General features: G+C 38.1%; 6 protein-coding genes across 9 annotated transcripts; 2 read left to right on the forward strand and 4 right to left on the reverse strand.

Annotated features, from left to right (window-relative positions):
• Window positions 1-17825: 17825 nt before the first annotated feature.
• On the reverse strand, window positions 17826-70194 carry vwa5b1 (von Willebrand factor A domain containing 5B1). Of its 2 annotated transcripts, XM_079588060.1 has the most exons (23): window positions 70085-70194; window positions 67994-68817; window positions 63971-64167; window positions 62308-62466; window positions 61904-62123; window positions 60597-60745; window positions 58651-58782; window positions 56786-56910; window positions 51289-51465; window positions 45930-46040; window positions 45164-45366; window positions 40168-40282; window positions 37738-37923; window positions 36416-36617; window positions 36039-36238; window positions 27829-28021; window positions 26464-26754; window positions 26206-26343; window positions 25888-26019; window positions 24071-24145; window positions 23220-23289; window positions 21673-21799; window positions 17826-21140 (listed from the first exon to the last, which is right to left on the reverse strand). In XM_079588060.1, exons 3-23 carry the CDS (start codon window positions 64107-64109, stop codon window positions 20457-20459), a joined length of 3828 nt encoding a protein of 1275 aa, XP_079444186.1. In that variant the 5' UTR covers window positions 64110-64167; window positions 67994-68817; window positions 70085-70194; the 3' UTR covers window positions 17826-20456. The 2 variants fall into 2 exon arrangements, with proteins under 2 accessions (XP_079444186.1, XP_079444185.1); XM_079588059.1 differs by lacking the exons at window positions 67994-68817; window positions 70085-70194 and having other exon boundaries at window positions 63971-64252.
• Window positions 70195-70228: 34 nt separating this feature from the next.
• Window positions 70229-80639, forward strand: ddx19a (DEAD-box helicase 19a). The gene is made up of 12 exons (XM_079588061.1): window positions 70229-70328; window positions 70845-70899; window positions 71625-71657; window positions 71882-72017; window positions 72579-72671; window positions 72929-73031; window positions 76295-76409; window positions 76498-76675; window positions 77615-77852; window positions 77936-78098; window positions 78764-78955; window positions 79576-80639. The coding sequence occupies exons 1-12, from the start codon at window positions 70272-70274 to the stop codon at window positions 79635-79637; spliced, it is 1425 nt and encodes a 474-aa protein (XP_079444187.1). The 5' UTR covers window positions 70229-70271; the 3' UTR covers window positions 79638-80639.
• A 506-nt stretch (window positions 80640-81145) lies between these two features.
• On the reverse strand, window positions 81146-82895 carry ubxn10 (UBX domain protein 10). Its single transcript, XM_079588500.1, has 2 exons — window positions 82789-82895; window positions 81146-81936 (listed from the first exon to the last, which is right to left on the reverse strand). The coding sequence occupies exon 2, from the start codon at window positions 81929-81931 to the stop codon at window positions 81281-81283; it is 651 nt and encodes a 216-aa protein (XP_079444626.1). The 5' UTR covers window positions 81932-81936; window positions 82789-82895; the 3' UTR covers window positions 81146-81280.
• Window positions 82896-83673: 778 nt separating this feature from the next.
• cptp (ceramide-1-phosphate transfer protein) lies at window positions 83674-85459 on the reverse strand. The gene is made up of 2 exons (XM_079588640.1): window positions 85131-85459; window positions 83674-84802 (listed from the first exon to the last, which is right to left on the reverse strand). Exons 1-2 carry the CDS (start codon window positions 85241-85243, stop codon window positions 84280-84282), a joined length of 636 nt encoding a protein of 211 aa, XP_079444766.1. The 5' UTR covers window positions 85244-85459; the 3' UTR covers window positions 83674-84279.
• A 597-nt stretch (window positions 85460-86056) lies between these two features.
• On the forward strand, window positions 86057-99941 carry ints11 (integrator complex subunit 11). The gene is made up of 17 exons (XM_079587684.1): window positions 86057-86354; window positions 87291-87388; window positions 87473-87546; window positions 87642-87870; window positions 89198-89296; window positions 89389-89423; window positions 90189-90327; window positions 90440-90504; window positions 90629-90818; window positions 91777-91860; window positions 91982-92071; window positions 93325-93487; window positions 94961-95071; window positions 95233-95294; window positions 95401-95543; window positions 98316-98445; window positions 99801-99941. Exons 1-17 carry the CDS (start codon window positions 86327-86329, stop codon window positions 99855-99857), a joined length of 1797 nt encoding a protein of 598 aa, XP_079443810.1. The 5' UTR covers window positions 86057-86326; the 3' UTR covers window positions 99858-99941.
• Window positions 99942-100234: 293 nt separating this feature from the next.
• Window positions 100235-103912, reverse strand: LOC306985438 (uracil nucleotide/cysteinyl leukotriene receptor). 3 transcript variants are annotated; one of them, XM_079587687.1, is made up of 2 exons: window positions 103668-103912; window positions 100235-101458 (listed from the first exon to the last, which is right to left on the reverse strand). In XM_079587687.1, the coding sequence occupies exon 2, from the start codon at window positions 101285-101287 to the stop codon at window positions 100361-100363; it is 927 nt and encodes a 308-aa protein (XP_079443813.1). In that variant the 5' UTR covers window positions 101288-101458; window positions 103668-103912; the 3' UTR covers window positions 100235-100360. The 3 variants fall into 3 exon arrangements, with proteins under 3 accessions (XP_079443813.1, XP_079443812.1, XP_079443811.1); XM_079587686.1 differs by lacking the exon at window positions 103668-103912 and adding an exon at window positions 101969-102107; XM_079587685.1 differs by lacking the exon at window positions 103668-103912 and adding an exon at window positions 101951-102078.
• Between the last annotated feature and the right edge of the window lie 40267 nt (window positions 103913-144179).

Genomic DNA, 144179 nt, shown 5'->3' on the forward strand with positions numbered 1-144179 from the left:
AATATAGCATTACAAATTATTACAAATATTTTACTAATATTAATTTACTATATAAATTGTTCCAATATACAGTAGAATATGATCATACAGAAAAAGGCATGTACTTTATAAGTACTAATAAACAGACAATATGCATGCTAATAAGCAACTAGTGAGAATTGGACCCTAAACTAAAGTGTTACCAATATTTTAAATGAATGTTTTTTTTGTTTTTTTTAGATTTAAGGATTTTTTGTCTTGTGTTTTTTTTTCATGCAACCCCATTTCCAGAATTTTTTTTTGTAAAATGCAATAAAATCTGTGATTTGTTAATTCACTCAAACCTTTATTTAACTGTTAAAAGTATAAAGAAAATATTTCCAATGTTTTCACTGACCAATTTAATTGTGTTTTTGATGGGTGCAACACACTCCAAAAAAGTTGGAACTCAGTCGAAAAAGTTTGTGTTGTAAAATACTAGTGAGAAATTACAATTGTAGTGATTAAATATGCACTTGGTTATCAATATACTCTCTCTATACTGCTGTAGACACAGTTACACTGCCTCAGAAGTCAGTTTCGTGAGGTATACCTTCGTGCGCAGGCAACAAATCAGCTGCATACGTTCTCAGACACAGTCCCTGACTTGATCTGAAAGGGAAGCTTGACACAGGTTCTCCTAATGATTGGTAATTGAGTTGTAAAACAGATGTAATTATGTCACAACATGTGCTGAAGGGGGTGACTCACCTCTTCACTGCCTTTAAAAAATACCTCTTGAATTGAATCAGGGATCCATAAAGCCACTGGACATAATGAATTAAATTCCACCTTCATTCTCTGCCTGCACTGTTGCTAAAACACATGTCTCCCAGAGCCAATTACAGTCACATTCAGTGCTCCCTTCAACCCTAAAGCCTGTTTTCATCCTAATGAAGACGAGCAGAGGGTCGTACAGGTAGACTTTTGACATGTTATCTCTAATTCTTAGATTCTCAGTGTCTCAGAAAATACTATTTTTATGTTTAATTATTTCTGCTATAAAATGTTCTATTAAATAAAATATCACTGTGCAAAACAACTCAATTATATACAGTAAGTTAAAAACTTAAGATTAATAAACTAAACAATTAATATATAATTTAAGAATTAATATACACTCTAAAAATGCTGGGTTGTTTCAACCCATGTTTGAGTCAAATATGGACAAACCCAACCGTTGGTTTAAATTTTTTAATTACATTTTCAAACCAACGGTTGGGTTTGTCCATATTTGACCCAAACATGGGTTGAAACAACCCAGCGTTGTCTACATTTATTCTTATATTATACTGTACATGCCTTAATCTAAACATAACTACTACCTTACTATTAATAAGCAGTAGTTAGGAGTTTATTGGGACAAAAGACATAGTTAATAGTGAGAATTGGACCCTTTTCTAAAGTGTGACCAAAATATTAATATAGTATAATAGTATAACAAGCTTGAAAACTTCTAAACAAGGTGATGCAAGGCTCAAAAATGTATTCACTGGTTGAGAGAAACAAACAAACTGATGACCAGCTATGGGTGATTTTTATTAATTATAAAAAAATAACCATTTTTATTAAATAGTTATTAATTTAAACTAAATATGAACTAGTTTAGCTAGCTATGTCACTAAAGTCCCACCAGCACGGCTCTCCTGTCTTAAGCGTGGTTAGCTAACCCTCCTGATATTGAAAATGAGCACAAAAATTATACGTGGGAGTACCTACAGTTTTTCCAAATATTTAAAATTACTACATAACATCGGTTCATTCCACCATAAAAGACTCATCATCCAAGCTCACCTTTGCTTGATGATCCCTCATGTGCACTTTCTACAGAATCTGTGTTTGTGACTCTGTCCCTTAGGAAGCTCTGATAACACATGGTGACATACTCTTGGCATGATAGCTGTAAAACAGGGTAACAAAACATGGATTGCCAGCACTGTTGCCATAGTAACCCCACAGCCGCTCACGCTTCAGCAACAGCCTGTGCCGGGAAGATGAGGCCGTGTTTATTTTTTTATTGTGGCTCAGTGAGTCTCCCACACAAAGCATGAAGCATGTGTCTCGCAGACATGTATTCTGTGATTTTTTTTCACCCCCCCTTGTCTTTATTTTGACTTACCGTGACAGATAGTGTAATGTAGTCATGCAAGAGCCAGATTAGACTCGGTTTCCGTTCATGTATTATCTAAAGATCGTTCTGCTGTCTTCTGTTACATAATTTTGCACCAACAATAAAGTTTATAGCTCAGAGTTTGTCTTGAAAAAGGTCATGCAAGTCTTCACTGTGGAGCAGCTAATCCAAATCTGAACACTAACGGTGTATATGGGAGATATAAGCTGTTACGAAACCTAGTGTGCTGCCTACGGAGGCAGTATTTTAAGAAAGCAAAGGTGCACTTGTGACTCGTAGCTTGTTGCAAAAAGTTGGCAACTTAAAGGCAGGGTAGGCGATTTGTTCCAGAAATGTTTTTTTTTTTTTTGTTATGCTGGTTGAAAGTCTCTTCACTTCTTAACAGCAATCACTAAGGTAAATGGTCTAGATGTATTTATATGTATATATATCGTATGTGGAAGGCATATGACCATAAAATGTTCATCCAATCATTGCATTCGAACCGAATGCAAAGATAGGATGCCCTAACTACCTGTCAACACATGTATTTCCATACCTCCACGCACCTGCTCACGCAGACATCACACACGTCATCAGCGCGTTTCAGAGTTAGGGGCCGTTCACACAGAACGTGTTTTTCCATTCCACTGTTTATCAATGTAAACACACGCGGCTATACGGACATGTGATGTTTCGCGCATGACACTGCGTTTTTTAAAAACACGGCGCTAAAGTTAAAAGAAGTCAAAAAAAAATTTACATTGCGTTTTTTCCCCCATTCCACTGCCCGTCCCTTAAGCCCCTGTCACACAGCGCGTTGATCCCGTGAAATTGCCAAAATGCCTTCTGTGTGAACGCAAACACGCCGGCATCAATCCCGGGTTGGGGACCTCGTAACATTGCCGGGATCAGACCCGTAACGCGTGTGTGTGCAAATGCCAGGACCAATGCCGTAAGGGGTGTGTCGTAGTGATGACGCACGTGCCATCGCGTGACTCTAGAAAGTTTGTGTTCGTCATCAACAAAGAAAGAACGAAAAAATGTCTGCAAACTGGAACGAAGCAGAGACCAGGAGCTCCTACTTACTATCCGCGCTGAAGCGGAGATCGTTCGCCAGCTTTGTGGAACGGTACGCGATGCGTTAGTGTACATGTTTTCGACGCGTACGTTACACGTCTCATCCTGACGTCACATGTCTTTACGGGATCTTACCGGCATGTGTGTGAACGCACTCACAGATCCCGGAAAATCACTGGCAGTGTGAATGAACCAAAATCAAACGATCCCGGGACAAATCCCGGGTCACATTATCTGTGTATTTTCCGGAATCTCTGTGTGAAAGGGTCTTTAGACAGACGTTAGTCACCGAGAGAACTAACAGCAGCCTTTTACAGTTCCAGTCGAGCCAGTGGACAGCAATTTTCATACTTTGGATTCATACATTCAGAGCTCTTTCTGTGCTTACTTTTCCCAAGCCATTCTTATATGATTTTGCTTTGTGCTTCAGGTCATTGATCTACTAGAAAGTGGATATTCACCAGTCGACAACTGATACTGGTTCTACTGTTAAGAGTTAGATGCAAACTTCTCAATACCCCTCTTAAAAACGGACCTTTAAAATAATGCTGCCACTGCTTTACTTGGTATTTTGGAGAGTATTACCTAACTGTTGACTACATATGGTACATAACACTTTTCGTTTTCAGGCCAAAGAGCTCAACTTTAGAATTAGCTCACATGGCTTTTTGCAAACTCCAGCCGCCCACCCATAGGTCTTCATGCCGTAACCCTCTTTGCCACTTTGGAGCTGCACCAATTCGCTGAGCTAAGATGAGAATCACATGGAACTGCGGTTTGCCACACTACTTGAGACTCTGACATCTCTAGCTTTTGTTCCTCTCGTTCTAAAACCAATGCAGCTCTCAGCGGGACGCTTTAGCCTTCCTGTCTGAAATATTGCTCCCTTTCTATCTCGTCTTCTGTAGTGTAGAAAGAAAATTGCTGCTCCAAATTGACTTGCAGTTGCTGCTCAGGTCACCGTGCCACCGCTTCAACCTCCGCAAGTTTGGGTTCCACCATCGCACCTTCTGTATTGTTCCTCCCTCCTGTAGACCCATTGGTCCCCACTGCTCGATTCTTATTTCTGTTCCTCCACCTACTGTGAACGCCTGAAGTGATACCAATTCCCTCTTATGTTTTGCCCTCTGTGACCTTGGTTGCCATGGTACTCACCACGTTTCTTTTCCACATACAGTCAGCTATAGATCGACATCAGGTAAGTCCAGTTCTCACTATCCCAGTTACAGCCCACAGTGAGGTATTTACAGCCCACTGTGAAGTTTATCTAGCATAATCCTTTCTAAAACTGTGAATTAAAATGAATAAAAGTCTAATTATCTTTCGTTTTTGTGCATTCATATTTATTTATTGCCACTGAGGTTATAAATGTTAGATTATAATGGTTTTTCATTCGTGAAAACATCTGTATTTTACTGTAATTTGTCACTTGTCAAATATTGACGGTAGCAAAACCAATAGCATTTGAGTGCAGACTGTCAAGGAGACGCATTTCATTGGTTAGGCCCACTAAACGAACACTAGAGGCCACACCACAAGATATCCGGGCCGATTTCTCCCCTTCCGACAATCCTAAGTGAAGTCCCGATTATCTCGATGATACTATTATTTTATCAGATTCTCCTGTGGTGTAAGGTGTGTTAAACTTAAAGGGGTCATGACATGAGTTTTTTTATTTTATTATTATGTTCCCTTAGGTGCAAATATAGTATTACTATAGTTTTTTTTACAAAAAACTTTTAAAATGTAGTGATTTATGACCTTTTCCCACCCTGTTTCTCCTCCTCTGATTCACACAGTTTGTTTTGGGGGTGTTTCCCCTTTAAGAGTTCAGTGTTAACGCCCACTGTTATGATTGGCTAACGTCAGTGCCTATGCATCGATTATTAACGCCCCCAGCCAGAACATTTGCGGATTCAGCGTATTTAAAAAGTAGTTTAAAGTTTTAAACACATTACTTACAGTTTGCGTCGTCGTTGTTGAGCCCGCGGCGCGACAACGATACGAAAGAGCGTAGTTGCCTTGCGCTTAAAGCGTAGTTGCCTTGTGCTGGAGGCGGTCATATGCAAACGCTGGTACGTCACTTCGTACCGTGACGTCACTTCTTACCATGGATCCAGAACGAGCTGTATTTAGAGCTTGATTAAATAAATGATTCGTTTATAATGGGGAGGACGTCTTAAGCTATGAAACTTGCAGGACGTTTTAATGGTACAAAGACCTCTTATATACCAAAAGATCAAGGCAAATTTGGTTTCTCATGTCATGACCCCTTTAAGAGTGACCAAAACTGCTCGGAAGAACGTCGGAGTTGTCCCGATCGCGAATCGTGAATAAAGAACATGTTGAATATTTCCGCTAAATCCTAATGTGTGGGGGGAACCCCGAGGACAAACGCATAACAACATGTAAATTCCATGCTCCCGCAGTCTTCATAACTTCACCCACACTTCTTCACATCGTGGCATACCACACACTATAGGAGCAAAACTGTTAAATCATAGATTTTTTTGTCTTCATGTTTGGGGTCTCTCACATTTTGAAAATCTTATAAGATTTTAAATATCTTTTGGTGTGGCCCCAGCTTTAGAAGAGTTTTCTTCCCGACCCGACCGATTCCGCTAAATCCCACTAAAATCCGGATCGGGTGCAGACCTCTAGAACACGCCCCCTTCACTGAACGAGTCAGAGATTTGAGTCTTCACAAATTCAATGATCTCAGACCTCAGAATGATCGAGACGCTTTGGCTTGGTTGCATAGCACCACATCCAGTGTAGACAGCGTCACTGATTATAATGGGTTCTTTTTCGCTCAAGTCTGGTGTAGACACTGTCACTGCGATTATTAAAAATATACACATTTAAATGTTCTATGCAACATATATTTCATGATTATTTCTGTATCATGTTTCAGCGCACTCGATTTTACATCAAGCGCCATTTACTTCAGACATAAAGTGAACTTCAGTGAACTCTGTTAAATAACTCTGTTTTTATTCAAACAGTAAACAGTATCATCGCACACCTAACAATAAACTATATAACTCATTTAAAGTTGACTGGAAACTTCCCTTTTGTAGGGATCATTTCTTGCATTGACAACAATAATACAACCGGGCTGCTAGATTAACAATAATCTATCAAATAACATGAAGCATTCTTAAAAAGCACCGTCCGGAGTCTTGATCCTCAGCCACTGCAGGAATAAAGCCCAATGTATTCATTCATGAGTCCAACATAATTCATTTAGAGCCTTCCTGTGGCTCATCTAATCAGTCAGACATTCAGTGTTAATGCACTGACACGGCTCTGGCTCATGGGAGACACTTGATAAACATGCCTCACGGATACCAATAAGCTGTTGTTTAAATATGAAGCGAATGGAATAAAGCATTATAATACGTTACCTCAAATCTACTATAGCCTTGAATATGCCGTCATTTTTGTTTCAGTATGGTTCAAGAAATTTAGTTTTACATTTTCTTAGCAGACCTGGAGCCAGTCTCAGCCTCAGGCGGCATGCCCACGTACCGCCCACAAACCATTCCTGAACCATCTGAACATGTTGCACACAAAACACGGAAAGAGCTTTCTCAAAACGTCAAGCTTCAAGCTTCGTCCGTGGAGCACAAACGGAAAATTTTCGTTCGAAATACTTTTCAGTGCAGTTACAATAGGGACTTAGGCCTTCAAACTTCAAAAGTTTTGATCAAAGTTGTCTCGACGTGTGTTATATTCAAGTCTTCTAAAGTATACGATAGCTGAACTGAATTTTTTTTATTTGAGGCATTGTTCATCTTCCAATCCAGTGGGCTGTTAACAATTATGACTTGATCATAAACACAAAACTCATAAACCAAATCAGTCCAAATTATTCAAAACAGTGCAAAGTACCAGTGTTCAAAAGATTCAATCCAACAAAATGGTTCAGACATCGCTGCCCTAGTGAAAAAAACCTACACCATAATGCATTTAAAATGCGTATCACTTACTGATATAAATATTATAATTAAACTTTATTTGGAGTAGCCTCTTTATTCACATTTCTTAATATAAGCCTAAATGTGTTTAATATTATATTATTAATATTAAGGATAATATTATCTCTGTATAATATCAGTCTTTAAATGCAAGATATTTAAAGTGTACATAAAGTATACTTGCACTAGTTCCACTTTAGCACAATCAAACTATAGTTGAACCTCAGCACTGTTTCCTAAACTAAAGTGCATTAAGTTGTTCCAATTTAGCAGACTTTAAGTATAGTAGTACAGTACAGTTTAGTATTTATATTATGCAGGGTATTTATATTAAGTACATGAATGTGGAAATGTATATTTATATATTTATCTTTCACTATGGGTGCTTTTCATCAAGGAGATCTAGGGCAGTTTTCTGTGGTTAACAACTTGAATTTTGTTCAATTCTTCATAGAAAGCTATCGTATTATTATTTCAGAAGACTTGAAGTACTGTAGGCTATAGTGCTTAAACCACTTGAAAATCACATGAAGGTGAATAAATTTGCACTTCGCAGCAAATTAAGTTAATAAAACCTTCACTTTTAGTTATACTTGTAATGGTTTTATTAACCTAAGGGGTTCATTACAAAGTGCAGATTTATTTTCCTTCATGTGGTTTCCATGAAGACGATCTTCTTAATATAATAAAAGTGAATGAGCACTGGAACATAAAGCGCCAGAATGAAGGCTGGCTAGAAAATGGTCCTTCTCAAACATTTTACTGTTAAATCTTTTTTATCCTTGTCAGCCAAATTGCGCTTCATCTGTGGTTCACCACAACTTTCCCCCTGACCTGACATTACATCACTATTAGATGACCGCTTGACCAAAAGTGTCCTTTGGATCAATGGGACAAATCAAATATCTAAGTTTCATTGGTGTCATAACCCATGTGAATGTTTCCTCACAGAGAGGCTATTGAGAGAACTCGCTTAAAAGGAAAGGGCTCTTCAAAGTGTTCTGTCAAAAAAGGCTTTAGCTCTCGCACATAAAATGGTTGCCTAGAAACAAGATAAAAATGTCAGTAGCATATCCATTTACAGATAAAGCTGTTTGCTAGTATATTTGTACTAAACGATACATGGAGCTCAAAAAACTGACATCGGTCAGTGCACTGCGTACAGCACAGCCTCTTAGCTCTCTTATCAGACTGAATAACTCTTCAGTCAAAGTATTAATGGGCTGTTTGGGCAGGTCAGATCTTCCGTACATCCGTGAAGCGTTAAAGTTTTTAGTCACAAACCACTAACAAATTCAGCCATGGCAATCGTTATTAACTGCAAGATCCCAACTGTGAAGTAAAAGGGTTCCTTTAATTATGAATAAAGAACATCACATTGCAATCACCCCTGTGTTCACCAATGTGTTTTTTAGTTTGAAACGCTGTCAGTCATGTATATTTCAATCAAGCAGGTCTATAATATCTGGTGAAAGCATTCCTATTCGTCTACTATTTCCAGCTACCAAGAGCCCTCTAAAAAACTGGTGCTGGTGGAATATACTACAAAATAATATATATATATTTTAGATCTACTGTATATGTTGCTTGCAAACTATTACTTTTGAGTAGTCATCTGTTGACAATTTTGGGAGGGAAATATTTTAAATGGCACTATAACCCACCATTCAGAATGTTTTTGTTAATTTGTTTTTAAACAAAATAAAGCATTTAGAGGGATTTATGGGAAGAAAGAAAAATAATAAAATTGCTAACTAATTTTTGTAATACATTCACAATTGTTTGCAAATAATATTTTATTTTAAAATATCCAACATTCACTCTAACCATATGCCTAATATGAAAAAAAAAATGTCTCGTCACATTCAACTAAGAAATACATGAGCCAAGTAAATTATATATTTTCATATATATATATATATATATATATATAGTTAGTTTTCACCTGTATTTTATATCTTATAAGGTATAAATCGTTTATACATTTATAGGCTATTATATATTTTATTTTTGTTTTATTTCAATGATGAAAATGATTTTATTAGGTTTATTAGTCAATACATCAATTCATCTTCCAAAACTTGTTTTTGTCTTACCCTGATTCACTATGGAAAGCTTATTTTAAGAGTTTAGACCTGTCGGATGGTTTTCGTGGGGAATTGCGTACATATGTCATCGCCTTTCCGTGTTTCGTCATATCCGTAAATATAGTAAAGTTGCTCCGGCTCCTTTGACGTGTGTATGGTGTGTGAGTGACATATGTTAGTTGTTAGAAGAGAAAGGTTGACATGGAGCTGCTAAATCTCAAACCTCGAGAATCACCCGTTTAAAAAACAAAACGCCGAACAGAGAAAAGTCTGCTGGCAAAAAAAGAACGTGACAGAGCTTGTATTAAAACAAGAATCAACATTGGTTTGGCTTTTCTGAGATGGCGAGAACTGAGGGATTTGAAATGTTGTAAAAGCGCTTTTATTACTCAACAGGTGACTAAAGTATTTAATTGAACAGATAAATTGCCATATGTAGCTCTCTAACAGAGTTCATTGTAAAGCATTATCTATTGTGAAGGGTCATATTTATCCACAAGCTCAACTAAAACAATGTTTTTCTGCAAAATACATGCAGTTTTTTTTTTCAAGAGGATCAAAAGTTACGTAGTGTACCTTTAACGATAACAACATATATATAAACGTGTCCAAATTATTTTCCTTGTGAATTGACATTATGCCATAGATTTTAAAACGTAACTTCTATAGAACTTAACTTTTAAGCACTAGCCTACTTAATTCAGCAAATCAGGCAAAGCTTCAGAGGTGGCGTTGGAGGTTATGGCAAAGAAAAGTAAGTGAACTCTACCATTACTGTTATTTACAGGTGCAGGTGGGCTAATTGAGAGTCATTAGGGCAAGCATGTTTTCTCTGTGGCTTTGCTTTCAATCAAACCTCAGTGTTTTAATGAAGCGCTGGTACGCAGCTATTAATCAGCCCTGGACCCCAGTGGAAACAAACTTGTCGGACATCATTAAAGCTCTTTGTATGTCCCTCGGTTGAGGCGTCCGTCTCTCTGCACTAAAAGAACCGCAGCTAATTAAAAGCTAAGCTTCTCTCTGATCCCCCGACGAGGACAAGAGTCCAAAAAGAAAGCTGTTTGAGATTACTCGTATTGTCATGATGAGGAACCCGCAGAGAAAATTTCCCCTAATTGAGCTTCACTTAATGGGACGGATGACATTTTTCAGTGCTTTTCGGAAAAACCGAACATCATGCACGAGCTCATTTACGGCGTTTCAATGACATCAACTGCTGGAAAGCACAAACAGGCTGCTATTACAGGACTCTGTTGACGAGATGCTAATAGTGGTTTAATTAACTCAATTTTGAATGAAATAATGTTCAAAGGCAATGTTTGGCAGATAAGACGACTGTTCTGGGAATCTCTACAGAGACAAGATGCACAGCGACGCAGTGCCAGTGATGTAGGTCAGAACTCGTCGGCCATTGATTTTATCACCAGCCATGACAGCAATGCCCAAAATACTGTGCATAATCAGTTTTGCTTTTTCAAAGTGATCCATCACAGTTCACTGCTGACTGACCACTGAAGGGAACTTAGCTCTGTCAATGAGAACAAAACATAGCAAGCTTAGCCAGATCATGCTGTACTAAAATAAAAAAATAAAAAATGTGTTAACATTTACGCTGACTTTTTGGGACTTTAACTTATTCACCGTATCCCCCTGAGTTAGATAAGTCCATACATACCCTTTTCATCCCTTTTAACTCTGTCTGACGCACCCACCGCTAGCCTAGCTTAGCACAAAGACTGGAGGTAAACTAGCATACTGCTCCCAATAAGTGACAAAATAACGTCAACATTTTCCTATTTACATGTTGTGATTTGTATAGTTACAGCGTGAACAAATAAAAAGGTCACATGAGACACAGCCATCTTCTAACCATATACATACTGGGAACTATATTCTCAGAAGGCGAAGCACTGCTACTTGGGCGGAGTGATTAGCGCAACACTCTGAGCGAACTCTCTGCTCCTCACCACACGGCTTCTCAGGCGCTGCGAGCAAATCACTCCGCAGAAGTATCTGAGAATATAGTTCCCAGTATGTATACGGTTAGAAGATGGCTGTGTCTCCTGTGACCTTGTTATTTGTACATGCTGTGACTATAAAAATCACAACATGTAAATAGGAAAATGTTTGCCACTTATTGGGAGCAGTATGCTAGCTGGAGCCCTTTACCTCCAGTCTTTGTGCTAAGCTAGGCTAGCGGTGGGTGCGTCAGACAGAGATACGGCACGAACAGAGATGAAAAGGGTATGTATGGACTTATCTAGTCTCGCGTAGCCAGACCTTCAGGCTGAAAGTCTAGAGTTCATAGCAGCTTTCTTTGGCCAAGGCCCGCCCATAAGGCAGTTTTACCGACATGTCAAACAACCAATTACAGTTTGTTTCGTTCAGCGTCACGTTTCGGGGCGTGGAAATGTCCCCACAACAACAGACCGGCGTGCAACAAGTCTCCACTAAGTGCCTCAAACTAAACTCCTGGACATCTCTTAAAGAGTCTATGCCGTGAACCTTGCATACTTTTGAGAATCCTACGTTTAGCTGATCTTGATAAATGCTCATTGTCACTCATGTAAACACAACAGTTTTTCTTCCGCAATCACACGTCTGCGCTTTGTTTCCCGGCGGACCGAAAATAAACGCGACACCCGCGCCCCCCCCCGGAAATCCGATAAAATTCAACCAATCAGATGACGACTTCGACATTCCTGAAGTGTTTCCAGTTAGGTGTACCATATGCATCAGACGTTTAGCCAACGTTCCGTGGGCGTGACGTCTGAGGCTGAGACTAGGACTTATCTAACTCTGGGGGATACGGTAAAGAAGCTAAAGTCCCCAAAAGTCGGCGTGTTCCTTTAACTAAATATTGTCATATGAAAAACATTTACAAAATGAAAATTGTCCACCAGGTCTTATAAACAAAAAAAAATATTTATTCTCTGTTACACCAAAGTATGGGCAATAGTTGTGATGCACCACTAATACATTTGAGCATGACTTGATCAAATTACCAAAACTTTAGTTTCTTATGTCAAATTCAAGGCCTGCTTAACAATGCTTACAGTTGCCATAGAAACAAGCTAAGTCTTGTTTTTGTGCAGCATTAAAAGTGCTGTCTCTAATGTCTTATGTGCTAACTACAGAGCAGACCTGTCATCAGGATTCTGCTTCAGTTGTTTCTGCGCGTGCTTTGGCCCTTATGCTCGGCAGTCATTATCAAAACATCCAATAACACCTCGCCGCTGTGTGCAAAAGTGTGAAAGATGTCACGTAAAAGGTGTGCGCCCGTTCCACACAATTAATACTTTCTAAATAAGAGTCTTTACATAAGAGAAGAATAGAAGCAATGAAGCACAAGGGCGAATCCGTTCCTCGTGTGAAAGTGTTGGGTAATACATCAGGGATTATCAGTACAACACATCAAAAGGTCCCGTCGGTGACATCCTCCTACTGATCAGTGGTTTATAGATGATATCTGCACAGCCCATGAATGTTTGATGACTGCGGAGTTCTGAACAGTAAGCCTAACTTCCTGTATGCAAATGAGATAACATGTTACATCGCCAGTTAACCAGTGGTGATATCAGATGGTAATACCATTGGCTAGAAGAAATAAAATGAGACAATTATTGAGCTTTGAATGTATAGCGCAGATCATTTGAGAAATTGGATGGGAAATGTTTCTGACTTTTGATCGGAAATCTGATCAATTTGAATCATTACTGAGATCTTTTCTGAAACTTCTTGGATATGGATTATGATAATTGTCTTCTGTAGAGCTGAATCAACACTGAACTGATTTGAGAGGAATGACACTTATCTTCAGTAGAGAATTGAGTTCACTTCATAACTAAACAAACGTTGCAACATTCACACTGTTATTGAACTAAATTGAGCTGAATGATAACACATTTGTCTTTTAGGGCTGCTACAGACCAAATTGTATTTGCTTTATAATTAAATGCATTGCAACATTTATACTGTTATTTTCTTGTTTATTACTGTGAAGATGCATTGAAACGATCTGTATTGTATAGGGCTATGTAAATAAATGACTTGACTTTGTCAAGTTTTTTTTTCTTTATTTTAATCAAATCTTAATGTTCTATATTTTGTCTCATAACTGAGAATAACTAGGAAAAACAATTGAGATATAATTTTTTGGTAACACTTTACAATGTCTCATTTGTTAACATTAAATGTATTAACTAACATGAACTATATAACAATGAGCTATAAAAATGGATATTTTGAGAACTCTTCATAGATGTAGCAAATTAGCTTTAACTAAATATTAATAATCAATCATAACTTGTTATAATTGATTATGAATATTTGGATCAGTTAATATAATTAACTTAATGTAGTAACATTATTATTACAATCAATCCACCTGTTCATCCCATGAACACTCAGTCTTAATTGTTTATTAATTCTAAGAAATGTTCATTTCCGGGGAGGGAAATGTCTTTCTTACTGTACAGTACTACTAAGAGCCTGTAGTCAAAATCTAAATCATAAAATAAACCTTGTTGCAAGCAGAGAATCAGAACCAAATACGTATTGTGCACACGTTTTATTAACTAAATCACAAACATAACTAAACACACATACATACATACATACATGCATAGGTAAAAGGGTGAGTGACAGAATGAAACTGAAAGCAGGAAATGGAACTATGAAAAAGATCCATTTAACTATGAAAAGAAAAGCTTATCATTTTCAGAGCACCTCATTAAATGTATACTTGCATGGCCTTTGCAGTGAAACATTTCATGTTCCTGAAGAAGGATTCCATGAGTATCAATCGATTTCTTCTGCGTTGACTGAAGAAATGGCGATGAACTTGCGTGATTGTTTTGACTCTGTTCCCATGGCTGGAGTGCAGATTGTGGCCTGCCGGCCCTGGGCCGGAGAAGACACGCAGAGCAAACAGGAGAAGGGAGAAAGTCGGAAGAGTTGATGGTGGGAGTTGCGATGGACGACTTCTGCATTGAATGAAACTCCTGAGGTTGTCCTTGATTCTGATGTGTTTGAGAGAGTCCTCTCTCTCCTGAATGAGCACATGGCTGGTTGTGAGTCAAGGCCTGCTGTCCTGGTGCGGCCCCGCAGGACAGCAACCCGAACGTACAAGAGAAGGCCAAGAGAGGGAAGGGCTTGTGTAGAGACCATTTAAAGCCTGAGAAAGGTCCCACCTTTCAGGGTTGGCTCAACCAATAAGAAAGGGGGAATTTCCAAGCGGGAGATTTATGACTTTGTCTCAAGTGTGGTCAGACATAGGCCTGGCCGTTTGTGTCCATTCATACTCAGATAGATATAACAAACACACTACATTCTAAGAGAAGGTGATGTACACTAAAGTGTAAGTCATTAAATGAGGATTAATTAGACACGATACAGATGGGGTTACATTGACCATTGGTTGTATCATAAAATACATACTGTAGTATCAAAGACATAATGGTACACAAGAGAGTAAATCATTCACACAGTGTCCTGGGGTGCATGTTCATTTATAGATCAGTTCGTCCATAAATTGATGGAGGAAAGTCTCGTTTTAAGGGTTGTGGGTCTTTCCTATGGCCTCTTTTTTCACATGACCACATTTTTAACAGCAATAAAACCAACTTATCTGATCGTAGTCATGGTAACCAAGACCCTTCTTGCCCTTGTTGGGGGGATGGGACCATAGATCCCAGAGTGAGTTTTAAAGATTTTTTGTTAAATATAACAAATGATTGTGTCTGATTTGTCTCAGGCGTTACACAGAATATAGTTCTTCTGTGGCATCAGTGTGAACACCCCATTTTGAAACCTTTATTTTTTTAAGAGTCAAGTACTAAAAGAATGGTTAATGTAATGGTTAAGGAAGCAGAAGTTCCATCCAGTAAGCTCAGGAGTTTCCCTTCAAAATGAGTATATTCCCCTTTTCTCAGTATGTTCTCCCTCTACGGGGTATTTTCGCAGTGTCTCAAACCTGCTGTGTCATGTAATGAGACCTGTAGTTGGTTGTGCGTGAGGACCGAGGAAATTTAATTATGCTAATGTCTGTAGACTATTCTAGAATACACGCTAATGGAAACCCATTATGATTGTGAATGCAAGGCTGAGAGAAAACCATAATCACTGCAAGAAACAAACAGCTTACACTGACCACAAAGAATTGTGCATTGGTATGTCATTTCTCATTTATGAATATATCTCATAAAATTCCTTAAGGTTCCAAAGGTTTTTTTTACACTGATGCCACAGAAGAACCATTTTTGGTTCTCCATCATTTCACTGATCAGTTCTTAGAAGTGTGAAGGACATTTTGTGCAAATTATCCATGGATGTTCTTCATTGAACAATGCCAACAAATAACCTTTATTTTTAATTCATCACATGTTGGTAACATTTTACTTTAAAGATATATCATATTTGATACACGACTTTCTAAATTATTAACATGATCATGATGTCTGAAAAACCTTTTATACGCAATCTACTACATGCTTTCTGAGATTTGATTGACTTTTTAAGCAAGGCTTTTAGTAACTACAAATGTCCACCTTTAGGTCGTGGTACATGTGACAAGTTTTTGCTGTGAAATGTAAACATAAGAAGAACTTTTAAATTATTGGTAATATTTTAAGATAAACATTTACATAGTTTTATAGTTATAGTTTTAAGCAATTAAATATAATCTTACTAAGACATATTATTGGACATAAAACAATTTCTTGTGCTGCGTCACCACAGATTCACTGTACTGCTGACTCCAAGAAACACTGTCAGAGTATTTTAGCACAGTGCAAACATGCAAGAACTCTTAGCGTAATGCCATGAAAACCATTTGGTTCTGGTAATTTTTTGAATAACCCTAATTAGCAGCCATCTCTTTCTTTCTTGTAATTGTGCCTTATAGCATCATCAAAAGCATACTATCATTGTTCTCTTTTTGATGCTGACTGTGTGCCTGAAGCCATTTTTACCCCACTGAGTGGTAAGTGATATAATTAAAATGTGGCGTCTGCTCTAGGACAGACATTAGCATGACTCATAAAAGAGAGAGATTTCATGAGTAACAAAGAGACGCTAGATTTCATTGTTTTGAGTTACACAAATATGATGACAGCTATAGTTGCAGTTTAATTCCCTGATGAATGCCTGACTAATAAGCTTAAACTATACAATGCATTTTTTTTAGAGAGAGAGAGAGAGAGAGAGCGAGAGAGAGAGAGAGAGAGAGAGAGAGAGAGAGAGAGAGAGAGAGAGAGAGAGAGAGAGAGAGAGAGAGAGAGAGAGAGAGAGAGAGAGAGAGAGAGAGAGAGAGCTGTCGTATGGTTTGTAAATGCGGCATTCTGACAAAAACAGCACCCTTTCTTTCTTCATTTTGAAAGTGTGGTGCAACATCTACTGGCTGCAAAATGTATTGCCTTTGGTGAGGTTCGAGGCACAAAAAGCTCTCTGTGATTGGACAATACTATGGAAACTCATTTCTGCCACATAAGAAAAAAATCCTGCTTTGGGAAATTGACATAAGAAGTCATAATTATGACATGCTACGTCATATTCATGACATAAGTCGAAATTATAACATTAAAAAGTAAAATATGTGACCTAAAAAGTCATAATTGTGACATGTCAAAATTATGACATAAGTCAATTATGAGATGAAAAGTTTATATTAAAAAGACAATTATGTAATGTTTTGAAATAAGTTTTATTTTTTAAATTGACAGTCAAAATAATAACATTACAAATTCAAAATTATGACCTAAAAAGTCATAATTGTGACATAAAAGTTGAAATGATGATATACTAACTTAGTCATATAATCCAGATAAAAAGTTGAAATTAAAGTCATAATAATTACATTATTCTGAACTACAAAGTCATAATTGACTAAATTCGAAACTATGACATACTAGGTCATGTTTATGAGATGAAACGTTGAAACTATGACTTAAAAAGTTATAATTATGACCTAACAAGTCATAATTGTGACATAAAAAGTCAAAATTTATTAAGTTACAACAATGACATAAAAATTTAGAATCATGAGAAAGTTTAAATTATGACAATAAGTCATAATACCGGTAATTATGATTTACAAAAGCATGTTTTTTTTCCCCATATGTTGGCGGAAATGGGCCTTCATACTGTCGTGTGAACGCAGACAGAAATCATGCAATGTTTTGTTTTTAATATTTTGCATTTTAGTGGAAATAGTGATGGCAAAATGAGACCCCTTTTTCATCCAATAAACTTTATTGCATGCAGTTACACAGTCCAGATTTGCACTAGAATTTACGCACAACTTGAACAGAATTCCACACTTAAGTACGAAGTACACTTGATTGACGCAATGCACTTTTCACAACGCAGCTGCCACCGTCACAAGCGCATGGGAGAGGTTTAAATCAGTAAAGAACCTTGAGAGGAAAGATCTTTCCACAAACCACTCATGCATCTACATCGACAACAGTACTCAAGAGCAATACCTGAGGAGTAATACATATAATAATAAAATAAACCGCTGCGATAGAACGAGAGAACGTTAGCTTTTGTATTTAGCCTACTTTTTTAACATATATTTACAGCCACTCTATTATACTTATTCTGTACAATTTTTCAACTGACGTCAAAAAATACTATAATAATACATACACAGCCATAAATATAATCAGCAAAGTAAAACAATGGAGAAAAGAATCAATTAGCTTACGCATTGCAGTAACAGTACAACGTGCATGTCAACAGTCCAGAAACAGTCCAGGGTTAGGCACTTAAGACTGGAGAGAAAGTGTCGTTCCAGCCACGATTTGACATCTTTAATGATCGTAAAGGCAAACTAATGTATGTTGTTATACATGTAACTGCATCGTATCAAGTGACTGGATCCTCGGATAGCAAAAACAGCCTGAAATGCCACATGTACAGACTGTAGCAGTCAACCACGTCAACTAATGAACCAAAGTCACTATAAGGCTCTGTACGATTAAATGTTTATGGTACAAAATCTTCCAAAGCAGCAACCAGACAGTTCATTAAACAAAATGCACATTATTATTTCAGACAAGCTTAAAAATACAACCAATCTCTTCATTTTACGGACAAGAAATGCGGAGACATGCAAATATTTTGGGTGGTGACGGCCTGGAATATACTCTACGCAAATATGTGATCGCAAACACTTTTAGCTACAGCATGCAAACTCGAGTTCACAGTTTTGAAATGCGTCAATTCAGAATTCAACAAGAACGGGTTGCGTTGCCAACATTGCCATAACAGCTGTTTACTACTCCTGTTACTTCTTTTCGATAGTACTGTTGAACTACGGATGAACGGATGTTATTGCATGTCGTAGACAAAAAAATCTGTTGCCACTAAAAACTAATATTTGGGAGGGAAAGGACTAAATATTAATGGAAAACATAAAGATGAACGAGAAACAGCAAGTGCTCTGTGCCATTGTAGCTATTTGGAATGTACACAGAGACATATCATAAATTATAGGAATATAAAGTTGCTGACTTCTAAAATGTACTTTTCCATCTTTCCACCGACACTACATGAGGCAACATGATGTGGTGACGGATCACATGCACTAGGGCTGTGCGATTAATTATAATTCGATTAAAGTTTTGGCTTCCAACGTGTATGAAAACAAGATAATCAAGCTAAAACGCACCTTTAGAAAGAAAGCGCATGTGTAACAGTAAATTGGATCCGTGCAGCTCTTAAAGTCACAGGAGCCTAATAAATCTGCTGCAGTGATTAATGTTAATCTAACAAAAGACAAAGATAGAATCACTCACTGCTCTTGAATGAATTTTGTACTTTTAATAAGGATGAGTCTATATTTAATGTACATGGCAGTGTTATTTAGCATTTAATTACTTTATTCAGTTTCTGTTGTAGGCTATTACTTATTTGAATTCCACTGTTAGTACATCTTCCTAAAACACCTAAAGCAAAGTTTATTTAATTTGTATTTTTGTTCTGTTGAATTCATTTGTCAGTTTTTTGGGGGATCAGTTTCTTTGTTTTTATTGTGTTGCTGAATGTTTACTTGTCTTTAACTGTTAAAGGACCTTTTACTTAAATTATAGTTAACCTAGTATTAGTTTTTGCTGAAGTTTCGATAATTGTGAAATTTCACTGATATTTAAAACGACTGTAAGTCATGAAATAAGACTTATCATATCACCCACCAATAATCCTGATTTCAATATTGACCAAACTAATTGTGATTATGATTTTGAGCAGCCCTACTCCACTGACTTCACTCCTATTGGTTGTCGCTCTTGAAAGTCGCTCTTAATAAACCCTTCGCAGGGAGTTTGATTGACAGGTGATCTGACCAATCATACTTCGCCATCCGCCATTTTGTCCGACAAAGCAGTCAGACGAGTTAGTAGATTAACATGGTAGGATTTGAACTTGAAAAACAGAGTGTATTGACGCCTTTCCGCGGTTAAAACAACATTCCTTCATATGTTCATTCATGTTTATTTGATGTTATAAGTAAACTAGAAGGAAGAGATGATCGGTTCACGAGCAGCTTTAACTGATGCTCTACAGCGATCTATCAGACACATTAAAGAGCCACAAAATGGTATTTATTGTTTAAATTTCTTTAAAAAAATGACCAAATTTGAAAGGTGAGACTTTGTTTAATATGTTTAATATCAAAAGTAACCGAAAAGTAAACTGGTCTGTCCGGTCTGTCAGCGCGGTGTCAGTGTCCTCTCTGCTCCGCGATGTATTTTTCACTGCGTGAGAACATGGTGTAGCGTAGCTTGTCGGACATAGCAACAGTAACTAAGGGGGGGCGGGTCTTTGCGAACGGTCAATTGGCATAAAGTTAAACATATCTCAACTATGTCTTGTCGCTGGACACGCATACAATGAATGGGATCATGTTGCTTTATCGCTGTGAACCGGGCTTTTTTTCTTGGGTGGATACAGTCTTTTACAGGTTTGTTGCTGCCACGGTACGTAAGAACGCAAGTTACATTAACTGGCGCCTACATATCTGTGCAAAGTATGTTTCTGGCCTCTGGATGGATGATAATGAAATACAATTTCTATTCATAAAACTAAAACAAAACCCACACGATAAACATTCAAACAAATCAAGGAGAGTAAAGTCCTCGTTTAGCATAGTTTGAAGTTTAGGCCCTACTCCATAAGGACTTACATGCTGTTGGGGTTGTAGCAGAGCATGTTGAGCTGCAGGTTTTCGTCCCAGTGTCTGAGGATGATGAAGAGTTGATTGGCTGCGGCTTTGACCGATGCCAGGTCTCGGCCCTCTGGGATGATCTGTTCATTTAGCCACATGCTTGCTTTGGCCGCGATCAGCTCCCACTCGATGAAATAACTGGCTGAACTGTGTTCCAGCCAGGCCAGAGCTACCGCAGTGGCCCACACCATCCCCTCGGTGTCTTGCACACCCCTTCGTAGGCTCCCGGGCGAGCCAGGCAGGGGCGTCCCTGCAATTTCAGACTCAGACCCTCGCCCGCTGTCGCACAATGAGTTGATGGGCGACGGTGGGGCTTCGGTCGACATAGACGAAAAGCCGGCCAGCAGCGAGGGCTCGCCCTCCATCCTAGGGCTTCGGGCCTGGAAAGAGGACGAGGACGTGCGGGAGGCGAGCTCCTCACATTCAGAGTTTAAGTCCGAGTCTTTTGGAGGAGGCGAGGAGCCGCGGTGGACCTCCAGGCTCTCAGAGCGCCGGGACCCGGAGTAGGACACGTGGGTAAGGCTGATTCTGTGGCTGGTGAAGGGTGACGTCCACTTCAGCTTGTCTATGGGCACGTTGATGGTGTCACACAATGCACTGTCCAACATGAACGCCCCACAGGACAGCTGCAATGACACCTGCAACAGGAAGTAGAAATGCTTTGTCTATTTAATCAGTTTTAATCATATAAACAAGCTCAGAGACTGAACTTCAAGGAGCAGTTTAAGGTCTTTAAGCATTGTCAATTACGCTCTACTGATTTTGTTATGCCTCATCACCATTTACTTCGAGTAATTCCCATGACCCATATATGTTCAACTCAAATAGAACATCTCATTTAACCAGACTTAGCAATCATGAGATATTGATCGGTGTTTGTTAAATGTCAGCAGATCTATTACTCACTATACTTAAAGAATTTGCTCGTAAGGCAAGTATTGACCGGCTATTTATAGAGGCAAGTGGATGCAATGCACTCAATGACGTCAGGCATTTTTTAAAATAAGTTTATGCTGACCTTTCAACATAAATTGTTTGTTATTGTTGAATTGTTATTATAATACCATCCATTAAAAAGGTAAATGGGGGCAATTTCAATTTCATGTTGACTTGACTTAAGTTCTACCACAACCACAGCACATCCTAAAAGCAGAATATGGCGACAGAAACCAGAGGGATGTAGTCCTTGTTGTCATTTTCGCTCTCTCCCACGGAGTTGCTGAATTTGCTCTGTGACCGGCTCATGAAGCCCCTGGCCGCCTTCGTCAGCAGACGCGTCCTGCTCAGGCTCAGCTTGCTAGAGGCAAAAAAAACAACACCTTTTACTCCGGGGCCTCACTATCATCATTAAATGCACAGACACGTCTAAAGTGCTTTTTCTTGGTGAAATGTGCCCCTTCACATTCATTAATTTGCGAAGCATGTACACATGCCTGATAGCGCCGCTCCTCACGGTTTGGTCATTAGTTCGGCTGACATTTCAAGTGACAGCGAGAGGTAAAACTGTGATAGAGATTCCAGACACGAAAGGGAAGTGTCTTTTTTGGTGTCTGGAGTACCATCCCTCTTTTGTCTTAAATATTGGTTTTATTTGCTTAACACATGGTAATTTGAATTGGATTAAAGGGATAGTTCACTTTAAAAGGAAAATCTGTCATAATTTACTCACCCTCAAGTTGTTTCAAACCTGTATGAATTTCTTTCTTCTGCAGAACACAAAGATATTTTGAAGAATGTCGGTAAACAAACAGTTAACTGGTCCCATTGACTTCCATAGTATTTTCTTTTTCCTACTATGGAAGTCAAGGACCAGTTAACTGTTTTGTTACCGACATTCTTTCATAATAATTAATAATAATTAATAAAGGTTTGAAACAACTTGAGTTTGAGTATATGATGACAGAATTTTAATTTTAAAGTGAACTATCGCTTTAAGATACGATCCAGGACAGATTTGAACCAGTCAAAATCAAATTAAATTATCAAAGAATAATTAATGCATTACATAAACTATTTATTTATCAAAGATCAAGTAAATCCATTTCTTCCATATCCTAATTAATATTCATGAGCTAAGCCTACATCACACCAGAGCCCCACCCCCACATCTTTACCCTGCAGGTTACTCACCCTCTGTCTATGATGTCAACGTTTTAAACTTATTAAAACTAAAAATGAGTTTGCGTGACTAATATCCTCTAATTTTCACACTTCTTCGAGCTAGAGTATCCTTCACTTCATGCATTAACTTAAACTCAAGACCTTTTTTAAAAGGAAATTGCTAATAGCGAAACCTCTGACGTCAATAGAACAAACACTCGTTGCCTAAAGATAATTGTCATACTGACTCATTTAATCGTAAGAAAGCACTTCACATCAAACTGTAATGGTGAAATGATTTGTAAAAGAAGCTAAACAAATACCTGCACAGAACTTTGTTGTGTTGTCAGTCTACACATCTCCTGTCTTTAATTTTTTTAATGACTAATGAATGTCTGTCTTCGGTGAGAGTTGAACTCATTACATGCACCCAGCAGAATACCAAAAGCAATCAAAATGCAAATTCGACTCATGATTTAAAACAATGGTGCATGAGTGATGCAAACTGCTGAATTATTCATTTGTGTTCTGTGAATTACAGTGTTTATAATTATAAAACTTGATTTGTGGACGTGGTTTGCTCTTTTCCCCAATTCGTTCCCTCCATCGACACCCACCTGGCAGAGAAAAGGCTCTCGACTGATCTCTGCGAGTGGTCGGAGGTCACCGACGGACTCCTTTGAGAGGCTGAAAGAGAGAGCAGGTTGGTATTCTGATCATTGCTATTGCCCAACACACACACACACACACACACACACACACACACACACACACACACACACACACACACACACACACACACACACACACACACACACACACACACACACACACACACACACACACACACACACACACACACACACACACACACACACACACACACACACACACACACACACACACACACACACTTGTACATCTATCTTTATGAGGACATTCATTGACACAATGCAATCTCTAGCAGTTTACCCTAACCTTCCCCATCACAACTAAGTGCCTAACCCGAACCTGAACCCTTACCCTAAACCTACCCTTAACCTTTATCTCCTATAACCTTATCCCTTAAAAACCAAGTATTGACCCTCAAACAGGCCTTTAAAGGGGTCTCAGAAAGTGAGGACCGGCCAAAATGTCCTCACTTTAATCTCTGTGTCCTCACTCCAATGGTCTAAAACCCAAACTGGTCCTCACAAAGATAGTTGTACAAGTACACACACACACACACACACACACACACACACACACACACAGACACACACACAGACACACACACAGACACACACACACACAGCACTCCAATGCAAAGAGCACTCAAACTCACCCATGCTCCTCTAGGCCAAATCTAATTAGTGAATTCTCAGCTATAAGCTTGAGTGATTAATGCTGCTGTGTTTGTTTGGACACCTGCAAGTCTGTAATAACTGAAATAACCACATGAATACAGCCAGATAGAAGTAATAAGTACCTTCAGAAGAGCTACATCGTTCCCAACTGGAGGTGGAGGGAGTTTTGCAGGGGGATCGGGATCCATCGTCTACATCTGTAGGTCAAAGAAGAGTTTTATGAGTCCTTTTGGCGTCAGAGTTAAACTGAAAACTGCTTTCTGAATGTGACCCAAGGAATCTAAGTGCATTTGTAAATGGGTCTGAGCTGAAGATGATTCATGTGGACTTTTAGTACAGTTTACAGCTGCAGCAGTGCCGTGCATATCAATAACATGCACTTTGTAAGAACAACGCAGCAGGACACGAATATTTCATCACTGGACTGTAGTGCGACTTCCACGACACAATGCCTAATGATTTTGTCTCATTATAACAGCGGAAACAACTTAAAAGACTCCATCATTTATGGTCATACAGAGTAAGACATCATTTGAAACTGTAAAGGGTCTATTTTGATTTGTGTACACGTCACTCGCAATTGAAAACAAACAGGATGCCGCTTTCTGCAGTCTCGGTTTACTCTCCGTGAAGTTTTGTGGAGCACGTCACAAAAATTAATCGAAACTCAGCGTATAGCTACTACTTGTCACACAGTTCTTTCATTCGTTTTGTTAATCTGCATTCAAGTGAAATATATTTTGTGTATATTTATTCCTTGAACAAACTGAACAAAACAAATGTTGATATTTTTAATGGGTCACAGACACTTGTCCCTTCTAACTTCTAATTTAACATAATTTTGTCGGTTAACAGGTAATGATCAGTTATATAAAACAAAATTCTGGTTCAACTAAAATAATTAATAATAATTTAAAATAACTTTTCTATTTGAATATTCTTTCTTAAATGTAATTTATTCCTGTGATAAAAAAGTTGAATTTTAAGCATCATTACTCCAGTCTTCAGTGTCCTTCAGAAAAGAAATCATTCTAATGTGTTGAGTTGCTGCTCATGAAACATTGTGCCACGTAATATTTTTGTTCTTGATGAATAGAAAGTACAAAAGAACAACATTTATTTTAAAATAGAAATCTTGTGTAACATTTATAATGTCTTTACAGTCACCTTTGTGTCCTTGATCATTAAAAGTATTATTTTTTATTTTATACTTTTGACCTGTATAGTGTAAATTTTGACCAAACTTTATCAGAACCATGACACATACATACAAACATACATATGTCATTATGCATAAGTGTTGCCTACATACAACAACTTTGTGGGTGTTTTTGGTCAGTTTTATGAGGCTACTGGATCTTTGATGAAGATTGGACAGGGTCAGTGAGGGCTGTAAAAAAAAATCCCCAAAAGCATATGGTAGACATTCAAAATGTGACACATATATGACTTTAGGCCAAGTTATCCCAAAATATTTAATTCTGTAAAGTAAAAATCTGACCAGTAGCACTGTCAACCAACTGCTTGGGTACCTCAGCATGGTGGCAATGACAATTATTCAATCGACCAAAGTAATGGAAAACTACATTCTCAACATTAAATGTGTTAATACATTAAGCAGTTTGATATATCAAAAGTCTTTTCATCACAATGCCAACATATTTTCAAGATTATCTGACCTGAAGTCTAATGACTGCTCAAGTTATAAAACAAAATCTATGTGAACTTTGACCTGTTAGTTGCACTAGACTAGAGAGTTTAAAATAGAGTCCCTAAATTGGGTATGATATTGGATAATACAATAAGTGTGCCAAATTTCATAACCTTTTACCATCTTTTCCCAGAGTATAAAACCATGCAATATATACAGCAGATAATGTTCCCACAATTCCTCAATTGTAAATGAGCCCAACATTCAGTATTTTGCCTTCGGTCTTACTGTGTGATAGTGCTGCGTCATCTTGCCCATTCAAACCTCCTGACTGTGACCGACCCAGACCTACAGAGTAGCCACGGGTCTTCCTGCTGCCGGAACGAGAACTGCAGTGCGAACTTCGTTTATGATCCTCCCCTGGAGATGAACAGATATACAAAGAGTCATTACCATAATGTAATTGTGTGTTTAAGCCAGGAGCGACTGCTTCCTCTGTTTCCCTGCGCTCCCCTTTGTTTTCTTCTTCCAGAGAACAGTATCTTTGACATAACGATTGCAACTACCAGGCCTTGTAAGCTCAGATGAATTAGAAGAATGACTTACCAGGGTGGCTATACTCAACGCAGGTGGGTAAATATTCATTGCTGTCCAGATCAATAGGTACAAAAGCTGTGTATTTGCTCAAGATGTTGCAGGCTTTACTCGTGTGGATAGCGTAAAGCTGGTACCTTCTCCCAGAACCTACAAGAAACGGCACAGTTGAGGGATTTTGTCAGATATGCAAGTTTTGAACATTCACATCCCACAAATGATAAGAGTTTATCAGGTAAATAACTGGTAATTACGAGTCAAGTTCCTCACCATGCTCAATCTCACACTCTTTGTCCACCATATGTTCAAAGTCTTGAATAATGGACCGTCCCGCCAGGTGATGAAAGGTTTCGTTCCACAGGTCCTCGTGAACCTTTTCCTCCCGCTCTCGACCTTTTAGGTAGGGTTGAATGTCAAAGATCACCTCCCATTTCATGGGTTTCCCGCACAGCAGTCCTGACACGACCGCTTTGCAATCCCCCTTTCCATGACTGACCCTGAATTCTGGTGCGTGTGGATCTTGGGGCGTTTCGACTTCGCAAAGCTGATGCGTGTAGCCATCTGTTCGATATTAAACATAATATTCAGAGTATTGACAGATGCATAAACCAGTTGGTTGAGCTCATTAACATCATCAATGACTTAAATGTGCTATACGTTAAAACTGTAAAAATAAAGCATTGCTTGTTGTTCTTTACAGTGTTAGGTCTGGCTAGAGGATATTTTGGATGGATATTCTCAAAATCGACTAGTTGGTGGTTTGCCTAAATCCTTGCCCAATCCTTTTCCTGTAAATCTACTTGCAAAGTTCAGTCATTAGCTAGTTCAGTTGTGTTTGATCAGGGTTAGGCTACAGACTGTGCGGTTTTGGCAAAAAAAAACCAAACAGCACAACTGGTTTCAACAGTGAAAACTATGAGAAATGCTTCTTGAGCACAAAATCAGCATATTACAATTATTTCTGAAGGATCATGTGACAATTCAGCTTTGCCATCACAGGAATAAATTACATTTTATTTATAATAAATTACATAGACAACTCTAGCATAATATATCCCTGCAATATCACCATAGCCGAAGGAAGCTATTCTAAAGATATGCGTCAAATTATTTTTAACCCCAGGGTTTGCACACTTTTTGACCATTGCATTCCTATGACTTTTCCATGGTCTTTCCAGTCATAGTTTCTAAAAAATGATTTTTAGAAATTCCATGAATGTACCAGATTTGAATCCTTGAATCCTCAATCCTTGCACCGTATGACCTTCAATGGACAGACTGATATTATCACCACTGGCGAGTTTTTACTCTTCACAAAGACTCACAAGGAGTGATATCTAGCTGATGAACAATGTTAAAGCAGTACAAAATCGGAAAAATTCACTTTATAATTTTTCTTTTTACAACTACAACTACAATTATCTGATTCATGAGTGTTTTTTCAGTCGGCGCTCGCAGCATATGATAAGTGTCTCTACTGCTCTCTACGCCCCCACACTGTGCAGCTGATTATGAGTATTTAAATTACAGTTTTAAAAGTCAGCTTAACTCTGAGCCCAAGCAGCGCTAACATTAATATGCATCAGAAACTGACCTCTTTGTCCTTGCACTTAAGCGCTGTAGTGAAGGACTAACCTGCATCGCCGGTGCTGCCTAGAGAAGGGCTGTCCGTTGAAGACCTGGAGCCGTCTTCCACCACGGGACGCTGTGCAGAGGGGCCGGGGTGGGTCTGATCCCCCTGGAGACCCTCGTGTTGCTGCACTGGAGGTTTGTGAGCAGGGATGGGACGTCCTCTTGAGGATGTGGCACACAGACTGGCCAACTGTGGCTTTTGGAGAGATGAGCAACAGTTCATTAGTCCTTTTGTTCACTCCTCGTCATCTTGGCAAGGCCACTCTATTTGAATGGAACTAAAAAGTCCAAAACTATTACAAATGCTTATGAAGTACAAGACGGCCATCCACTGTTACCTACATTTTTCTGTATTTAAATGTTTTTTAATATTTAGATCATCTAGCAATAACTCCAAGTCACATTGTAAGATTATGGGAAATATTTAACATTTTAAGAGCACTCCGATTTCTCTTAAAGAGTGCTTTCCCTTTAAGAGCAGAGCTGTGTGCATTTATGCACAAATGTTCATTTGGTACGGTAACACTTTACTTAAAGCCTTTATGTATAATGCATTAAAAAGGTATTCATAATGTACATTATATCTTTTCATAATTGTAACTAAAGCTAAAACGCATTATAATATTAGCAGATTCCTTGTTGCATCTGAAATTAGTTTAGTTTGTCATGGATTTTAATGTATTATACTTTCTAAAGGTGTATTTGATAAATAGCATTATAATGTATTATAACTGTGGATACAATTATTCATGACATGAGTCATAAAATATATTATGAGGTGCATTACAAAGCATAATTAATGCTTTAAAAATACTTTTAGAATGCATTATATGTAAAGGCTTTAAGTAAAGTTTTACCGTAAATTTATTGAGAAAAGTACAACAATCTTTATTCATTTGACTTTACTTTCATTTACAGATTTACTTTGAAATCTGCAGACCACGCACACAAATATAATATACATTTATAATATCAAACATTTATCAGTCATAGCTTAATTATAAATATAGGTATATTAAATTATAATAAAAAAAATAGGCATATTAATAAAAAAAAATATATATATATATAAAAAAAATATATATATATATATATTAAAAAAAAAAATATATATATATATATATATATATATATACACACACACACACAATATTAAAATGTAAATACTATTATTTAAATTTGGTTATTACCTCAAATATTGAAATATTAAATAATAATATTTTGACTTGAATAACTGTTTAAAATGAAATATTTCATATTTAAATGATTAACAATAAATATATCAAAATTAAGATTTTTTTTTTACCTAGTTGGCATTAGGACAGCTTTAGGTCCAGTGGTCAATCAAAACTGCTGTATGTTTCTTGAGCTTATGAAAAATATCACAATGCCAAAGTAGTGGCGCTAATGTTGATGCTAATGCTGACAAGTCTGATTGTGTTTCTATGCTCACGTTGAGCATGCAGTTTCCCCCGGTAATTTCCAGCATGAAGGCAGCGCATAGCAAAAAAAAAATTGCATTTATTTCACCTTGTGTAGAGGGAGTTTATGAACACAATAATTCTTTGAGACGCCTTAACCATGTCAACTCCTATAGCCGTGGCTCTCTGTTTAACTGGGTCGAATGGCAGTTTGGATGATGAGAAATGTATGCCTGCTAAAGAGCTACAGTAATAAGGATCATTAAAGTCATTATTGCATCCATTGAGGGGAAATCAAGGACTCTTGTTATTGCCCATCTGTAATATTACTCACTCCCTTTTTGATAAAACTTCCATGGCCAATTGCTTGCAGTGCAAAGTGTCGCCTGGATTATTGATATCTACTCCCCATTCAGAGAGTGTGACATTGGAAATTTTATCATGGCCATCAAGGGTTTTGTCACAGTTGTCAGAACTAATTGTACCCCAGAAGATGAACATAAGTGGCTGGATGTTCGATATGTCTCTTGGCAGGGTGTGAGTATCACTGAACTCACTGAATACGAAACACAATGTCATGAAACAGAAGCAGTAAAATGTTGTCAGCAACACTCTCAGAAAAAAAGGTACAGAAGCTGCCACAGGGGTGGTATTTAATTAAACATTAAATAGTAATATTTATGACTTTAATAAACCCAGTTTAACTTTAATTAAATGTTGAGGACTGCAATTACTAACATTGAAACATAATGCTTATCAAATAATATTTCAATATTTTATTGTTTATATTTTTCAAATATGTTCAAGGAACACTCCACTTTTTTTGGAAATAGGCTCATTTTCCAACTCCTCTAGAGTTAAACAGTTGAGTTTTACCGTTTTCGAATCCATTCAGCCGATCTCCGGGTCTGGCGGTAGCACTTTTAGCGTAGCTTAGCATAGATCATTGAATCTGATTAGACTGTTAGCATCTCTCTCAAAAAAATGACCAAAGAGTTTTTATATTTTCCTATTTAAACCTTGACTCTTCTGTAGTTACATCGTGTACTAAGACTGACAGAAAATTAAAAGTTGCGATTGTCTAGGCCAATATGACTAGAACTATACTCTCAGTCCTGCGTAATAATCAAGGGACTGTGCATCATTGCGCCTGCTGGTATGGCAGCACAGTTCCTTGATTATTACACAACTTTTCATTTTCTGTCGGTCTTAGTACACGATGTAACTACAGAAGAGTCAAGGTTTAAATAGGAAAAATATTGAAACTCTTTGGTCACTTTTTTGAGAGAGATGCTAACGGTCTAATCAGATTCAATGATCTATGCTAAGCTATTCTAAAAGTGCTACCGCCAGACCCGGAGATCGGCTGAATGGATTCGAAAACGGTAAAACTGTTTAACTCTAGAGGAGTTGGAAAATGAGCCTATTTCCAAAAAAAGTGGAGTATTCCTTTAAATAATAAATACTATTATTACTGGCTGGAGGTATATGATTACCTAAATGAAAAAGTTTTGCTTATCAAATTGCATTTGAAAATATTTAATTATTTATATTATTTAAATGTCAATAATACTAAATAAATAATACTATTTAAATAATACATTTTATTTTTTACTTAAAAAAAGCAAAAAATGTAGGCAACCTGACAAAAATGATGTTACAGGTTATCCAAAATGTTGAGCAATGCTTAAATTAATAAACAAAGAGCAATAAAAGTACTGTAGTCTATTAGGAAAGCCGACATACCAGAAGCATGCAAGCATCTTTAAGTCTCATCAGAAGGCCTGCTGTGAATCGAAAGGGTTTTCCTTGGCCATTCAGCTCAATTGTCATGCATGAAATGAGTGCGGCCATCATTATGAGACACAAAGGATGCACACTTCTCCGTTGTGGTGTTGATTACATACTTTGTCTCTAGGTCAGGGATATTTTTGGCCTCATTATTTCAGCCCTGTTCAAACACTGGCACGTCTTTTGAGATGGGCAACAACCTTTATTTCTCCCACTGCACTTCAAAGGTGCATTTCTATTTCAGTGTGTGGGTGCACATTTAAAAAAAAAAGAGTCCACCTCATTTCTTAGAAAGCATTATTACTTTTTGCACATTCTTTCATTGCTTAAATGTCCAAGAAACTGTAATTCATCTTCCACTGGCTGTTCCATCTAAATTCTATTTGTGTGGATGTGGCGGTAAGAACATTGAATTATGAATTACATTCTCATCTGCAAGCTCAGAAATGAGTTCAAATAACCCTTCAGAACGAACGAATGAATCCATGGGGCTCTTTTTATATCAGAGCAGATGCTTCAGCTATAGCAGATGGCATGCCTACAGACATTTCTTCTAAAGGAAACAATAAACCGTCTGCTTTGTGTCAAAACACACGCAGGAGATTACAGATACAGATGTTTTCTGATCATTTCCAAGAATAATGTTTATTGGATACTAAGGATGTGTATTATAAGCAGTGTTGGGGGTACGGTTAACGGGAGTTACAATATGTAATCAGATTACTTTTTTCAAGTAACTAGTAAAGTAACAAATTGCTTTTGAATTTACAAGTTACTTTTTCAAATAAGTAACACAAGTTACTTTGTTTGCCCGTTTATTGAATGCACCTCACCTGTCCCCATATTGAGAGAAAATCGTGAGAAAGGTGCAAATACTTTATGTATTTAATCTCACTTTATTAACCAATGTCTTTGCAGCTGACCTTCGAGGATCCAATTCAGCCATTTTAATAAACAAAAATGACTTTACATTTGTTTTTATTTATAGTTTATTTTCCTGCATCCTATTCTTCTGCGTTCCAGAATGGCAGCACAGCTGAAAGTTTAGTTTGAGTGTCGCCCTCTACTGTACAGGTGTAAATTTGCATTTCCTTCAGCCTATGGCTTATTCATTTCACATTTGGCGTGAAAGGGCCTTTACATTTATCACTGTGTACTTGTCTTCACTAATGTTTGAATTTTATATTAGTTAGTCCAGTTGTTTTTGCTGTGGTATTTTTGTTAAAACCATAGGAAAATGTTAGTGTCCTTTGCTGCCAAAAGACACAGAATAAACATGTTTGATATAAATGCTTCTACCTTACTGGAATCGAGACTGGCGATTGATAAGAATTGGAATCGATAAGCAAAATAGGAATCGCTAAAATGCAAACGATCATGTTTTGGTTGTACTTAAAAAATCAGCTCTGATTAAATTGGACTATATTTTTAAGTAACCTATGTTTAGCAACATTTTTAGCAAATACTTTGTACTTAGCAAATTGTTTGTAGTTTGTAGTGTACTGTAGTTCGACTACTTTAAATGTTAAAATTACTTTTCAAAAGTAGCTTCCCCAATTCTAATGCTATAGACACATTTTTCAATGCAATGGCCAGGGTTGCCAACTGTCCCGTATTAGCTGGGATGTCCCGTATATGGGGCCTAATTTATTTCTCCCTTGTCCCGTTTATTGACTGCTACGCTGATCTAACCACTGACAGATACAACAGCAACACGACACTTGAGAATGATCCAATCACAGCCCACACTCACCAGACCATACGAAATGAATAACAAACTCTAAATTGAGAATTAATTATTCTTTAGGGACATATCATTGTTTGATTTGCGAACAGAATCCTCTGCTGTCTGGTCGCTCCCGGTTCGATCCGGACTCGCGATAACGGCAAATCCCTTTCACTGTCTGGCCGGGTTTTGATTTTGGGAAATCAATTTTGGCGAATTCAACCAAAGTGATTATTGTTCATGAGTCCAACATCCATCCAGCCACGCAAGAAAACATGAAATCTACCAGAGGGAATAATAACCTGATGTGATGTGCTGCTCAAGAAACCTTTCTGATTATTGTTTTTTTTTTAAAGTCAGGATTCTTTGATGAATAGAACGTTCAAAAGGAGATTATTCTGAAATAAAAAAGCCTTTGTAACATTATAAATGCCTTCACTGTCACTTTTGATTAATTTAATGCGTCCTTGCTGAATAAAAGTAGGCTATTACTTTCTTTCATTTCTTTCAAATGTACCGTAGTGTATAATGTTACAAAAGCTTTCTATTTCAAATAAATGCTATTATTTTGAACTTTATGGTTTGTGTGTAATGTGACTTTTTTGTGCGACCTTAAAATTTGTTTTAGAATTAAGTTGTACATAAATAGGTTTGCAAAACAAATGTGTTTATGTCTGAGAACCTTTTAAATGCATATGAACCTGAAATTACATATACTGTATGATACATATTTTGAGTGTTCCTTATTTTCCTGTAAAGAACCACGATTGTCGGGTATTTTTCTTTTCTGAAGTTGGCAACCCTAGCAATAGCACACAAAATCAAACTTGCTGTCATGATTCTGCCATGTCCTTGTTTTTCCTGGTCTTGTGGCAGGATCATGGCAGACCCATGTTTTGTGTACAAGCGCATGGCCTGTTTGGGCCATGTGCTTGTGTTGTCTCGTTATGTAACCCCGCCCCCTTGTTATCCTCGTCTTGTCATTATTACCTAGTCAGTGTTACCTGTTACCTAGTCAGTGTCACCTGTTCCCCTCATTAGTTTCTCCCTTTTTAATCCCCACGTGTTTGCTGTCCTGTGCCGGTTCATTGTCAATCATTGCGTGTTCATCTCTGTGATAGTCTTGTGAGTACTTTGTCTGTATCCTGTTTAATGAGAATTGTGAGTTTGTGTTGCTGTTTGTTAGTCTAGTTATCAGTCAAGTCTTAGTGTAGTTTGTCTTTGCTTTTGCCCTCCAGTCCTGTTTTGCCCCCTCGTGGGTTTTGTTTTCCCTGTTTTCTGTTATTATTAAACCTTGTGTGTTTGCATATTGTCTGCAATTGGGTTCATCCTTCCACACCGTGACAGAATGAACCGGCCAAAGAAGAACCCAGCAGACAGTATGTCCTCCCAGCGACAATCGGAGTTCCGCGAACAGTGCTGGTTGTTGGCTCCCACCGACAGTAAGAGGGTCAACCGTCCAGTCCCGCCCCAGGGTGAGTGGATCCTTAAGAATTATGCCCGCCTCTGGGATCATTTTTCTCTGGAGGATCCGCAGGCTTCTTCCTCGGGCTCTCCACCCTCTGCTTGTCTGCCGGTGATCCCGGAGGGTCGTTTGATAGGCGTCGCGACGTTTGGGAACCAGGTTGGCTCCTCCACGACTCCTGAGACTCCATCCACTTCCTCCGGTCTTCGTGGGAAACGAGGTAGACGGGCCTCGTGGGAGTCTCCTTCTGAGTCCTCAGCGACTGAGTCGACCCAGCCAGAGAAAGCCCCTTCTCCGCCCGTCACGGTTCCTGCTGTGCTTCCCCAACCAGTCACAAGTCCGGCTATGGCCTCTGCTTCCCGCCCTAGGAGAAAGAGGAGGAAGAAGGGGGCTTCCCGTTCCCCATCTCTTCCTTCCCCTGAGCCCGTGACGGCTTCTCAACCTTTCGCTACTGCTGAAAGAGCCGTTCCAGAGTCTGCCACGCAGAGGGAACGGTTCCTGGACCAGCTGCTGAGGGCGCTGCTTCTGCCGGCGCCGTTTCTGAGCCAGTTTCTGCCGGCGCTGTTCTCGAGCCAGTCTCTGTCGCCGCTGTTCCCGAGCCTGTTACAGACAACACTGTTCCAGGATCCGTTTCCGTCAACTTGGTTCCAGAATCAGCTGCGGACATCACCGGTTCAGAGTCAGATATGGGGAGCACCACTTCTGAATCCGTTGTGATGAGCACTGTCACTGGTTCAGCTACAGAGTACACGGACCCCTTTCCTGCTCCGCGGCCAGCCACAGTGTTGCCCATCTCCGCCCCACAGTCGCCTACGTTTCTCCCTGTCTTTTGTCCTGTACTGTCACCTACCCTGTCCCAGTCTGGTTTCCCCAGCCCATCTCCATGTGTCACCCCGTCTCAGTCTGGTTTCCCCAAGGCTTCGCCACGTGTCTCCCCATCCAAGTCTGCTCGGATCCCTCGCCCTCAGCCCGCTCCTCGTAAACCCAAGACTCCTACCCCACCTATCCACCCTGGATCACCCGCTATGAACTTTGTTGTCCCGCCTCCCCCCCCCTTCCTTGTTTATTATTTCTGATGTTTCACCCTGTCATTGTGTATTCTTGTATGCCCTTGTTGTTATTTGTCATGTTTTGTTGGTTCATGTCTATGTCTCAGTCGGTCTTGTCCCGTGTTTGATGTCTCCTTGTGGAGCGTCTGGTATCCGCTCCTTAAGGTGGGGGTTCTGTCATGATTCTGCCATGTCCTTTTTTTTCCTGGTCTTGTGGCAGGATCATGGCAGACCCATGTTTTGTGTACAAGCGCATGGCCTGTTTGGGCCATGTGCTTGTTGTCTCGTTATGTAACCCCGCCCCCTTGTTATCCTCGTCTTGTCATTATTACCTAGTCAGTGTTACCTAGTCAGTGTCACCTGTTCCCCTCATTAGTTTCTCCCTTTTTAATCCCCACGTGTTTGCTGTCCTGTGCCGGTTCATTGTCAATCATTGCGTGTTCATCTCTGTGATAGTCTTGTGAGTACTTTGTCTGTATCCTGTTTAATGAGAATTGTGAGTTTGTGTTGCTGTTTGTTAGTCTAGTTATCAGTCAAGTCTTAGTGTAGTTTGTCTTTGCTTTTGCCCTCCAGTCCTGTTTTGCCCCCTCGTGGGTTTTGTTTTCCCTGTTTTCTGTTATTATTAAACCTTGTGTGTTTGCATATTGTCTGCAATTGGGTTCATCCTTCCACCTCATGACACTTGCATAGCAAGAAGCATTTGCGTTCACATATTTGCATAGCACATGCTTCAGGACTTATGCTGTAGTGTTGACCTATACCTGGTAGTCCATTTTCCACTGAGCTCCGTAGTCAGGATGAGTCTGACCGAGGAGCTCCTGGACTTTTGCTCGTCTAAGAGGGTTTTTGCCAACCACGGAGCTGGGGTCGCTGGGGGTGCAGGCCTTCTTCATGGGGTTGTAATCTATGATCTGATTGGTGCTATAAGCACGTCTTCTAGGAGAGTTGCTCGTGTCAGTTCCTGTGCAAAAGAAGAAAAAAAAACACATTTTCTCTTTCATTTCCTCTCTTATATAGTAGTTTGCTGCCTTTATTCTCTTTCATCAGGAATAGTTTATCCAAAAATGAAAATTCTGTAACACTCAAGGCGTATGAAACCAGATGGAACAATTTTACTTCATATAGTGCTGTACTTTACCCATAACGTCTTGCTCCGTGGCAATAGGGCTGCTCTCAGACATGGTCTCCTGGCAACTGTCAAACAGCGAGCCGACTTGATTGTCCCTGTGTGGCCCCTGAGCGTCACAGTAAACCTTCCCAGCATCCTCCTCTTGAGAGTGATAGAACACAGAACTGGTGGACTCGTTGGAACGCATCATGCTGTATCGTCTCCGCTTGTCCTGTGACAACAGAGGAAAGATGTTTTAGAAAGTGGGAGCTTTTTATTTCGGCCTTAAATCTATATTTACATTAACAAACATTATATGCTAAAAACTATAATTATATATATATTTATTTATTTTTTAAATTTTTTTTGTTGTTTTGGTATATTTGATAGTATATAATATATCAAAATTTAATATCAATATCATCCATCTAAACATAATATTGAATGTACACAAAACGGATTATTACTATTATTTAAATAGACAATATTGTTATTAATATTAAAATATATAAAATTGTGATATTATAATATCAAAACTACAATTAAAACAGCAAACGGTTAATCGAATTAATAAATTAAATACTAAAAAATACTGTATTTTAATATAATATTGAATATAAACCAAACAAAATACAGTATATTTTAAATTAATAATATTATCTATCTAAATAATAATAATCTGTTTTGTGTATATTCAATATTATATCAAAATAGATTATATTTTAAAATAATATTATCAAAATAATAATGATTTGTATTAATGGTAGTATAAAAATTGTTTAATAATCAAAGATTGTATATTTCTTGCTATACTATATAGAAATTTAGTATATTTTAAAATAATAACAGTAATATAATTTTTTTTAAATAATTAAAGATTGTATATTTCTTGCTATACTATATAGACATTTTGTATATTTTAAAATAATAACAATATTATCTATCTAAATAATAATAATCTGTTTTGTGTATATTTGATATTATATAAAATATACAGTATATTTTATCATAATAACAATATTATCAAAATAATAATAATTATCATTAATAGTAATATAAAAATATAGTATAATTACAGTTTAACCGTTGCTGTGTTTTTTAGTGTATATTTGTTATTATAACATATCAAATAGAGTATATTTTACAATAATAACAATTATCTATCTAAATCATAATAATAATAATTAAAAAATATATTATTATTGTTTTAGATTTGTTTTATGGTTTGTGTGTGTAATAATCAAAATACAGTATTATGATCAAAATACAGTATATTTTTAAATAACAATATTATCTAAATAATAATATTAAAATATAATTGAATAATTATGGACGGACTACAGATGACCTACTGATTTGGGGTTGGAGTGATATCGGGAGGTATCACACACGACACTGTATCCAATCAGCCGGTCCCCGGGGAACAGACAGGTCGCTCCCACTGGAGAGAGCAGGATCTCTTTCGTCTCTGGATACAGCCACTCAATGGAGATGTCAGTCAGAACTGATGTCATGGACTTCTTCAGCGACTTAATCATCTGCCAATGACACAAATAACAGCCAGCTCAAACATCACCTTTATTTACAATACAGATTGTATCAAAGCAGCTTCACAGTGATAACATGAATAATACAACAAAGTTTGTTTCTAGAAGAAAGTGGTGTCATCGTCCACCTTAAAGGAACACACAGACTTTTTGCTACTTTAGCTTATTCACCGTATCCCCCAGAGTTAGATTAGTCCATACATACCCTTTTCATCTCCGTGCGTGCCGTAACTCTGTCTGACGCACACATAGCTAGCCTAGCTTAGCACAAAGACTAGAGGTAAATGGCTCCAGCTAGCATACTGCTCCCACCCAATTAGTGACAAAATAACGCCAACATTTTTCTATTTACATGTTGTGATTTGTATAGTCACAGCGTGTACAAATAACAAGGTCACATGAGACACAGCCATCTTCTAACCGTTACCGTATACATACAGGGAACTATATTCTCAGCTACTTCTGCGGAGTGATTTGCTCGCAGCACCTGAGAAGCCGCGTGGTGAGGAGACGAGAGTTCGCTCAGAGTGTTGCGATATTCACTCCGCCCAAGTAGCAGTGCTTCGCTTTCTGAGAATATAGTTCCCAGTATGTATATGGTTAGAAGATGGCTGTGTCTCATGTGACCTTGTTATTTGTACACGCTGTGACTATACAAATCACAACATGTAAATAGAAAAATGTTGGCGTTATTTTGTCACTAATTGGGAGCAGTATGCTAGCTGGAGCCGTTTACCTCCAGTCTTTGTGCTAAGCTAGGCTAGCGGTGGGTGCGTCAGACAGAGTTACGGCACGCTCGGAGATGAGAAGGGTATGTATGGACTTATCTAACTCTGGGGGATACGGTGAATAAGCTAAAGTCCCAAAAAGTCAGCCTGTTCGTAAGGCAATCAATAATATTGTTGAATATTAAATGTACCCAACTAAGCAAGCCAAAAGACAAGGCAACAGTGGAAAGGAACCAAAACTCCATCAGGTGAACTTAATCAAGGGAGCACGGTCTGTAAAAAACAGTACTCTATATCCGGGGTTTCCAAAGTGGGGGCCACCAGGGGGCGCCGGAGCAAGTTGGAAGAAGAAAAAGAAAAGCAACAACAACAAAAAACATAACAAAAATTATATTATTATGAGAATTGTTATGAAATAGTACTATAATAATTTGTCGCATAGCCTATCTGAACATTATACTTTTAATGCTAATCATTTAGAGATTAGGCGACCGGCTGATCAGTCTGACTATGCCGTTTTTATGCCGGTCAAATGCACTCGGGCGCCGCATGATTAATATCGCCAACATCAGCATCACACGTGCATACGGAACGCACATGTAGGAAAACTTGTGAATTACGGCCGTTTCACACCGCAAGCGCGAGCGGCGCGTATTTTTTTCGCCATGCATGTTAATCAATTAGCACATTCACACCGTGAGCAGGAGCGTGCTGCTCACGCTCAATTAAAGTGAAAGCACACTTTTGATGGACAAAATAAATATGATTTCACACAAAAAGTGCCTAAAATGCACATTATTTGCATGTCTAGTGTGTTTTAACAAGAACTGGAGTAGGCTATGTCAGAAAAGAAAATGAAGACTCAAAAAAATATTTATAGAAAACGTACCCATTTAAACTTGTTTTTATTATCCAGTTTGGGTAAAAGTATATGGTGTAAAAAAAAAAATATATAGAAAATAAATATTTGTGTGTGCTGTAAAGTGGTTAGAAAAATGTAATCGGAATCGGCTAAAATCGGAATCGGCCTAGAAAATTATAATCAATGCATCTCTTTAATCTTTCTGATTGGCTAGTATCAAACACCATCACATAATCTGATGTTCACAGATGTTTTATTTATTTATTTCTACATTTGCCGTAGTATTGTCGATGGATTCAATAACACATCCTGCAAAAGGGGGGCCTTGGCCAGACCCTAGTGGTATTTGGGGGGCCTTGTCATGGAAAAGTTTGGGAACCCCTGCTCTATATAAATAAACGAAAACAGGAAAATATTTAGACGTCACGCTAGTTTTAAACAGCAGGGAGAGAAGGAACAAAAGTGAAATGTGCTGTCAGCTTTGATTATTACCCTAATTTATGTTTGATTAAACAAAACAAATTGTTAATTGCTAATACATTTGGGCACTCCACAATTTACGTGGCTGCTGTAATTGCTTTGCGGTGACATTCAAAATAACAGGCTGTTGCGGCGGAAGATAAACACGTCAGAGAAAACGAGGACCTTGGGCTGCAGTCGTTCTCCTTCTGCCAGGAACTCAGCTGTGCCTCTGGAAACTGCAGACAGTCCTAAAACCAGCCTCCTGCACGCACCCTGACCTATGCCGAACGTGTAACACCTGCCATGATGCAAACACACACACAGAGACAGGACAGGTGCGGTGAGTCTGTGAAAACATCACATAATGAAGAAACTGCATCTCAAATCGGTGATGCTCTTCCAGATAAAATACACGTATTGCTTTGCTAATTCTGAGACTGGCGAGCGTGCTGTCAAGAAAGCCAGGAAGCAACTTATTAATATTGTTTATTAGAATAGTAAGCATCAAATCTTCTTCAGCAACTCTCTGTCTCCGAACATAGGCAGGTGCCTTCAAAGGAAGCATCCAAAGTAAAACTGACTAGGAATGCTCTATAGGCTGAAACTGCATAGCATTCAAGTAGATACAGAGGCTTACTACTATGCTGAAAAACTGTTTAAACCAGCCTGAACTGGACTTGCATGGTTTCATGGTCTTAAATCCTGCAAACAGACCAGCTAAGGCCAGCTTAGGCTGATTAAAAGAGCTAATTCCAATACGGTTTCATGTTAGCATATTGCTAAGCTAACAACACAATATTCTAATGAGTACAATAACTAAAAATAAAATATTGGGTACAACAGAACATTTTTCAGTGAAAGATATAGCACCAACATATCAGTTTTTTTTTAAAATAACAGAATCACTGAGTTGGAAAAAGGATCACCCCCTTGTGTCAGTATTTTGTTGAACCACCTTTGGTTTAATTACAGCCTTTAGTCTGTAGGGATATATCTCTACTAACTTTGCAATATTTGCCCAGCTCACTCCTCTTTGCAAAACTGCTCAAGTTCAGTTAAATATGATGGTGGCCGTTTTAGTGCTGCCACTAACGACTACTTTTCTAACGACTAATCTTTCGACTCATTTTTCGATTAGTCGACTAATCTAAACGACTAATTTAAAATAAAAAAAATCAAGTGTTTGTTTCGTTGTGTCCATTTTATTTTGAACTCAACTGAAGGGCCAAAACATAAAATGTCACCTGTTCAAAAACATTATGCATGAACAATCTACGCATAAGTATCTGCATTTATTAGGCTATACCATATTAGTCAGACTCCTAATATAATCCTCACCGTTTGTGTACTGCAGTCTTCAAGTCATTCCACAGATTTTCAATGCGGTTTAAGTCTGGGCTCTGACCAGGCCATGCAAGGACATTCACCTTTTTCTCCTTCAACGACTGTGTGGTCAGTTTTGTTGTGTGCTTAGGGTCATTGTCATGTTGGAAGGTAAACCTTCTTCACATTGACCACTTTCTGGCAGAGGGCAGCAGATTTTCCACTAGAATTTGACGGTATTTTACCCTATCCATTTTTCCTACTATCCTGACAAGTGCTTCAGTCCATAACAGGATATTACCACCGCCATGCTTTACTGTAGGAATGGTGTTATTTGGATGGTGAGCTGTATTAGATTTCCAAGCAGACACATCGTTTGGTGTTGAGGTCAAATAATTCAATTTTAGTCTCATCTGAACATAACACCATTTTCCATGTGGCCTCAGAATCTTCAAGGCGCGTTTTGGCAAAGCTCAGTCGTGACTGCATGTGGCCTTTCTTGCGGAGTGGCTTTTTTCTAGCAACCCTCCCATACAAGCCACATTTGTGGAGAATTTGTGATATTGTTGTCACATGCACACAATGACTACTCTGTCATAAATTCCTGCAACTGCTTCAGAGTCTCGGACCAGTTTCCTCATGCCTCTTTCATTGAGTTTGGAGAGATGTCCAGATCCAGGGAGGGTGTGTGTTGTACCAAATACCTTCCACTTCTTGATAATAGACTTCACTGTGCTTCTAGGCATTGATAAAGCCTTTAAAAAAAATTATATCCATCACCTGACTTGTGCCTGTCCACAACTTTATCCCGGAGATCTTTTGACAGTGCCTTGCCACCCACAGTTGATTGTTTGCTTCAGTTGCTCTACTAAGGGCTGAAACGCTCCAGGAAAGCTCTTCTCATGCTGAGCTCATCAAAATGACCACAGCTGATCACAGTTGTAAGTCAAAAGGCTTGGTGTGCCATTGAGAAGGTGATTAGATAGTTTACAAGTCACTTTTAGGAGGGGGGTGATCCTTTTTCAGTGATTCTGTTTTTTAAAACAGAATAAAACAAAAACTGGATAAAATTAAAAATGTGTCCATCTTTATTTCAGGCTGCAAAGCAACAACATATGATTATTTTAAAGGGGGGTGATTATTTTCTATACCCACTGTATATATATATATATATATATATATATACGATAAAAATGTGTGTGTACAGATATATGTATATATATATATATATATATATATATATATATATACGATAAAAATGTGTGTGTACAGATATATGTATATATTAGATATATAGTACCAGTGATGGGTACAACAGTCCATTTTTAATTAGACCCTTTTTTTAAATAAATCCATTTAAATATCTAAGTATATAAGTAACTATATAATGAATATACATAATTATAAATAAAATAAATACTCATCCATCATATTGGATTTTTTCAGTGAGCTTGTCACAATGCATTTTGTGATTATCTTACAATTTGGTCAAATTCTTCTAATTAAGCAAACTTAAAATTACATGTCATTGTGTTCTGAAATGTGCATAAAGTAAATGTCTGTGTTGAGACTACTTTATGCTGTGTTCTCATACAGTGCCATGGATGCTGTCTAGGCAGCGCACTAGGTTTCGTAACCAAGCTAATATTTCAATAAAGAATGAATATGAATATGAATATTTCGAAGATATATGTGACCCTGGATCACAAAACCAGTCACAAGGGTAAATTTTCTGAAATTGAGATGTATACATCATATGATAGTTGAATAAATAAGCTTTTCATTGATGTATGGTTTGTTAGGATAGGACAATATTTGGCCAAGATACAACAATTTGAAAATCTGGAATCAGAGGGTGCAAAAAAATCGAAAAATTTAGAAAAATCTCCTTTAAAGTTGTCCATTTATGTTCGCGATTGTGCTGCATCCACTCACAAAAAATGTAATTTTCCTACCGTAAATATAAAAAATATCTTCATGGAACATGATCTTTACTCAATATCCTAATGATTTTTGGCATAAAATAAAAATTTTGACCAATACAATGTATTTTTTGCTATTGCCACAAATATACCCGTGCAACATGTGACTGTCCAGGGTCACATATTATATTAGAAATTTCTCGACAATCTTTAGATTTTAGTCTAACTGGGGTGGAGTCTGTAAAACACCAGATCTAATGCACAGTATCTGAAGGCAGTAGTAATTGAGTGACCTTCAGTGTAGGCAGCCACATCTGTGGCTCACTGCGTGCGAGATACAAGGTGCACTGCTGGCTCACTGCACTAACAGGGAACACATCTGTCCATTTACTAAAGTGTGGACTGGCGATCTCTGCGTCTGGTCAGTTTACTGGGAAACATTCTTCCCTAACAAGCAAAGAAAGCCGAGTCGTGTCCCCACAGCAGAGAAATGAAGTGCAGTGCGACAATTGTGATTATTCTCGCTCGTCTAGTATAAGTGTTGTTTAAGGCAGTAAATTACACTCCAGTGTCATTTCCCAGCCATCGTCTTTGTGTCTGGCCTCAGCTTGTGTCTATTGTACAGCAGGAACGGCTGTTAAAACCTACGGTTTCTTCCATTCTTTTGAAAGAAAGTTATTGTCGCATCTGCTGTAGTAGGACGAGGAAGAAAAGAAGTGTTCCTCTCAGGTGAACATCTCGGCATGTGACAAATTGACTGGAGGTGGGACGGGAGACGGAAGCCTTTAAGCAACGGACTGCAGAATCAAAGCCTGCGAATACCAGCAGCGTTATGGCTAGTGCGGATCTAGGAGGATTAGACAGAGAGACATCAATTCACGGTCGCTAGCGTCTGTGCTGATCTGATTATGATCTTATTACCTGAATAGCTCTGCAGCTCTGTATCCTTGAACCTGTGATATTAAAGGATTAGTTCATCCGAAAATGAAAAATTTGAATCATCAGTCATTTAATCAGCAACTCATTCCAAATGCACACGGCTTTCATCTGTGGGAAATAAAAAATGAACCGAAGACTGTCCGAGTTGCTCTTTTCCATATAAATGAAAACATACTGTGATCAGGGGATGATTATCACACAAAAAAAAAAAACATTGTTTAATGTCTGTATGACTTGATCACTATATTCCAAGTAATGATATGCTATTAAATATGATCTATTCAACTACTCAACTATTCAATATATATTTTATGAGGTTAAGTAAATAATAACAGAATGTTCATTTATTGTCCCTTTCACGTCTGCTTGCATTAGTTTGCCAACATATTATCCTTTACTCGATCAATAGTTAATGCACAAAAAAAATGTATCCACATTTTTTTTAAATGTCAATGTAAAGCCTTTACTTTGAAATTGAGTTATTCCACTTAAATATTTAGAGTTCGCAATCAATGTTATTATTGTTAACTAAAATTAAATGAGTAAAAAAAAAAAAAAATCATAAATTGGAAAAAAATAACTGAAATAAAAGAAAATATAAATATTAGATGAAAAAGTTAAACTTTATTTTAACTTTATTTTATTTCAGTTAGTTGCCAAGGCAACATTTGAAATGGAAATAAATTAAAGCTAAGTAAAACTTAAGCTAAAACTAAAATGAAAACTGAAAATATAAAAAAAGCTAATTGAAAATATTAATAAATACTATTTTTTGATGTGCCCCATTTGATTTACTTTTTTTCGTTTTGTTAAATGTAAAAGGTTCTCAATATTATTATTATTTATTTATTTATTTATTTTTAAATATATACTGTGTATCCTGCCAAATTAAGAGATGGCTTCCAAAATCATTAGCGAGTGCTACATGAGATGGACCTTAAATGCAATGTAACTGTAGATAAAAGTGTCATAAATGTAAATGTGCAAACATTGACCTGGTGAACTTGGCGTGGCTGCGGAGCAACTCAATAACCTTCCCTGTGTTACTGACGGCTCCGTCGGTCAGGAGGAAGAGCAGGCGAGGATGACCTTTCTGCATGGGCTGCTGTAGGATCCAGTTGAGAGGAGCCAGTATGTTTGTGCCGCCCATGTCCGCCCGGATCTTCTTCACGTGTTCGTAAGCCAACGCCAAACTCTCCTGTGAGATAGATGAGGTTTGTCAAACAGTAATTTAGTACTGGCAAAATGGGCTTACGATAAAACATGGCTGCCTATGTGGTACAAACTTGTTGTTTTTATTAAAATCTCTGCAACCTGACTAGTGAAAACTCTTTCAACACCCATAATGCACTGGGCATGTTGTCGTCCAAGGCCACGCCCAGTCTGCTCCTATTGCATAGGCTTGACCAGTCAAAACTGAGTAGGAAATACTACTTAGCAAACTTTTAGTAACAATGGTGTCAACTTGTCTTGTTACATTTGAAAGAAGAGGAACGGGGAGCACCTTCTGCATTTACGCTTAAAAGAAAGAAAAGAAAAAAAACGATTTGCCACAGAGACTTCTGAATAAGCAGTGTTTTTATGCATTATGAAATCAGTAAGAAACTTTAATGGAAATTCATCATGTAAACCCAGACCTTTGCCACTGTATCCCAGCAGAAAACCACAAACATGGCGCATCTTGAGCGTCTCAGTGTAAGTGGCGATCTAATGAGGGCAGTGATTGAGGACGCTGACTGTGGGTGTCTGCGGGTGACCTACCTCATCGTAGCTCTGACTGGTGGCAAACAGCGTTTTGAACTTGGATCCAAAGCCCACTATGTTGAATAAGCATGCTGGAAAAAGGCTTTTCAGAATCACGACCATTGCGTCCTGTGAACACACAAAATAGGAAGGTCAACGTGAATGAGGGTGGCAGATAAGCAGGTTAGATAATGATGATAATGATAAGATCAGATGATGGAGGAGGAGGATCAATATTGGAATGAAAAGGGGAGGTACGAGGGTTCCATGATTCTGTAATTTGGATTACTTATTAAAAACAATATATATATATATATATATATATACACAGTATATATAAACACATTGTTTTTACTGCAATTAGCAGTGTGTGTGTGTGTGTGTGTGTGTGTTAGTGTGTGTGTGTGTGTGTGCGTGAACTATATTGCATTACCCATTCAAATATGTACGGTATATATATACAATTAATATATTCACATAATATTACATAAGTTAGTTATATAAGTGGAAATATTTCAATATATATATTGAAATTACTTGTACAGCCAATTTGATTATACTTAAAATTTTAAGGCAGAAACTGAACTTTTTAGTTTTTTAGTTTTATAGTGATATATTATTTATAAAATATCAGGTTCACTCTGAGTTTACATTTTTTATTTGACATGCTCATATTGCTTTAATAATACATTACAGCCATTACCAGATATTCTAGTAATTTGCCATGTAACATTTGCATATTATTTAAATCAACTCACATTAAACTAATTGCAGGGTTAAGTGCCATGCTTGACGGCAGGACTGTACCCATAGACACTGAGGGTGGCATGTTCCCACAAATGTTTAGACTAGTGGTCGATCGCTAATGGCTTTTCAACTGTCACCCTTGCTTGGATTGAACCAGCAATCTTTGCATCAATAGACAGTACTGCATATTGAACACAAGAATTCAGGCCTCCATTGTGTCTCATCTAAAGTAGTGGTGTAATTTATAGCGCTGCTTTTCGACAGACTGACAGCGAGTACAGTTTGTAATTAGCATGAGGTTATAATTAAGTTTGTAAATATGAATGTGATTATTAAAGAAGAGTTTTTGCATTTTTTTACAATAATGTGGTCTTTCACTGTTTTGAATGATAAAAAAAAAAGAAAATCACCAATTTTTATAGAATTTGCATGATAAAATGCAAAATCTCAGAGCACTTCCTAACACATTCAAACTGAACTTGAAACACCATTATAAAATATATTTAGTTCTTAAATGGATAGTTCACTTGTAAATTAAAATATTGTAATTTACTGTGGAACACAAAAGGAGACATTTTGAAGAATTGTATTTTCCACCCATGCAATTACAAAAGAGTGGCTTCCAAGCTTCAAAGGCTCTAAAGAACCACCCCATACACAATATTTTAAATCTTCTGAAGTCATACGACAGCTTTTTGTGAGAAACTGTTAATCACTTAAAATGTTTTCACAAGAGTTGATGAGAGAATGTCTATTTGGATTTTCAATTAATCAGATAATCCAGTTCATCAAACCAGACTGGATGATTCATTCACAAATTGCACTGATTCATTTTTCCAGTTCAACTTACTAAATTTCGACTTAAATTTCAGTTTGTTCCTCACACAAAGCTATTGAATGAATTCAGAAGCCTTTGATGATCAAATCTTCGTATTAATATACTTTTATGATACTTTGATGGTGCTTTTGCATCTTTATTGGAATTTTGAAAGCCATTCACTGTTAATTCACAGCAAAGATGACAAGTACAATTCAACATTTCTGCTTTTGTGTTAAAGGATTAGTTCACTTTCAAAAAGTTTTTTGCTGATAATTTATTCACCCCCATGTCATCCAAGATGTCCATGTCTTTCTTTCTTCAGTCGAAAAGAAATGTTTTTGAGGAAAACATTCCAGGATTTTTCTCAATATAATGGACTTCAATGGCAACCAACGGTTTTGAAGGTCCAAATGTCAGTCTCAATCATAGGTCTCAATACAGCTTCAAATGCTCTACGATCCCAGTCGAGAAAAAAGGGTCTTATCCAGCAAAACGATCGGTCATTAAAAAAATAAATAATAATAATTATATACTATTTAACCACAAATGCCCGTCTTCACAAATGCCCGACCATCTCTGAGATGCATTAGATGTATTACGTCATCACGTTGGAAAGGTCACGCAAGACGTGTTTACAAAGTAAACGGGCAAAGACTACTACACGTACCAATAATGATATGCACACGAAAGGACCATTAATAATAAACTGACACAAATACATATAAATATGTGTCATTCAACATACTTTAAACACTTGGTCGGTACTTCCGACTACATCTTGCGCGACCTTTCCAACCTTTTCAACGTGATGACGTAATACGTGGCGCATCTCAGAGATGGTACAAGACGGCAAGATTGCATTTGTGGTTAAAAAGTATATAATTTTTATTTATTTTTTTGAAAATGACCGATCATTTCGCTGGATAAGAGACCCTTATTTCTCGACTGGGATCGTGTAGAGCCTTTGAAGCTGCATTGAGATCTATGATTGAGACTGACATTTGCCAAAACCTTAATTTCTTTTCGACTGAAGAAAGAAAGACATAGACATCTTGGATGACATGGGGGTGAGTAAATTATCAGCAAAAAAACTTTTGAAAGTGAACTAATCCTTTAAATGGAAGATATACCGGCGGTAGTCATGAGGGTGAGTAAATGATGGCAAAATGTTCATTTGGGTGAACTGTTCCTTGTAATAAATGTATCTTCCTTTCAGTGTAATCTGCTGCTGTCCTCTTGCACCCCACCACAATGGAAATATGACATTTCAAGCATGGAGCAAGTCTTCTTCAGGGTCAAGGATATTCTGGGATGATATTACCGCTAGAATGACCCGAGCCTTTACATTAGAGCCATTTGGTGTCTGTGGTCAGAAGGGGAGCATCCTCAATCAAAAACCACAGTGAGTCATCGCTGCCTCGTGCGTCACGCTGCACAGAGGACACGAGCACACACTCATTCACACATATCCAATCTCAGCATGGAGACTTACCAAGTTCAATTATTGTAGCTGCATGAGCTATTCAATGCAACAAGCTGGCGATTTCATTACAGAGCTCCTTCAACAGGCTGCTCAAATGCTCGGATTTTGTTCAGAACAACAGAGACACATGTTCAGTAAAATATGTCTTTATTTCAAAGTAGCAAAAACAGTAAAACTAAAAAAACTGACTAATCTCAGTCTAAAAGGTTTAATAAAGTCCCGATATGGTTTTTTGTATGGTACATAAACATACATTTGAACAAATATAATTCTACTTTGTGTTTATTAAGTGGAAACATGTGAGAAACACGGTTTGATTTGTAACATTTGCATGAAACATTTTGTATCTAAGCTGTTTTAGTTTAAATATAAATAGTACCATTCAAAAGTTAACGCTTTCGTATGGCATGTGTTCGGTCAATCAACGTACTACTACAGTACGTCACTGATAGTTATTTTTGTGCTGGGTTAGACCCTATAAGAGCTAATTTAGTCCCCCCAAAATGCATTAATATAACTAAAATCGTTCCCAGTTCCTTTGGTGTGAACACGCTAAAAAGCAGGTGCTTCCGCCAATCGTTAAAATGTTCCTCCGGTGCGAAAGCTCTTAATGTGTTTTTATTTATTTAAAGGAGAACTCCAGCGCAAAATGAACCTTTGGTCTAATTACACATTGTTACCTACTCAACCGTTATCTGAGATTTGTTTTCATGATTATCGAATGTAAATAGTTTTATCTCTAAAAACAGTTTAGCCTATAACGCTAGTCAGAGGTGGAAAGTCCAGGTTCAGAAAGTAAAAGTCCTCCTCAGTATTTTGTTCCAATCACCTGGACTTGCTAATTAGCACAGTTTTTCAGCCAGGAGATAGAACTAATTAGTGAAATCAGCTCATGGTTCATGGGTGGAATAAACATATGGCAGGACTTTTACTTTCTGACCCCTGGACTTTCCACCTCTGACGCTAGTATAACGCTAGTATATGGGGCATAGAGTAATGACAAATAAAAATCGCTTGTTAATACCACTAACAAGGCTCAAAATAGCCCCACACTAACACGGTAGCATAATGAGGGTCCCTACCTTCAAACCGAAGCATTGAGAACTTTGACAGTGTCCAGACAGTTTAATAAGAAGATATTTTATACATACAGTCAACTTCACGTATACAAGCAGAAGCCATCTTTGAAAAACAGACTCGATCAGTCAATCAACGAAACGCCGATCTAAATGCACTGGACCATATGAGATTCTACACAGTTCAGCGCATTTGGATCGGCGTTTCGTTGATCGACTGATCGAGTCTGTTTTTCAAAGATGGCTTTGCGTTATACTAGCGTTATAGGCTAAACTGTTTTTAGAGATAAAACTATTTACATTCGATAATCATGAAAACAAATCTCAGATAACGGTTGAGTAGGTAACAATGTGTAATTAGACCAAAGGTTCATTTTGCACTGGAGTTCTCCTTTAAGTTCTTCAGCAAAATCATTATGAATATATTGTAAATATTAAATATATTGCCCAGCCCTACTTGGTACGATGAACCTCATGATAAACTCTCATGATAAACTTTGCAAAAATGTAACAGTAAACAACTTTATTACTTTAAAGTAACCGTATGTAAGACTGTGGCCAAAACTGGTACTGCAATCACTTTCAAATTACTGTAGAGCGGTGTATCCCCTCCCCCTCCCCCTCCCCCTGACTCGAGGTTGCCAGATAGGCTGCAGGATCCAGCAGGAACGTCGGCTGCTACAAGGAGCTTCTAATGGCAAGACTAGAGCAGAGCTGGCAACCCGGATGCCGAAACTGATTGGTAGATAGGTGGAGGGCGGCGCATCAGGCCAAAACATAACATGACAACATCAACATCAGTTGAGGGCTGCAACTTCACTTTTAAATGACAATATCCTGGCCAGACTACTGTTGTCAGTGATATAAGCATTTGAAATGAACATGATTTCTTAATGTCTACTGACATATCAGGGCCATTTTATGATTAATTGAAATACATTTCTTACATACGGTTCCTTTAAGAATTTATAAATCTGTTTACTCCCGTAATCTACATAAAACCATCCAATCAGATTGAAACTTATGAACACAAGTGGGTGATCCGTCTGAGGCTGAGGCTTATGAAGAAGAGTCTCTTCGGTAAATAAGCACCGCTGTGTGTATATAAATACCCTTTTCCATTAATGGTCATTAACACGACTGAAGCACTTTGGGGTTTTAAACCATTGAATAAATTAGGATGTCTTAAAGTTAATGAGCGTTGGGAATGAGGGGCACAGTTAGCTTAACGCAGAAGCAGAAGCATCATACCTTGACTCGGTTGATGTTGACCCCGCTCATGCTTCCACTGCGGTCAATGAGGAAGATGAACTCCCCCTGGATGCTCCGCAGGTCAGAGGTCGTCGAGCGGAGGTCTGGGCAGAAGTTGAGCATGACTACGGGGTTGTGGAGGATGTCTTTATGAAGCCTCTTCCGAACGATTTCCACCTACACAACACACACCAGCCAGTGACAGAGCCATTACTGAAACATGTCACACATTACACAACAGAACTAAAACAAGTTATTTATTTTCATAAAGCCCATTTTTAGGAATATTAAGAGATTGTTTGCGTATTATTTATGCATATTATTCTCATGCAATACTTTGTAGAAAAATTTGGTTAATTAAAAGGTGAAAAACACATAAAAAATATGCAAATAATATTTAAACTAAATGTATAGTATCTCTTAATGTTCACTCAAGCCCCGAGGTGGCTTTTTCTATGGTCTGTCTATAAAGATAAATATGAACAAATATAATTCTGCCTTGCATTTATTTAATGGACAAGTGTGAGAAATGTTTAACATTTGCATCAAACATTTTGAATCTAAGAGTTTTAGAGTAAATACATACAGTTCCGTTCAAAAGTTTAGGGTCTATAAATTATTATAAAAAATATATATATATATACATTGACACATTAGTGCTGTCAATCGATTAAAAAAGTGAATTAGTTGTACATTTTTCAGTGATTAATCACGCCTTCATGTTTTTTATATATGTTTATATTGTAATCATTGCACATTTAATCTCCAAATGAATGTAGAAACAACAAAGACAGTAGCCTATATTTTAAATATTTGTTAGATGGCATCTTTCTTTGAAAGAAGGCCAGTATCACCAAAACCAATACTGTCTCTATGAAATATATATATATATTTTTTTTTTACCCATTAATTATAGACATTCAGCATTACAGTATACTATACATTTTAACATTTATTAGGCTTTAAAATATATAATAAATTTTAATTGGCCCAGTCAGACCTGTTCAGATACTGTCTGAATATACATATATTTTATACTATATAAAGTGCATATATAAGTATACTTTTTTTTTTTTTTTTTGTTCTGTGCACTTGTCAGAGCTCAAGATCATTTAGAGGATGACAATGAGCCTATTGTGTACTTCTCTAAATGAAGTACTTCAGATTAGCAATGTATTTCAACCACTTAACATCACGTTTCAATTGGTTGGTCCATTGTACATTAAATTACTCCTTGGAAATCTGCAATTTCTCTGCTCACTTACAAAATGAACCTTTGGAGGAAATAGCTTTCTTTTACATAAACGTGTCCTGTATAAAACTGAGCTTGCTTGGATGTGCACAAAGATTTTCATTTCCAATGCGTTTTAGCTGCTAATCACCTGACAATTTTCAAAGTTCAGATTCAAGTACAATCACTGTCATTATTGTATGGAGAAAAATGACCAGAGCAAATGTAATTCAGGTTTGGAACAACGTATCGGGAATAAATGATAACATAATTTTCATTTTTGGGTGAACAATCGTTTTGAGGATATTCAATGTTATTCAGCTCACTTCAGTAAAGGATTGATAGAGACAAATACTGAAGCTGTTGGCCAAGATCAGAATTTTGAAAATCTTTTACGGGTCATGGATTCCCCTCTCATGCATTAAAGATTTTATGCATTCCAAAGGTGGTGAAGTTAACTCTTATTTCGCTATGCAATAGGTAGAAACCCTATGGACTGAGCTGAAGACCTTTGACAGTTTCCATAGAAACCTCTATTCATTGCTGATCATTTTAGGGCTGAATGTTCTCTCCCTCCTGTTGAGGAACAGCACTCACTTAAGGACGCAATTGAAGCTTTGCGCTGCTGAGAAACATGGATCTGTGCCAGCATTTCCACTTAATGTAACTACTTCCTGAAGCGATGATTAGCAAGAATCAGCAAGAGATTTTACATTAATTGGATAACCTAACTAAATTCGATGTCATACTGGATTTTGAATATGATTGTCATTAGGCTAAATCTAACAGCCTGATGTTAAAAAACCCTGAATATTTTAAAAAATGACTGGAACCTACAAAAGTTTGGGATCAGCAAATTATTTATTTATTTTATTTTATTTTTTGAAAGACTTTTATTCAGCAAGGATGCATTAAACTGATCCAAAGTCATACGAAAGATATTCATAATTAGAAAATCGATATTTTAAATAAATGCTGATCATTTGACATTTTTTAATCAATGAATCCTGAACATTTTTTATCATGGTTTCCACACAAAAAATTAATATTGATAAGAAGAAATGTTTCTTGAGCAGCAAATGAGCATATTAGAATAATTTCGGAAGGATCATGTGATACTGAAAACTGGAGTAATGATAGCCTACTTTTTTTACTTTTTAACATTAATAGTGATACATTTAATAATTAATAAAATAATACACACATATATTAATAAAATGCATATATACACACACAGCACACTCACCGGCCACTTTATTAGGTACACCTGGCCTGTTCAAATGCCCATTAACGCAAATACTGTATCTAATCAGCCTGTATACTGTAAATACTGTAATACTGTAAATACTGTATCTAACACAGCACCAACTCAATGCTTTTATGTGATAGACACTGTGTCCGAAATTGAATACTTCCCTAAAACACAGTATGCAAAAAACAGTACACCAAAAGAGTAGTATGTCTGAATACATAATATTCTAAAAGTAGTCAAAAAATAAGGCATACAAATGACCTACTACTTCCGGCGAGATTCTGAAGTGTGCATTCGATGGACACTTTACTATCATGAGGCCACAGGAGGGGATTTGTGAATGGAAGTGAAGCGACACAACTGACCCTGGTAGGTCACATGACAGAGACAACATGGCGGATGTCACGAATTTCATAAAAACTACCCATATTCATACTTATTTTAATGGTTGCAAAGTAAATTCAAGTTCAAACTGAACATCAGAATGGGCAAAAAAACAATAGTCTTTAGAATAGTACAATATTCTGATGCAACATTGAGATGGTATGGTCAGAATTTAGTATAAACAACATGAAACCATCCTGCCTTGTATCAAAGGTTCAGGCTGCTGGTGGTGTAATGATGGTGAGTGGGATATTTTCTTGGCACAGTTTGGGACCCTTGGTACCAATTGACAATCGCTTCAACACCACAGCCCCGAGTATTGTTGCTGATCATGTCCATCCCTTTATGACCACAATGTATCATCTTCTGATGGCTATTTCCAGAAGGACAACGCACCATGTCACAAAGCTCAAATCATCTCAAACTGGTTTCTTGAACATGACAATGAGGTCAGTAAACTCAAACGGCCTCCACAGTCCCAGATCTCAATCCAGTAGAGCAGATTTGGGATGTGCTGGAATGGGAGATTCGCATCATGGATGTGCAGCCGACAAATCTGCAGCAATTACGTGATGCTATCAGGCCAATATGGACCAAAATCTCAGAGAAATGTTTCTAGCACCTTGTTGAATCTTTGCAAAGAAAAATGAAGGCAGTTCTGAAGGCAAAACCGGGTCCAAGCAAGATGGTACTTGCAAGATGTACTTAATAAAGTGGCGGGAGAGTGTGTATATATTGTCCCTTTATCAGTGCCGTCGCAGGTGGGGTGCGAGGCCCTGTGCGAACTTGAAATGTGAGGCCCTGCTCTTTGACGTGGATGCTCAATTGCGCATGAATAACAGTCACGCATAGCTGTTCTAGTTCTATTGCACGAATAATCTCGCTGCAATACGTTTTTATCAAGTAGAATAATACAGCATAATCATAGTCTGAGGCGCCACAATAGGGCAGGCAAGCCAGGCAATTCCCTGGGGCCCCGCATTTTAAGGCCCCCAAGGGCTGATCATTTAAACAATCAGAAATGGTAATATAAAGACGCAGCAACATCTCTGCATCCCCCTCAGTGGGGCCGCTCTCTCGTTACGCTCGTTATGCGTTTACCTTTTTCAAGCTGGTGCAGCGCTGACTCGCTGTAGGTAGTAAATGCATGATTTGATTTGTTAAACATGAAAAGGACTTATCCGTCTGGCATGGCAGCTCGCTCTAACTTTAACCAAGATAAATGTTCGCTATTAGTGCATATCCAAGTTGTGCGGAGTGTGGAGCGCGCACTGACAGGCGTCGGCGCGAACACTTTAATTTTCCTATCAACAGTGGAAACAACTTTAAATACTCAATCTTTTCTGGTCATACAGAAAAGAATAATGCATCAGTCGCAAACTCACAATAACAAGAAAACGTTGTGCTTTAGTAAAATAAAATAAAACAAGGCGCGTTTTCATGGTCTCCGTGGCGTGAACTGGAGCGCGTCTCAAAAATGAACTGAAATACAGTGTAGCCTCAACAACATGATGAATATTTCTATATAAATCTCAAAATGTCCACTTTTACACGAAAAAAATTTAATAGAAAGCAAATAGGCTACCGGCTGATTAGGCTGTAGCCTAATCCTGAAAGGTTCATTTCTCTCTAAAGACGCATCCACTTTGAAGTGGAGATGTATATAGATATGTTTGCAGCCGACACTGATTTATAAAAATCTATTTTTTTTATTAATAAACAATAAAAATGCCTCGTTATTTTTTCATACATATTATAATTAGCCTACTTTTGCCGGTGCTTTGTGGCAAGATTTATGCATGCGCTTGAGCGCGGAATAGGCTATATTCCTCCATGCACCCAGTATTTAAGCAGAAATTAATATAAATTTGAGATTAGTCAACTAATTGCTTAAATGAATGACTACGACTAGAAAAATATTTAGTCTATGGCAATTCTAATCAATGCATTTAGGCTAGTTGACATTTATTTAATTAGTAATTCTATTATCCAGTTCTTTATGTTATTGCTCACGTTATGCACAGATACAGATACAATACTGATATATATATATATATATATATATATATATATATATATATATATATTAATTTTTACATTTATCAATATTAGCATTTAAGAAATGTTACAATTTTCTGAATTCGAATGGTTGGAAATTATTAAATAAAATACAATTCTTTTATTCTATTAACAGTTTTTATGCTTCTCTTCAGGCTTCACATCTATCAGTAATCTATGGTAATTGTGGGAAATTTTAAAGCTGTGGTTTCCATGTCAAAAAAACTACCATGATACTATTAGGTACTTCTTTTCAGTCACCAAAATTTGTATTTTGTGTATTTTAATCTGTTATATTACATGCTAATTTGCCAATGGACCTCTCTGCCCCAAAACACGAGCATTATTTCAAATAAGTACCACTTCCAATGTAGTTTATGATCCTGGCTTTTCTAGATTTCTTTACCAATTATATGTAATTCACGGTGTTGTACAACTTCAGAGCATCTTCAGAGTCTCAAGCATGTTTTGCTACTTTCCGTCCTTGTAAAACACTCAAACTGTTTTCTACATCCTTCATTCTCACATATTCATTCGCTCTCTTCTCCCCCCCGTCTCAGTTTTTCACTCACTGTCTTTTCATTACTGCAGTCCTTCTTTGTGGCCTTTATGTAGTCGCTCCGTCCTTTCAGATGCTCGTCGTATTCCTCCGGCGTCATGTCTCCGTCCTCGATGAGAACGTGTGGCAGATGGGGCTCTACGCAAAGAAAGGAAGAATTTACTCCCTTTGTACGGCATAAAAACCTCTCAGTGTGGAGGCACAACAGTAAATTATGACAGCAGACGATGAGTTACATTACTACCAGACATGAAGGACTCCCATGGTGGCAGTATTTCTTAAAAACAGCAGCTGTATTGGGAACAGAGTGTGTTGGCTCCTAGTGGGCCATCAATACAGCTGAACGTTTGCCCCCTTGACTCGGCTTTCTAATGAATTCAATTGCACAATACTGGCCTCGGGTCACCTGCGGAGTGAGGCAATCTTATGAGGCATCGTGAGACACATTTATGCCTCCCAGACACCGATGGAGGTTGAGATGCATGATGGGATGGCTGAAGAAATATAGAGCTCAACTAAACAGTGCTTATAGAGCAAGAAATTATGTTATATGGTTGTGGGCCTGGGAATGATGCTTCAATAACCTCTGATTTAATAAACAGCGTCTCGTTTAGACAAGCTTTCAGGCGCATGGAGAGATTAGCACTGGCTTGATCTCAAAAGGCAGACTCTATTGTCCAGTTAACACAGGTCAGATTGACTGTGATCTTGTTTGTCTGTCCATGGGGACCAAATGCCCTGACGGAAAATGACATTGCTGGGAAGGTCTAGAAAGAAAACGGCTTCATAAAGGGACTACAAATGAGCGTGGTGTTTGTCGCCACTATAGGTGTTTGCAAGGGAGATATGGTTACATATGTGTTCTCTGAGTGGCTTTTACTGTTGTTTAAGAATTTAAAGTCATAAAAAATTGAATTCGGATTCCTTTGAACAATTCTGATTTCTTAATGATTCCTGTCGGACTTAAACTGGAAATAAGAAATGCAATTGCGTTGCAAAATGATGAGTTAATTTCAGTAATAATAAATACATTTAAAACAATTCTTGCAAAATGTGTTACACAAATATTTGAATGAGTACCGGTACTTTTTATGTGGCATAAATGCAATCCAAAAACTGGTGTTCACTATATAATAAACAATAATCAACTAAACAAATTAAACATACAATTTATTTCAATTATTTATTTATTTTTATAAAATATTTCTGACAAAACTCTCGAAATGACAGATCAATTTATTGTGTAACTAACTGAAAATATGCTCAACAAGAAATCCACCCTGATCTCATGAAAGTGCATCTCTATAGCACGCATTGTGTTTATCGTGCAATTTATACGCGAAAATGAGTTTTTACGTGCATATGATACGCAGTTTTTGTGTGCATTTCATACACACTTCATTGCGTGTAATACACACGCACCCCACACCACTGATCCTAACCAAACGTATAATACACACGCACCCCACACCACTACTAAACCTACCCTAACCAACCCATGCGTATCCTATGCACGTAAAAACTCATTTCCGCGTATAAATTGCACGATAAACACACTGCGTGCTATAGAGACGCATTTATTGTGACCGGGTTGAGAACTCAGTAGTTGCCTTGACAAATGTATTGGCTGAACAAGGCATTTTGAATTTTGTGAATGATCAAATTCAAATGGACAAAACAAACTAGTGTTACTTAGGACAATTACTAGAGAATAGTTGGGAGAACCTACAAATCTGAATGTATTAGTTTGCCTGAACAATTTATTTAGTTGTGCTGTATACGTTTGATTCACTTAAAATAACTAGTTCAGCATTGTCTGTTACGTACTATAAATTGAGATCATGATATACAATTATTGTATTGATCCGTGTAACACACCACTGGGGTAGATCAGTATCTCCACAGGGCAGTCGTAGGTGTACTTGTCTGCCAGTGTGACCACAATACTGGTGGCAGAGCGAGCAGAAGGGTCCGCGTCCGCACGGATGGCATGCGAGGGGCTTTCCACACCTGCACAGAGAAACTTCTAAAGCATCTAAAATAAGCAGGAGCAACAGATGTTAGACCACATGCGAGGACTAAACCGTTGCGCAACTCCAGCAGGAAGATGCATACTACTGTATGTATTACAGCTTAGACAATCAACACATTAAACATCATTTGGGCTTGAGTCCCAGCTGAAATGACAAGCATATGCTGCACATTACATTTATTGAATTTGGCAGGAGCTTTTATCCAACGCAACTGGATGTGTATTCAAGATATACATGTTATCAGTGTGAAAAGTCAACTCATCAAACGATCCACACATCAAACATCATTTGGGCTAGAAAACTGGCAGCATATGTTTTATAATGCATTGATATGGAAGCTTATTTCCACCACAGAATAAAAATAATAATAAAAATGGTGACTTCATTTCACAATTCTCCCTTTTTTTCTTGCAATTCTGAGTTTACATCTCACAATTCGGTTTTATTTTTTGTTTCCTCTACAGAATAAAAAAAATAAAAAAAGATAATTGCAACATTTAATCTCACAATTCTTACTTTTTTTTACTCACCATTGCGATTTCAAATCTCACAATTCTGACTTTTCTTTTTAAGAATCGCGAGAAAAAGACTATCTAAATGGGTAGATATAAAAAAAAATTGAATTGTGAAATTATAGTCGCATTTTTTTATTCCGTGGCAGAAATAAGCTTACACATAAATACATATAAGTGTGTAATATACAGTGCTATGCATAAGTTTAGGCACCCATGCTAAAGTTGACTAAAAAGAGGAATAAAAAATCATCTTTTGGAAATTGAACTTAATGCCTAAATTTAAAAAAATAGGAAAAATCCAACCTTTAAGGACACCAATTTTCTTTGTGAATGAATAATGTATCGTAAATAAATAAATGTTCTTCCTTAAAATACAGGGTGCATAAGTTTGGACACCCCTATGTTAAATTCCCATAGAGGCAGGCAGATTTTTATTTTTAAAGGCCAGTTACTTCATGGATCCAGGATACTCTGCATCCTGATAAAGTTCCCCTGGCCTTTGGAATTAAAATATCCCCACATCATCACACACCCTTCACCATACCTGGAGATTGGCATGGAGTACTTTCCATAAGATCATCTCTCAATGCAAATCAAACCAGCTGTTAGGCTAACTGAAATAAAACCATGGCAATCTCTAGGTATGGTGAAGGGTGTGTGATGATGTGGGGATATTTTAATCCCAAAGGCCAAGGGAACTTTATCAGGATGCAGAGTATCCTGGATCCATGAAGTAACTGGCCTTTAAAAATAAAAATCTGCCTGCCTCTATGGGAATTTAACATAGGGGTGTCCAAACTTATGCACCCTGTATTTTAAGGAAGAACATTTATTTATTTACGATACATTATTCATTCACAAAGAAAATTGGTGTCCTTAAAGGTTGGATTTTTCCTATTTTTTTAAATTAAGGCATTAAGTTCAATTTCCAAAAGATGATTTTTTATTCCTCTTTTTAGTCAACTTTAGCATGGGTGCCTAAACTTATGCATAGCACTGTATGCTGCCAATTTTGCGCACTGTGAGAAAAAAGTCAGAATTATAAGAAATTCGCAATTACCTATTATTTACTCCTATTTATTCCATGGTGGAACTAAGCTTTCATGCATTTGCCAGGCAATTTAATCCAAATAAAATTGCAGTGCATTCATGATTTTTTACAATTCACATGTATTTTTGTTACATATTTATTTGTGTTCTCTGGAAATCAAGCCCATGATCATGGGTATCGGTGTTGTTTAACTCAAGACTCATGCTTGAGGACGGAGGAACTGACCTGCGAGTAAATACGGTCCTCTGATCTCAAGATGGAAGTTGAACTCATAGTCAATGGAGTTGATGGTCTCTTCCTCCATCAGAGCCGCCAAACACACACCTGAGGCCGTCTGCTCGTGTGTTCCCTGTGCACAATGATGCTGATCCCTCCTGAGACAAAACAGCAGATACACACTCAAGCTTCATTTTCAGTTCTGTTTCATTAAGTCCTGAGGTAATAATATGACTCTGTAAAATATGAGCACAATGTTTTTTTTTTGAAGGAAGGAAGGAAGGAAGGAAGGAAGGAAGGAAGGAAGGAAGGAAGGAAGGAAGGAAGGAAGGAAGGAAGGAAGGAAGGAAGGAAGGAAGGAAGGAAGGAAGGAAGGAAGGAAGGAAGGAAGGAAGGAAGGAAGGAAGGAAGGAAGGAAAAATCAGTGCTTACCAGGCAGTAAAAAAACAGTAGCAATTATTTAAAGGAATAGTTGATTCAGAACTGAAAAGTCTTTCATCATTTACTCATGCCGCTCCAAAAGTGTACAAAACTTTCTTTCTTCTGTTCTGTATAAAAAAATTTTTTTTTTTTTTTTTTGCTCTGTTGAGCATCAGACATTTCAACTAGATTTATCATTCTTGAAGGAAAATGTATACAAAATGCGTAAAAAATATTTTCAATTGCTTTTTTTCATTCAATGGAAGTCAATGGGGTCCAAAATGGTTTGGTTCCCAATGTTCTTCGAAATATTTTATTTTGTGTTCCAATGAAACAATGAAAATTCTGTCATTTACTCACCCACATGTTGTTCCTAATCTGTATGAATGACTAGGAACAACATGTGGGTGAGTAAATGACAGAATTTTCATTTGAGGTAATTTTAGGATTGGTGATGTAATTCTGCATAAATTAAATGCAACTACTTAGAGATTAAATATAGATGCAAGGAAAAAAATCAGTATGCAAATAAATGAAAGAAACACCAAATCACAATTCAGTATGCAGATATTACACTGATATTACATATTTTTATTGTTAAAAATGTCAATGCAAGTCAATGGTAGATTTTTTAAACTTTAATCTTAAATTTCGTAAAAACTTGAACCTTTAGATAAGCATAGATAAAGCTGAAATTATCTACCAGACACAATTTGATTTGAGACTTTAAATTGGAGTCTGTATGTGAAGCAGTTCAAGCTGAATGTATTGCAAAGTTAAATACTTCTACTAGTGTTTGGAGTTTAGAACAGAAGCCAGAATGTTTGGATTATAAATACAGGATTTGCCATTCAAATACTAATAATTATCAAAAAATGAAACTAATGAATCTGAACCTCCGAGCAGTGCTGGGCGAAAAGGCCTGCTCCTCTTTGACAGAGCGTTGGACTCTTGGAGAGCAGACGGGCGGTGAGGTTACCCGGATTCCACCGTTAGTGAGTGTGCTGAGCTCCGAGGACGTGCTGACCAGTATATTAATGGTCTCCAGAGGGGGAATGACCCCCAGACTGACCACCAGCACTGTCCTCTCCTGATCCTCGTCCAAAACGATATGTCCTGCAGCGAGATGATTCATCAGTTAATCCTCTGAAATGTACAGTCAACGTCAGTGAAAGAGCTTAATAGGATTTTGCGTGTTAACTGGATTCAACAGACAGTGTGACAGGCCTTCCGTTTAAGCTTTGAATTGGGGATTACCTAAGATATTTGATGAGCGTTATAAATGAGCATGCAATCTTACCACCTCCGCTTTGCGGGGTTCCATTGGCATTGCAGCAATCAAAGTAACAGTCATCGATTTTCGCTTTGTCTTTGACCTGCACGGTTATTATCTGGCTGCCAATCATCGCTTCGAACCCGACCACCACGCTGCAGTCATCCAGAGGATATATAAAGATTCCTGTTTGAATCACAGGAAGAGGATTAGAAAAAAGTGATTCAGGAGAATGCATTGTTTATCACACAGTAGCAAAAGGCCATCTTTCCGCAAAGCTAATTTTGCACTTGACAGAAATGAAATCCTTTGTTTTAGTGTTCAGCATTGACCAATGCAAAATCCAATCTGTCGGAGTCAATACGACACTGGAGACCGCAGAGCAGCAATGTGCCAGTGACATTTCTAGACTTCACACAAATAGCGGATGAGGTTGGGAGGGAAAGGCAAGCGTTTCTCTTCCCTTTGGGGAATTTTGAGAAAGTATTACTGTGTTTATAAAGAGTTTGATGCATTTCATCCCAAATTGCTTTTGAGAAATGACAAATTAATTCTTGATTCTTATCATTGATCAAATGGATAAAGTGAAGTGCTGTATTTTTTTAATAGATTTGTCATAAAAATATTCTCTAAAAAGTCATTCAGGGGATCTGCTACCATAACTTAAAGGGATAGTTTGCACAAATATTGAACAAAATACTATGGAAGTCGATGGTGTCCCATCAACTGTTACAAACATTCTTCAAAATATCTTCCTTCATGTTTCATGCAGAACAAGAAATGTATACAGGTTTGGAACAACTTGAGGGCGAGTAAATGATGACAACAAGTTTCATTTTTGGGTGACCTATATCGTATAGCCTACCTTTAAATAAATGCATTTATTTATAAATGAATTCAAATGTATTGTTTTAATTAAATATTTTAAGTTGCAAACATTATTCACTCAAGGCTTCTATTGACACAATGATTTTGATCTAATTTAATCAAATCAAATTTAAAACTAAAAAATAGGTTCAAATCCCTTAAGTATGAGCAACATACACTCAAAAAATAGTTAGGCCTAAATTTAAGATGTAATTGAACTGAAAATAAAATTTCCATCCATTTGGATTACACAGTTTTAACATTCTGTGTAAACTTCAGTCATAAACTTAACATGATGTTGTCAGAAACATGTTTCAATCTGCACTCAAAAAAATCATGGCTATTAACTATTTGCATATATTTGATTTTCTAAATATTTTATAAATGCATTTATTCAAATCAGCATAAATCTGTTAATCGTGAAAACATTACATTTATTCAGTAAAAAGTACAAACATGGATCAAATATGGCTAGATGTGGACCAAGCAATATTCAATTCGATCAAAATTTATGAGATAGAAACAAATTGGATTTATTGATGATAAATATATAAACCTGGTTATTGTGCATTTAAAACACATTCAGTTTATTAGTACTATAGAGAAATTGTACCCGTTTCATTTATTTATGTCTGAAAAACATGCATCAAATTGCGCATGTTAAAACAGTGTCATCCAAATTTTATATGCAATACATAAATCTTAAATTTAGGCCTAATTAATTTTTTGAGTGTAATACTAATGCCTTAGAAAGAGCCACTAATGTTGGATATCATTTCAGAAAAACATAAGAAGTAATGCATCCATTAGACAGCACACTCACCCTCGACAGGGTGGTCTTCAATGTTTTCATAGGTCAAGGAGGCCGTCATTGCCAGGGTGTAACCCCTGACGCAGGAAGTGATGTCAGAGACGCTGAGAGGCAGAGCGCTCCGTTTGCTCTTGTTGATCAGGCCTGGCATGATGGCGGTTCTGTCCAGTACAGAGGAGGAGGCGATAGGTGATGTTTCCCTAAAAAGGCTAGATAAGATTGAAACCATATTTTAAAATATGTCTTGCAGAATGAATGAATAAATGAACACCGATCCCTCCCTCCCTCATTGGGGCCTATGTACATTTATTTATGCTTTTGGACATTTGTATGAACGTCCAGATAAAATATCTTGTTTTAATCCTTAAAACAAGTTCAATTTACTTGAAGTACCAGAATAATATTTTTTTTGTTTTAAGCATGAATCTGATACAGTTTTGTGAGGTTTAAATTAAATGAAAATATGAATAATAAACTTCATTCAAAATATATTGCTACAGAACATGTTTGAACATGCTAACATTTGATCACCAGAAAATGACTAAAAATATTTTTTTTAACGGAACATCTACTGTTTTATCATACATACAAACACAAAAAAGTGTGTTTGTGCAAATCTGCCCCTTCTAATAAATCGACATGAGAGATAAAAATCCAGATGGCTTGATATTTCGTATCTAACACAGTGACATTTATACAATTTATGTGTGGCTTTAGTGTCCAGTATTTCTGTGGCCATTGTAAAAAAAACAAGTCATTCATATTCAGACGTCACACATCATAACTCATCATTGTCCTACAGCACTGATGAAGATGAGAGGACAATATCATTATCCGCATCGCTCTGGATGCCTCTCTGGTGTCTAAATGAAGTCCTCTGACAGGTCCCCGTCCCACACAAAGCTCAGGTTCTGGTTCAGCAGCATCAAAGGGAACAGAAGCCTCTGGCACATCAAAAAGCCACTGGCACTGTTACAGATGCAGTGCTGATGTCATGACTCGTCAGTTTTTACCTGAGGTCAGCGCAGAGAACTTCAGACTATGGGAATACAAAAGCAGAAGAGTTATGCGATACAGATCAGCGTCTGTGTCTCGGTTCTCTTAATGATTGTTCTAGAAAAAAGCGATTAACATGATGTAAAACTCTTTAATGATCTCTTTAACTTTTTTAATTGATTCCTCTAGACAGTAATGGAACTGAAATTGAAAGCAAATGCGTCACAGATTTTTTTTCTTGGAAAAGGACATCAATATTCTCAGAACAAATCTCTCTGAATAATGTCTCAAACTGCGATCAAATATGAACTCAAACCCTCTTCCAAGACCAAATGATCTGAGCTGTTATCCGCATTCATTTGATATCTCTATACTCAGGTCAACAATTGTCTTATTTGTGTCTGTGTTTTTCTTTCTCCTAGACATATCTGAGATGTTGACTAAAACTGAAATCTCCAAGCAATAACAATTTCACAAATGAGATCTCTTATATTATATACAGACAGTACATAACTCAATTATTTCTTCTACACAGCAATGAGAATATAAGACTTTTGTTGAACATGCTTCTCAGATCAGAAATTACTTCAAAAATGCCTCACATTGTGCTCAGGTTTACAAAGATCAGAGATTCAATATGACCTCAAACATTTTCTTAAGTCTTTCCACAACCGAGTTATACTGTCGAGTAATAGACATTATTTGGCCATTTTAAGATTATGATATTATACTATAACGTAAAAATGTTTGGGGTCAGTAAGATTTTTTATTTATTTTTTAAACAAGTCTCTTATGCTCACCAAGGCTGCATTTATTTGATGAAAAATACAGTAAAAAGAGTTACAACTTTTCATAATCAGAAAATGCATGTGTCTACATTACAATTTAGAGTGACTGTGCAAGTAATGTATTTCAGAAATGTAAATACATACAGTTATCTAACAATGTATGAATTTAATAAGGTAGAAACAATGAGCTCATTGAAGTAATTATTACAAGTTGTGAACATATTATGATTACAATATTTAGAAGATTTAGCATTGATGCATGTCGATTCAGAGTTAATAAAAGTATTCATTTCTTTCTTTCAAAAATAATTCTACCTGACCCCAAAATTTTGAACGGTAGAGTATATTGTATAAATTGTCTTTATATCAGTATTTTAAATCTATGCATCGTTAATATTAATTCAGTATAATATATAAACATTATATTATTTTGTCAGACACATTGCAATTGTCATGGCAGATCATGTTTGTTGTGTTTGAGATGGACTTTGAGTTGGTTTTTCATTGTTTCCATGTTCGGTTTCCTTTGTTTGCATTTGTTGCTATGGTTACTCATTGTTTGATTAAGTTGCCACACCTGTTTCTTGTTTCCTCCCTTTGATTATCCCTTGTATATATTTTTATATAGTTTGAAGTGTCCTTAATCCATATTTCGTAGGTATATAGTAGTTGTTCTGTTTGCTTTTTTTCAAGAGTTCTGAGTGTTATTTCGATTTTATGTTAATTAAAATCAACTGTTGCAATTTGGTCCAGCAATTTGTGACAGCAATTGCATCAGGCATTAAAAAGCCAATATCGACTACTGCTAAGACAACTATTAATGCTATAATGCTATAGTCCTTCCAAATATCAACATTTGTGTCTCTGTTTATTTGAAACCATCATTATTTCCTTATAATGCTGTTTGATGACTTATGCTTTGAATATAAGCTTTATCACAGATGTTTCTCCTGTAATTTATTTCAGGAGAAACATCTGTGATAAAGCTTATGTTCAAAGCACAAGTCATAATTATAAGAAAATGATGATGGTTTCCAAACAGGTTTCCCAAACTCTCAACTTCGTTAAGTCTCCTGAGGTCTGAGCAAACAACAATACCCCACAGTATTTTAAAAGCAAACTGCAGTATGATTTAACTTTATATCAATCCTCTAATTTCCATCTAACTTCCACAGAGGGTCAGTGTTTTGTAAATTTGACTTGTTTTTCGACCAGTTTCCAGATTTATGAGCAATTATTCTCAGAGGACATAAATGTCTGAGATTAAACAGCTTCCCGATATTACAGAAAAGAAACAGACGCATTCATCGAGGTGTCCACATGGCCATAACTCAGAGACAGAGGAACGCCACCCCCCTCTCTAATGGATTAGGTTTTGGCACAGTGCCTCGTGACAAGATGAGAGCGGACGGACGGGTAACAATAGATTTCCCCCTCGCCCCTGACTGCCATCACACACAGCAAACCGGTCAAACACTGCCATCATGTGTCCTGAGAGAAGCGGGCATTTCTGCACAAAGCAAAGGTGTCAATATCATCTTAAAACATGATATAAATCATGCATTTAAAATAAAGGTTCCTCTATGGTTCCATGGATAATCTTTGGAAACTTTCCACTTGCACAAGGTTCCTTATCGTTGAAAACAAATATTAGATTATTAAAATGTTCTTCACACTAAGAAAACAAATGGTTCTTTTAAGCAAACTGATCTCTGGGGGGAAAAAATCCTTCATTTTTAAGAGTGAAACGTTGATATTAAAACCACAAAATAATAATTTAAGCTTTTTTAATAACCCTAGCAGACCGAAAAGACCAGGTAAAGGTCAAAATCAATTTCATCCTCAATGACGAGATTGATTTTGTTTGAAAAAATATTTCTTTCTGGTCTTCTTCCATATTGTATTCAAGGGCACCCAAATGAGGAGAACCCAAAGTGACAGACAATGATCAACCCCCACCTCCCATCCATCCTCGATGGAGTGTGAATCACTCCCGACGAAAAAGAGCCAAATCCCCCACTCCACGCACTCCACGGCTGCCACCACACACACACACCGCGGGAGACGCGGCACAGAAACAACCACCTGTTGATCCTGCATCTCCATCAGCAGACACTTTGCAGGGTCGTGAAATCTCTTTCCAAACACTTCCCAAATTCACCTTAAACCTAAAACAAAATGCCTCCTACTTCACCATCAGATTTCAGAGTTCAGTTCCTCGTGCACTTTTTGCAAAAGCAAGGACTCTTACCTCACATCTGCAGCGGTCACAGGTCTCTCTCGATGCCTGCATTGGTGATGTCCAAAATAATCGTCTGCAACTCCGGAAAGCTCTCTGCCCTCTTGGAGATGAACACAACAACTGAGCAGAGCGAAGATGGGAGGGAGGTAGAGAGACCGACAGATATAGAAGCAGCTGGAGGAACGTTAACGCAGTCAGTCAGCACAGCAACATGTGGTTATGAAGCTCAGAGGAGCTGTGGCAGAAACACAGGCGCTGGAAGCTGTCCTGTGCAACAGATTAACAGGAACCCCAGCACACCCCCCCCGCCAACGCTCAATTCTCCCCTCAGCATCTGTACCACCCACTCCTCCACCTCTCTGTCTCTCCGTAATCAGTGACGAGAGCCCATTCATGATTCCCATTTGATGGCCGGGGTACCACAGGCTGAAATGAACACCATGCATGGGGGAAACGAGAGATCACGCATATTTCCCTCTCTGTCTTTGTCTGTCCTTCCATCATTCATGTTTTCCCTCCAGTGACTACTAAGCTCACTATCTTGATTTCAATATGACCGTGGCGTGTGCGATTAATCTGCTTTTGCAGAGGATGTAACCATGACAATCAATATGGAGCCTCCAGGGCTTCTTAAAAGACAACAGGTTGTTTGGAGAAAGTGTGTGTGTTTAGCGATGTGTGCTGCCTTGGCTTAAATCTCAGCTTCTGTTTCTCAATTCAATTAACATGTGCTATTTACTGTCTCTCTTTCTCGCCCTCGCTCACTCTCTGAATGTCTCTTATCTCATCGGCTGGGACGGACTGAGGGCTGCAGCGGTTGTTGATCATTTCATCTGCAATAAAGAAGAAAATATGTCAAACAACGGCTATAAATACAGTGGCGTGTTACACGTCTGAATGCTATAGATATAAGTCATAAACATCAGCTACATGATGATCTTTTTAAATACTAAATATTCTTTGAAGGCACGCATGCGATTCTCAATTATGATGAATTTCCTCATGAATAGCCTAAGCAAGCACAAATAAAATAAATCAACTGCTGTGATGCAAAAAAATGTATTTGAGACAAAGCACCTTAGTTAATTAATAAATCATTTCTAAAACTGAGGTATCGGGTTGAAGCTTCATGACTTTTCTTAGGTTTGTGAGATCTGACAATATACAAGATTTCTGATAACATTTCTTTGGGGAAAAAAGCAACTGCTAAATTAAAAAATGTGAAGTACATGTCTCCTAAGTACAAAATATGGGAATTTTGATAGATTTTACAATATCTGTATACTGGGTTTTAATAGGTCAGAAGAAGATTTTTAATATTTTAATGGAAATCACTTCCACAATAGCCATAATTTAACTGTGGAATTTCTCATAAGACCATAGTAACCACTGACATAAACCTGCATTGCTCCTTATTACCATGGTTACATCAACTATGGCTTCCTATATGATGGTAGCAAAGGTATTAGTCAAGAAATGTGTAGCCAAAAACACAGAGTATGTACTCTATCTCTCTATCCCAGCTGCCACCGGCGCTTCTCACTCGACCTGTCACCACGAAAATTAAAAAATTGTGTATTTTAAAGTAAAAAAGTGATTATTCAGGGGAGATTTGGCAAGTTTTAATGCTTTTTTAGGAAAATCAATTTCCATAATAATTTCCATATGAATATATTGAAATTGTAATTTGGTAGACAGAATTCACACAAACACACACACAGACACACAGAGAGAGAGAGAGAGAGAGAGAGAGAGAGAGAGAGAGAGAGAGAGAGAGAGAGATATCACAATTTAATGTTTTTTTTTAACTAGATGTTGAAATAACATAAATAGTGGAGATATATGTGTGTGTGTTTCAATGTTTAATATTGATTTATTTATTGTGTGCACACTTTGGATGACCAAACCTATGCATAAAAAATACCTAATTTAAAAAAAAGAAAGGAAATGTGGTTGGTCTACCATAGGCCTAGACGCCAAACAGACAGTGAAGTCAGTGGAAAATGTCGTGATAATTGTCTGCACAAATTGCTTTTTAGAAAAATAGACTAACCTAGTTTAATATTTAAGACTGGTTTAGACTACGACACAGATACTTACACATTAAATTGTTTGCAGTGAATAGTAAACTGGAACTGGGTACCATGTGCTGACTTCCGGCCGGACAGCGTTCAGTGCGCGCGCCGACTGTCAGTTTGGTTTGCGCGTTCTCGTGAAGCTGAGTCGAGTGAAGTGGACAGCACATTTGAAGGACCGTTTAATAGTTCATATATCTACGACAGAAGCCATGTCAACCGATTCGTGGGCTCTAGCTGTGGACAAACAAGAGTCTACACCCAAGTCTGTGAGTGAAAATGTGATTTTAATTGTGTAACGGATTAGCGCACTCGCGGCGGTGAGGCAGGGATGGGCTGCGTCTCAAATCCACGTGAGCTTCCTAACTTACCTAGACGGCATTTCTGAATGTCCAAACACGGTTTCGACGATGGTTTTGACCACCAAAATGCTTCCTAACTAGGTTTTGAGATATACACGTATGAGATTTCAATTTAAGTGACTACAGTTTGACTTTGAACCACTTAACTATGAAGTTAGTGTACATAATTGTCATCATCTATGTGATTTCTGCCTGTGCTGTTTGAAAGCTAGTGAGTGTTTGTGCCATTTAAATTAACGTGACGTGTCTTTAATGGCTAGCTAGCACTTAAACTAGCTTCAAATATGTCTAACGTTACTTGATTTAACTGTTAAATCTTTGGCCGTTGTTGACAAATGCTTAATTTGTGAATGTTCTTTAGTGAATATTGACTGTGCATGGCATTTATATTTTCTATAACTGTAAATTCTGTTGTTTTTACAGATTAAGAACTCGCGGAATTTGGAAGCGGGAGATGCAGCTTTACATGGGACTAATGGTAGTAACGTTTAACATTATTATATTGCATTAAAACAATAGTTCACCCAGAAATTTATATTTATGTAACTTGGTTCCAACCCTGTATGACTTCTGCGGAACACAAAGAGAAATTTTTAAAAGTTTTTTTTTTTTCACTGAATGAGAACTGGAGCTTCCAAGCTTCAGAAAGTATGCAAAAGTACTATGAAGTGTAAAAAGATAGATATAATTGTATTGTCATTGCACAGTACAAGTAAATTACTCCGCAACGAAATGCAGATTAGCATCTACCTGAAGTGCAAATAGACAAAAATTTAATAAAAAAATACATCTACAATAATTAATAAATAGCTGAGTAGTGTATATATATATATATATATATATATATAATACTGTATAGCAGCTTTTTATGAGGAACTGACCAAAATTATGCTATGTTCACTAATAACCTTGGCATTCCTTGGTGCAGTATTTTGATTGAATCAGATTTTTTCCATTGAATTAAAGTGATCTGGTACTTGGTAGAAGAAACTACCAGTCTTTCTCTCAAATGTCCTTTATTTGTTCCTCTAAGAGGCTAATCAACAAAGACATACAGGTTTGGAAAGTGAGTACATGATTTTTGTGTGTGAACTATTAAAGATGTATAGAGATGTATTGTTACAGAAGACAACTGTTATCAATAATTGCATTAAAATATTTCTTTGCATTTTCTTATGTGTCGTTTATTTCCCCCTCATGTAGATGATGTTGACCAACCCGAAGAAGAGGAAAAAGGTTCATTTTTAAATCGTCAAAATTGAGCCAATTAATTTGCTTAATACACATTTAGTGCTATTGTGAATAATTCTGATTTTAAAACTGTTGATCTATTTAAGTAGTCTAAAAGGTGTGGTTCCATCTTACAGTATTTATTCAAATGACACTTAAGCTTTATTGATTGACAGTAAAAAGAAAGAACGTCATTGTAAGCCTGCTTCTTTGCAAATATACTATTTCAGAGGACAAAGCCACACAGTCTCTCCTGAATAAATTAATCAGAAGCAATGTGGTCAACAACACAAACCAAGTGGAGGTTCTTCAGAGAGACCCGAACTCACCACTGTATTCAGTCAAGACCTTTGAGGAGCTGAGACTGTGAGTACTTCATATGGTGTTAAAGTAATGACACCTGAGGGGAAAGAACTGTGAATTTACACTGCTGTTTGAAGTCTTTTTTTATTTATTCAGAAAGTATATATTATATTTATCAAAAGTGAACGACACAAAATCTATTTCAAATAAATGCTGTTCTTTTTAACTTTCTATTCATCAAAGAATCCTGAAAAACTATAACTTTTTCACAAAATATATTAAAACTATAGCTTTTTCAGCTGCACAACTGTTTTCAACATTAATAATAATAAGAAGAAATGTTTCTTGAGCAGCAAATCAGCATGAAAGAGTGATTTCTGAAGGATCAAAAAACTTGTTTTAAATTGTAATAATATTTTGTATACTGTTTTTACTATATTTTTGATCAAATAAATGCAGCTGTGATGAATATTAGAGCCAAACGTTTGAATGGGAGTTTGTAATGCTAGCATTCAGAACAAAGACTGTTGAATATTTAAAATTATGAAATAAGACAATGCGCTATATTTGGAAGCTTTTCGGTGGCTCGCATGTTTAAATTTTATTGAAATTTTTGTAACTCAGGAAACCTCAGTTGCTCAAAGGCGTCTATGAAATGGGCTTCAACAGACCTTCTAAAATCCAAGAGAATGCCCTTCCCATGATGCTCGCCGAACCGTAAGTCCACATATATTTTATACATAAAATTTTAGTTAAATACAGACGTCATATTGAGGGTTTGAAGTGAAAAGTGGATTGCATTTGTGCCCTTTTGTCTCCAAACACTTGGTATTAAACAAAATCACTTCTGGTAGGTGCTGATAATAGTGTGTGAGTGTGTGTTTAATACTTATTATGTGAAATCTCTGAGAGTATAAGTGTGAAGTAAGTTTCATATAACACTCATATGAACGGACTGTTTCCTTCATTCGCAGACCTCAGAATCTGATCGCTCAGTCTCAGTCTGGCACTGGTAAAACAGCCGCCTTCGTGCTGGCCATGCTCAGTCATGTGGACCCAGGCTTAAAATGGCCTCAGGTGAGTTTGAAAACTGAGATTCACTGTAATGTTCCCCTTCATTCTGACCTAAGGCAAGATAATATGGCCAAAACCATTGTTTCTTCAGGCTCTGATCAATTTTGAGATTTTAGGCCATTTTGTTTACATGCCTTTTTTTAGACAGAAAAACATCCAAAATGCACATTTAAGTGTTTATTTTATTACATTTAGTCTGCATCTGTAGATTTCAATTACGATGAAGATTTTTAAAGGCCGTTTTCTCATACATCAAACTTTCCAGTTTTATTATTTTTCTAACATTTTATTCCTAAAAAACATGGTGTATTTTTTTCCTGGCTGTTGACAGTATTTTCTGATTTATGGAGTGATACAAATAGATATTCAAAATCTCATCTTTAAACTCTAATATGTCAACAAAATGAAACAAGATATTTGAACCTGACTTGATCCAATGTTCAGATTTCTGTTCTGGACTTTTATGCAAATTAGTGCATATTTTATTAGATAATGCTTCATCTCCCCCAGAACGCAATTTATTTCCGATCGCCAGCCCCTGAGAAATATAAATGTCTCCCAATTCATGTGTCCTGGCGCTAGGCCTGGCCTCTTGTCTTTCTAAACTGGGGGTGGAACAGATCATAGTTAATCTGATCCATACAGACCTGGCCCCACGGTTCGGCACGCTTGTGATTTTGAGGATTAATTGCAAATTTTAACTATCCTAGAGTGAAAGTTTATAATTTGCCTGTGTTTTGTCTTGCCAATTCACACATTCAAACAATTTGAAACCATTCCAGCGCAATAAAAGGCTAAAGAGAACTCAATTCGGTACTTGCGCGCTGTTAACGTATCGGATTTAGCGCAATACCGAATTGATTCCTCTCTCATGTCTCCTTGCGCTTGAGCGGACACAGACACACAAAATTATGTCAAAATACCCGTCTCGGCAAGTCTCATCTTTAGTGAACTTAAGTTCAGAAAGATATCGGATGTGTATCATTATATTGGATCCATGCATTAGGTCTTAAAGTGCGTCTCGAATCAGCTCCCTAGTTCAGTAGTCAGGTCACTGATCAGTGAGTCGGCCATTTTAAGGGCTGTCTCAATCACAAAATTCTACCATTCTTCTAAAAAAGTCTCTCAATGCACTGTGAAAACCAGGGAGCATCGGTGCTCACTATGTTCCCTTAAAGGGATAGTTCACTTTAAAATTAAAATTCTGTCATCATTTACTCACCCTCAAGTTGTTTCAAACCTGTATTCATTTATTTCTTCTGCTGAACACAAAGAAAGATATTTTGAAGAATGTCAGTAACCAAACAGTAGTCTGTACCCATTGACTTCCATAGTAGGAAAAAAAATTACTATGGAAGTCAATGGGTACAGACTACTGTTTGGTTACTGACATTCTTCAAAATATCTTTCTTTGTGTTCAGCAGAAGAAATAAATGAATACAGGTTTGAAACAACTTGAGGGTGAGTAAATGATGACAGAATTTTAATTTTAAAGTGAACTATCCCTTTAAGGAAGTTCTGAAGCATGAAACATTAATCATGTGAGTCAACTCCCTACATGATGATATACTGATTCATGACCTAGGAACCAAGGGATCTGATTGAGACCCTTAATGTTAACCAAACAACAAAACACAGCTTTAACAAAGATTAATTAGGGCTGTCAAACGATTAAAATATTTAATCGCGATTAATCGCATTAATGTCATAGTTAACTCGCGATTAATCGCACATTTTTATCTATTCTAAATGTCTCTTGATTTCTTTTTGTCCCATTATTTTTTCTCATTTTAATGCTCTTATCAACATGGAAAAGTGGATCGGCTTGCTTTGTGCAAATTTTTTTTTTATTGAAAACAACATTGGCATATACTGTGTTCAATTTCACACTAACATTCTCACTTGGAGCAAATAATCTCTCACACAATGTAACAATGTCCATCAATAAAAGGGTGCAAGAAATACTGATGAGGTAACGTTACTGATGTAGAAACGCATTAAGACCTTTTTATGCTTCTGCGTCATATCGACGGCGTACCCCCGCAGACCCTTCTGCGTCGACGCGAACCCCTCCGCCGTAGCTCGACGTGCACCTCCAAAAAAATTTAACTACGCGTCGAGGCGACGCAGACCACAAGGGCTGTGATTGGTCACACCCCCACCCCCCTAGCGTTCTGGCGGTGAAATGCACCGCGATGCAACACAACCCGACGCAGAACCATAAAACGGCCACGACGCCGTAGGAGTGACGGCGTAGCTACGGCGTGGAGTTGACGGAGAAGCATAAAAAGGCCTTTAGCTGTGTGTGTGTGTGCTTGGCCATCAAGTTCAGACTGGACGTGCTGCGATGATAGCTCAGTTCACAACGACAAAACACACAGATCACTTTGGTCTTGTCAATTGAACCATTTGGCAACTTTTTAAAAGTAAACTTTCCATTCAGAATCTTATTGGCATCCATTTCGGCGTCTCGCGCTCATCATTCATCCACTCAAAACGTAACGTTCAGACGAGAAGCGCCGCGTCACGCAGCACCTCGTATTTAAAATTCGAACACATTATCTATGAGTGTACACACACCGGCGGCGCCATTCAGCGTTTTTATAGCTGGCCATAAACTGAGAAAGTGCGCGTCCGATATGCTAGACGCGCTCAGTTGTCCTAGACGCAGCTCGGCGCTGCGCTTCTCGTTTGGCCGGATCGCAAGCCCAAACAATTGTGTGCGGCCTGCCTGTTGTTTTGTTTCTGGTCTAGCTAGATCCGGTGTGGTGTTGTAGTTTTAATAACGTTATAGTTGTTGCAAAAGCATGTTAAAAAAACTACAAAGTTTGCTAGGCGTTAATCTCGCGATAAAAAAATTGACGCCGTTAAAATGGGTTTGCGTTAACGCCGTTAATAACGCGTTTAACGGACAGCCCTAAGATTAATCCATCTAATTTATACAGTGAACACTATATAGTCATTTTACATTTAATTATTACATTTCTGTTCCTGAATACTACCGTTAGACTTTACTTTATTTGTAACTGTTATATTGTATTTATCTAGCCTTGTAAATAGTGTATTCTTATGTTTACTGACTGTTCACTTGTCTATAATAATAATGAGTAATACATGAAAAGCAAAGTCAAAAAAAATGTTTTTTGTTTTTCAAAAAAGGAACAAAAGAAAAACAAATCTGCAAAATATCTTCTTGCATGAACTCATAAAAGTCTTAAGTAAATGTTTAATAATACGTTGGTGTCCAATCTGTGTCTTTCTTCCAGTGTTTGTGCATTTCTCCCACATATGAGCTCGCTCTGCAGACGGGTAAAGTCATCGCGCAAATGGGCAAGTTTTACCCTGAAGTTCAACTGGCATATGCTGTTCGAGGACATCAAAGTAAGTGGCTTAAATTAAGCCTCTGAATATTGCGGAAACATACGTGAACCAGATCTAAATGCATGATGGCTGCTGTGCCCTCTGTCAGTGGAGCGTGGCGTTAAGATCAAGGAGCAGATCGTCATCGGCACACCTGGGACGGTTCTGGACTGGTGCGTCAAGCTGAAGCTCATCGACCCGAAAAAGATCAAAGTGTTTGTTCTGGACGAGGCTGATGTCATGATCGCCACACAGGGACACCAAGACCAGAGCATCCGCATTCAGAGGTGAACTTTCCCTGGTGTTTGGAGAATTGGCTTTCAAACCAGGCAAATGCATACAGACAGACTGCTGATTAAATGATCAAATAATACATTTATTATTATTAAAACATTAAAAATGCATTTCATATAATGACTTGAAAACACCTTTTTAAATATGTGCATGATTTTCAGATTTGATTTGAAAAAGTGTATTTTCTTTGTTCCAATGCTGAAATTCTTGAAAGAACTGCTTAAAGTTTAAAAAAATATATATATACATTTTATTACTTAATTTGGCAGAGAGGCATTTTTCTTTTTAAAAAACTGTTAGTATTTGATAATTGTTTATATCCAACATGAAATGATGCAATTTTGTTTTTGTAACATAAAAATGACAAAACAGGAATTGCTATTATGACTGCAAGTTCACATGTAGACCCCTCACGACCCTAATGACTGGGTGTTTATTATTATGTATCTCAAAATTATGTATCTTATAAAATGTCCCATCATTTGACCTTTTTTGATATTTAATGTTGTTAGGTCAAACCTCAAGAAAACATCACGATAGTCATGATTAAAATTATATTTGTAAAATAAGTCTCAAATTATTGTAACATTTTTAAATGTTTCCATGGACACTTGTTTTTGAGGTGCTAGGAAAATATTTTCCTCCTTACACAACTTGATTTAAAAAACAAATTAGTCATTAAATTTGAGCTTTTTTGTTGTTGTTGTTGTTGTTTGTTTTTTAATATGAACACAAAGATAACATTTCTTGGCATTCTTATTTACCACTAATTCTTTTGCATATTTTCCACAAAAATAACAACACATTTATCCTTAAGCTTCTCTGGCTTTTTGGTTTAAGACTTTTAAAACGAACTAAAAATGCAAAGAAGTGGCAACATGGTTTTGCATTAGATTGAGTATAAAAGTTTTTTTATTTCCTGTGTCTTACAGAATGCTGTCCAAAGGCTGTCAGATGTTACTTTTCTCTGCCACCTTTGAGGACTCTGTGTGGAAGTTTGCCGAGCGGGTCGTGCCGGATCCCAACATCATCAAGCTAAAACGTGAAGAGGAGACGCTGGACACCATCAAGCAGTATTATGTGCTCTGCAATTGCAAGGAGGACAAGTTCAGCGCGCTCTGTAACATCTATGGAGCCATCACTATCGCACAAGCTATGATCTTCTGTCATGTGAGTCTGTTTGCCTCTGGTTGATATTCCTGTGTTTTGTTGTTTCTTGCACTCAATCATCTTATGTTATCGTCTTTTCTCAGACTCGAAAAATGGCCAACTGGCTTTCTGCCCAGCTGTCTAAAGAGGGCCACCAGGTGGCGCTCCTCAGCGGGGAAATGGTGGTTGAGCAGAGAGCAGCAGTTATTGAACGTTTCAGAGACGGCAAGGAGAAAGTTCTCATCACTACTAATGTCTGTGCAAGAGGCAAGTACACTACCTCATATACATATTATCAGATTTTTACATCCTTAGAATATGCTATTCTAATTGTTTGTAATATAACTACTCTATGGCCCCATTTACACCTGGTGTTTTAATCTGCCTCTTTTGACCACTTTCAATCACTTCTGTCCTGATTTCTTAGAGGGAAGGGTCTACGGGCGGGTAAATGTATAGGGTTTTTTCCCCAGCTCTTTCAATCTAAATCAACTAAATAAGCTCATGCAATTTACATATGAATGCAAAAATGAACATATGGAGAGCATCAGCTTTAGTTTCTGCTCTGACATTTAGTTTTTAGACTTCAAACCAAACTTGGGTCTTCAGCCGACAAAGTTTAAATCCCATCTGACTAACGCACTTCCTATAATGTTTACGCATTAGGTCAGTAGGCGGAGAGTTGGTGTCTTTTGTGACTGTTCGAACACATTCGACCACATGAATGTTTACTCCTCAAAAGCAATCCGGTCGAATGTGTTTTCAACTGCCTCTGGAAGTGGACAAGCTCAAAACGTTTTAGACCCTGTTTACCTGTATTTAGCGTCGTCCACTTGTGATCCGATCCACCACAACGCATCTTGATACCAGGTGTAAACGGGGCCAATGTGTAAATTCTGCCATCTTTAAATAATCAAGCGGTCCATCCACAGGTATTGATGTTGAACAAGTGTCAGTGGTGATCAACTTTGACCTTCCACTGGACAAAGATGGCAATCCAGACAACGAAACGTATCTCCACCGGATCGGCAGGACTGGACGCTTTGGCAAGAGAGGACTCGCTGTCAACATGGTGGACAGTCAGCGCAGCATGGATATTCTCAAGACATACGAGAGGCATTTTAGTAAGTCTGTCTATTAGTTTATCTCTTAAAAGAATAGTTCACACAAGAATTATTTAATTTTTAATGAATTACAAAAATGAGCAATTATAAATTGTAATTATTCATATTTTTTATAATTTAAAGCAGTGTTATTGTAGTATCATTAAAATACTATTATAGTGTTTATTAATATTTTGAATCCGTTTTTATTTTTAATATTTTTATTTTAGTTTGTTTTCGTCATTTCTAATAGTTTTTGGTTGATTTAGTTTATTCATTTTTATTTTAAACTGTTTTTAACTAAGTGAAAATTAGAAATGTTGCCTTTTTTGTATATTTTCTTTGATTTTAGTGAACGTTTATTTTATTTCAAGCAACAAACCAGTTTGTTATGGTTTCTGTTTTAGTGAACTATAATAACCCTGAGTTATATAAATAAATTGTATTATTAATTATAATATAGTGTGTGTGTATACTATATATATATATATATATATATATATATATATATATATATATATATATAATGCACATTTTTATTGAATAATTAATTAATGGATCTTAATGGATATAAATTATGAAATAATGAATAATTATAAAATTTATATTGGATTGTTTTATTTATTGTTTTTTATCAACAGATAAGAAAATTATGAGGCTGGACACGGATGATCTCGACGAAATTGAAAAAATCGCCAACTGAAGTGATGAAGAGCGAAATCCCCACATTATTTTCCTAAAAATCAGTTCTGCTGTCACCTTATGATGTTTACATCAGTCGCTGCATAATCAAAAGAATGCGCTTCGACTCAAGCTTAATGCCAAATAGTTTTGAATCTAAACTTCTAGTTATTACAGGACTTTTTGAGTCAGTTTGCATTTGACAGAGTGTGTTTTGCCTTAGAAGTGAATTGCAATACTAATTCCTACATTTAATCTTGTTTACTGAAGACAGTTTAACGCAGGCATTGTTTTCTGTTTTTTACTGGACTAATGAAGCATATCTTGCAGTGTTGCACTACCTTTTGGTCTTACGTGTGAATAGAATCATAACAGACTTCAGTATTTATTCTATCCCAGTATCTGAGAAGAGAAAAGTCAGTAAGGAAGAGAATCTCAGGTAATTATAATTAACCATTGGGATTTCATAGACTTCAGCTTGCCTACAAATTCGCACCAAATTATAAAGCGCACAAATGACACAGTCCCTTAAGACCAACTCGAAACACTAACATTCCTCAAGAGCACTTCAGAATAAATAAACATTTTGTAATGAGAATTCATGTGTAAATCACAATGGAGCATCATTGTGATAATAATGCCATTGTACTTGAACTGCAAAAACCTTCTGGAAGAAGAAAGAGTTTGTTTTGTTCTGTTCAGAAAGACCAAATATTAGTTTGAGTTTTAAGTTGCACTGAATTGCAGGAAATGCAGCACTTTTACAAAGTTTAAAGAGCTAGTGAAGAGTGATGGTTGTAGTGCAGCTATACTGTTGGGAATGGCTGCCCAACTCTTGTTTGCGAAGAGCAAAATTATTTTAGTTTGTTTACATTTTTGCTGCTCAAAGTAATGCACTTTGTTTGACTGAAACCCATTTGCGATTGCATTTAGCATTTCAGGTTTTTTTGTACTTCTGCTGCATTTAGGGTTTTATAGTTGTTTCCTCTATATTCTTATATTAATAAAACTACCGGATGGCTCATTTCTGTGTGGTGTTATCAATCATTTTCACTTCTTTGCAATCAATAAATACAACACATAATCTTAGTGTGAATTCATACTTTATTATTTTGTTGTTGCTTTCTTTCCAACAACTCCTTGCATTTATTGAGAGTAACACTTTTAGCACTTTTAACAAAGTTTGCAGATGTTTTAACATGCATCCGACGTGCAGTTTGTGTCAGAATTATTCATTGTCGTTATTTTGCATAAAGAAAAAAACTTTCAGTGTAAATATAGGTCAAATGTTTTTAATCATCAAGAAAATGTCAGTTCAAAAAGTCTTAATGGTCTCAGAAATAAGTTTAATTTTCTCTAAGCAACTTTTATCTATAATATTATATAATCTTTTATCTAGATAACTGTAATAACTAATTTTTCCCAGTTGACTTTTGCATGAATATGACCCCCCAAAAAGTGTTTTGCCTTCAGTTCAATCTGATATTATTTGTAATGTTATCCTCTATCTCTTTAAACTTAAACTGATTGGATATATACAAATTTTACAATCACACATTTAATCATGAGGTATGTAATTCATAATTTGAAATGTTTATCAGACAGCAAATCTGTATTTTTGTGTGTTATTCGAGTGTCCGTAGAAAGTTGCCCTGCATTAATGTTTCAAGTTAGATCCGTGTCTTCTTGGGAAATGCATAAAACTGATTTGTTTAGGACACCACATTGAGCCAAGCTCATTGTAAGGTTTGTAAAAGTCCTGCGTGGCACATCCATAGTCTCAATCACACAGTGGTCAAACCTCTCCCCGAACTCCTCCTCTGCGGCTGATAGCACCGCCCGGAGCTGGTCTGTTGGCCGGAAATGGCACTTGAATCTCTGACCGCATGGAGTTCTGATAGCGAGCAGCAGGCCTGAGTCCTCTGTCTCACTTCCTGTCCCCTCTGACATCACATCCTGCCGGGCCTTTGTGTGGACATGTGACGTGTGTTGACATATCGTGTGGCTGCTGTCACCTTGACTGAACTTCTGGTCAGTAGCTGTTCTTTTCTCTATGGATGGCAGAACTCTGTATTTGTTGAGTGAGACCGGCTCATCCGGGAGTCTGTCAGTGAGTACGTCTGTACTCGTTTGACTGCCGCGTCTCAGAATGGCTCGGGATCGAAGGCTCTGGTTTGACCGGTCATTGGCCTTGGCAGCTGGAGGTTGGGGTGAAAGAGACGAGGGCTGAGAAGGCGTATCTGGATCCACACTCAAAGTTTGAGCCATCATGGGTCTGCTGCGCCCCTTAGAAGACTTGGGTCTGGTCACATGCATCCTGTCTGCAGAGGACATTGAATTCTGATCAGATAGATAGATAGATATATAGATAGATAGATAGATGAAAGACATATAGATAGATAGAACAGACAGACATATAGATAGATAGAACAGACAGATATAAATAGATAGACAAAGAAAGATAGATAGATGATAGAAGACAGACAGATATATAGATAATGTAGTAGATAGATATATAGATACTGTAGATAGATAGATAGATAGATACTGAAGAAAGATAGATAGATAAAGGACATAGATAGATAGAAGACAGACATATAGATAGATAGAAGACAGACATATAGATAGATAGAAGACAGACAGACATATAGATAGATAGAAGATAGACATATAGATAGATAGAACAGACAGATATAGATAGATGATAGATAGATACTGTAGATAGATAGATAGATAGATAGATAGATAGATAGATAGATAGATATAGATAGATAGATAGATAGATAGATAGATAGATAGATAGATAGATAGATAGATAGATAGATAGATAGATAGATACAGACAGACCAACTAACTTTACCTTATGCATTGCAAATAACTTCAAATATAGGGTTCTAGGTTAAAGACTGTTATATAGGTTATACTTCCATAGTAGGAAAAAAAAATACTATGGAAGTCAATGGGTACAGACTACTGTTTGGTTACTGACATTCTTTAAAATATCTTTCTTTGTGTTCAGCAGAAGAAATAAATTAATACAGGTTTGAAACAACTTGAGGGTGAGTAAATGATGACAGAATTTTAATTTTAAAGTGAACTATCCCTTTAACGTTAAAGTTGATCAAATATTCGATAAATAATCGTTATATTGTAACATATTAGATAAGTCGTACCTTTATTCTGTTGTTTTGGTTCTTACAGTCGTTGTTGTCGAAGAGATCAAGCGAGGAGGCATTTCTCCTCACTCAGGCGCTAGTGTTGCGACGCGCTGGCGTCTCCGTGGCAACGCGTCTGAAGCGGAAGTGCTATAATGAGCTTTTTTGTAAAAAAAAAAAAAAAAAAAAAAAAAACTGGAACAACGTTTTTGAAAGTATATTAATTGGAAAGAAATAAGAAAAACTGCATAATATCCAACTAGCTCCCAAATGGTTTCGTTTGCAGATTTTTCCAACTTATATGTATTCTGTAAACATTTATTTTACCAGTGCAGTCAGATACGGTACATCTCCTTTGGTACAGTTCAGGTTGTTATCTATCTCCTTCTAAAAATGTGATTTACTTTTTCCTGAAATATATTTATTTATTTATCTGGCAGTAACCATGCTGTTAAACTTTGTATATTTATATATATATATATATATATATATATATATATATATATATATATATATATATATATATATATATATATATATATATATATATGAACAAATTTCTTAATGCCTAGATAAGTCTTTCTTGCTCAGATTTTTCATACATAAATAATAAGACTAACAAATTTCTTAAGGATTATGTTATTATCTTTCTTACTGGGCATCCATTACCTGTTTGGATCTTGGTGCAAATTTTACTATAGAGACATTTACACTTCCTAAACAACTTTACGGACCATAATTGCAGTGAACAAAAGTTCAACAATGATTATAACAATTATTACCTCTAAAGTTAACATATTGTCACTGGGTGTTGGCATTAAAGTTTCAAAATGATTAAGTAAACTAGTTTGCAAATCACAAATGTATTTTGGATGGAAGCTTTGTGCTAAATATGAATAATAACCTAAAAATGCACTATGAATGTCAAATAGTTAGTATTGTGTGGCTTATTAAGAGGTGTGCTGTTTGTCAAACTGTACAATGCTTGTTTTCCTATAAATGCAAGATATAATATAAGAATAACCATGACAAAAACACAGATTTTATTATATTTAATTATTGCATGCATTGCATATTATATCATCCAAATCTCCTTTGTAGTTGTTTCAGCAAAGACACACATTCAACATGAATTCAAGTGAAATAACATTATCACCAATAAGATAATTAACATTCAAGGAAAAGGTAAATGACCTATATATTCAAATATACAGCACTTTAAATTAAAATATATATCATAAACATTGTAGCTTTAAATAAACATTTATATTGTTCCCAATGCTCAAATATATTAAAATACACCCAGCGTTGAATGCCCACTCGGCCAAAGAGGTTGTGTAAAATGAGCAGATCCCTGCTTAAAATTGTGCATTAAATCTGCATATTGCATGTGCCTTCGGCAAACCAAATGAATGAACTTTTTACAGCCAGACAGTAAAATAAGTCCATGTTTGTAGTGAATAAGTGAGTATGTGCCACAAGAACTATGTATTAACTAGTGGAAGGAATCTATGGTAACTCTAGGAGGTTGTTCTTGGCATATAAGTCTTCTGTGATCTGGTATACTTCAGAGATGAGCGGCAAAGACTCTCCTAACAAAGCAACCACCTGCACCTGATCTCCCGCATTCATCACATTAAAGAAGGTGTCTCGTCCTGGAAGTGCACAGAAAGCCACGCCGACCGCTTTCCGGATGAGCCAGGGGTGGTGCTGAGCCAGAGACTCGCTATAGGCATCCGAACACATGACGGAGGTCTTGCTGTCCTCGGCGCTGGTCCGCAGTCTCTCGAGGAAGAGCTCCAGCCAGCGCAGAGCACGGTGGAGCCTCAGAAGAGTCCGGCAGCCGGATTCTGGGTGGCTGCCTCTTTTGGTGAGGTCCACCAGCTCATTTTCCAGCTCAAACTTCACCATGGACTGGATGGTGACATAGTGGGATCCATTTTCTCCTGAAAGGAAGTTCTCTAGGATCTGGATTTTGCAGATAACATCCTTGGAGATGAAGGAAAACACGTTCCCTAAACTGTTCATGAAGCTGGTATGGGGAAAAGAGCAGGCAATTCATTATAAGGTAATCCATATTTAGAGAGTATTTATACATTTTTGTACTATTTAAATCTTTCATTACTTTTCCACTCATTTGTAATTAGAAATGTATATATCTGAGCATTAGACACTTTTAAATGGGGAATATAACTCTTCCATGAATTAAGATTGATTTATGTGAATTGTACAGGTCTTGAAATCATAATACAAATTAAATATAAAATATAAATTCCTTCATATTTCAAGAGTCGTGGCAACCCTTTTCAAAGTAACCCTATAAGACCATTATGTAAAACAATAATAAAACATGTACCCACCTGACCAGCTCTTTCCATCCTGCTATATAATATTTAATGTAAACCTCCTTATTCTCAGTTAGGCTTGATCTGAATGTTTCTAAAACCCTCTGAAGACTGAATGTATCTGCCATTTTTGTTATTTCTTATTCAACTAACACGAAATAAACGAAAGATTTTTTGGGAAAAATCCTTATAACAGGGAATAAAAGTACTTAATTTATTAATTAGCAAGTAAAACGTATCTTATGTGTTCTTTGGAATCATTTCATTAAAAGGCTTTGCTTTTCTTCTGATCCTCTCCTCTGCGATTTCCTGCATTCTTTAAGCAACGTAGGCAACATTAGGCCAATCAAATCACGGTTTTCATGTCACATGATACATAATGTCCATGTGATTGGACGTTGGTTCTTTTGGCCGTCTGCGGTTGTTTTTGGGAATTTAACCAATAGGGTCGAAGATGACGCATTCACGCAACGACGTAACATTGGATGCACAAAGTACAGTCTTCCATGAGGTGGCGCTTGAGGGCTCAGAAAGTCGAATTATCCTTTGAGCCGCATTCAAATATCTGTAGGTTGTTAGTCTTATTGGAGACATTTATGCACTGAACACTATAATCTTTTTAATTTATGAACTCCACAGATTTTTATCTGATAACAAAACATAAATACGCCCCTGAAATCTGAATGAAAATTACTTTTAAAAAGTCCTGTCTAGAAATCACAAACGAACATGATTGGTCCAACCTCACCAGCGCTGTGAAAAGTAACAGTTATCACGTGAACTGGCTGTATTCGCTTCGCTTTAGTAGCGGTCTAAATAATAATTTACTCCTGAATAATAACAGTGAAAGACCTTAAAAGCCATTAAAATGAAAATACACAGTGAATAGTTAAAATAAGAGAATTAATATTTATAATTATAGACAACGAATGGGACACTAAGCCACGCCCACATGCTTCTCACTTGTTCTATGCTGTGGCGTCATGGCTAAAGTTGTTTAGCTGCTGTGCTAACCTGTTTTACTATTTGAACATATCCACACACTTATACAATCTTCACAGTTGGTTTACATTCCTTGAAAGTGTGCAAGCTGGCTAACATGCACCCACCAAGCGTTCATATCCAGCTAATCTACAGTTAGAGTTTGACTGTCAGTCTCCTGTAACGTTAAACATAACACATTCATTTCTGATCTTTTTAAAGCTGTCAGGATGCCTGAAATCAAAATCACGCCTTTAGGTAAGACGTTTGCTTAATTTTGTAGGTAACATTTCTGAAAAACGTGTATAAATGAGCCATTGTCAAACATGTGATACTTAAATCCGGTAATACAAATATTATTAGGCAATATATCAGCGTGTTTATGTTAATTTGCTTATTATACCTTAAAACAACTTATTTTACACGTGTGTATTAGACTTCATACCATATAATAATACCATACTGAGTATATATATATATTGTGTGTGTGTGTGTGTGTGTACAGTGCCTGGAATAAGTGAACAACACACCAAGACTAAAAGGAGGAATAAAAAAATGATCTTTTTGGAATTTCTTCTTAAAAAAATTAGGAAAACTCCAACCTTTAAGGACACCAATTTTCTTTGTGAATGAATAATGTATTGTAAATAAATAAATGTTCTTACTTAAGGGGGGGGGGGAAAGTCATTGACACCCCTATGTTAAATTCCCATAGAGGCAGGCAGATTTTTATTTTTAAAGGCCAGTTATTTCATGGATCCAGGATACTTTGCATCCTGATTAAGTTCCCTTGGCCTCTGGAATTAAAAAAGCCACACATCATCTCACACCCTTCACCTCACCATACCTAGAGATTGGCACGGGGTACTTTCCATAAGATCATCTCTCAATGCAAATCAAACCAGCTATTAGGCTAACTTAATAAAACCACACTACCTTTTTTTAATTAAGATCAATTTCCAAAAGATTATTTTACTTTTTAGTCAACTTTAGCATGGGTGTGTTCACTTATTCTAGGCACTGTATATATACTCACACACACACACACACACATATATATATATTCATGTTTCATATTATTATGAATAACTACATTAGAACTACATTAAAAATAATTGTATATAGAAGTGATTATATTTTATTTTAAATCTATGTAATTCTAAACCAAGTTCTCCTGAATGTGTGTTCTGGCAGGGGCTGGCCAGGACGTCGGCCGGAGCTGTATTCTGGTCTCTATCGGAGGCAAAAACATTATGCTTGACTGCGGGATGCACATGGGCTACAACGATGATGTGCGTTTTAACCGTTCACATATGTGTATTTTGAGTATACTTCTGTAGTCTACTAGTCCCTTAACTTTCTGTGTTTCATTTCAGAGACGTTTCCCAGATTTTAGTTACATTACCCAGAACGGTCGCCTCACTGAGTTCTTGGACTGTGTCATTATAAGGTTTGTTGTTTATACTTGATTTGTATCACGTGACGGTTGTGTGAGTTTCCCTCCTCTTTATTGTGATTTTTTTCCCTCCTTTATGTTCCTCTCAGTCATTTCCATCTGGATCACTGCGGTGCTCTTCCCTACATGAGCGAGATGGTGGGTTACGACGGGCCCATCTACATGACCCACCCCACCAAAGCCATCTGTCCCATCCTGCTGGAGGACTTCAGAAAGATCACAGTCGACAAAAAGGGAGAGACCAACTTCTTCACTTCACAGATGATCAAAGACTGTATGAAGAAAGTTGTGCCAATCAACCTCCACCAAACAGTTCAGGTAAAGTTCATTGTCTAAATGAATTAATTTTAGTTCATTCATTTAAATAGTTTTAGTAAACTAATTAATATAATAGGCAACCACAGACAGCCTGCAGTAACTCAAGCATACAATGTCCGATCTACCCCGAACTTCACATGTTGGATAAGAGTCCTGTCCTGAACACATGGCCATGCTCATATTCGGTTATAGCAATAGCGCCACCTGCTGGTAGCAGAAAGTGTGGGAAATACAAATTACTTTAACATAGTCCTCCTATATTTACGTACTGCCCAACGTGCTGCTCTGTTTTCCTAAAGCCATCGGGTGACCCTGGCACAGGTGCGAAATTTACATCTGATATGGGTTTCAGAATTGGATGGGGCAAAAAGTGGGGCAAACTAATATTTTGACTAATTCCCCTGGCGCTACGTTTCATGTACATCACGCCATTTTTTATTTCCTCTCCGATTTTTGTGCAGTTTTGCCATTTTCAGGCTTCGTACTTAACAAACTCTCCTAAGGTTTTGATATGATCCTCTTAAAATTTGTCCTGTCCTGAACACATGACCATGCTCATATTCGGTTATAGCAATAGCGCAGGTGCAGGAAGTGTGGCAAATACAAATGACTTTAACATAGTCCTCCTATATTTACGTACTGCCCGCCGTGCTCTGTTTTCCTAAAGCCGCCGGGTGGCGGTGGCACGGGTGCGAGGGCCCTTTTCATTGCAACTTGCAGCTTTAATTTAATATGTATTTTTTTATTGTACATTTTTCCGTATAGAAAATGTTTTAAATAAAATGTAAAGCTACACTGTGCCATTTTTTTAAGTTGATTCTTAGCAAAAAACACTTTGTTCTTTCAAAATGATATGTGCTCATTCATGTGTAATTACTTCCACCAACCAATCAAGTATTCTCGTAAGCGTAGAATCTGCCATTCAGAATACATACTCGGGTGATCTACTCGAATGGCGGCAGCCATGTTGCGCCTCCATCTTGAAAATACATTAGCCAAAGAGGGACATACCTGGAAATTCAAGCTTCGCCTTTCGCGCTTTTACTCAGTGGCACCGTGACTAATGCGAGGGGGAACCTCCGTAACAATATGGCCACCGTAGGAGTTAAAACGCCCTCGGAATGGGAGGGGCTAGAAAATAATATTCAGTTGGTAGTCATATACGATTTCACCTCCAGATGGGAGAAAATCTCACACAGTGTAGCTTTAAGCTTCAAATATATGTGTTTATGTTGCTAATGGTTGCTTTTTTTTATTTTTTATAATTTTATCTGACTTATTTATTTGTTATTTTATTTTCTCGTTTTTTTTTTTTTGCTCCATCAAGGTAGATGAAGAGCTTGAGATCAAAGCGTACTATGCAGGTCATGTGCTGGGAGCCGCCATGGTTCAAATCAAAGTTGGCTCGGAGTCTGTTGTCTACACGGTGAGTGTCACATTACTATTGCATACTCTCAAATTTATGATGTTCCAGCTATTGACTTAATTTTCTAATTATATCTAAATCAATTTGTATAGGGTGATTACAACATGACACCAGATAGACATTTGGGGTGAGTAAAATCTCTTTTTTTGTCACATATTTTATGTAACTCTTCAAGTGTAAGTCATGTTTAAAGGGATAGTTCACCCACAAATTTAAATTCTGTCATCTTCAGAACACAAATTAAGATATTTTTAATAAAACCTGAGCTAGTTCTGTCCCTCCATTGACAGCTACGCAACTACCACTTTGACGCTTCAAAAAGTTCATAAAGAGATCGTAAAACTAATCCATATTAATTGAGCGGTTTAGTCCACATTTTATGAGGAGACTCGATCGCTTTATATGATGAACAGACTGAATTTAGACTTTTATTCACATTTAAACATTGATCAGCGAACATAAACAGAAGCTCAACCGAACATGCTTGATGCGCAAGAACCCTCATTGGTTCTGGCTGAAGCTCAAACGTGCTGTGTAACGAGAGAATGAACCTCATTGGTTCTCGCACATCAAGCAAACATGCTTGAGCTTCTGTTTACCACAACTGATGAGTGTTGATGAATGTTTATATGTGTCTTCAGAAAATTTGTACTAGACCGCTCAATTCATATGGATTAGTTTCACGATCTCTTTTAGAACTTTTTGAAGTGTCAAAGTGGTAATTGCGTAGCTGTCAATGGAGGGACAGAAAGCTCTCAGATTTCATCAAAAAGATCTTCATTTGTGTTCTGAAGATGAACGAAAGTCATCGACATGAGGGCGAATAAATAATGACAGAATTTTAATTTCTGGCTGAATTAACCCATTAAATTCTCTGACTTTATATACTCAGAGCTGCTTGGATTGACAAATGCCGGCCAGATATTTTGATATCAGAATCCACGTATGCCACCACGATCAGAGACTCCAAACGCTGCAGGGAAAGAGATTTCCTGAAGAAGGTTCACGAAACAGTGGAAAGAGGAGGCAAGGTAGACGAGACTCATCCAATCAGATTTTAAAGCGCTAACTATCCATTTTTTAATGTCAGTTCAATTATACGTTCTTAGACGTGTGTATTTATGTCCTGTCTCTATGTTGTAGGTCTTGATTCCAGTGTTTGCTCTGGGAAGAGCGCAGGAACTCTGTATTTTGTTGGAAACATTCTGGTGAGCTTGTAAAATTGCTGCTGCTCACCTTGATAAGCATGATATATTCTGTAAGGAGGATGCTAATGGAAACTGTATATTGGCACAGAACAGTTTTATAATTGCTGGTTGTTCACTTTAACAGGGAGAGAATGAATCTGAAAGCACCCATTTATTTCTCCACCGGGCTGACGGAGAAAGCCAATCACTACTACAAACTCTTCATCACCTGGACCAATCAGAAGATCCGCAAGACCTTTGTACAGAGAAACATGTTTGAGTTCAAGCACATCAAAGCCTTTGATCGTTCATATGCTGATAACCCTGGACCAATGGTAAGGCCGCTACAAAAACAATTATGGAATTCATACACTCTGCAAGTCTATAAGGAGGCATTCATGTATGTTTTTATGATTATTATGCAAAATATATATCACATCAATTATTTATCATTATTAAATGACAGGTATAGAAACCTTATAGAATATTAATGAGTACTACTAATTTTTTTATTTATTTTTTTTATCTGATAATATACTCTGCAATTCTATGTGGCATATTCATGGTTTTCTTTATTGTTAAATTAATATCAATATGATATTATGCAACATATTTCTTTATATTATTATTTCTTATTATTAAATGACACATATAGAAACCTTTTAGGGTATTAATATTAATTAATATTCTGTTTTTAATTATTAAATTTTTAATATTCTATCAAAATATTAATTAATTTTCTAGCAAATTATTAATCAAAAATAAGTTTTTTTTTTCTAATCTGATTATTGATATACTTTGATAATGTATATACTATTATTATTATGACTACTGCTTTATGTATTATTATTTATTATTATTATTAACTGATACATGCAGAAACCTTTTAGAATATTTACCAGGAAAAATGTTAATCTTATTTCTTTAAATCCTATTTTCTTTTATTTAATACAATAATTACATTTTAAATGTAATATTAAATATGCTCGTACAACTGTGGAATATTTGAAAAGATTTTCCTTTCCACATCTATCACTGAATAAATCGGTGAACAAATCTGAACTCGAGTCTTTTTGGTGATCAGAATCAAAAGATTTGAGATTCGATTCGACCCTCGATTCCCAAGAACTGCCTCAGAATCGAAGAACTGATTCTTTTTACGAAGACATTAACTTTGTAGCCATTTCTGTTGTTCTAGCATTCAAAAAGACTTTATAGATTGTTGTGAAGTGAATCAAATGAGTGCATGATATTATAGAAAGCAGCCAGAGACTTTGATATCTGTTCCATCAGGTTGTGTTCGCCACCCCTGGAATGTTGCATGCTGGGCAGTCTTTACAGATATTCAAGAAATGGGCCGGGAATGAAAAGAACATGGTAAGAAACCTCATGAAACAGCAGAAGATGTTACTGTTAAACACTTATGTACCACTTCCGCTCGTTCAATGCCTGTTCATCGAAAGAGAAAATATATGAGTTTAATGTATTTGTTTCTCAGGTCATCATGCCAGGATACTGTGTGCAAGGCACTGTGGGGCACAAGATCCTGAATGGACAGAAGAAACTGGAGATAGAGGGAAGACAAACGGTAATTACTAGCAGCAAACACAGATTTGAATTGGCCTTCACTAAGATGGCATCAGAGAACTTTAGTAGGACTCTAACTGTAGATCTGTAGTCTCTATTGTCCACCGTTTCCCTTAATTTTCATAACATTTTTCCATTTTTACCTTCCTTGACCAAACCAGAAGTTTATTCTTATGTCAAACCTCTGCATTTCACGTCTGAATCTCTGTTCAGTTACTTGTCAAAACAATACCCAAGTAACTCAAGTACTCGTGGTTTGTGTTAGTGTAAAAAAAAGGCATTGAAAAGAATAGTTTGTGTTAACAAGTGTTTATTAATTGTCAGCCCAGTGTTTGTAAACAAGTCTCTTACTTGTATTGCAAAAACATTAAAGTAACGGGTTTCATTTTATATTCAACATGTTAATCGACATGCAATATTAAAACCTTAAAGGTTGGGTAGGTAAGAATTGTCTAAAGAACTTTTTTTCAAATTGGCTTAAACTGTCTTTATATACCAATACATAATTAAAATGTAAGTACTTTGAAAAAGAGAGTATAAAAATTGAGTGACTATAGTGTATTTAATCTTCAAAAAACACAGCTCATTAATTCCTACCAGGACGAAACAAGTGATTGGCTTGCGCGACTGTCACTCTCCGTCACCATGACTACCGCCTATTATTGGCTCTGCCCACGTGCGCGCAGTTGCGCACCCGTTTTTAGGTGGGAGTGAATGGAATTAATGAGCTGTGTTTATTGAAGATTAAATACACTAGAGTCACTCAGTTTTTATACTCTCTTTTTCAAAGTACTTACATTTTAATTATGTATTGGTATATAAAGACAGTTTAAAAAATTTTGAATAAAAGTTTTTTTAGATAATTCTGACCTACCCTACCTTTAATATTCATATCTTTGACGTCAAGAAATATGTGATAAAATTAATTTGAACAGTTAGCCTAGGGGTATTATACAACATTACCCTCCTCTTTTAAAATTTAAAAAATCTTTAAAAAAAGCAATAATGGATCTGTACTTGCATCACTTGGATCTTCACTCAACCGTTTCAAAATAGTTTATTATATAGAATGAGACATACTCTCTTTGCTCAGTCATGGCTTGCTGGTTTGAGTTAAAAACAAAACGAGTGCGTCGACATTGCACGCTCGGGTACTTGATGGCTTCTGACAGCGCTGACTAGTGGTAGAAGTATTCGACTATCCGACCAGTCTGTGCTAACCCTAGTCTCGTGTGTGTGTGTGTGTGTGTTTAGTTGGAGGTGAAGCTGCAGGTGGAGTACATGTCCTTCAGTGCTCACGCCGACGCCAAAGGCATCATGCAGTTGATCCGCATGGCAGAACCCAGGAACATACTGCTGGTGCACGGAGAGGCCAAGAAAATGGAGTTCCTCAAAGACAAGATCGAACAGGAGTTCAGTAAGTCTACATCTTCTCAAAATGTATTGGATTGTTTTTAACTGCAGACTGCTTTACTATCACGTATTTCCAGTTCTGTGATTTATTCATGGGCAGTGTTGGGGGTAATGCATTACAAGTAACGCGAGTAATCAGATTATGTTTTCCATGCAAAGTAACTCATTACTTTAAACCTTACAACTAAATATCTGAGTTACTTTTTCAAATAAGTTACGCAAGTTACTTTGTTTTCCCATTTATTGACTGACAGCTCTCCTGTCCCCATGTTGATATAAATCAGGAGTGTGTGGACGTAGTGTCCGTGACGTCACCCGAAGGTTTCTGAAGAGCATTTTTGAAGCTCAAAGTGTGCGGAACCGGTCGTCGCCATCTTGGCAGCACGTCAACACTGTGCGTCATTTTATGGTGTTGTGATAAACAGAAAATAGGTAAAGAAGCGGGATTAGCTGAGGTGACGTGACGGCTAACGGACAGCAGACAAACGGCTAGTAGTGACAGCGGCGGAAATCCACCTGTCACTCAAGTGCCCACGCCCTTAATTATGCAGAGCTTTAAGGCTTAATATAATTTAAAAGGATGAGTTATAAATACAAAAATCACCCCACTCACAGTTGTCAAGAAGGGAAAAATTTGCTATATAGGCCAAAAGGGGGGGGGGGGGGTATTTGGGATTGACTGTCTTTTGGAGCCTGTCTTTAGCGGCCAGTCGATGAATTGCAGTTTAAGTCACTTCCGTGTTGGCTTCAAGAGACCAAGCTTCACTGCTTGGTGTGAAGTGTGAACATGATGGTTATTGTAGTTCTAGACTAAATGTGAACTTTAATTTACTCACTTTCACAAAAACAGATTCAGTGTCCCTCAAAATAAATAAAAAGTGAAATGCAAACTCACAATATTACGCAAACCTGCAATAAATAAATGTTAAAACACACAAAAATATACTTTATGTACTTAATCTCACTTTATGAACCAATGTTTTTGCTGCTGACCTATGATGTTCCAATTCGACCATACTAAGCAAAAATTACTTCAGTGTAACTTCCCATTGGTTTCATTTTTTTTTTATTGCTGAAATACAAGTCTTAAACTTTCCTCTCGACTCCTGCATCCTATTCTTCTGCGTTCCAGAACAGCAGCAGCTGAACGGTTTGTTTGAGTGTCGCCCTCTGCTGTACAGGAGTGAATTTGCATTTCCATCAGACTATGGCTTATTCATTTTACTTATGGTGAGAAAGGGCCTTTGCATTTGCCAAAAATAGAACTTTTGTTTTTTGTTATTAAAAAACAAGCAAGCAAGCAAGCCAAGCCCAGGTGAGAAAAAGTAACCACAAAAGGAATTTAATGCAATACTTTCCATAAAAACTAACGCAACTAGTTACTTTTTTAGGGAGTAACGCTATATTGTTTAGTAGTTTTCAGTGTTTGATATATATTCTCTTCTGAAATAAACCGCTTTGGTTTTACCCAATGCAGGTGTCAGTTGCTATATGCCGGCCAATGGAGAGACGACGACCATAGTGACGAACCCCAGCGTCCCCGTGGACATCTCGCTCAACCTGCTGAAGAGAGAGATGGCCCTCGGAGGTGATCATTGACACGTACACCACTGAATGCTTTATTTCACCTGTTTACAGACACACCATCGTGGCTTTTCTGTCCTGTGGTTAGGGGGTCTTGTAGTTTCTGCTTTTCTATCTATAGATACTATAGATATAAATAAATATATATATGAAACTTTCTCACAGGTCCATTGCCTGATCCTAAAAGACCTCGCACCATGCACGGGACATTAATAATGAAGGACAATGTAAGTCAGCATAGCTCTTTAGGTTGGTTTTGATCATTTATTTGATGATATGAGGCTTTGGATGTCAATAATTCCCTGTTTTCTGAATGTGTGTGTGTGTGTGTAGAGTCTGCGGCTGGTTTCTCCAGAGCAGGCTCTCAAAGAGCTGGGCCTCAGTGAACATCAGCTGCGCTTCACCTGCCGCGTGCAGCTCCACGACCCCCACAGTGACAACGACACACTCGGCCGAATCTACACACACCTCAAGAGGTCAGCAAACAAAACCACACACACACACACACACTTTCCTTTTGCTAAATTGATACAGCTAATTATTCCCCCCTCACCCCCATATGCAACAGGATTATTGTTGTCAAATAAAATAAACTATTTTTTTTTTTTTAAATGTACATTTAAAATAAAGCTGAAATAAAGTAAAATATAAATATTACATTAAATCAAACAAAAATTTGAAATAAGTTGCAGCACTAAAATTACTAACTGGGAATAAATAAAAATTACAACTGAACTAAATCTAAAATAAAAATTGAAATAAAAATAAACTTAACTTAAATAAATAGTAACATAAAAATTACAAAAGGACATAACAAAATGACTAAAAACTAAACTAAATTGAATTTTAGAAAGTAAACTGAAAATGTAAAAATAAAAGCCATTTCAAAATATGAATAAAACTATAATATATAAATATACTAAAATAACACTGGTATGTAAATTCTGTAATGAAGAACTTTCAGAAAAATTCAGTCTTGAAGGTCATGTTTTTCCAAGTCTGCAGTCGGTGTGGGATGTTACACTCCGAATTTAGCACTTAGAGCTTAGGTGAGATTGCTTAAGAAGTTTTGTAATCGAATGACTTTAGTATTTATCACTGAGTCATTCGTGACATGATTTAAAAACAAAGAAAAAAGAGATTAAAGGGTGACTGTTGCCAAAATTGAACCTAGGCTCTTTTTGTTAAACTTTTGAGTTAAACTTTCGTGTAAAAGCATAATTAGAATGGAAACGCCACTTTTAAGATTGACTGTAGTTTTGTTTTAGGTCAAAATGCCTTTAGAATGGGAGTGATAGGGGCACTTCTATAATAGCATCAAAATCGCTATTTTTAAAACACTACGGCGGCTCGACACAACATGAAACTGTGCTTGAAGTATCACCAGGGGCTCTACACGTGAACTTGAGTATTGAATTTACTGTTTGTGTACACAGTTTACTAAAAAAGTTTTTGTACCACAGTTGTACCACTCACTTTATCAGTTAGTGTTTCCCGGTGGCTGGAATTTTGTCAGTCAAAAGTAGCCGATCTCCGAATGCAACGTAACAGGGATGAGAGTAAAGATGGAAAGCTCCTAAAGCTTAGTTCCATATAAATTCATGGATAATTTGTTGTTTTGTCGTTACTGAAAATCAATATTGACCTTGTATTTGAAAAAGGATCCTCATATAATAATGAAATGATTCAGTGTAACAGATCGACTATTTTTGACTGACAAAATGCCGGCAGCCGGGAAGAACAACAGCTACAGTGAGTTGTTCAAAACCTTTCTTTTTAGTAAACTGTGTACACAAACAATGTTCTCAATGCTCGAGTTCATGTGTAGAGCCCCTGGTGATAGTTCAAGCACAGTTTCATGTTGTGTCGAGCCTCCTTAGTGTTTTAAAAATAGCGATTTTGATGCTATCATAGAAGTGCCGCTAGCACTCCCATTCAAAAGGCTTTTTGACCTAAAACAAAAATACGGTCAATATTAACCCCTTATACTGGCACAGCCATTACATATTTAAAACAGTAATATCCTATACTAAACCTAAACTAATCTTATCATTTTATCATAAATATCATTTGAAAGCTTACAATCTCTAGTTTACATATTTGGTGACTGATTTAAAAAAAAAAATGACAGAGGAGCAGTAATTCATCAATTTGCAACAAGAATATTTTCATATTCCTAAGGCGTGTTCAGACCTTTATTTTGAAATAGTGATGAACATGAAAAATCATGAAAGAATGGTAGAAACCTCAGTTTGTTTTCTTGCCAAGAGTTCAAAAGATAGCATCCATTCAATTCTTTTTGAAAAAAAGTTCTGAAAATGTTTTAAATATAAAGAAAAATAATAATAGATTCACCATTGTGATGTGGCAGCGAGCTATAATGCACATACGTGTTCTTTTTGTGTTTCTTAGAGGTTGAATTCATTTCAAAATTAAAAATTGTAAAAATAATGGTTCAGATCACTCAAACAACATATGGAAATGGAGGCGCCCCTATATGGGCAGTAATGTCAAGTTCAACTAGTGAAAAAGTTTGGTTCTGTGGCCAAACAAAATCTCACTGAAAGCTTATTTTTTGAGATATCAACCTAAAATTTGAAACACAACTTGGTCAGATATTTGGCTTTGATTTTTTTTTTTTTTTTTGCATTTTTAGAGTCCTCCAGGTTTTGAAAATATATATTTTATATAAAATATGAATAATACAAATTTTAACATTGTACATTTTCATAAACTCAAACTTTTAACTTTCTTAATTTATTTAACTTCTACAAAAATCTTCTTTAAAACAAGACCTATCTTACATCTATATTCCAAAGCATTCTTGAATTACAACCATTTAAGTTTGGAATGTGCATTTTCATGTCTATTTAAAAAAAAGGGGGTTTAAGGGGTTAAAAGTGGCGTTTTCATTCTAATTATGCTTTTATACAAAAGTTTAACTCGGGTAGATAAGCAAAAAGAGCCTAGGTTCAATTTTGGCAACAGTTACCCTTTAATGTAAACAAGGCTTCAAACTGCAGCTAAAATGGTCACAAATTAAACAAAACAATGTTATTTTTTTAGTTATGCCCAATTATAGATAGATAGATAGATAGATAGATAGATAGATAGATAGATAGATAGATAGATAGATAGATAGATAGATAGATAGTAAACAAGGCTGTTACCACTCTAGCCACAGTGTAAATGTCATTGTACTATATATATATACACGGTATTTTTTTTCTCTCCATGATCTCTTTCAGCGTATTGAAAAGTTACAGCATCCAGCACGTCCCAGACGGCACCGTGATAGTGGAATCCATCGTTATTAAAGTGACGTCCTCGGCCGAGGAGCCCAACCTCAAAGCTATTCTGCTTTCTTGGAGCTATCAGGTGAACAAACATCTCCACCGAATTCAATAGGGGTTATTTTGTGTTCAACTTTACCCACTTATTTTTAAAGGTGAGCAATAATATAATAAAGTGTTAAATGTTTTCGGGTTTGCATTTGTGGCTTTTGTTTTCTCTGCGCGTGGTCAGACAGTTGGTCTAGTGGAATCTACAGCATCTCGCAGACCACGAGGGAAAGTTTTTGCCCTTATGTTTCCTAACAAACATGGGTTGCATATAGGGCCGGGTATCGCCAGCTCACAACACAAACACATCACAATAAATGTCACCATCTCTTATGCGGTAGTTCATCACGATCGAAACGACCACGAATGCTGAAGAGAGAGTGAGTTTGTGGTGTCATCTTCTCGCATGGTTCACTTCACCTTCTCCGATATAGAGCGTCTTATAGAAACACCTCCAACCGCAACAAACACTTAGATCTTATATAGACCTGTTTTTCATTTATTTGATTTTATTCAGCATTAAATTGATCAAAAGTGACATTAAAGACATCTACAATGCTAAAATATATTTCTATTTCAAATAAATGTTGCTCTTTTAAACTTTATATTCATTTAAGAATCCTGGGAAAAGTGTGAATTGTGTCTCAGCAAATCATCATATTAGAATGATTTCTGAAGGATCATGTGGCATGAAGACTGAAGTAATGATGATGAAAATTCAGCTTTGCATCGCAGGAATAAATTACATTGTATACTATAATAAAATAGGAAGTGTAATATATTTTCTTAGTGCACACAAGAGACTTCTTTTAAAAAACCCAAACCTTTGAACACATTAATTACTGCTGTCAAATCATACATCATTATAAATCAACATTAATCGCATCTAACATAAGAGTTTGTGCGTGCGTGCATGTGCGCACATATATATATATATATATATATATATATATATATATTGTGAAAGTTTTCATAGCTGTAAGCCATCAAAATAATAATCATCAAAATTATAACAACTAAAGACTTGAAATATCTCACTTTGCATGTAATAAGTCTGTATTAGTTTCACCTTTTAAGTTGAATTACTGAAATTAACTTTTGCACGATATTCTAATTTTTCAAATTTCACCTGTGTGTGTGTATATATATATATATATATACACACACATGCATATATTTACAAACTTTTATGTTAGATGCGATTAATCGATTTGAAAGCCATAGTAATATACCATACTAAGTTATTGATTAACTTAACTCTTATTCTAATTGATATACTGCTATTCATACAATAATTATTTTTCATAGAGTTATTTAGATTTTACATGTTAGGTTTTGAAATGTACCCTTTTATAGTGTTATAGTGTTTAAAACTATCTTTGTCTTCCTCAGGATGAAGAATTGGGCAGTTTCTTGTCTACGCTGTTGAAGAAAGGTCTGCCTTCCTGACTGGTGATTCTGATTTGACATTTGTCTTTGTTTGAAAAAATAATAATAAAGTTTTTTTTTTTTTAAGTAAAATTCAGAAGGCTGTCATTTGTGAAAAATATTTTTATTTCTTGAATTTGAAACTAAAATACAGTCTTTTCATTCATACAGTATGTGCTTTTCCAGCAGTGATGCTGATATCTACATCTACTGAAATAAATGCAATAGTTCAATGATATGAAATTAAACGGACATATTTACACACAATATTACTAAACGCCAAAACTGCATAAACCACTGACTCAACTGGGGATCAGCCTAGCAGGCAAGCACATTTCAAAATGGCCAAATATTGGCCAATTTATCAGTTATTTTGCTGTTATATAATAAAAAATACAGTCATTCTTGTTTGTTTTTGCATTTTATCAGTACAAAACCTGACTCCAGTTACATCAAGTCACATTAGAGTCACCTTGTCTTGCCCTTAAAACAAATGGCCTCATTCAGAATGAAGCCTCAGAAGCTTAAAAACCCTTGGAAATGGAATAAACGTCCCTTTTCTTCTTCAGCCTCAGTCTTTTGAACCTCCACTTGTTGTGTCCGGTTGCAAAATAGTACAATATCGGGTCCAGGAGGCTGTTTAGACTGACCAGAGCCATGGTCACCCTACGGAGGATGTAAATCAAGCCGCCATGTTTGTTCTGTCTCAAGTGGGACAGGAGGTACACTAGATGCATGACATGATAAGGCAGGAAACACAGAACGGTGATGGCCAGGATGGCGTAGATGACCCTCCGTGCCCCGCGGGCGGTGGAGTTGCTGATCCGCGAGATGCGGCGGGCCACGATGGGGTAACACACCAGGATAACCACAGAAGGCACAAGGGACCCAAAAATGAGACTGCATATGCTGAAGGGTGCCAAGTCGTCCCAGTCTTTCGAAGTGAAGCCCTCAAAGCACATGTTCCCTTTAGATGTCAATGGGCACGTTAGCATGAAGGCCAAGATGACCGCCCCAGAGACCAGCCACACGGCGGCGCTCACCAGTGCGGCGAGACTCGTGTTGCGGAGCTTCAGGTAGGTGTGAGGGTGGACGGTGGCGATGTAGCGGTCCACGCAGATGCAGGTCATGAAGGAGATGCTGATGTAGATGTTGGCGAAGAAGACCGTGCCGGTGATGCGACACATGGCGGCGCCAAATATCCAGTTGCTGTCGTTCAGATGGTAGTGGATGCGAAACGGCAAGGCGAAAAGGAAAAGCGTGTCGGCCACCGCCAGGTTAATGATGTATATGTTTGATGGAGATTTCTGTTTGATTTTAAAGATGAAGTAGTACAAAGCGCCGAGATTTCCTATCAGTCCAAAAAACAAGACCAGGCTGTACAGCGGTGTGAAGAGGTAGCGCTGGAAAGTCAAATACTCGGTGTTGTTTTCCATGATGTAGTTTTCCATGATATCGCGTTCCTTGGGTTAATAAGGTTGTTGGATTTTAGAGATTTGCTCACATCAACTCTCAATGTGACTTGAGAATTGAAATAAACGAATCACTGTTGATTGTTTTGGGAACTAGGCTGATTTTCATTTCCCCATCAGGATGGAGGTAAAAGTCTGTGAGTTTCTGTTCTGGAAAAGAAATCATTGAAAAGTAAATTAGACTTTTGAAGCTCTTTGAAACATTTAGAAAAACATCGGGGCCAATTGCATAAACTTAGCAACTATGTTGTGTCTTAAGAGCTAGTTTGAATAACTAGCAGAAAACCAAGGGGCACGAGTTGTACTTTTCCATTTCAAATTAGACTGATCTTACTTTTTCATGTTAATGACATTAAAAAGTTAGGACCAGTCAAAATGTTTAAGCCGAGTCTAAAGAAGTTTACGCAACCGGCCACAGATTTACTTCATTTCTGTTTAAGTGCTGCTGTCATAATCTTAACACACGCATGTTGTTCACGTTTTGTGGCTTTACTTTTGATTTCCAGTAACGTTATGTGACTCACTTATTAAGAGGTTAACATTTATAAAATTAGAAAAAAATATTAAATTAGGCAGAAATGCAAATAGGCATATACCACACACACACACACACAAATATCTTTTGATATGTAGGCTACTTACAAGACTTGAAGGAGTTACCTTTAATCCTTGAAGAAGACTTGAAATTACAGAGGAAAGCACATTGTTTTTATATCACGTGAAGTGTGTGAAAGCTGCTGCTCTGTCGCTGGTGGAAACTTATTCTGAATGTGGTTTGATGCAGTGATGAGACAGGAAATCCAGAAAGTGCAGCCTCCCCCGGTGTTTTGAGGGCGACGTGGGGGTATGCAAACATTTTACCGAGTGGAAATGATGCTTATTGTTCCACCACCCGTACTGTATCTGAGTGTCTAGATATTTCTAAAGTTCCTGTGTTGCAATAAATGAGTCACCTTTGACATTGAAGGGGGACTAGTTAATGTACACAGAGATGAGCAGAAATATAGGCTGCGTGAAAATGTATAAATAAAATGTATAAATTGTAAAAATACAAAATGTAGTACCAAACCGACTATACCAAAATATTTTTGTGAATACTGTATTTGACAGTTTATCTGTGAAGAATGCTGCTTGTGTGCAAATAGTGAATATGAGTTATTTTTCATGGCATATTACACTTTTAATAATTCTTTTTAACATCAAGACAAGCACGTATTTCCCGCTCTTTATTACTCCATGTTCCTTTATCGCTCTAACGTGTAACTAACTCATAAGCGGCATGGATATACCGCAATACACGATATATGCCTACAAAAAGTTTAATGATTCACACTTATAAACACAACGATGTACATATATCGTCATTTCACACAGTCCTAGCAAACAGTAATATTTAAAAAGTTCACCCAAAATTTTAAATCTGTCATTAATTTCTCCCCCTTATGTCGTTCCAAACCTGTAAGACTTTCATTCATCTTCGGAACACAAATGAAGATATTTTAATGAAATTTCTGTCCAGCCACGCAACTACCACTTTCATGCCCCAAAGGGTTCATAAAGAGTTGTATATCTATATGAATTGAGCAATTTAGTCAACATTTTCTGAAAAGACATGATAACTTTATATAATGTACAGATTGCTTTAATCACATGTAAACATTGATCAGTGAACATAAACAGAAGTTCAACCAAATATGCTTGATGCACAAGAACAAACCCCATTGGTTCTTGTTGAAACTCAAAAGTGCTGCGTAACACACGAGAGTGAACCTCATTGGTTCTTGCACATCAAGCGAACATGCTTGAATGTTTACCATAATTGATGTGAGTAGTGAGTTGATGAATGTTTATGTGAATAAAAACCTAAATTTAATCTTTTCCTCATGTAAAGCGATTGTGTCTCTTCAGAAAATTTGGACTAAACCGCTCAATGGATTAGTTTTACGATCTCTTTATGAACTTTTTGAAGCATCAAGTGTCAGTTGCGTAGCTGTCAATAGAGGGATTTTATTTTACCGGTAAATATAAAATCAGATTTTATTCAAAATATCTTGATTTGTGTTCCGAAGATGAATGAAGGTCTTAATCGCTTGGAACGACATGATGGTGTGTATGACAGAATTAAAATTTTTGGGTGAACTATCCCTTTAAACACATTTGACTTGATAAAACCAACAACCGATCAAGACTGACTTGCCAACGGTATCTTCCCCCCCCCTTTGCCAGTTCTCTTTTATTTCTAAATGTTAACTAAATGTAAATCTGAATGATGTTCCGTTTTAACCTTGATCAACAAGTAGAATCGACCATGACAACCTCACCATATCTTATTCCTTATTGATGCAGAAAATTCACTCACCCAATTCTAGAGATGGAGTCGTACAGCAGCTGCACGTGCATGAAAGTTGGGCTATAAATCTGAAATACTGCATATCTATCTAAATGTACAGTGAGTGTGAGAGCTCCTTTTGACCAGCAGATCTAGTAGTAGTTAGTCGGCTGTGATTGGTTGTATTTATGCTGCTTTCGTGTTTTTGTTCCTCTTTAGTAGGCTATAATACGTTTTGCTAATCTAAATCTGCCTGTTTCAGTTTTGGATGTCCTATTTTGCATTTGGACACAAGATGGCGCATAAACCCTTATAATTGTATAGGCCTATATTTTTATTTTATATTTTATTTCCAAGGCAAGTATTAATATTGCCGTTGAACAAAAACTTTTAACATGATTTTTCTATTAATGATAATAATAAAATGAATGGATTAAGTTTATTCAGCCCAGTAAGTGTTCATCTTGAAATATTAATAACAGTATAAAAGTTGTTCTTACAGTACTTTTTTTTTTTTTTTTTAAATAGTCAAGATTTTACAGCAAAAAGACACATGTACCACGACCTGAAGGGGGACGTTTTTACAATTAGACTAAAAGGCCTTTTACTTGAACTAAAACAGTATAATAAACTATCAATCAGACAACAGAAGGCATATAGATCAGGTTTTTCACAAAGTTTGGATCATGTTGATCATTTATAGGCCTTAGAAGTGTATGAAATATGATACAGCTGGCTTAAAAATAGTTAATTTAGCAGCCATGTACAAACTCATGAGGACAATAAATCTTATTTAGGATTCTGTAAATACCATCTGACTGAATGAAAGCTGAAGTTTGAATCAGAGAGGACAAGAATGAGATTTGTGTTTTGGTTGAAGGCCGGCGTTGTGTCCGATGGCCTTTATGTAGTGATAGATGCATTCACTGACTACAGAAGCCCATCACATTCCTCACTTCCCGTGGCATTCATTTCGGAAAATGACTTTGCCATTGTGGAATACATAAACTGGAGTCTTAAAAGCACAGAATTTTTAATGGTTTGCATTTCAGCATTTGATTATTTTGATATTACAGGATAAAAAGTATGTAAATCAAGTTAGCCAGGAAACTATTAATAAACTATTAATATAACGGGGTGATATAATATAATATAATGTATATATATAATGGTTTGGAATTATCTCCATATAGGCTTACTTCTCTTTGACTTTGGCAAATGTATTATTGAATTGTTTGAAATGACTATTTAGGCCTACGTTAAAATATACAGTAGTTGGGAAATAAATATAAGTAACACTTGAAGTCTTTATATATAATGCATAATAAAAGTATGTTTAATGCATTAGCCTTGTAATGCACGTTATAATGCATTGTATTATCTTGTAAATAATTGCAGTTATAATACATTATATTACTTATCTATATTTATTGTTACTTTAGAAAGTATAATGTATTAAAGCCAAAATACTGTAATGGATTTAAGTTTTAATAAAAAAATATATAATGCATTACAACATAAATACTTTTTAAAGTGTTGCAAAAAATGTCATGTACATCAATGCAATGTCATTTTGTAAAAAAACAGCCAAATGTAAATAATATCAGATCTTGGTTTTAAATACAATGCACTTTAGCAATAAAAAAATTATCCTTGAAGCAAACATAATATTTTTGAGATTTGTCAGTCGTTAGGGTAATTTAGGAAATAATTGCTTCTCAAAATGTTGAGGCCGGATGTTTGCATTGACCTGCACAAAGTCGTGCTACAGTAAAACACATGGATGATCTTTGTTCTGATGCATTCGTCTGTAATGTGCTGTAAGGATGTGCAACATGCTTTGACCTTTGACCTTTTATCCACTGACCTCTTTCAGCATCTCAAGGACAAATGAAATCAGGAGAGCAGAATTGTTGAATCACAGGAAACTCAGTTGAAATTGAAAGTAAGCAGTCATTTTCCATAACATCCTGCCCTGCATGTGATCTCTCATCTAACTGCTTGATGAGTGTGAGTAGAATGTTTAATGGAGAGTTCATTGAATGTAAGATTGGGGATCTGACCTATTAAATAGGAGCAGATGGTGTTTCCCACCCTCACCACCTGCTCAGGAGAAGCTTAGAGTTTTATGGAAACCATGTGAGGTCAGATGTTTATTTGGAATGTAGAGTCAACATTGTAAAGATCCATTCAAACAAGCAACAAATTATTTTAGTGTAGTTTGTTTGTGCTTGCCTTATAGAAATAGACAGCGTCAATCATAAACCGTTATAAGCTTCTTTCTGCCTCGCAAATTCTGACATTTCTTTCTCAGTATTGTGAGATAAACTTTTTCTCTAAAAAGTCTAAAAATACTTTTTTTTTTGTAAGTTTATCTCCACAATTCTGACTTTTTTAATTGGAATTGTGAGATATAAACTCACAGATCTGACTTTTTTCAAACTTTTAGTTAAAATCTTGCATTGACAGTACACATGACAGTGTGCAACAATTTCCACAATTCTGACTTTTGTCTTGTAAGTTTATATCTCACAATTCTGAAATGTTTTATTAGGGCCCAAGCCTTGAAAAGGCGAAGGCCCTATTGTTTTCCTTCGGATTATTAGGGCCCAAGCCTTGAAAAGGCGAAGGCCCTATTGTTTTCCAAAGGATTATTCTTCTTAACTATTATTAGGGCCCAAGCCTTGAAAAGGCGAAGGCCCTATTGTTTTCCAAAGGATTATTATTTATTAGGGCCCAAGCCTTGAAAAGGCGAAGGCCCTATTGTTTTCCAAAGGATTATTATTAGGGCCCAAGCCTTGAAAAGGCGAAGGCCCTATTGTTTTCCAAAGGATTATTATTTATTAGGGCCCAAGCCTTGAAAAGGCGAAGGCCCTATTGTTTTCCTCCGGATTATTCTTCTCTATTATTAGGGCCCAAGCCTTGAAAAGGCGAAGGCCCTATTGTTTTCCTTCGGATTATTATTATTATTATTATTATTATTATTATTATTATTAGGGCCCAAGCCTTGAAAAGGCGAAGGCCCTATTGTTTTCCTTCGGATTATTCTTCATTATTATTATATTACTACCTTTTGGGCACTTTTGGGGGCCTTAACGTGCTCAAAAACTCTTGAAACTTTGCACAAATGTCAGAACCCGCGGCCATTAGAGCCGGACTGAAGCTGGTACCCGGGCGTGGCAGGGGGGCTCGACAGCGCCCCCTGGAACGCGGTCCGAAAACTTGGTCCATAAATCAAACACGCTTGCGTGTAATAATATGAAACTCGGTACACTTATAGATCTCATCGGTTCATATATCCTTCATGCTCTGACTTTTTACCCCAGCCCAACAGGAAGTCGGCTATTTGGCGTAGTTTAAAAAACACATGCAATGGAATTTAAAATACTCCTCCTAGACGATTCAACCAATCACCACGAAACTCGGTGTGCATGAAGTCAAGACATGGAGGATGATAAATTGCGAGGGGATTTTTGATATCTCGAACGGTTTGGCCGTGGCGAGGAAACGAATTTATGGCGAATATTGGAAACAGGAAGTGTGTTATAACATCCTCATACATTAATTGATCTTGATGAAACTTCAGCAGTGTGTTCGTTGTAAGAGGCCGATCGCATGGATGTGACTATTGTGAGTCAAAGTTATAGCGCCACCAACTGGCAGCAGGAAGTGTGTCACTTTCAAAATGCTTTGAATTCACCCTCTTATTTTTACCCGATTTGCTTCAAACTTTATGTGTATAATGTAAACACACGGCAGATGTAGACCTGTGAAAGAATTATTGATATCTTAAATACTGTTGCCATGGCAACGCTTTAAACTTTTATATTCTTTTTGGGTGCATTTGAGGCTCTTAACATGCTTCAAATTGCATGAAACTCAACATGCATATCAGATTTATTAGGTACTAGGCATGTGTGAAGTTTCAGAAACGGGCGTGGTAAGGGGCTCAGTAGCGCCACCTTTAGTCAAAAATGGGATATTAGTTTTACCTACAGTAACAAAAATCGGTATTTATATTTATCTCCCCGAGCCGGACAACTTTCTAATTTACAGTCATTAGCTCCGACCAACAGGAAGTCAGATATTTTGGTTTGAATGTGATTTGATGGGAATTTTGCCAGTCTCTCTCAGTGTCTGTGTGTGTGAGAGAGGAGGGGGGCTTTATTTTAACCCTTTCTCTGCTGTGTGGGACTTCTCGGGCACTTTTGGGGCCCTTAACGTGCTCGAAAACTCTTGAAACTTTGCACACAGGTCAGAACCTGCGACCATCAGGGCTGGGCTGAAGCTGGTACCCGGGCGTGGCAGGGGAGCTCAACAGCGCCCCCTTGAACGTGGTCCGAAAAACTTGGTCCATATATCAAACACGTTTGCATGTAATAATATGAAACTCGGTACACATATAGATTTAATCGGGACGAACAACTTTCGTGCTCTAAGTTTTACGCCAGTCCAACAGGAAGTCGGCTATCATGGGCTGTATGAAAATGCATGCCCCTGGAATTTGATATACTCCTCCAAGAAAAATTATCCTATCGCCACCAAACTCGGTCAGCATGAAGTCAAGACATTGAGGACGCTAAATTGCGGACGGATTTTTGATATCTCGAACGGTTTGGCTGTGGCGAGGAAACGAAGTTATGGCGAGAAAAGAAAAACACAATGTGTTATAACGTCTTCATACATTTATTGATCTTGATGAAACTTCAGCAGTGTGTTTGTTGTAAGAGGGCGATCACATGGATGTGACTATTGTGAGTCAAAGTTATAGCGCCACCAACTGGCAGCAGGAAGTGTGTTACTTTCAAGATACTTTTGACTAAAGTGGGTGGGTTATTTTTACCTACAGTCACAAAACTCGGTCTCTATATTGTGCTTATTGATCCGGACAACTTTCTCATTTACAGTCATAAGCTCCGACCAACAGGAAGTCAGATATTTTGGTTTGAATGTGGTTTTGTCTCTCTCTGACAGAGTTCCCCCTGCCATTCTCTGTGTGTGTGTGTGTGTGTGTGTGTGTGTGTGTGTGGGGGGGGGGGGGGGGGGGGGGAGGGCACACACACAGACAGCCCCCCCCTTTTCTGTGTGTGTTTGGAGGGGAGCAGAAAGACTCACACTGATGCAAGCTCTAAAGCAGACTTCTTCTCGACAGTCAAAGCGGGGTTACGTTATTGCCCGTCGTGCACAGGAACCCGAAAGGCAACGGGGGTGGCGGCTTTTTATATATATATATATATATATATATATATATATATATATTTATTTATTAGGGCCCAAGCCTTGAAAAGGCGAAGGCCCTATTGTTTTTCTCCGGATTATTAGGGCCCAAGCCTTGAAAAGGCGAAGGCCCTATTGTTTTCCTTCGGATTATTATTATTATTATTATTATTATTATTATTATTATTATTATTATTATTATTTTTCTTACGACTATTCGGGCACTTTTGGGTCTCTTAACGTGCTCAAAAACTCTTGAAACTTTGCACAAATGTCAGAACCTGCGGCCATTAGAGCCGGACTGAAGCTGGGATCCGGGCGTGGCAGGGGGGCTCGACAGCGCCCCCTGGAACGCGGTCCGAAAACTTGGTCCATAAATCAAACACGCTTGCGTGTAATAATATGAAACTCGGTACACTTATAGATCTCATCGGTTCATATATCCTTCGTGCTCTGACTTTTTACGCCAGTCCAACAGGAAGTCGGCTATTTGGCGTAGTTTAAAAAACACATGCAATGGAATTTAAAATACTCCTCCTAGACGATTCAACCAATCACCACGAAACTCGGTGTGCATGAAGTCAAGACATGGAGGATGAAAAATTGCCAGGGGATTTTTGATATCTCGAACGGTTTGGCCGTGGCGAGGAAACAAATTTATGGCGAATATTGGAAACAGGAAGTGTGTTATAACATCCTCATACATTAATTGATCTTGATGAAACTTCAGCAGTGTGTTCGCTGTAAGAGGCCGATCACATGGATGTGACTATTGTGGGTCAAAGTTATAGCGCCACCAACTGGCAGCAGGAAGTGTGTCACTTTCAAAATGCTTTAAAATCACCCTCTTATTTTTACCCGATTTGCTTCAAACTTTATGTGTATAATGTAAACACACGGCAGATGTAGACCTGTGAAAGGATTATTGATATCTTTAATACTGTCGCCATGGCAACGCAGCAAACTTTAATATTCTTTTTTAAAGTTTTTGAGACTCTTAGCATGCTTGAAATTGCATGAAACTCGACAGACACTTTACATTTATTGCCTAGTACACTTGTGCAAAGTTTCAGAAACGGGCGTGGTAAGGGGCTCAGTAGCGCCACCTTTAGTCAAAAATGGGGTATTAGTTTTACCTACAGTAACAAAAATCGGTATCTATATTTATCTCCCCGAGCCGGACAACTTTCTAATTTACAGTCATTAGCTCCGACCAACAGGAAGTCAGATATTTTGGTTTGAATGTGATTTGATGGGAATTTTGCCAGTCTCTCTCAGTGTCTGTGTGTGTGAGAGAGGAGGGGGGGCTTTATTTTAACCCTTTCTCTGCTGTGTGGGACTTCTCGGGCACTTTTGGGGCCCTTAACGTGCTCGAAAACTCTTGAAACTTTGCACACAGGTCAGAACCTGCGGCCATCAGGGCCGGGCTGAAGCTGGTACCCGGGCGTGGCAGGGGGGCTCAACAGCGCCCCCTTTAACGGGGTCCGAAAACTTGGTCCATATATCAAACTGAATATTGCATGAATTAGTATGAAACTCGGTACACATATAGATATCATCGGGCCGAACAACTTTCGTGCTCTAAGTTTTACGCCAGCCCAACAGGAAGTCGGCTATTATGGGTTGTATGAAAACGCACCCCCCTGGAATTTTATATACTCCTCCAAGAAATTTAATTTGATCTTCACCAAACTCGGTCAGCATGAAGTCAAGACATTGAGGACGCTAAATTGCGGACGGATTTTTGATATCTCGAATGGTTTGGCCGTGGCTAAGAAACGAAGTTATGGCGAGAAAAGAAAAACACGATGTGTTATAACGTCTTCATACATTAACTGATCTTGATGAAACTTCAATAGTGTGTTTGTTGTAAGAGGGCGATCACATGGATGTGACTATTGTGAGTCAAAGTTATAGCGCCACCAACTGGCAGCAGGAAGTGTGTTACTTTCATGATACTTTTGACTAAAGTGGGGGGGTTATTTTTACCTACAGTCACAAAACTCGGTCTGTATATTATGCTTATCGATCCGGACAACTTTCTCTTTTACAGTCATAAGCTCCGACCAACAGGAAGTCAGATATTTTGGTTTGAATGTGGTTTTGTCTCTCTCTGACAGAGTTCCCCCTGCCATTCTCTCTGTGTGTGTGTGTGTGGGGGGGTGGGGGTGGGGGGGGGGGGCACACACAGACAGCCCCCCCCCTTTTCTGTGTGTGTTTGGAGGGGAGCAGAAAGACTCGCACTGATACAAGCTCTAAAGCAGACGACTTCTCGACAGTCAAAGCGGGGTTACGTTATTGCCCGTCGTGCACAGGAACCCGAAAGGCAACGGGGGTGGCGGCTTTATATATATATATATATATATATATATATATATATATATATATATATATATATATATATAAATAAATATATATATATATATAAATATAGCTGCAAGCAGCGATGGAGGGCCCAAGCCGGTGGCAGCGCCAGCCCGGTGCCTTTAGTGTAACTAAAGGCACCAGGGTGGCGGTGCCACCGGCTTGGGCCCGTAATCGCTGCTTGCAGCTATATTTATATATATATATTTATTAGGGCCCAAGCCTTGAAAAGGCGAAGGCCCTATTGTTTTTCTTGGGATTATTATTTATTCTTCTTCTTCTTCTTTATTATTATTATATTACTACCTTTTGGTCACTTTTGGGGGCCTTAACGTGCTAAAAAACTCTTGAAACTTTGCACAAATGTCAGAACCTGCGGCCATTAGGGCCTGACTGAAGCTGGGACCCGGGCGTGGCAGGGGGGCTCGCCAGCGCCCCCTGGAATGGGATTCAAAAACATGTCCATATATCAAACACGCTTGCATGAAATAATATGAAACTCGGTACACATATAGATCTCATCGGGCCGAACAACTTTCGTGCTCTAAGTTTTACGCCAGTCCAACAGGAAGTCGGTTATTATGGGTTGTATGGAAACGCATGTTCTGGCATTTGAAACACTTCTCCTAGAGAATTCATCGGATGACCACGAAACTCGGTGTGCATGAAGCCAAGACATGGAGGATGATAAATTGCGAGGGGATTTTTGATATCTCGAACGGTTTGGCCGTGGCGAGGAAACAAATTTATGGCGAATATTGGAAACAGGAAGTGTGTTATAACATCCTCATACATTAATTGATCTTGATGAAACTTCAGCAGTGTGTTTGTTGTAAGAGGCCGATCACATGGATGTGACTATTGTGAGTCAAAGTTATAGCGCCACCAACTGGCAGCAGGAAGTGTGTCACTTTCAAGATACTTTTGACCCAAGAGGGGGGGTTAGTTTTACCTACAGTCACAAAAATCTATATATGTATTCTTCTCCTTGAGCCGGACAACTTTCTAATTTACAGTCATTAGCTCAGACCAACAGAATAGGGCTATTTAATAAAAATCAAGTCATACATAGGGCTATACTGCCCTCTAGTGATGTATGACAGTCAATGCCAGCATGTAAGGTCTAAATGAGATCAAAATAGTTCAGACATAAATATATATTTATTAGGGTGACTGTGTGAGGATATTTTCCCACCGGTTAATCGATGTGTGACACCGGCGGGAGCTTTTAAATCGCTAACTTAAAAGCGAAAGTAAGTACTGGACGTCCAGTAGGAATGAACTAAAACACATTCACTCTGTTCTGCTCGTTCCTCGCCGTGAACGCGTTATTGCTTGAATTGCGAGTTCAATAGCCTATTATTCTTAATGGAAAACAATAAAACAGTACAATGACAGATTCGCTTAAATAGTCGTTTTTACACAAAATATTCCGTCATCATCTTTTCAGTCTGCTCTTCACCCATGATGATTAATGAAATTGGACTGATCTTTGCTGCGACTCTCGTTCAACTCACGATTTATTAAGCGGACACGTTCAGGTTTTAATAGGTTAGTGCCCGTTCTCTAACTAAACTAAATTATTTTAACACACACACACACATACAACCACACACACACACACACACACACACACACGTGCATTGCAATCTCAAATCGACGGTGGAGCGCGATGATATATTTAAATCTGTATATTGTAGCCTAATATCTGTACCTAGTCACACCCCTAGCCTACTCTTATTAAATGTATGCTTCATATTTCATTTTTAATTTCTAAATTTGATCAATAAATTAAATTATTTAGAATAATAAGACACTATAGGGACACCCTGTGGCTGATCAAATTAAATATTTTAAACTGAAAAATAACAATGCATTAAATAATGTTATGAGATTGTAAAATATAAGTTAATTAACGATCGTTGGAAAGAATGATAGGCTATACTTTTGAACATAACACTAAACCTCCTTTAAGTGTCGCAAGGCGACCGTCTTAATGAGCGAGTCATTGATTCATTCGTTCAAACGAGTCGTTTGAACGACTGAGTCATTAATGAATGAGACAGTTGTCTATTGATTGATAATTGAATCTTTGAGTCAAGCGATTCTTTCAAAAAGCGGAATCATTCACTAATGAAAAAACACTGTGAGATGCGCGATGGTTCTGCTGTGATCTTTGTTGAACTATTTTCGCTGCTGAAACAGAACAAAAACAGGAACATTGCATCTAAAGTGTAAGTGACTCATTTTATGCATTTATTGAACTGTTGTATGAAATCAATGTAAATTTTTCAATTGTGATGGTGGTATTCATGAAAAGAGGACTCGTCGTGTGAGGTTGCTTAACTGTATCATGTTAGAAAATATGAAAACGCCCCATTTTTTAATTGTTCACTGTGATTATTTTGTGAGTGCTTCGCAACATTGTTACCGTGACTAATGTATTTATAATGCACTATCGATAGCAGCTTACAATAAATGTTATAATCAGGATTTTGTTTCTTTTTTCCCCATGTTCTAATCAGGTTGGGCAAGTAAAATTATCTTTGTCTCAACCATGCGCTTTTTAGTTTCATGATTTGGCTCTATACACTTTGCACAAATGTCAGAACCTGCGGCCATTAGGGCCTGACTGAAGCTGGGACCCGGGCGTGGCAGGGGGGCTCGCCAGCGCCCCCTGGAATGGGATTCAAAAACATGTCCATATATCAAACACGCTTGCATGAAATAATATGAAACTCGGTACACATATAGATCTCATCGGGCCGAACAACTTTCGTGCTCTAAGTTTTACGCCAGTCCAACAGGAAGTCGGTTATTATGGGTTGTATGGAAACGCATGTTCTGGCATTTGAAACACTTCTCCTAGAGAATTCATCGGATGACCACGAAACTCGGTGTGCATGAAGCCAAGACATGGAGGATGATAAATTGCGAGGGGATTTTTGATATCTCGAACGGTTTGGCCGTGGCGAGGAAACAAATTTATGGCGAATATTGGAAACAGGAAGTGTGTTATAACATCCTCATACATTAATTGATCTTGATGAAACTTCAGCAGTGTGTTTGTTGTAAGAGGCCGATCACATGGATGTGACTATTGTGAGTCAAAGTTATAGCGCCACCAACTGGCAGCAGGAAGTGTGTCACTTTCAAGATACTTTTGACCCAAGAGGGGGGGTTAGTTTTACCTACAGTCACAAAAATCTATATATGTATTCTTCTCCTTGAGCCGGACAACTTTCTAATTTACAGTCATTAGCTCAGACCAACAGAATAGGGCTATTTAATAAAAATCAAGTCATACATAGGGCTATACTGCCCTCTAGTGATGTATGACAGTCAATGCCAGCATGTAAGGTCTAAATGAGATCAAAATAGTTCAGACATAAATATATATTTATTAGGGTGACTGTGTGAGGATATTTTCCCACCGGTTAATCGATGTGTGACACCGGCGGGAGCTTTTAAATCGCTAACTTAAAAGCGAAAGTAAGTACTGGACGTCCAGTAGGAATGAACTAAAACACATTCACTCTGTTCTGCTCGTTCCTCGCCGTGAACGCGTTATTGCTTGAATTGCGAGTTCAATAGCCTATTATTCTTAATGGAAAACAATAAAACAGTACAATGACAGATTCGCTTAAATAGTCGTTTTTACACAAAATATTCCGTCATCATCTTTTCAGTCTGCTCTTCACCCATGATGATTAATGAAATTGGACTGATCTTTGCTGCGACTCTCGTTCAACTCACGATTTATTAAGCGGACACGTTCAGGTTTTAATAGGTTAGTGCCCGTTCTCTAACTAAACTAAATTATTTTAACACACACACACACATACAACCACACACACACACACACACACACACACACGTGCATTGCAATCTCAAATCGACGGTGGAGCGCGATGATATATTTAAATCTGTATATTGTAGCCTAATATCTGTACCTAGTCACACCCCTAGCCTACTCTTATTAAATGTATGCTTCATATTTCATTTTTAATTTCTAAATTTGATCAATAAATTAAATTATTTAGAATAATAAGACACTATAGGGACACCCTGTGGCTGATCAAATTAAATATTTTAAACTGAAAAATAACAATGCATTAAATAATGTTATGAGATTGTAAAATATAAGTTAATTAACGATCGTTGGAAAGAATGATAGGCTATACTTTTGAACATAACACTAAACCTCCTTTAAGTGTCGCAAGGCGACCGTCTTAATGAGCGAGTCATTGATTCATTCGTTCAAACGAGTCGTTTGAACGACTGAGTCATTAATGAATGAGACAGTTGTCTATTGATTGATAATTGAATCTTTGAGTCAAGCGATTCTTTCAAAAAGCGGAATCATTCACTAATGAAAAAACACTGTGAGATGCGCGATGGTTCTGCTGTGATCTTTGTTGAACTATTTTCGCTGCTGAAACAGAACAAAAACAGGAACATTGCATCTAAAGTGTAAGTGACTCATTTTATGCATTTATTGAACTGTTGTATGAAATCAATGTCAATTTTTCAATTGTGATGGTGGTATTCATGAAAAGAGGACTCGTCGTGTGAGGTTGCTTAACTGTATCATGTTAGAAAATATGAAAACGCCCCATTTTTTAATTGTTCACTGTGATTATTTTGTGAGTGCTTCGCAACATTGTTACCGTGACTAATGTATTTATAATGCACTATCGATAGCAGCTTACAATAAATGTTATAATCAGGATTTTGTTTCTTTTTTCCCCATGTTCTAATCAGGTTGGGCAAGTAAAATTATCTTTGTCTCAACCATGCGCTTTTTAGTTTCATGATTTGGCTCTATAGTTCGGGGTGGATTGCTTGAATTGTGAGTTCAATAGCCTATTGTTCTTACAGTAAATGAAATCGGACTCCTGCTGCTGATCTTTGCTGCTTAAAATAAACAGATTACTGCTCTGTTTGAGGACAAGAAATTAAAACCAATGCAATATGATGAATGTCCAAAAGATGGCACCGACAGACTGTTTTTAAATGAGGTTGGATAATTTTTTTTTGCTTTTAAACTGTGTGTGTGTGTGTGTGTGTGTGTGTGTGTGTGTGTGTGTGTGTGTGTGTGTGTGTGTGTGTGTGTGTGTGTGTGTGAGAGAGAGAGATTTTGGTTAGGTGACAGTTGTAGGTTACAGTTTGACAAGAGTTTATAGTTTAACAAAAGCCCAATGTGTTTTATTGCGAGTGTACACAAATATAAGGAAACACTTGCAGTTTGAATGATGTCTTGTATGAACAAAACAACACACACACACACATACACACACACACACACACACACACACACACACACACACACACACACGTGCATTGCAATCTTGACATCGCAGTATGTTCATTATAGCCTTAATATAATAGTCAACCTAACATATAAAAATTACACTGCTCTGTTTAAATAGTCAGTTGTACAGTTCGTGCCGTTCACAGTAAGCACCGCTCCACTGTGATGTTTCCAAGCACATTTTTGCGTATTTGAAGAGGATCATTTTTCAATATTGGAACGTGAGTGAAATACAAAGCCTATAATAAAGAATAGTTTAGCACCCAAACATTTTAATAATATATATATATATAATAATATACATGTTAAAAATAGGGGGGGGGGGGGGGGGGATATACACACATACCGGTATATATTTATATGTATATATACAATTTTTTTTCTTATATGTGCCCTCGATGCGCACTTTTGCAGAACCCACACTGATGCAAGCTCTAAAGCAGACTTCTTCTCGACAGTCAAAGCGGAGTTACGTTATTGCCCGTCGTGCACAGGAACCCGAAAGGCACCGGGGTGGCGTTTTTTATATATATATATATATATATATATATATATATATATATATATAAATAAATATAGCTGCAAGCAGCGATGGAGGGCCCAAGCCGGTGGCACCGCCACCTCGGTGCCTTTAGTGCAACTAAAGGCACCGGGGTGGTGGTGCCACCGGCTTGGGCCCGTAATCGCTGCTTGCAGCTATATTTATTATTATTTTTCTTACGACTATTCGGGCACTTTTGGGTCTCTTAACGTGCTCGAAAACTCTTGAAACTTTGCACACGGGTCAGAACCCGCGGCCATTAGAGCCAGACTGAAGATGGTACCCAGGCGTGGCAGGGGGGCTCGACAGCGCCCCCTGGAACGGGGTCCGAAAACTTGGTCCATAAATCAAACACGCTTGCATGAAAAAATATGAAACTCGGTACACTTATAGATCTCACCGGTTCATATATCCTTCATGCTCTGACTTTTTACCCCAGCCCAACAGGAAGTCGGCTATTTGGGGTAGTTAGAAAAACGCATTCAATGGAATTTAAAATACTCCTCCTAGACAATTCAACCAATCGTCACGAAACTCGGTGTGCATGAAGTCAAGATATTGAGGATGAAAAATTGCCAGGGGATTTTTGATATCTCGAACGGTTTGGCCGTGGCGAGGAAACAAATTTATGGCGAATATTGGAAACAGGAAGTGTGTTATAACATCCTCATACATTAATTGATCTTGATGAAACTTCAGCAGTGTGTTCGCTGTAAGAGGCCGATCACATGGATGTGAGTATTGTGAGTCAAAGTTATAGCGCCACCAACTGGCAGCAGGAAGTGTGTCACTTTCAAAATGCTTTGAATTCACCCTCTTATTTTTACCCGATTTGCTTCAAACTTTATTTGTATAATGTAAACACACGGCAGATGTAGACCTGTGAAAGGATTATTGATATCTTAAATACTGTTGCCATGGCAACGCTTTAAACTTTAACATTCTTTTTTGATGCTTTTGAGACTCTTAGCATGCTTGAAATTGCATGAAACTCGACGGACACTTTACATTAATTGCCTAGTACACTTGTGCAACGTTTTAGAAACGGGCGTGGTAAGGGGCTCAGTAGCGCCACTTTAGTCAAAAATGGGGTATTAGTTTTACCTACAGTAACAAAAATCAGTATGGATATTCTTCTCCTCGAGCCGGACAACTTTCTAATTTACACTCATTAGCTCCGACCAACAGGAAGTCAGATATTTTGGTTTGAATGTGATTTGATGGGAATTTTGCCAGTCTCTCTCAGTGTCTGTGTGTGTGAGAGAGGAGGGGGGCTTTATTTTAACCCTTTCTCTGCTGTGTGGGACTTCTCGGGCACTTTTGGGGCCCTTAACGTGCTCGAAAACTCTTGAAACTTTGCACACAGGTCAGAACCTGCGGCCATCAGGGCCGGCCTGAAGCTGGTACCCGGGCGTGGCAGGGGAGCTCAACAGCGCCCCCTTGAACGTGGTCCGAAAACTTGGTCCATATATCAAACACGTTTGCATGTAATAATATGAAACTCGGTACACATATAGATTTAATCGGGCCGAACAACTTTCGTGCTCTAAGTTTTACGCCAGTCCAACAGGAAGTCGGCTATTATGGGCTGTATGAAAATGCATGCCCCTGGAATTTGATATACTCCTCCAAGAAAAATTATCCTATCGCCACCAAACTCGGTCAGCATGAAGTAAAGACATTGAGGACGCTAAATTGCGGACGGATTTTTGATATCTCGAACGGTTTGGCCGTGGCGAGGAAACGAAGTTATGGCGAGAAAAGAAAAACACAATGTGTTATAACGTCTTCATACATTTATTGATCTTGATGAAACTTCAGCAGTGTGTTTGTTGTAAGAGAGCGATCACATGGATGTGACTATTATGAGTCAAAGTTATAGCGCCACCAACTGGCAGCAGGAAGTGTGTTACTTTCAAGATACTTTTGACTAAAGTGGGGGGGGTATTTTTACCTACAGTCACAAAACTCGGTCTGTATATTGTGCTTATCGATCCGGACAACTTTCTCATTTACAGTCATTAGCTCCGACCAACAGGAAGTCAGATATTTTGGTTTGAATGTGGTTTTGTCTCTCTCTGTGTGTGGGGAGGGAGGGAGGGCACACACACAGACAGCCCCCCCTTTTCTGTGTGTGTTTGGAGGGGAGCAGAAAGACTCACACTGATACAAGCTCTAAAGCAGACTTCTTCTCGACAGTCAAAGCGGGGTTACGTTATTGCCCGTCGTGCACAGGAACCCGAAAGGCAACGGGGTGGCGGCTTTTTATATATATATATATATATATATATATATATATATATATATATATATATATATATAAATAAATATAGCTGCAAGCAGCGATGGAGGGCCCAAGCCGGTGGCAGCGCCAGCCCGGTGCCTTTAGTGTAACTAAAGGCACCAGGGTGGCGGTGCCACCGGCTTGGGCCCGTAATCGCTGCTTGCAGCTATATTATATATTATTATTTAACTTACAGAAAAACAATAAACATCTCAATCATGGTGAAATCATCAAGCATGCAGACATAAAATAGAACTAAATCTATAAAAAATAGCCATAAACCACTATATTTAACTAAATATTATTTCGCTATAAAAATAATCAATAATAAAGACAATGTACAGCGACCCTTCTTTTCCACAGAAGAATATTTCTTAGAATTTATTTGTTATTCCCCAACACTAAAAGTGAGGCAATATTTAGAGTTATGATCTGAGCTTTGATAAAATCACACACAAAAACACCTATTACCAAATAATACCTGTAATGAGACTCTTTGCTCATACAACAGCATTTTTTCATGAACTATTAGAGCATCTCACTAACTAGGCCATATTTTTGCATTCTCAACAGGTGTTGAAGTGCATGTACGGTATGTGTGTGTTTGTTACCTTACCTTGGCCTGCTCAATAGGTGTGTCAAGAGTCTCTTTGTACACCACAGTGAAGGAGATGCTCTTTGGCTCGGAAGAGAAAACCCAGCTGATGATGGGACCGTGGTCGCCCACGGTGATGGGAATGGCGCTATAGCAACTGGACTTAACAAAGAGCTCTCGGGAACCATCGCCGAAATGAGGAATCTCATCTATATCCAGAGGCACAGAGGTACTACAGAGAGACATGCACGGAATCAACAATAATGATAACAATAGTGGAGTAGGGTGTGCGTGTGTGTGTGTGTGTGCGTGTGTGTGTGTGTGTGTGTGTCTGTGTGTGTGTGTGTGTGTGTGTGTGTGTACTAACGTGAGTTCTCCAGACTTGAGGAGGGTGATTTCTGCATCCTGTACAGTAGAGATCATCTCTTCCTGGTCATCAGGCGTCACATCACTTGATATGCTACTGTAAAAGACAATCAATCACAATAAACCATAAATTGAGGGGACATTGTGTGAAGATTTTTTTTCTTATCCTTAGATATGACTTTAATGTACATCTATGGGATATTTCACCTATTTTATTGTACAAATCATAATCGTATCAACTGAAACAGTGATATTGTAGTATGATTGATACACTATTATAGTTTTTGATAATGTTTTGAATTATATTTTATTTAAAAAAAAAATCTTTTCACTTTAATTTTAAAGTTTTCATTTTATTTTTTTGTCATTTATTTTTTCAAATGTTACTATAGTATTTATTAATTTTCATTCATTTACTTTAGTTATTTTTGTACTATTTTAGTGCTTTGGCAGCTAGCTGAAATAAAACAAGTTTAAAGTTGTTTATATGTTATTTCAGTTAAAGTATATTTCAAGCAATACAAATGTTTTTATTTAATGGTTTGGTTAACGATAATAACGCTGGTCTGAAGCACAAATAATGTGAAAGTTGTGTTTGTTCAAATCTTTAACCCTAGTTATTATTATATTACTACCTTTTGGGCACTTTTGGGGGCCTTAACGTGCTCAAAAACTCTTGAAACTTTGCACAAATGTCAGAACCCGCGGCCATTAGAGCCGGACTGAAGCTGGGACCCGGGCGTGGCAGTGGGGCTCGACAGCGCCCCCTGGAACGCGGTCCGAAAACTTGGTCCATAAATCAAACACGCTTGCGTGTAATAATATGAAACTCGGTACACTTATAGATCTCATCGGTTCATATATCCTTCGTGCTCTGACTTTTTACCCCAGCCCAACAGGAAGTCGGCTATTTGGCGTAGTTTAAAAAACACATGCAATGGAATTTAAAATACTCCTCCTAGACGATTCAACCAATCACCACGAAACTCGGTGTGCATGAAGTCAAGACATGGAGGATGAAAAATTGCGAGGGGATTTTTGATATCTTGAACGGTTTGGCCGTGGCGAGGAAACGAATTTATGGCGAATATTGGAAACAGGAAGTGTGTTATAACATCCTCATACATTAATTGATCTTGATGAAACTTCAGCAGTGTGTTCGTTGTAAGAGGCCGATCACATGGATGTGACTATTGTGAGTCAAAGTTATAGCGCCACCAACTGGCAGCAGGAAGTGTGTCACTTTCAAAATGCTTTGAATTCACCCTCTTATTTTTACCCGATTTGCTTCAAACTTTATGTGTATAATGTAAACACACGGCAGATGTAGACCTGTGAAAGAATTATTGATATCTTAAATACTGTTGCCATGGCAACGCTTTAAACTGTTATATTCTTTTTGGGTGCATTTGAGGCTCTTAACATGCTTCAAATTGCATGAAACTCAACATGCATATCAGATTTATTAGGTACTAGGTATGTGTGAAGTTTCAGAAACGAGCGCGGTGGAGGGGCTCAGTAGCGCCACCTTTAGTCAAAAATGGGGTATTAGTTTTACCTACAGTAACAAAAATCGGTATCTATATTTATCTCCCCGAGCCGGACAACTTTCTAATTTACAGTCATTAGCTCCGACCAACAGGAAGTCAGATATTTTGGTTTGAATGTGATTTGATGGGAATTTTGCCAGTCTCTCTCAGTGTCTGTGTGTGTAAGAGAGGAGGGGGGCTTTATTTTAACCCTTTCTCTTCTGTGTGGGACTTCTCGGGCACTTTTGGGGCCCTTAACGTGCTCGAAAACTCTTGAAACTTTGCACACAGGTCAGAACCTGCGGCCATCAGGGCTGGGCTGAAGCTGGTACCCGGGCGTGGCAGGGGAGCTCAACAGCGCCCCCTTGAACGTGGTCCGAAAAACTTGGTCCATATATCAAACACGTTTGCATGTAATAATATGAAACTCGGTACACATATAGATTTAATCGGGCCGAACAACTTTCGTGCTCTAAGTTTTACGCCAGTCCAACAGGAAGTCGGCTATTATGGGCTGTATGAAAATGCATGCCCCTGGAATTTGATATACTCGTCCAAGAAAAATTATCCTATCGCCACCAAACTCGGTCAGCATGAAGTCAAGACATTGAGGACGGTAAATTGCGGACGGATTTTTGATATCTCGAACGGTTTGGCCGTGGCGAGGAAACGAAGTTATGGCGAGAAAAGAAAAACACAATGTGTTATAACGTCTTCATACATTTATTGATCTTGATGAAACTTCAGCAGTGTGTTTGTTGTAAGAGGGCGATCACATGGATGTGACTATTGTGAGTCAAAGTTATAGCGCCACCAACTGGCAGCAGGAAGTGTGTTACTTTCAAGATACTTTTGACTAAAGTGGGTGGGTTATTTTTACCTACAGTCACAAAACTCGGTATGTAAATTGTGCTTATCGATCCGGACAACTTTCTCATTTACAGTCATTAGCTCCGACCAACAGGAAGTCAGATATTTTGGTTTGAATGTGGTTTTGTCTCTCTCTGACAGAGTTCCCCCTGCCATTCTCTGTGTGTGTGTGTGTGTGTGTGTGTGTGTGTGTGTGTGTGTGTGTGTGTGTGTGTGTGTGTGTGTGTGTGTGTGTGTGTGTGTGTGTGTGTGTGTGTGTGTGTGTGTGTGTGTGTGTGGGGAGGGAGGGAGGGAGGGCACACACACAGACAGCCCCCCCCCTTTTCTGTGTGTGTTTGGAGGGGAGCAGAAAGACTCACACTGATGCAAGCTCTAAAGCAGACTTCTTCTCGACAGTCAAAGCGGGGTTACGTTATTGCCCGTCGTGCACAGGAACCCGAAAGGCAACGGGGTGGCGGCTTTTTATATATATATATATATATATATATATATATATATATATATATATATATATATAAATAAATATAGCTGCAAGCAGCGATGGAGGGCCCAAGCCGGTGGCAGCGCCAGCCCGGTGCCTTTAGTGTAACTAAAGGCACCAGGGTGGCGGTGCCACCGGCTTGGGCCCGTAATCGCTGCTTGCAGCTATATTTATTTATATATATATATATATATATATATTTATTAGGGCCCAAGCCCTGAAAGGGCGAAGGCCCTATTGTTTTTCTTCGGATTATTATTCTTCTTTATTATTATTATTATTATTTTACTACCTTTTGGGCACTTTTGGGGGCCTTAACGTGCTCAAAAACTCTTGAAACTTTGCACAAATGTCAGAACCTGCGGCCATCAGGGCCCGACTGAAGCTGGGACCCGGGCGTGGCAGGGGGGCTCGCCAGCGCCCCCTGGAATGGGATTCAAAAACATGTCCATATCTCAAACACGCTTGCATGTAATAATATGAAACTCGATACACATATAGATCTCATCGGGCCGAACAACTTTCGTGCTCTAAGTTTTACGCCAGTCCAACAGGAAGTCGGCTATTATGGGCTGTATGGAAACGCATGTTCTGGCATTTGAAACACTTGTCCTAGAGAATTCATCGGATGACCACGAAACTCGGTGTGCATGAAGTCAAGACATGGAGGATGCTAAATTGCGAGGGGATTTTTGATATCTCGAACGGTTTGGCCGTGGCGAGGAAACAAATTTATGGCGAATATTGGAAACAGGAAGTGTGTTATAACATCCTCATACATTAACTGATCTTGATGAAACTTCAGCAGTGTGTTCGCTGTAAGAGGCCGATCACATGGATGTGACTATTGTGAGTCAAAGTTATAGCGCCACCAACTGGCAGCAGGAAGTGTGTCACTTTCAAAATGCTTTGAAATCACCCTCTTATTTTTACCCGATTTGCTTCAAACTTCATCTGTATAATGTAAACACACGGCAGATGTAGACCTGTGAAAGGATTATTGATATCTTAAATACTGTTGCCATGGCAACGCATCAAACTTTAATATTCTTTTTGGGTGCATTTGAGGCTCTTAACATGCTTCAAATTGCATGAAACTCAACATGCATATCAGATTTATTAGGTACTAGGCATGTGTGAAGTTTCAGAAACGGGCGCGGTGGAGGGGCTCAGTAGCGCCACCTTTAGTCAAAAATGGGGTATTAGTTTTACCTACAGTAACAAAAATCGGTATTTATATTTATCTCCCCGAGCCGGACAACTTTCTAATTGACAGTCATTAGCTCCGACCAACAGGAAGTCAGATATTTTGGTTTGAATGTGATTTGATGGGAATTTTGCCAGTCTCTCTCAGTGTCTGTGTGTGTGAGAGAGGAGGGGGGGCTTTATTTTAACCCTTTCTCTGCTGTGTGGGACTTCTCGGGCACTTTTGGGGCCCTTAACGTGCTCGAAAACTCTTGAAACTTTGCACACAGGTCAGAACCTGCGGCCATCAGGGCCGGGCTGAAGCTGGTACCCGGGCGTGGCAGGGGAGCTCAACAGCGCCCCCTTGAACGTGGTCCGAAAAACTTGGTCCATATATCAAACACGTTTGCATGTAATAATATGAAACTCGGTACACATATAGATTTAATCGGGCCGAACAACTTTCGTGCTCTAAGTTTTACGCCAGTCCAACAGGAAGTCGGCTATTATGGGCTGTATGAAAATGCAAGCCCCTGGAATTTGATATACTCCTCCAAGAAAAATTATCCTATCGCCACCAAACTCGGTCAGCATGAAGTCAAGACATTGAGGACGCTAAATTGCGGACGGATTTTTGATATCTCGAACGGTTTGGCCGTGGCGAGGAAACGAAGTTATGGCGAGAAAAGAAAAACACAATGTGTTATAACGTCTTCATACATTTATTGATCTGGATGAAACTTCAGCAGTGCGTTTGTTGTAAGAGGGCGATCACATGGATGTGACTATTGTGAGTCAAAGTTATAGCGCCACCAACTGGCAGCAGGAAGTGTGTTACTTTTAAGATACTTTTGACTAAAGTGGGTGGGTTATTTTTACCTACAGTCACAAAACTCGGTCTGTATATTGTGCTTATCGATCCGGACAACTTTCTCATTTACAGTCATAAGCTCCGACCAACAGGAAGTCAGATATTTTGGTTTGAATGTGGTTTTGTCTCTCTCTGACAGAGTTCCCCCTGCCATTCTCTGTGTGTGTGTGTGTGTGTGTGTGTGTGTGTGTGTGTGTGTGGGGGGGGAGGGAGGGAGGGAGGGCACACACACAGACAGCCCCCCCCTTTTCTGTGTGTGTTTGGAGGGGAGCAGAAAGACTCACACTAGAGTGCGGATCGGGCCAAATTTTTCAGTCCGAGCCCGGCCCGCGTCCGACAGAGCAGTAACCGAACCCGACCCGAGCCCGACAGGCATAAAGATATTTATGTTCGAGCCCGACCCGAGCCCGACAGTTAAAATCCCATTTTTTTCTCATACTAATGACAATTGTACGTTTTTTTTGTGTGGAAAGCCCGCTTTTATTAAGCAACTGTAGGAAGGCAATCGGAAATGTCAACAGGACAAGCGCATCAGCGCGCGGAGCAACAAGCGCTCTTAACACCTGGCGCGCGCACATTATGCACGCGTTTCGTTGTCACGGCTACATAAACAAATGTCCGCACACAGGAAGACGGATGTTATGGTAATATTTTACATGTATTTTAATCACAAAAACGAACGTTTGCATCAAGTGAAAGCATCAGGCACATCGGCTACCTACATAATAAGCTGTTTTAAATTTAAAATGTTCAATGCCTTATCGTGCTGATGTGACCGAGCCCGACCCGAACCCGAACATCATTTCTAAATATCTGTCCGAACCCGGCCCGGCCCGTCGGGTACCGGCGGGTCTCGTCGGGCTCGGGTCGGGTATCCATCCTCTAACTCACACTGATGCAAGCTCTAAAGCAGACTTCTTCTCGACAGTCAAAGCGGGGTTACGTTATTGCCCGTCGTGCACAGGAACCCGAAAGACAACGGGGTGGCGGCTTTTTATATATATATATATATATATATATATATATATATATATAAATAAATATAGCTGCAAGCAGCGATGGAGGGCCCAAGCCGGTGGCAGCGCCAGCCCGGTGCCTTTAGTGTAACTAAAGGCACCAGGGTGGCGGTGCCACCGGCTTGGGCCCGTAATCGCTGCTTGCAGCTATATTTATTTATATATATATATATATATATATATATATATATATATATTTATTATTATTATTTTTCTTACGACTATTCGGGCACTTTTGGGTCTCTTAACGTGCTCAAAAACTCTTGAAACTTTGCACAAATGTCAGAACCCGCGGCCATTAGAGCCGGACTGAAGCTGGTACCCGGGCGTGGCAGGAGGGCTCGACAGCGCCCCCTGGAACGCGGTCCGAAAACTTGGTCCATAAATCAAACACGCTTGCGTGTAATAATATGAAACTCGGTACACTTATAGATCTCATCGGTTCATATATCCTTCGTGCTCTGACTTTTTACCCCAGCCCAACAGGAAGTCGGCTATTTGGCGTAGTTTAAAAAACACATGCAATGGAATTTAAAATACTCCTCCTAGAAAATTCAACCAATCACCACGAAACTCGGTGTGCATGAAGTCAAGACATGGAGGATGAAAAATTGCCAGGGGATTTTTGATATCTCGAACGGTTTGGCCGTGGCGAGGAAACAAATTTATGGCGAATATTGGAAACAGGAAGTGTGTTATAACATCCTCATACATTAATTGATCTGGATGAAACTTCAGCAGTGTGTTGGCTGTAAGAGGCCGATCACATGGATGTGACTATTGTGAGTCAAAGTTATAGCGCCACCAACTGGCAGCAGGAAGTGTGTCACTTTCAAAATGCTTTAAAATCACCCTCTTATTTTTACCCGATTTGCTTCAAACTTTATGTGTATAATGTAAACACACGGCAGATGTAGACCTGTGAAAGGATTATTGATATCTTAAATACTGTTGCCATGGCAACGCAGCAAACTTTAATATTCTTTTTTAAAGTTTTTGAGACTCTTAGCATGCTTGAAATTGCATGAAACTCGACAGACACTTTACATTTATTGCCTAGTACACTTGTGCAAAGTTTCAGAAACGGGCGTGGTAAGGGGCTCAGTAGCGCCACCTTTAGTCAAAAATGGGGTATTAGTTTTACCTACAGTAACAAAAATCGGTATTTATATTTATCTCCCCGAGCCGGACAACTTTCTAATTTACAGTCATTAGCTCCGACCAACAGGAAGTCAGATATTTTGGTTTGAATGTGATTTGATGGGAATTTTGCCAGTCTCTCTCAGTGTCTGTGTGTGTGAGAGAGGAGGGGGGCTTTATTTTAACCCTTTCTCTGCTGTGTGGGACTTCTCGGGCACTTTTGGGGCCCTTAACGTGCTCGAAAACTCTTGAAACTTTGCACACAGGTCAGAACCTGCGGCCATCAGGGCCGGGCTGAAGCTGGTACCCGGGCGTGGCAGGGGGGCTCAACAGCGCCCCCTTTAACGGGGTCCGAAAACTTGGTCCATATATCAAACTGAATATTGCATGAATTAGTATGAAACTCGGTACACATATAGATCTCATCGGGCCGAACAACTTTCGTGCTCTAAGTTTTACGCCAGCCCAACAGGAAGTCGGCTATTATGGGTTGTATAAAAACGCACGCCCCTGGAATTTTATATACTCCTCCAAGAAATTTAATTTGATCTTCACCAAACTCGGTCAGCATGAAGTCAAGACATTGTGGACGCTAAATTGCGGACGGATTTTTGATATCTCGAACGGTTTGGCCGTGGCGAGGAAACGAAGTTATGGCGAGAAAAGAAAAACACAATGTGTTATAACGTCTTCATACATTTATTGATCTTGATGAAACTTCAGCAGTGTGTTTGTTGTAAGAGGGCTATCACATGGATGTGACTATTGTGAGTCAAAGTTATAGCGCCACCAACTGGCAGCAGGAAGTGTGTTACTTTCAAGATACTTTTGACTAAAGTGGGGGGGTTATTTTTACCTACAGTCACAAAACTCGGTCTGTATATTATTGCTTATCGATCCGGACAACTTTCTCTTTTACAGTCATAAGCTCCGACCAACAGGAAGTCAGATATTTTGGTTTGAATGTGGTTTTGTCTCTCTCTGACAGAGTTCCCCCTGCCATTCTCTGTGTGTGTGTGTGTGTGTGTGTGTGTGTGTGTGTGTGGGGGGGGGGGGGGGGGGGGGGAGGGCACACACACAGACAGCCCCCCCCCCTTTTCTGTGTGTGTTTGGAGGGGAGCATAAAGACTCACACTGATACAAGCTCTAAAGCAGACTTCTTCTCGACAGTCAAAACGGGGTTACGTTATTGCCCGTCGTGCACAGGAACCCGAAAGGCAACGGGGGTGGCGGCTTTATATATATATATATATATATAAATAAATATAGCTGCAAGCAGCGATGGAGGGCCCAAGCCGCTGGCAGCGCCAGCCCGGTGCCTTTAGTGTAACTAAAGGCACCAGGGTGGCGGTGCCACCGGCTTGGGCCCGTAATCGCTGCTTGCAGCTATATTTATTATTATATTACTACCTTTTGGGCACTTTTGGGGGCCTTAACGTGCTCAAAAACTCTTGAAACTTTGCACAAATGTCAGAACCCGCGGCCATTAGAGCCGGACTGAAGCTGGGACCCGGGCGTGGCAGGGGGGCTCGACAGCGCCCCCTGGAACGCGGTCCGAAAACTTGGTCCATAAATCAAACACGCTTGCGTGGAATAATATGAAACTCGGTACACTTATAGATCTCATCGGTTCATATATCCTTCGTGCTCTGACTTTTTACCCCAGCCCAACAGGAAGTCGGCTATTTGGCGTAGTTTAAAAAACACATGCAATGGAATTTAAAATACTCCTCCTAGACGATTCAACCAATCACCACGAAACTCGGTGTGCATGAAGTCAAGACATGGAGGATGATAAATTGCGAGGGGATTTTTGATATCTCGAACGGTTTGGCCGTGGCGAGGAAACGAATTTATGGCGAATATTGGAAACAGGAAGTGTGTTATAACATCCTCATACATTAATTGATCTTGATGAAACTTCAGCAGTGTGTTCGTTGTAAGAGGCCGATCGCATGGATGTGACTATTGTGAGTCAAAGTTATAGCGCCACCAACTGGCAGCAGGAAGTGTGTCACTTTCAAAATGCTTTGAATTCACCCTCTTATTTTTACCCGATTTGCTTCAAACTTTATGTGTATAATGTAAACACACGGCAGATGTAGACCTGTGAAAGAATTATTGATATCTTAAATACTGTTGCCATGGCAACGCTTTAAACTTTTATATTCTTTTTGGGTGCATTTGAGGCTCTTAACATGCTTCAAATTGCATGAAACTCAACATGCATATCAGATTTATTAGGTACTAGGCATGTGTGAAGTTTCAGAAACGGGCGTGGTAAGGGGCTCAGTAGCGCCACCTTTAGTCAAAAATGGGGTATTAGTTTTACCTACAGTAACAAAAATCGGTATTTATATTTATCTCCCCGAGCCGGACAACTTTCTAATTTACAGTCATTAGCTCCGACCAACAGGAAGTCAGATATTTTGGTTTGAATGTGATTTGATGGGAATTTTGCCAGTCTCTCTCAGTGTCTGTGTGTGTGAGAGAGGAGGGGGGCTTTATTTTAACCCTTTCTCTGCTGTGTGGGACTTCTCGGGCACTTTTGGGGCCCTTAACGTGCTCGAAAACTCTTGAAACTTTGCACACAGGTCAGAACCTGCGGCCATCAGGGCCGGCCTGAAGCTGGTACCCGGGCGTGGCAGGGGAGCTCAACAGCGCCCCCTTGAACGTGGTCCGAAAAACTTGGTCCATATATCAAACACGTTTGCATGTAATAATATGAAACTCGGTACACATATAGATTTAATCGGGCCGAACAACTTTCGTGCTCTAAGTTTTACGCCAGTCCAACAGGAAGTCGGCTATTATGGGCTGTATGAAAATGCATGCCCCTGGAATTTGATATACTCCTCCAAGAAAAATTATCCTATCGCCACCAAACTCGGTCAGCATGAAGTCAAGACATTGAGGACGCTAAATTGCGGACAGATTTTTGATATCTCGAACGGTTTGGCCGTGGCGAGGAAACGAAGTTATGGCGAGAAAAGAAAAACACAATGTGTTATAACGTCTTCATACATTTATTGATCTTGATGAAACTTCAGCAGTGTGTTTGTTGTAAGAGGGCGATCACATGGATGTGACTATTGTGAGTCAAAGTTATAGCGCCACCAACTGGCAGCAGGAAGTGTGTTACTTTCAAGATACTTTTGACTAAAGTGAGTGGGTTATTTTTACCTACAGTCACAAAACTCGGTCTCTATATTGTGCTTATCGATCCGGACAACTTTCTCATTTACAGTCATAAGCTCCGACCAACAGGAAGTCAGATATTTTGGTTTGAATGTGGTTTTGTCTCTCTCTGACAGAGTTCCCCCTGCCATTCTCTGTGTGTGTGTGTGTGTGTGTGTGTGTGTGTGTGTGTGGGGGGGGGGGGGGAGGGAGGGAGGGAGGGCACACACACAGACAGCCCCCCCCCCCCTTTTCTGTGTGTGTTTGGAGGGAAGCAGAAAGACTCACACTGATGCAAGCTCTAAAGCAGACTTCTTCTCGACAGTCAAAGCGGGGTTACGTTATTGCCCGTCGTGCACAGGAACCCGAAAGGCAACGGGGTGGCGGCTTTTTATATATATATATATATATATATATATATATATATATATATATATATATATATATATATAAATATATATATATATATATATATATATATATAAATATAAATAAATATAGCTGCAAGCAGCGATGGAGGGCCCAAGCCGGTGGCAGCGCCAGCCCGGTGCCTTTAGTGTAACTAAAGGCACCAGGGTGGCGGTGCCACCGGCTTGGGCCCGTAATCGCTGCTTGCAGCTATATTTAGGGCCCAAGCCTTGAAAAGGCGAAGGCCCTATTGTTTTCCTTCGGATTATTATTTATTATTATTATTAGGGCCCAAGCCTTGAAAAGGCGAAGGCCCTATTGTTTTCCTTCGGATTATTCTTCTTTATTATTTATTATTTATTATTATTTATTATTATTATATTACTACCTTTTGGGCACTTTTGGGGGCCTTAACGTGCTCAAAAACTCTTGAAACTTTGCACAAATGTCAGAACCCGCGGCCATTAGAGCCGGACTGAAGCTGGGACCCGGGCGTGGCAGGGGGGCTCGACAGCGCCCCCTGGAACGCGGTCCGAAAACTTGGTCCATAAATCAAACACGCTTGCGTGTAATAATATGAAACTCGGTACACTTATAGATCTCATCGGTTCATATATCCTTCGTGCTCTGACTTTTTACCCCAGCCCAACAGGAAGTCGGCTATTTGGCGTAGTTTAAAAAACACATGCAATGGAATTTAAAATACTCCTCCTAGACGATTCAACCAATCACCACGAAACTCGGTGTGCATGAAGTCAAGACATGGAGGATGAAAAATTGCGAGGGGATTTTTGATATCTCGAACGGTTTGGCCGTGGCGAGGAAACGAATTTATGGCGAATATTGGAAACAGGAAGTGTGTTATAACATCCTCATACATTAATTGATCTTGATGAAACTTCAGCAGTGTGTTCGTTGTAAGAGGCCGATCACATGGATGTGACTATTGTGAGTCAAAGTTATAGCGCCACCAACTGGCAGCAGGAAGTGTGTCACTTTCAAAATGCTTTGAATTCACCCTCTTATTTTTACCCGATTTGCTTCAAACTTTATGTGTATAATGTAAACACACGGCAGATGTAGACCTGTGAAAGAATTATTGATATCTTAAATACTGTTGCCATGGCAACGCTTTAAACTGTTATATTCTTTTTGGGTGCATTTGAGGCTCTTAACATGCTTCAAATTGCATGAAACTCAACATGCATATCAGATTTATTAGGTACTAGGTATGTGTGAAGTTTCAGAAACGGGCGCGGTGGAGGGGCTCAGTAGCGCCACCTTTAGTCAAAAATGGGGTATTAGTTTTACCTACAGTAACAAAAATCGGTATCTATATTTATCTCCCCGAGCCGGACAACTTTCTAATTTACAGTCATTAGCTCCGACCAACAGGAAGTCAGATATTTTGGTTTGAATGTGATTTGATGGGAATTTTGCCAGTCTCTCTCAGTGTCTGTGTGTGTGAGAGAGGAGGGGGGCTTTATTTTAACCCTTTCTCTGCTGTGTGGGACTTCTCGGGCACTTTTGGGGCCCTTAACGTGCTCGAAAACTCTTGAAACTTTGCACACAGGTCAGAACCTGCGGCCATCAGGGCTGGGCTGAAGCTGGTACCCGGGCGTGGCAGGGGAGCTCAACAGCGCCCCCTTGAACGTGGTCCGAAAAACTTGGTCCATATATCAAACACGTTTGCATGTAATAATATGAAACTCGGTACACATATAGATTTAATCGGGCCGAACAACTTTCGTGCTCTAAGTTTTACGCCAGTCCAACAGGAAGTCGGCTATTATGGGCTGTATGAAAATGCATGCCCCTGGAATTTGATATACTCGTCCAAGAAAAATTATCCTATCGCCACCAAACTCGGTCAGCATGAAGTCAAGACATTGAGGACGCTAAATTGCGGACGGATTTTTGATAGCTCGAACGGTTTGGCCGTGGCGAGGAAACAAAATTATGGCGAGAAAAGAGAAACACGATGTGTTATAACATCTTCATACATTAATTGATCTTGATGAAACTTCAGCAGTGTGTTTGTTGTAAGAGGGCGATCACATGGATGTGACTATTGTGAGTCAAAGTTATAGCGCCACCAACTGGCAGCAGGAAGTGTGTTACTTTCAAGATACTTTTGACTAAAGTGGGGGGGTTATTTTTACCTACAGTCACAAAACTCGGTCTGTATATTGTGCTTATCGATCCGGACAACTTTCTCATTTACAGTCATTAGCTCCGACCAACAGGAAGTCAGATATTTTGGTTTGAATGTGGTTTTGTCTCTCTCTGATTTGTTCCCCCTGCCATTCTCTCTGTGTGTGTGTGTGTGTGTGTGTGTGTGTGTGTGTGTGTGTGTGTGTGTGTGTGGGGAGGGAGGGAGGGAGGGCACACACACAGACAGCCCCCCCTTTTCTGTGTGTGTTTGGAGGGGAGCAGAAAGACTCACACTGATACAAGCTCTAAAGCAGACTTCTTCTCGACAGTCAAAGCGGGGTTACGTTATTGCCCGTCGTGCACAGGAACCCGAAAGGCAACGGGGTGGCGGCTTTTTATATATATATATATATATATATATATATATAAATAAATATAGCTGCAAGCAGCGATGGAGGGCCCAAGCCGGTGGCAGCGCCAGCCCGGTGCCTTTAGTGTAACTAAAGGCACCAGGGTGGCGGTGCCACCGGCTTGGGCCCGTAATCGCTGCTTGCAGCTATATTTATTTATATATATATATATATATATATTTATTATTAGGGCCCAAGCCTTGAAAAGGCGAAGGCCCTATTGTTTTTCTTGGGATTATTATTAGGGCCCAAGCCTTGAAAAGGCGAAGGCCCTATTGTTTTCCATGGGATTATTATTTATTCTTCTTCTTTATTATTATTATATTACTACCTTTTGGGCACTTTTGGGGGCCTTAACGTGCTCAAAAACTCTTGAAACTTTGCACAAATGTCAGAACCCGCGGCCATTAGGGCCCGACTGAAGCTGGGACCCGGGCGTGGCAGGGGGGCTCGACAGCGCCCCCTGGAATGGGATTCAAAAACATGTCCATATCTCAAACACGCTTGCATGTAATAATATGAAACTCGGTACACGTATAGATCTCATCGGGCCGAACAACTTTCGTGCTCTAAGTTTTACGCCAGTCCAACAGGAAGTCGGTTATTATGGGCTGTATGGAAACGCATGTTCTGGCATTTGAAACACTTGTCCTAGAGAATTCATCGGATGACCACGAAACTCGGTGTGCATGAAGTCAAGACATGGAGGATGATAAATTGCGAGGGGATTTTTGATATCTCGAACGGTTTGGCCGTGGCGGGGAAACGAATTTATGGCGAATATTGGAAACAGGAAGTGTGTTATAACATCCTCATACATTAATTGATCTGGATGAAACTTCAGCAGTGTGTTCGTTGTAAGAGGCCGATCACATGGATGTGACTATTGTGAGTCAAAGTTATAGCGCCACCAACTGGCAGCAGGAAGTGTGTCACTTTCAAAATGCTTTGAATTCACCCTCTTATTTTTACCCGATTTGCTTCAAACTTCATCTGTATAATGTAAACACACGACAGATGTAGACCTGTGAAAGGATTATTGATATCTTTAATACTGTCGCCATGGCAACGCTTTAAACTTTTATATTCTTTTTGGATGCATTTGAGGCTCTTAACATGCTTCAAATTGCATGAAACTCAACATGCATATCACATTTATTGTGTAATAGACATGTGCGAAGTTTCAGAAACGGGCGTGGTAAGGGGCTCAGTAGCGCCACCTTTAGTCAAAAATGGGGTATTAGTTTTATCTACAGTAACCAAACTCGGTACGTATATTCTTCTCTTCGAGCCGGACAACTTTCTAATTTACAGTCATTAGCTCCGACCAACAGGAAGTCAGATATTTTGGTTTGAATGTGATATATTGATATATTTTAGACTCCGAGTTTTTAGCGGTGGTTGATTTTATTCACACCAAACTTTTTCAACATGATGAAAATACATTAAAGATGCTAAATTATGAACGGATATTAAATATCTCAAACGGTTTTGCTGTGGCGAGGGATTAAAGTAATGTCCAGAAAGGAAACACTAAAAGCCTCATATCTTCTAAAAATTTTATTATACACCATTTATTTCTATATAAAAGTATACAAATATCAGAACTAAACCCATTTTGTTCTTTTTTTCAATTTAAGAATTATGTATAAGTTAAAAAACAGCCAGAATGCGCTATTTAGTAAAAAAATAAGTCATACATAGGGCAATACTGCCCTCTTGTGTTCGAAATCAGGTAGGCCCATTGTATATTGTATTTATATATAAATATATTAGTGACTGTGAGAATATTTTCCTACGGGTTAATGGATGTGTGATTAAAGCGGGGGGCTTTTAAATCGCTAACTTAAAAGCCAAAGTAGTAGCCTACTGGACGTCCAGTAGGAATGAACTAAAACACATTCACTCTGTTCTGCTCATAGACTGTAAAAAAATGGTTCTGCTCGTTCCTCGCCGTGAACGCGTTATTACCCGTGTAGCCGTGAGCATTTAGTTTCATTTTAAACATAGCGCCATTTCGGGGGTGGGATTGCTTGAATTGCGTGTTCAATATTCCGTCATCATCTTTTCAGTCAGCTGTCCACCCATGATTAATGAAATTGGACTCCTTGTGCTGATCTTTGCTGCGACTCTCATTCAGCTCACGATTTATTAAGCGGACACGTTCAGGTTTTAATTGTAGGTTAGTGCCCGTTCTCTAACTGAACTAAATTATTTTAACACACACACACACATCAAATCGACGGTGGAGCGCGATGATATATTTAATATATCTGTATATTTGAATATCTGTATATTTTTCCCACCGGTTAACCAACGTGTGACACCAGCGAGGGCTTTTAAATCGCTAATATAAAAGTGAAAGTAAGTATGATTATGGTGGCGCTTGCAGTGCGCTCGAATGAATTCCTATGAAAGTAGAAATTAACTAAAAAACGTTCGCTCTGTTCTGCTCACTCCTCGCGTTGGACGCGCACCGTTATGAATGCCTGTGCAGCCGTGAGCTTTTTTAGTTTAGTTTTAAAATTAGCGCCATTTCGGGGGCGGGTAGACTATTGCTTGAATTTATTTTACAAAAACACGTGCTATATTTCAGATCAATATATTTGTTTTCCTTAAAATTATTCTCATCTGAATTACAAATAATGTATTTCTGTATAAAATAATACTATGACTAAAAATGCATTTGATGTTTCTTTTTTAATCAATAACTTAAAAATAAACGGATTAGGCTACTGCTCTGTTTGAGGACTAGAAATTAAAACCAATGCAATATGATGAATGTCCAAAAGATGGCACCGACAGACTGTTTTAAACGAGGTTGGATAAATATTTCTTGTTTTTAAACAGTGTACGTGTGCGTGTGTGCGCGGGTGTGTGTGTGTGTGTGTGTGCGTGTGCGTGCGTGCAATCAGTCCCAGGTAAGAGGCATGAATGATGGGAATTGGACTTCTGGGAGTGAGGTTAATATTCCGGAGACGGTTCCCTCAGGTTGTGAAAAGGAGGCGGCGCGGGAGCCCCAATAGTAACCAACTGCAGAACCCCAGAACCATACGTCATATCAGTGTGATCACGACAGCGCCAGCCTAAAAGTCTGATGCCAGAAGTGGGCGTGGCCAGACATTGCGCTACTTCTGTGTTTCAAAGTTTAAAACAATGCTGATATTTTTTTTTTTGAACGATTTCATTACAAATGTTTATTTAATATATATATATATATATATAAATATTATAAAATATAATAACAATGTTTTGTCCTATTAACAAAAGACAGACAATGTACTATGAACAAATGTTAATAGTTTTTTAAAAGTTAAAATGATACTTTATGCATTTGGTTAGTGTCAAATGATTAACAATATAAATTGAACAAAGTTTAAAACAAACAAAATAATAAAACGAAAACAAAGCTTGAACATCTGATTTAATTGAAAAGCATTTTTTAAATAAAATGTGTTTTTTTCCTCTGAAATAGCAAAAGCATCGCACACTAGCTGTACCTGCTCTAAATAAATAATAGTCATTAAATAAAAATACAAAATCGAAATAAATAAATTATATTTTATTGTTATTTTTTTTAATTCTTGTTCTGTTCTGAATATCAATACATTTAAAGGATTTGTTGTGGAATATTTTGAGTATCATAATAAAATCAGAACAATTCTCGTTTTAGTGATTATTTTTATTTTTATTTTTTTCACTGTTCTAATCAGGTCAGGCAAGTCAAATTCTTTGTCTTGTCCCTTAAAAAAGGTAATATATATATATATATACCACACTTCATATGAATTTTTGGTGTTGTGTACTTACAATGGCTGCTGATTTCATGTGTCCGTTAAGTCCATGAGACTGTAGGGTGTCTAATTTTTCATTTTAGGTTTCAGAAGGGTGCTCACGCATACTTTGTGGTTGATATGTGCCCTCGATGCGCACTTTTGCAGAACCCACACTGATACAAGCTCTAAAGCAGACTTCTTCTGGACAATCAAAGCGGAGTTACGTTATTGCCCATTGTGCACAGGAACCCTAAAGGCACCGGGGTGGCGGTTTTATATATATATATATATATATATATATATAAATAAATATAGCTGCAAGCAGCGATGGAGGGCCCAAGCCGGTGGCACCGCCACCCTGGTGCCTTTAGTGCAACTAAAGGCACCGGGGTGGCGGTGCCACCGGCTTGGGCCCGTAATCGCTGCTTGCAGCTATATTTTATTCTTCTTCTTCTTCTTTATTATTATTATATTACTACCTTTTGGGCACTTATGGGGGCCTTAACGTGCTCAAAAACTCTTGAAACTTTGCACAAATGTCAGAACCTGCGGCCATCAGGGCCCGACTGAAGCTGGGACCCGGGCGTGGCAGGGGGGCTCGCCAGCGCCCCCTGGAATGGGATTCAAAAACATGTCCATATCTCAAACACGCTTGCATGTAATAATATGAAACTCGGTACACATATAGATCTCATCGGGCCGAACAACTTTCGTGCTCTAAGTTTTACGCCAGTCTAACAGGAAGTCGGTTATTATGGGCTGTATGGAAACGCATGTTCTGGCATTTGAAACACTTGTCCTAGAGAATTCATCGGATGACCACGAAACTCGGTGTGCATGAAGTCAAGACATGGAGGATGATAAATTGCGAGGGGATTTTTGATATCTCAAACGGTTTGGCCGTGGCGAGGAAACGAATTTATGGCGAATATTGGAAACAGGAAGTGTGTTATAACATCCTCATACATTAACTGATCTTGATGAAACTTCAGCAGTGTGTTTGTTATAAGAGGCCGATCACATGGATGTGACTATTGTGAGTCAAAGTTATAGCGCCACCAACTGGCAGCAGGAAGTGTGTCACTTTCAAAATGCTTTGAAATCACCCTCTTATTTTTACCCGATTTGCTTCAAACTTCATCTGTATAATGTAAACACACGGCAGATGTAGACCTGTGAAAGGATTATTGATATCTTAAATACTGTTGCCATGGCAACGCATCAAACTTTAATATTCTTTTTGGGTGCATTTGAGGCTCTTAACATGCTTCAAATTGCATGAAACTCAACATGCATATCAGATTTATTAGGTACTAGGCATGTGTGAAGTTTCAGAAACGGGCGCGGTGGAGGGGCTCAGTAGCGCCACCTTTAGTCAAAAATGGGGTATTAGTTTTACCTACAGTAACCAAACTCGGTACGTATATTCTTCTCTTCGATCCGGAAAACTTTCTAATTTACACTCATTAGCTCCGACCAACAGGAAGTCAGATATTTTGGTTTGAATGTGAGTTCTGGTATATTTTAGACTCCGAGTTTTTAGCGGTGGTTTATTTTATTCACACCAAACTTTTTCAACATGATGAAAATACATTAAAGATGCTAAATTGTGAACGGATATTAAATATCTCAAACGGTTTTGCTATGGTGAGGGATTAAAGTAATGTCCAAAAAAGGAAACACTAAAAGCCTCATATTTTCTAAAAAAATTATTATACACCATTTATTTCTATATAAAAGTATACAAATATCAGAACTAAACCCATTTTGTTCTTTTATTTCAATTTAAGAATTATGTATAAGTTAAAAAAACAGCCAGAATGCACTTTTTAGTCAAAAAATAAGTCATACATAGGGCAATACTGCCCTCTTGTGGTCAAAATCGGGTAGGCCCATTGTATATTGTATTTATATATAAATATATTAGTGACTGTTAGAATATTTTCCTACCGGTTAATCGATGTGCAATTAAAGCGGGGGCTTTTAAATCGCTAACTTAAAAGCCAAAGTAAGTACTGGACGTCCAGTATGAATGAACTAAAACACATTCACTCTGTTCTGCTCGTTCCTCGCCGTGAACGCGTTATTGCCCGTGCAGCCGTGAGCATTTAGTTTAATTTTAAACATAGCGCCATTTCGGGGGTGGGATTGCTTGAATTGCGTGTTCAATAGCCTATTATTCTTAATCTTTTCAGTCAGCTTTTCACCCATGATTAATGAAATTGGACTCCTTGTGCTGATGTTTGCTGCGACTCATTCAGCTCACGATTTATTAAGCGGACACGTTCAGGTTTTAATAGGCTAGTGCCCACTATATTTGAATATCTGTATATTGTAATATCTATACCTAGTCACACCCTACTCTTATTAAATGTATGCTTCATAGTTCATTTTTAATTTCTAAATTTGATCAATAAATTAAATTATTTAGAATAATAAGACACTATAGGACTGTTAGCCTACCCTGTGGCTGATCAAATTAAATATTTTACACTGAAAAATAACAATGCATTAAATAATGTTTTAAGATTGTTTGAAATATAAGTTAATTAACGATCGTTGCAAAGAATGAAAGGCTACTTTTAAACATAACACTAAACCTCCTATAGGTGTCGCCAGGCGACCGTCTTAATGAGCGAGTCATTGATTCATTCGTTCAAACGAGTCGTTCGAACGACTGAATCATTCATGAATGACACAGATCTTTATGGATTGATCATTGAATCTTTGAGTCAAGCGATTCTTTCAAAATGCGGAATCATTCACTAATGAAAAAACATTGAGATGCGCGATGGTTCTGCTGTGATCTTTGTTTAACTATTTTCGCTGCTGAAACAGAACAAAAACAGTCAACATTGTTGTGTGTGTGTGTGTGTGTGTGTGTGTGTGTGTGTGTGTGTGTGTGTGTGTGTGTGTGTGTGTGTGTGTGTGTGTGTGTGTGTGTGTGTGATTTTGGTGTACACAAATATAAGGAAACACTTAGCAGTTTGAATGATGTCCTGTATGAACAAAATGACGGAGTATGTTTTTATGTCTCCATTTTTCGATCGATCCTCATACACACACACACACACACACACACACACACACACACACACACACACACACACACACACACACACACACACACACACACTGCAATCTTGACATCGCAGCCACACACACAGACAGCCCCTCCTGTGTTTGTCTGTGTGGGGAGGGGGGCAGAAAGACTATTAAAAATAGGTATATTGTGCCATCTAGTGTTTTATACTATGTATAAATGTGTTTTTTCTTTTAAACAAGTGTTTTAAAGTACACTAATTTCAATTAATTCAATGCTGCATTTTTATGTATATTTAAACATTATCAAAGACTACTTTCTGTCAAAGTTAGGATGTTATTTTTTTAGTTTCAAAAGTTCTCTGTCTCTCTCTGTCGGTCATTCCCCTCCCCTATTCCTGTTTTTCATTGCACGCTTTTAAATGTAAAAAAATCTTTCTGTTTTGATATATTTAAACTTTTTAAAAAATCTAGCAAAAAATGCGCCTTTTTGCACAACCCATTTTTTATTTAAATTTTTTCACTGTTCTAATCAGGTCAGGCAAGTCAAATGATCTGTCTTGTCCCTTAAAAAAATTAATATATATATATACCACACTTCATATGAATTTTTGGTCTTGTGTACTTACAATGGCTGCTGATTTCATGTGTCCGTTAAGTCCATGAAACTGTAGGGTGTCTAATTTTTCATTTTAGGTTTCAGAACGGTGCTCACGGCACGCCCTCGATGCGCACTTTTGCAGAACCCACACTGATGCAAGCTCTAAAGCGGAGATACGTTATTGCCCGTTGCGCACAAGAACCCTAAAGGCACCGGGGTGGCGGTTTATATATATATATATATATATATATATATATATATATATATATATATATATATAAATAAATATAGCTGCAAGCAGCGATGGAGGGCCCAAGCCGGTGGCACCGCCACCCTGGTGCCTTTAGTGCAACTAAAGGCACCGGGGTGGCGGTGCCACCGGCTTGGGCCCGTAATCGCTGCTTGCAGCTATATTTAGGGCCCAAGCCTTGAAAAGGCGAAGGCCCTATTGTTTTCCTTCGGATTATTCTTCTTTATTATTTATTAGGGCCCAAGCCTTGAAAAGGCGAAGGCCCTATTGTTTTCCTTCGGATTATTATTATTATTATTATTATTATTATTATTATTATTATTATTATTATTATTATTATTTTTCTTACGACTATTCGGGCACTTTTGGGGGCCTTAACGTGCTCAAAAACTCTTGAAACTTTGCACAAATGTCAGAACCCGCGGCCATTAGAGCCGGACTGAAGCTGGTACCCGGGCGTGGCAGGGGGGCTCGACAGCGCCCCCTGGAACGCGGTCCGAAAACTTGGTCCATAAATCAAACACGCTTGCGTGGAATAATATGAAACTCGGTACACTTATAGATCTCATCGGTTCATATATCCTTCGTGCTCTGACTTTTTACCCCAGCCCAACAGGAAGTCGGCTATTTGGCGTAGTTTAAAAAACACATGCAATGGAATTTAAAATACTCCTCCTAGACGATTCAACCAATCACCACGAAACTCGGTGTGCATGAAGTCAAGACATGGAGGATGAAAAATTGCCAGGGGATTTTTGATATCTCGAGCGGTTTGGCCGTGGCGAGGAAACGAATTTATGGCGAATATTGGAAACAGGAAGTGTGTTATAACATCCTCATACATTAATTGATCTTGATGAAACTTCAGCAGTGTGTTCGTTGTAAGAGGCCGATCACATGGATGTGACTATTGTGAGTCAAAGTTATAGCGCCACCAACTGGCAGCAGGAAGTGTGTTACTTTCAAAATGCTTTGAATTCACCCTCTTATTTTTACCCGATTTGCTTCAAACTTTATGTGTATAATGTAAACACAAGGCAGATGTAGACCTGTGAAAGAATTATTGATATCTTAAATACTGTTGTCATGGCAACGCTTTAAACTTTTATATTCTTTTTGGGTGCATTTGAGGCTCTTAACATGCTTCAAATTGCATGAAACTCAACATGCATATCAGATTTATTAGGTACTAGGTATGTGTGAAGTTTCAGAAACGGGCGCGGTGGAGGGGCTCAGTAGCGCCACCTTTAGTCAAAAATGGGGTATTAGTTTTACCTACAGTTACAAAAATCGGTATTTATATTTATCTCCCCGAGCCGGACAACTTTCTAATTTACAGTCATTAGCTCCGACCAACAGGAAGTCAGATATTTTGGTTTGAATGTGATTTGATGGGAATTTTGCCAGTCTCTCTCAGTGTCTGTATGTGTGAGAGAGGAGGGGGGCTTTATTTTAACCCTTTCTCTGCTGTGTGGGACTTCTCGGGCACTTTTGGGGACCTTAACGTGCTCGAAAACTCTTGAAACTTTGCACACAGGTCAGAACCTGCGGCCATCAGGGCTGGGCTGAAGCTGGTACCCGGGCGTGGCAGGGGAGCTCAACAGCGCCCCCTTGAACGTGGTCCGAAAAACTTGGTCCATATATCAAACACGTTTGCATGTAATAATATGAAACTCGGTACACATATAGATCTCATCGGGCCGAACAACTTTCGTGCTCTAAGTTTTACGCCAGTCCAACAGGAAGTCGGCTATTATGGGCTGTATGAAAATGCATGCCCCTGGAATTTGATATACTCGTCCAAGAAAAATTATCCTATCGCCACCAAACTCGGTCAGCATGAAGTCAAGACATTGAGGACGCTAAATTGCGGACGGATTTTTGATATCTCGAACGGTTTGGCCGTGGCGAGGAAACGAAGTTATGGCGAGAAAAGAAAAACACAATGTGTTATAACGTCTTCATACATTTATTGATCTTGATGAAACTTCAGCAGTGTGTTTGTTGTAAGAGGGCAATCACATGGATGTGACTATTGTGAGTCAAAGTTATAGCGCCACCAACTGGCAGCAGGAAGTGTGTTACTTTCAAGATACTTTTTACTAAAGTGGGGGGGTTATTTTTACCTACAGTCACAAAACTCGGTCTGTATATTGTGCTTATCGATCCGGACAACTTTCTCATTTACAGTCATTAGCTCCGACCAACAGGAAGTCAGATATTTTGGTTTGAATGTGGTTTTGTCTCTCTCTGACAGAGTTCCCCCTGCCATTCTCTATGTGTGTGTGTGTGTGTGTGTGTGTGGGGAGGGAGGGAGGGCACACACACAGACAGCCGCCTTTTCTGTGTGTGTTTGGAGGGGAGCAGAAAGACTCACACTGATGCAAGCTCTAAAGCAGACTTCTTCTCGACAGTCAAAGCGGGGTTACGTTATTGCCCGTCGTGCACAGAAACCCGAAAGGCAACGGGGTGGCGGCTTTTTATATATATATATATATATATATATATATATATATATATATATATATATATATATATATATATATATAAATAAATATATATAAATAAATAAATATAGCTGCAAGCAGCGATGGAGGGCCCAAGCCGGTGGCAGCGCCAGCCCGGTGCCTTTAGTGTAACTAAAGGCACCAGGGTGGCGGTGCCACCGGCTTGGGCCCGTAATCGCTGCTTGCAGCTATATTTATTTATTTATATATATTTATTTATATATATATATATATATATATATATATATATATATATATATATATATATATATATATTATTATTTATTATTATTATTATTATTATATTACTACCTTTTGGGCACTTTTGGGGGCCTTAACGTGCTCAAAAACTCTTGAAACTTTGCACACAGGTCAGAACCGGCGGCCATTAGAGCCGGACTGAAGCTGGGACCCGGGCGTGGCAGGGTGGCTCGACAGCGCCCC

The sequence above is a fragment of the Phoxinus phoxinus genome (assembly GCF_949152265.1).
Source record: "Phoxinus phoxinus genome assembly, chromosome: 18".
NCBI classification, from domain to species: Eukaryota; Metazoa; Chordata; class Actinopteri; order Cypriniformes; family Leuciscidae; genus Phoxinus; species Phoxinus phoxinus.

Bases quoted from the DNA above. Each gene is read 5' to 3' on its own strand.
- ubxn10 (XM_079588500.1), bottom strand. From the start codon at position 81,931: ATGCATGTGACCAGACCCAAGTCTTCTAAGGGGCGCAGCAGACCCATG.
- LOC306985438 (XM_079587687.1), bottom strand. From the start codon at position 101,287: ATGGAAAACTACATCATGGAAAACAACACCGAGTATTTGACTTTCCAG.
- ddx19a (XM_079588061.1), top strand. From the start codon at position 70,272: ATGTCAACCGATTCGTGGGCTCTAGCTGTGGACAAACAAGAGTCTACA. The intron at 70,900-71,624 runs GTAGTAACGTTT...CCCCTCATGTAG, and splicing joins AGCTTTACATGGGACTAATG to ATGATGTTGACCAACCCGAA. The intron at 78,956-79,575 runs GTAAGTCTGTCT...TTTTATCAACAG, and splicing joins GACATACGAGAGGCATTTTA to ATAAGAAAATTATGAGGCTG.
- vwa5b1 (XM_079588059.1), bottom strand. From the start codon at position 64,187: ATGGTTTCAATCTTATCTAGCCTTTTTAGGGAAACATCACCTATCGCC. The intron at 62,124-62,307 runs GTAAGATTGCAT...ATCTCGCTGCAG, and splicing joins AACCCCGCAAAGCGGAGGTG to GACATATCGTTTTGGACGAG. The intron at 56,911-58,650 runs GTGTGTTACACG...TTCTTTGCGTAG, and splicing joins GATACTGATCTACCCCAGTG to AGCCCCATCTGCCACACGTT.
- cptp (XM_079588640.1), bottom strand. From the start codon at position 85,243: ATGGCAGATACATTCAGTCTTCAGAGGGTTTTAGAAACATTCAGATCA. The intron at 84,803-85,130 runs GTGGGTACATGT...TCCCCATACCAG, and splicing joins GGATGGAAAGAGCTGGTCAG to CTTCATGAACAGTTTAGGGA.
- ints11 (XM_079587684.1), top strand. From the start codon at position 86,327: ATGCCTGAAATCAAAATCACGCCTTTAG. The intron at 87,389-87,472 runs GTGCGTTTTAAC...GTTTCATTTCAG, and splicing joins ACATGGGCTACAACGATGAT to AGACGTTTCCCAGATTTTAG. The intron at 90,328-90,439 runs GTAGACGAGACT...TCTATGTTGTAG, and splicing joins CAGTGGAAAGAGGAGGCAAG to GTCTTGATTCCAGTGTTTGC.